This window comes from Balaenoptera borealis (genome assembly GCF_965194805.1).
Source record: "Balaenoptera borealis genome assembly, chromosome: 1".
NCBI lineage: Eukaryota > Metazoa > Chordata > Mammalia > Artiodactyla > Balaenopteridae > Balaenoptera > Balaenoptera borealis.
In genome coordinates, this window is record NC_138860.1 from 194,413,302 (window position 1) to 194,555,881 (window position 142,580).

Genomic DNA, 142,580 nt, shown 5'->3' on the forward strand with positions numbered 1-142,580 from the left:
GGGCCTATATTAGAGATAGATTCCGGGTCTTAGTTAGGGACAGTGTCAGGGCCTTAATTAGGACTAGTCTGGGCCTTAGTTAGGGAGAGCATTACGGCTTCGGTGAGGATAAGGGGCAGGACGTTAGCTCGGGACAGAGTCAGGTTCCAGGCCAGTGGTAGTGTCAGGATGTGAGCTAGGGATAGGGTGAAGACCTTAGTTATTGAGAGCATCAGGGCCTTAGTTAGGACCAGCGTCAGGGCCTTCATCAGGACCAGTGTCAAGGCTTCACGTACGGACAGCGTCAGAGCCTAACTAAGTTATGGCAACAGGGCCTAAGTGAGGCTTATCTTTAGGGCCTGAGTGAGTGACAGTGTCAGGGCATGACCTAGGAGCAGCATAAGGGCCTCTGTAGGATCAGCCTTAGGGTCTTCGTTAAAGACATTCTCAGGGCCTCTGTTAGGGACAGCCTCAGGGTCTCACTTAGGGACAGCACCAGGGGCTTAGTTTGGGACAGTTTCAGTACCTTGGTAAGATCAGGGTCAGGGTATTAGCTCAGGATAATGTCAGGACTTAAATATTGACGGCAGCAGGGCCTTAGTTAGAGACAGTGTCAGGGCCTGAGTTAGGATTTGCATCAGAGCCTTTGTTAGGTACAGTGTCAGTGGCTGAGTTAGGAGTAGTGTCAGGGCCTTAGTTAGGCTTGAGACTCCAGGACCTTCCCTGAGTTCCAAAGGGCAGATTCGAATAGTTGCTAATCAGGGAAGGGAGGGGATGCAGAGACAAGGGAGGAAGAGTCAAGAAACAGCAGTGCAACCTTGGGGCAGGATCCTGGTTTTGCCTCAAGGGATACGCTTAAGAGTATCTTTGGGCGCTTTACCAACCTAAAACCCCCGCAAAATAGAAGATTTTCGTGTTCTTCATTCCAGAGAAGCTCATCAAGAGACCATCTGAGGCCAGATTAAAGTGAGTTAAGGCCCTGTGCACACAATACTGCTTAGGATCAACTGTGTCCTTAAACCATTTCTGTTAAATTCCTCACCAGATCCTCCTGCATTGGGACGCACGGTTTTTGAGGGCATGAGTTTTCTGTGTCCTCCTTTGGCTGCCAAAGCAGTAAAGCTATTCTTTTCTACTTCCTCCAAACCTCTCTCTCTGAGATTCAATTTGGCACTGGTGCACAGAGGCCGAGTTTTCGACATCAAATTTAGTACCCAGTGTGGGACTGACTTGGGGATGGCCCCTGTGGGTCCCCTGACTTGATTGGACACTGAGATTTTCTCCACGCCAGCCTCTTTCGAGAGAGTGTAGGGTTGGAGAATTCCTTTAGAGGCCAGACCACGTGGGACCCTTGCCTGGAAAGGCCGAGCCCCAGTCATCCCAGCAGTTAGAACTGTGGGGCAGGAGTCGATGGTGGAAGAGGGACCACCCTAGCAGCTGCCGAGGCCATCTTTGCCTGAGGACATTCCTCTCTTCCTCCTGCCTGGACTGCCCCGAATGTCCTACTCCAAGGGATTATTTGGGGGAACCAGAAAAATAGCATTTGGGATGTTGCAGCACCTCAGCCAGCATGTGGTAACTCCCCTGGCATGCAGTCTGAGGTCCTTTTAGCCCTGTACATTTGGGGGAACCTTGGTTCCCATTTGGGTGACTTTTCATTCCAGGAAATCTCATTTGGAAGGTGCACCACTTGGACAGAGGTCACAGGCTAAGTTGAGACTTGGAAGCTGATTTGAGTCTTGTGCTGTTTGGTTTTTGGTTTCTGTTTGGTTTCTGGTTCCTTTGGTTTGAGGCTTCCATTGGTGGTTAGGATTTTGTTTTGTTCTTAGCCCACATTTGAGTGTTCTATGGTTCAGACATAAGAAGTGCTTCTTCTTCAGTTCCAGATGATAGCCAGTGGGCAAAATCCTGGCAGACTGGTCAACCTATAGTTGTAAACCTAAGACTAAGAAAAGAATGAAATTCTATTGTAATTGTGTCTGGCCAGTGTATGGATACATTCTTGAAAAATGCGGAAAGGTGGTCTTTGAATGGTAGCCTAAATGACTATACTATCCTTCAGCTAGTTATTTTGTCACAGGAAGAGAAAGACAGAAGTTCTGTATGTTCAAGCATTTATGAAGCTACGTAATAAAGAAAGTGAGCAGCTAGGTAACAGGCTGATGGTACAAAGAGAAAGGAAAGTCACTTTGCACTAGAGCTGGTTGTGTCTGAATGTGGAAAAAAATAAGGGGCAACATAAGATGGATACAGAAGTGATGAACATTTGTGAAAAGGGAACACTGAGGAAAGAGTTGTGCATGACCGGGATTTTCTAAGATGGATTTTGTTGGAAGTGGGTTAGGGCAAGCCTGGATTTGGTTTCTCCCTCCAAAGTTTTCTTGGAATGCTGTTTTTGATTGTGGACAGCTTGTGAGTTTTTTTGCCTGTGTCTGTGATCTGTATTTTTGTTTGAAATCTCTTTACTTTGGTTCAGTGAATGAGTGTTGTTTGGCCAATTCTAACAGTTCTTCTGATCTCCAGCTAACTTGGAGATGCTTTAGAAGGCCCTTGAGCCATCTCAGAGAGAAATGTTTGATTAGTATGTTAAATTACATGGAATTCCTAAAAATCTAGTATGTCCTGGTAAAATTTGATCAGTCATAATTCTAGTCATTTTTAAATGTTGTACGTCACAGCAATAATGGTTTCTTTTGTCATTTACATTGTGATCAAATGTTTAACCATGACGTTTTAAGTCTTTATGTGATTTATAGATAGTTACTGTTGTGCTCTAACACTTTGCAAAACTGCTCCATCTTCAAGAAGATCTATGTGAAGGACCTTTTGGCAAGCACAGGTCTCTGATAAATTTCATATGATAATGCCAAACTGGGTAAGAAATGAAAAATCTTAGTGGAGAATCGGATGGCTTCATAAAAAGTTAACAAAAGGATTGGTTACTGAGTGAACTGGTGAATATGGTTATAGTGTTTTTGTTTTTTTGTTACTGGCTTTGATCTGTGTTTCCCAGACACAGGGAAGTCCTTCACCTGAAGCTACTTAGGACTTGGAGCAATTGGGTAAATGACACCTCTGTACTGAAGTGTGTATTTATGAAAGTTACTGTGTTGGCTTCATTTTGCCCTGATGTTTAAGAGGAAAGGAAAATTACCTAGTGAAGTTATCAGAATGTAATTACTCATGATGTATCACTGTTTGCTTTAGGTCTACTGCTAAAAGCACATGTACAATGCTTGTGTGACAATTGGGTATGAATAATAAAATGTATGGCCTATATAAAGCATTTTCTCATTAACATACCTCTGAGCATGTTCATGATACCTGATCAGTATTCCCCCAATGTGGATTAACTAGGCAAATATAAAGGAGGCCTAGCGCTGAGGGCCATGATCTACACCTGGGCCAAACAGCTGAATCATTCTGGCACTGACTGATTGACATTTTGATCATCAATGCTTTCTATTGAAAGACTTGTAATCAAAAGGGAAAAAAACTCTTCACGTATTGAGGTGTGAGGAAGTCACTCTGGCTTCTACATGGTTTAACTTAAATTTTACTGACCAAAGTGGCCTGTTTTTTGGCCTTTTGGATATGAATTGTACATCTGCTTTGGCATTGAGGAGGGGAATGCATTTGACAGTCAAAAAGTAACTATGGTTCAGACATCCAAGATAAACCTAAGTGACCATTGTAGATGTGATTTAGATGCGTTCCTGTATTTTTTTTGTTTGTTTTTAAGTTTTTTTTTTTGGATGTGGACCAGTTTTTAAGTCTATTGAATTTGTTACAATATTGTTTCTGTTTCATGTTTTGGTTTTTAGGCCACGAGGCATGTGGTATCTTAGCTTCCTGCCCAGGGATCAAACCAGCACCCCCTGCGTTGGAAGGCGAAGTCTTAACCACTGAACCACCAGGTAAGTCCCCGCGTTCCTGTATTGTTGAAATTGAATTTCTGAGCTATATCAGACTCAGGATGCCACTAGCCATTCTCAAAACAATGTCTGCTGGTAGCTGCAACCGTACGTTTTCAAGGACTCCTCTCTTAACGATTAAATTTCAAACAATGACGTTAGATCAGATACTAATAGAAAGATGAGACATATGTGTAGTGGTCAATAGCTCCTGTTATGGATACATCAATACTACATCAGAAGTTAAAACCTACTTAGGTAGAATTAGACAACTGGCTGCGAAGCCTCTCTGAAGTGCCAGTTCCAGACCAGGTTTCAGACTTATTCTCCTGAATTCCTAAGGGAATGAGATCTATTTTTACTGTTAAAATTTCAGTTGTTACTCCTCCTATTTTAACTGGATTGGTTGCGCCAAAATGGGGGACCAAGGGACTGAGATCTTAATCATACGAGTCTCAGGTACAGGACTTGGAACTCAAATATTTCTAACTTGGTATCCATTCCCCTAGATTTAGGCAGGACTGCGCCCCATTTCAGCGAGAAGTAGCCAGAGCGGTCATCACCCTGTTCCTTGAAGGATGTGGGGAAAGATAAAAGTGAAGTGGGGATTAAAACCGAGTCCCCTGAAAACCGAGTTCTTGTGCCAAGTTTATGATTAATGTCTCAATCTGAAATGATTATTCCTTTTCTTGTCAAAAATCTGTTCTCCTCAATATTGAGGAGTATCCAGAAGAGGAGGAGTGAAACTGAGAGGGACTCTGTGGTCTCCTGGGCACAGAAGCCTTTCTGTGTGCCTCCTAACTTGTTTGTAGGGAATAGACTAGAGACTCCAGGACCTTCCCTGAGTTCCAAAGGGCAAATTCGAACAGTTGCTAATCAGGGAAGTGAGGGGATGCAGAGACAGGGAGGAAGAGTCAAGAAACAATAGTGCAGCCTTGTGGCAGGATCCTGGTTCTGCCTCAAGGGATACACATAACAATATCTTTGAGCTCCTTAAAGAACTAAAACCCCCAACAAGTGGAAGATGTTAGCATTCTTCATTCCAGAGGAGCTCATCAAGAAACTATCTGAGACCAGATTAAAGGAGTGCAGGCCCTGCATACACACTGATCCTTATGAGCAACCACACCCTTGAACCATCGCTCTAAAACACCAAATCTTCCTGCATTGGGACACACAGCTGTTGAGGGCACGAGCCTGCTGTGTCCTCCATTGGCTGGCAGAGTGATAAAACTAATCTTTTCTATTTTTCCAAAACACTGTTCTCAAGATTTGATTCGGAACCGGTGCAGAGAGGCTGATTATTCAGTATCAGTTAGGTCCAGAGTCAGGCAGTTAGTTAGAAACAGTGTCAGGTCTATAGTTATGGAAAGCCTCAGGGAATTAGGGAGGGAGAGACCAAGATATAACAGACAGCATCAGATCCTGAGCTGGGGAGAGTGTCAGGGCATGACGTAGGACCAGCATCAGGACTGTAGTTAGGATCAGCATCACGGTCTTAGTTAAAGTTATTGCCAGGACCTGAGTTAGGCAAAGTGTCAGGGCCTGAGTTAGGCAAAGTGTCAGGACCTGAGTTAGGCAAAGTGTCAGGGCCTGAGTTAGGGACAGAGTCAGGACCTGAGTTAGGGACAGTGTCAGGGACTGAGTGAGGCCTAGCGTCAGGGTCTTAGCTAGGATCAGCATCAGGGCCTTAGTTAAAGACATTATCAGAGCCTGAGTTAGGTACAGCAACAGGGCTTCAAAGGGACAGCCTCAGGGCCACACTTTGGGACGGCATCAGGACTTTTGTCAGGACAGTGTCAGGACCATGGTAAGAGATGGATCAAGATACTAGCTTAGGATAGTGTCAGCACATTGGTTATTGACGGCAGCAAGGCTGACGTTAGGGACAGCTTCAGGGCCTTAGTTAGGGACAGCGTCAGAACCTGAGTTAGACCAAACATCAGGGCCTAAGGTAAGACTAGGGTCAGGGCCTTTGTTAGGGACAATGTCAGGGCCAGGGTTAGGCCTAGCATGAGGGCCTGAGTTAGGCTGGGCGTCAGGGCCTTAGTTAGGGACAGCCTCAGGGCCTCACTTAGGGACAGCGTCAGGGCTTACTTAGGGACAGTGTCAGTACATTGGTAAGAGATAGGTCAGGATATTAGCTCAGGATAGAGTCTGGACTTTAGTTATCGACAGCAGCAGGGCCTTAGTTAGGGACAGTGTCAGGAGCTTAGTTAGGACTAGCATCAGAGCCTTTGCTAGGTACAGTGTGAGGGACTGAGTTAGGAGTAGTGTCAGGGCCTTAGTTAGGGACAGTGTGAGGGCCTGAGTTAGGACAAGCCTCCAGGCCGTAGTTAGGGACAGTGTCAGGGCCTTGGGACTAATTTCAGGGCCTTAGTTAGGGAGAGCATCAGGACTTTAGTTAGCATAAGAGGCAAGACATTAGCTAGGGACAGGGTTAGGTTAAGGTCTAGGAATAGTGTCAGGAAATGAGCTACGGAGAGTGTCAAGACCTTACTTACAGAGAGTATCAGGGCCTTACTTAGGGCTAGTGTCAGGGCTTCAGGTAGGGACAGCGTCAGAGCCTGACTTAGGGAGAGCGACGGAACCTGAGTAAGACCTAGCGTCAGGGCCTTAGCTAGGGACAGTGTCAGGGCATGATTTAGGAAGAGCATCAGGGTCTCAAAGACATTTTGAGGGTCTGAGTTAGGTACTGCATCTGGGCCTGAGTTAGGGACAGACTCAGGGCTTCACTTAGGGACAGTATCAGGGCTTACATAGGGACAGTGTCAGGACCTTGGTAAGAGATGGGTCAGGATATTAGCTCAGGATACTGTCAGGCCTTTAGTTATTGCCGGCCGCAGGGTCTGTATTTGGGACAGCTTCTGGGCCTTAGCTAGAGAGAGTGTCACGGCCTTAGTGAGGACTAGTCAGGGCCTTAGTTAGGCAGAGCAATAGGGCTTCAGTTAGGATGGGAGGCAGGATATTAGCTAGGGACAGGATGAGGTTAAGGTCTAGGGATAGTGTCAGGAAATGACCTAGGGATAGTGTCAAGACCTTACTGACAGTATCAGGGCCTTATTTAGGACCAACGTCAGGGCTTCGGGTAGGGACAATGTCAGAGCCTGACTTAGGGAGAGCGACAGGGCCTGAGTGAGGCCGAGCATCAGGGACTTAGCTAGGGACAGTATCGGCATGACTTACGAGTAGCATCAGGGCCTTCGTAGGATCCACATTAGGTTCTTAGTTAGGATAAGAGGCAGGACACTAGCTAGGGACAGAGCCAAGTTACGGGCTAGGGATAGTGTGAAGACCTTAGTTATTGAGAGCATCAGGGCCTTATATAGGAGCAGCGTCATGGCCTTATTCAGGACCAGTGTCAGGGCTTGATGTAGGGACAGCTTCAGAGACTGACTAAGGTACAGCGACAGGGAATACCTGAGGACTCTCTCAGTTAGCACCTGAGTTAGGGACTGTGTCAGGGCAGGACTTAGGAGGAGCATAACAGCCTCGTTAGGATCAGCATCAGGGTCTTTGTTAAAGACATTATTAGGGCTTCTGTTAGAGACAACCTCAGGGCTTCACTTAGGGAGAGCGTCAGGGCTTATTTAGGGACAATTTCAGGAACTTGGTAAGAGATGGGTGCAGAATTTAGCTCAGGATAGTGTCAGGACTTTAGATATTGACAGCAGCAGGGCCTTAGTTAGGGACAGTGTCAGGAGCTTAGTTAGGACTAGCATCAGAGCCTTTGCTAGGTACAGTGTGAGGGACTGAGTTAGGAGTAGTGTCAGGGTGTTAGTTAGTGACAGTGTCAGGGCCTTAGTTAGGACTAGTCAGGGCCTTAGTTAGGGAGAGCATTAGGGACTCAGGGAGGATAAGGGGCAGGACATTCCAGGCCAGGGATAGTGTCAGGAAATGAGCTAGGGATAGCGTGAAGACCTTAGTTATTGAGAGCATCAGGGACATAGTTAGGACCAGCGTCAGGGCCTTCATCAGGACCAGTGTCAGGGCTTCACGTACGGACAGCGTCAGAGCCTAACTAAGGTACAGCAACAGGGCCTAAGTGAGGCCTATCTTTAGGGCCTGAGTTAGGGACAGTGTCAGGGCATGACTTAGGAGCAGCATAAAGGCCTCTGTAGGATCAGCATTTGGGTCTTCGGTAAAGACATTATTAGGGTCTCTGTTATGGACAGCCTCAGGGCCTCACTTAGGGACAGTGTCAAGGCTCACTTAGGGACAGTTTCAGGACCTTAGTACGAGATGGGTCAGGAGATAAGCACAGGATAGTGTCAGGATTTTAGATATTGATGGCAGCAGGGCCTTTGTTAGGGACAGTGTCAGGACCTGAGCTAGGTGGAGTGTCACGGCCTTAGTTAGGGACAGGTTCACGGCCTTAGTTAGGGCTAGCATCAGAGCCTTTGTTAGGTATCATGTCAGAGCCTGAGTTAGGAGTAATGTCAAGAACTTAGTTCGGGACAGTGTCAGGGCCTTAGTTACGCCTAGCATCAGAGCCTTCGTTAGGTATCCTGTCAGTGCCTGGGATAGGAGTAGTATTCAGGGCCTTAGTTAGGGCCACTGTCAGGGCCTGAGTTAGGAGTAATGTCAGGGCCTTAGTTAGGGCCAATGTCAGGGCCATAGTTAGAACTAGCATCATGGCTCCTCTTGTTGTGGAGCAGAGGCTCTAGGCACATGGACTTCAGTAGTTGTGGCATGCGGGCTCAGTAGTTGTGGCTCCCGGACTCTAGAGCGCAGGCTCAGTCGTTGTGGAGCACGGGCTTAGTTCCTCTGCAGCATGTGAGATATTGGTGGACCAGGGCTCGAACCCATGTCCCCTACATCGGCAGGTGGATTCCCAACCACTGCACCACAAGCGAAGCCCCTTCTCTGCATTATTTTAACGTCAGTACGCTTTGCAGGACATCTAGGAGCCTCGCGTGGGCACCCTATTCCCTGCAAGAACACTGAGTACCCTCAAGCCCCCATGGGCCTGCTAAGCCACATCCAGGCCTGTAGCCCTTCGGAGTCACTCTGTGTATGCCGAGTGTAGGGCAAAAGACTGCACTCTTTCTTGGGACAGCTTGATTTCCTCAACACTCCCACAGGTCCACGAACACTGTTGTAGCAGGTCCAACATACCGTGCAAGTGTGACTCATTGCCCTAGTCTGAGCTGCACTGAAAATAACCCTCGGCTTCACATTCGATGTGGGACCCCCTGCCTGAAGTCACCCTGCCTCCAGGAGAATGTGGGCTTGCGTTCCGACTGCAACTAAAGCACAGTTCCTCGGTTAACACTGCAGGCTTTTGAAGAGCCACGGACCCGGAGGCCTAGCTGGAAATTTCCTTGGTTGAGGCATTTCGCTAGATGCAGAACACCCTGCTTCGAGGAGTTGATTCAGAGAAGGAACCACTGGGTAACCTGTGTCTCTTTGGACTTGTTAGAAAGCACAGGGATGTATGCTGCGTGTGCCTGTGGAAATGGGGGCATGATGGAACTAGCCTTGCTTTCCCATTTTGAAAGCTCCATTCATGCTGCCTTGAAGCTACTTGAAATTAACTGCTGTTGACAGGCCACTAGCCACTGTAGGCATGGCTCTGGGAAGAAAATGAGTTTTCTCTAGGTAAGCCGGGTGCTTCGATGGCCGGGGTTGTGCTCATCCTGCCACGCTCTAGAGCTAAAGGGAAAGTCAACGTGAGTACTGGCCTCAAGGTAAGTCCCTGAGTAGCCGCGCAGAAAGGGAGGCATGCAGCTCTTTCCATGAGGTCTTAGTCGCTGTTCTGCTTTATTTTATTTTATTTTTTAAATTTTTTATTGTTTTTTTAAGATTTATTGATTGATTGTTATGTTGGGTCTTCGTTTCTGTGCTAGGGCCCTCTACAGTTGCGGTAAGTGGGGGCCACTCTTCATCGCGGTGTGTAGGCCTCTCACTATCGCGGCCTCTCTTGTTGCGGAGCACAGGCTCCAGAGGCGCAGGCTCAGTAGTTGTGGCTGACGGTCCCAGTTGCTCCACGGCCTGTGGGATCCTCCCAGACCAGGGCTCGAACCCGTGTACCCTGCATTGGCAGGCAGATTCTCAACCACTGCGCCACCAGGGAAGCCCCTGTTCTGCTTTATTTTAAAGGAAGTACCCTTTTCAGGACTCCTAGGCCCCTCGGGTGTGCATCATTTTCCCGCCAAGATCAGTGAGTACCTCCAGACCCCTGTGGCCTGCTAAGCAACATCGAGGCCTAAAGTTCGGTTCCTCGGAGGCCCTCTGTGTATGCCGAGTAATGGGCAACACCCTGCACGTTTCTTAAAGAGAGCTATATTTCCAGAGCACTGGAACAGCCTCAGGACCACATATCTAGCCAGTGCGACGTGCCATGGAAGTGTTCGTCATGGCCCCCGTCTGAGCTGCCAAGAGAAGACACTCCGCTTAGGAGTTTTCGAGGACCTTGTACCTCAAGTCACTCTGCTCGAGGAGAAAGTCAGCATCCTACCATGCTGTGTCACTAAAGGGACATGCAGCGAGAGTACGTGCCTCAAGGTAAGGCCCTGAATTGCCATACAGAAGCGGAGGCGTGCAGCATTTTCCATGAGGTCGTAGCCCCTGCTCTGCATTGTTTTAACGTCAGTACGCTTTGCAGGACATCTAGCAACCCCGCGTAGGCACCCTATCCCCTGCAAGAACACTGAGTAACCTCAGGCCCCCATGGGCCTGCTAAGCCACATCCAGGCCAGTAGCCCTTCGGAGCCACTCTGTGTATGCTGAGTGTAAGGCAACAGACTGCACTCTTTCTTGGGACAGCTTGATTTCCTCAACACTCCCACAGGTCGATGAACACCTTTCTAGCAGGTCCAACATACCGTGCAAGTGTGACTCATGGCCCTACTCTGAGCTGCACTGAGAACCACCCTCGGCTTCGCATTCGATCTGGGACCCCCTGCCCGAAGTCACCCTGCCTCCAGGAGAATGTCAGCTTGCGTTCCGACTGCAACTAAAGCCCAGTTCCTCGTGTAACACTGCAGGCTTTTGAAGAGCCACAGGCCTGGAGGCTTAGCTGGGGCGATCCTTGGTTGAAGCAGTTTGCTGTTCGCAGAACACCCTGCTTGGACGAGTTGATTCAAGGAAGGAACCACTGTGTAACCTGTGTCTCTTTGGACTTGTTAGAAAGCACAGGGATGTATGCTGCGTGTGCCCGTGGAAATGGGGGCCTGATGGGACTAGCCTTGCTTTGCCATTTTTTTTTTTTTTAAAGAAATCCTGTTATTTATTTATGGCAGTGTTGGGTCTTCGTTTCTGTGCAGGGGCTTTTTCTAGTTGCGGCAAGCGTGGGCCACTCTTCATCGCACTGCGCGGGCCTTTCACTATGGCGGCCTCTCTTGTTGCGGAGCACAGGCTCCGGACGCGCAGGCTCAATAGTTGTGACTCACGGGCCTAGTTGCCCCGCGGCATGTGGGATCTTCCCAGACCAGGGCTCGAACCCGTGTCCCCTGCATTGGCAGGCAGATTCTCAACCACTGCACCACCAGGGAAGCCCTGATTTCCCATTTGGAAAGCTCCATTCATGCTGCCTTGAAGCTACTTGAAATTGACTGCTGTCGACAGGCCACTAGCCACTGTAGGCATGGCTCTGGGAAGAAAATGAGTTTTCTCCAGGTTAGCCGGGTGCTTCGATGGCTGGGGTGGAGCTCATCCTGCCACGCTCTAGAGCTAAAGGGAAAGTCAACGTGAGTACTGGCCTCGAGGTAAGTCCCTGAGTAGCCGCGCAGAAAGGGAGGCATGCAGCTCTTTCCATGAGGTCTTATTCGCTCTTCTGCTTTATTATTATTATTTTTTTATTTTTTATTGTTTTTTTAAGACTTATTGATTGATTGATTGATTGATTGCTATGTTGGGTCTTCGTTTCTGTGCTAGGGCTCTCTCCAATTGCGGTAAGTAGGGGCCACTCTTCATCGCGCTGCATAGGCCTCTCATCATCGCGGCCTCTCTTGTTGTGGAGCACAGGCTCCAGCGGCGCAGGCTCAGTAGTTGTGGCTCACGGGCCCAGTTGCTCCACGGCCTGTGGGATCCTCCCAGACCAGGGCTCGAACCCGTGTACCCTGCGTTGGCAGACAGATTCTCAACCACTGCGCCACCAGGGAAGCCCCTGTTCTGCTTTATTTTAAAGGAAGTACCCTTTTCAGGACTCCTAGGCCCCTTGGGTGTGCATCATTTTCCCTCCAAGTTCAGTGAGTACCTCCAGACCCCTGTGGGCCTGCTGAGCAACATCGAGGCCCAAAGGTCGGGCCTTTGGAGGCCCTCTGTGTATGCCGAGTGATGGGCAACACACTGCTCGTTCCTTAAGGAGAGCTACATTTCCAGAGCACTGGAACAGCCTCAGGACCACATTTCTAACCAGTGCGACGTGCCATGGAAGTGTTCGTCATGGTCCCCGTCTGAGCTGCCATGAGAAATCACTCTGCTTAGGATTCTTCGACGACCTCGTACCTGAAGTCACTCTGCTCGAGGAGAAAGTCAGCATCCTACCATGCTGTGTCGCTAACGGGACACTCAGAGTGAGCAGTTGTCTCGAGGTAAGGCCCTGAATTGCCATGCAGAAGCGGAGGCATGCAGCATTTTCCATGAGGCCGTAGCCGCTGCTCTGCATTGTTTTAACCTCAGTACGCTCTGCAGGACATCTAGGAACCCCGCGTGGGCACCCTATTCCCTGCAAGAACACTGAGTACCCTCAGGCCCCCATGGGCCTGCTAAGCCACATCCAGGCCCGTAGCCCTTTGGAACCACTCTGTGTATGCCGAGTGTAGGGCAACAGTCTGCATTCTTTCTTGGGACAGCTTGAATATCTCAACACTCCCACTGGTCGACGAACACCTTTCTAGCAGGTCCAACATACCGTGCAAGTGTGACTCATTGCCCTAGTCTGAGCTGCACTGAGAACAACCCTCGGCTTCGCATTCGATCTGGGACCCCCTGCCTGAAGTCACCCTGCCTCCAGGAGAATGTCAGCTTGCGTTCCGACTGCAACTAAAGCCCAGTTCCTCGTGTAACACTGCAGGCTTTTGAAGAGCCACGGGCCCGGAGGCTTAGCGGGGGCATTCCTTGGTTGAGGCAGTTTGCTGTTCGCAGAACACCCTGCTTGGACGAGTTGATTCAAGGAAGGAACCACTGTGTAACCTGTGTCTGTTTGGACTTGTTAGAAAGCACAGGGATGTATGCTGCGTGTGCCCGTGGAAATGGGGGCCTGATGGAACTAGCCTTGCTTTCCCATTTGGAAAGCTCCATTCATGCTGCCTTTAAGCTACTTGAAATTGAATGCAGTTGACAGGCCACTAGCCACTGTAGGCATGGCTCTGGGAAGACAATGAGTTTTCTCCAGGTTAGCCGGGTGCTTCGATGGCCGGGGTGGAGCTCATCCTGCCACGCTCTAGAGCTAAAGGGAAAGTCAACGTGAGTACTGGCCTCGAGGTAAGTCCCTGAGTAGCCGCGCAGAAAGGGAGGCATGCAGCTCTTTCCATGAGGTCTTATTCGCTGTTCTGCTTTATTATTATTATTTTTTTTATTTTTTATTGTTTTTTTAAGACTTATTGATTGATTGATTGATTGCTATGTTGGGTCTTCGTTTCTGTGCTAGGGCTCTCTCCAATTGCGGTAAGTAGAGGCCACTTTTCATCGTGGTGCATAGGCCTCTCATTATGGCGGCCTCTCTTGTTGCGGAGCACAGGCTCCAGCGGCGCAGGCTCAGTAGTTGTGGCTCACGGGCCCAGTTGCTCCACGGCTTGTGGGATCCTCCCAGACCAGGGCTTGAACCCGTGTACCCTGCGTTGGCAGACAGATTCTCAACCACTGCGCCACCAGGGAAGCCCCTGTTCTGCTTTATTTTAAAGGAAGTACCCTTTTCAGGACTCCTAGGCTCCTTGGGTGTGCATCATTTTCCCTCCAAGATCAGTGAGTATCTCCAGACCCCTGTGGGCCTGCTGAGCAACATCGAGGCCAAAAGGTCGGGCCTTCGGAGGCCCTCTGTGTATGCCGAGTGATGGGCAACACACTGTTTGTTCCTTAAGGAGAGCTACATTTCCAGAGCTCTGGAACAGCCTCAGGACCACATTTGTAGCCAGTGCGACGTGCCATGGAAGTGTTCATCATGGCCCCCGTCTGAGCTGCCATGAGAGAACACTCTGCTTAGAATTCTTCGAGGACCTCGTACCTGAAGTCACTCTGCTCGAGGAGATAGTTAGCATCCTACCATGCTGTGTCGCTAACGGGACACTTAGCGTGAGCAGTTGTCTCGAGGAAAGGCCCTGATTTGCCATGCAGAAGCGGAGGCGTGCAGCAGTGTCCAGGAGGCCGTAGCCGGTGTTCTGCATTGTTGTAACGTCAGTACTCTTTGCAGGACATCTACGAACCCCGCGTGGGCACCCTATTCCCTGCAAGAACACTGAGTACCCTCAGGCCCCCATGGGCCTGCTAAGCCACATCCAGGCCCGTAGCCCTTCGGAGCCACTCTGTGTATGCCGAGTGTAGGGCAACAGACTGCACTCTTTCTCGGGACAGCTCGATTTCCTCAACACTCCCACTGGTCGACGAACACCTTTCTAGCTGGTCCAACATACCGTGCAAGTGTGACTCATTACCCTAGTCTGAGCTGCACTGAGAACCACCCTCGGCTTCGCATTCGATCTGGGACCCCCTGCCCGAAGTCACCCTGCCTCCAGGAGAATGTCAGCTTGCGTTCCGACTGCAACTAAAGCCCAGTTCCTCGTGTAACACTGCAGGCTTTTGAAGAGCCACAGGCCTGGAGGCTTAGCTGGGGCGATCCTTGGTTGAAGCAGTTTGCTGTTCGCAGAACACCCTGCTTGGACGAGTTGATTCAAGGAAGGAACCACTGTGTAACCTGTGTCTCTTTGGACTTGTTAGAAAGCACAGGGATGTATGCTGCGTGTGCCCGTGGAAATGGGGGCCTGATGGGACTAGCCTTGCTTTGCCATTTTTTTTTTTTTTAAAGAAATCCTGTTATTTATTTATGGCAGTGTTGGGTCTTCGTTTCTGTGCAGGGGCTTTTTCTAGTTGCGGCAAGCGTGGGCCACTCTTCATCGCACTGCGCGGGCCTTTCACTATGGCGGCCTCTCTTGTTGCGGAGCACAGGCTCCGGACGCGCAGGCTCAATAGTTGTGACTCACGGGCCTAGTTGCCCCGCGGCATGTGGGATCTTCCCAGACCAGGGCTCGAACCCGTGTCCCCTGCATTGGCAGGCAGATTCTCAACCACTGCACCACCAGGGAAGCCCTGATTTCCCATTTGGAAAGCTCCATTCATGCTGCCTTGAAGCTACTTGAAATTGACTGCTGTCGACAGGCCACTAGCCACTGTAGGCATGGCTCTGGGAAGAAAATGAGTTTTCTCCAGGTTAGCCGGGTGCTTCGATGGCTGGGGTGGAGCTCATCCTGCCACGCTCTAGAGCTAAAGGGAAAGTCAACGTGAGTACTGGCCTCGAGGTAAGTCCCTGAGTAGCCGCGCAGAAAGGGAGGCATGCAGCTCTTTCCATGAGGTCTTATTCGCTCTTCTGCTTTATTATTATTATTTTTTTATTTTTTATTGTTTTTTTAAGACTTATTGATTGATTGATTGATTGATTGCTATGTTGGGTCTTCGTTTCTGTGCTAGGGCTCTCTCCAATTGCGGTAAGTAGGGGCCACTCTTCATCGCGCTGCATAGGCCTCTCATCATCGCGGCCTCTCTTGTTGTGGAGCACAGGCTCCAGCGGCGCAGGCTCAGTAGTTGTGGCTCACGGGCCCAGTTGCTCCACGGCCTGTGGGATCCTCCCAGACCAGGGCTCGAACCCGTGTACCCTGCGTTGGCAGACAGATTCTCAACCACTGCGCCACCAGGGAAGCCCCTGTTCTGCTTTATTTTAAAGGAAGTACCCTTTTCAGGACTCCTAGGCCCCTTGGGTGTGCATCATTTTCCCTCCAAGTTCAGTGAGTACCTCCAGACCCCTGTGGGCCTGCTGAGCAACATCGAGGCCCAAAGGTCGGGCCTTTGGAGGCCCTCTGTGTATGCCGAGTGATGGGCAACACACTGCTCGTTCCTTAAGGAGAGCTACATTTCCAGAGCACTGGAACAGCCTCAGGACCACATTTCTAACCAGTGCGACGTGCCATGGAAGTGTTCGTCATGGTCCCCGTCTGAGCTGCCATGAGAAATCACTCTGCTTAGGATTCTTCGACGACCTCGTACCTGAAGTCACTCTGCTCGAGGAGAAAGTCAGCATCCTACCATGCTGTGTCGCTAACGGGACACTCAGAGTGAGCAGTTGTCTCGAGGTAAGGCCCTGAATTGCCATGCAGAAGCGGAGGCATGCAGCATTTTCCATGAGGCCGTAGCCGCTGCTCTGCATTGTTTTAACCTCAGTACGCTCTGCAGGACATCTAGGAACCCCGCGTGGGCACCCTATTCCCTGCAAGAACACTGAGTACCCTCAGGCCCCCATGGGCCTGCTAAGCCACATCCAGGCCCGTAGCCCTTTGGAACCACTCTGTGTATGCCGAGTGTAGGGCAACAGTCTGCATTCTTTCTTGGGACAGCTTGAATATCTCAACACTCCCACTGGTCGACGAACACCTTTCTAGCAGGTCCAACATACCGTGCAAGTGTGACTCATTGCCCTAGTCTGAGCTGCACTGAGAACAACCCTCGGCTTCGCATTCGATCTGGGACCCCCTGCCTGAAGTCACCCTGCCTCCAGGAGAATGTCAGCTTGCGTTCCGACTGCAACTAAAGCCCAGTTCCTCGTGTAACACTGCAGGCTTTTGAAGAGCCACGGGCCCGGAGGCTTAGCGGGGGCATTCCTTGGTTGAGGCAGTTTGCTGTTCGCAGAACACCCTGCTTGGACGAGTTGATTCAAGGAAGGAACCACTGTGTAACCTGTGTCTGTTTGGACTTGTTAGAAAGCACAGGGATGTATGCTGCGTGTGCCCGTGGAAATGGGGGCCTGATGGAACTAGCCTTGCTTTCCCATTTGGAAAGCTCCATTCATGCTGCCTTTAAGCTACTTGAAATTGAATGCAGTTGACAGGCCACTAGCCACTGTAGGCATGGCTCTGGGAAGACAATGAGTTTTCTCCAGGTTAGCCGGGTGCTTCGATGGCCGGGGTGGAGCTCATCCTGCCACGCTCTAGAGCTAAAGGGAAAGTCAACGTGAGTACTGGCCTCGAGGTAAGTCCCTGAGTAGCCGCGCAGAAAGGGAGGCATGCAGCTCTTTCCATGAGGTCTTATTCGCTGTTCTGCTTTATTATTATTATTTTTTTTATTTTTTATTGTTTTTTTAAGACTTATTGATTGATTGATTGATTGCTATGTTGGGTCTTCGTTTCTGTGCTAGGGCTCTCTCCAATTGCGGTAAGTAGAGGCCACTTTTCATCGTGGTGCATAGGCCTCTCATTATGGCGGCCTCTCTTGTTGCGGAGCACAGGCTCCAGCGGCGCAGGCTCAGTAGTTGTGGCTCACGGGCCCAGTTGCTCCACGGCTTGTGGGATCCTCCCAGACCAGGGCTTGAACCCGTGTACCCTGCGTTGGCAGACAGATTCTCAACCACTGCGCCACCAGGGAAGCCCCTGTTCTGCTTTATTTTAAAGGAAGTACCCTTTTCAGGACTCCTAGGCTCCTTGGGTGTGCATCATTTTCCCTCCAAGATCAGTGAGTATCTCCAGACCCCTGTGGGCCTGCTGAGCAACATCGAGGCCAAAAGGTCGGGCCTTCGGAGGCCCTCTGTGTATGCCGAGTGATGGGCAACACACTGTTTGTTCCTTAAGGAGAGCTACATTTCCAGAGCTCTGGAACAGCCTCAGGACCACATTTGTAGCCAGTGCGACGTGCCATGGAAGTGTTCATCATGGCCCCCGTCTGAGCTGCCATGAGAGAACACTCTGCTTAGAATTCTTCGAGGACCTCGTACCTGAAGTCACTCTGCTCGAGGAGATAGTTAGCATCCTACCATGCTGTGTCGCTAACGGGACACTTAGCGTGAGCAGTTGTCTCGAGGAAAGGCCCTGATTTGCCATGCAGAAGCGGAGGCGTGCAGCAGTGTCCAGGAGGCCGTAGCCGGTGTTCTGCATTGTTGTAACGTCAGTACTCTTTGCAGGACATCTACGAACCCCGCGTGGGCACCCTATTCCCTGCAAGAACACTGAGTACCCTCAGGCCCCCATGGGCCTGCTAAGCCACATCCAGGCCCGTAGCCCTTCGGAGCCACTCTGTGTATGCCGAGTGTAGGGCAACAGACTGCACTCTTTCTCGGGACAGCTCGATTTCCTCAACACTCCCACTGGTCGACGAACACCTTTCTAGCTGGTCCAACATACCGTGCAAGTGTGACTCATTACCCTAGTCTGAGCTGCACTGAGAATAACACTCGGCTTCGCATTCGATCTGGGACCCCCTGCCTGAAGTCACCCTGCCTCCAGGAAAATGTCGGCTTGCGTTCCGACTGCAACTAAAGCCCAGTTCCTCGTGTAACACTGCAGGCTTCGAAGAGCCATGGTCCTGGAAGCCTAGCTGGGGATTTCCTTGGTTTAGGCAGTTTGCTGTTTGCAGAACACCCTGCTTTGAGGAGTTGATTCAGGGAAGGAACCACTGGGTAACCAGTGTCTCTTTGGACTTGTTAGAAAGCACAGGGATGTATGCTGTGTGTGCCCGTAAAATGGGGGCCTGATGGAACTAGCCTTGCTTTCCCATTTGGAAAGCTCCATTCATGCTGCCTTGAAGCTACTTGAAATTGACTGCTGTTGACAGGCCACTAGCCACTGTATGCATGGCTCTGGGAAGACAATGAGTTTTCTCCAGGTTAGCCGGGTGCTTCGATGGCCAGGGTGGAGCTCATTCTGCCACACTCTAGAGCTAAAGGGAAACTCAACGTGAGTACTGGCCTCGACGTAAGTCCCTGAGTAGCCGTGCAGAAAGGGAGGCATGCAGCTCTTTCCATGAGGTCTTAGTCGCTGTTCTGCTTTATTATTATTATTTTTTTATTTTTTATTGTTTTTTTAAGACTTACTGATTGATTGATTGATTGCTATGTTGGGTCTTCGTTTCTGTGCTAGGGCTCTCTCCAATTGCGGTAAGTAGGGGCCACTCTTCATCGCGGTGCATAGGCCTCTCATTATGGTGGCCTCTCTTGTTGCGGAGCACAGGCTCCAGCGGCACAGGCTCAGTAGTTGTGGCTCACGGGCCCAGTTGCTCCACGGCCTGTGGGATCCTCCCAGACCAGGGCTCGAACCCGTGTACCCTGCGTTGGCAGACAGATTCTCAACCACTGCGCCACCAGGGAAGCCCCTGTTCTGCTTTATTTTAAAGGAAGTACCCTTTTCAGGACTCCTAGGCCCCTCGGGTGTGCATCATTTTCCCTCCAAGATCAGTGAGTACCTCCAGACCCCTGTGGGTCTGCTGAGCAACATCGAGGCCCAAAGGTCGGGCCTTCGGAGGCCCTGTGTGTATGCCGAGTGATGGGCAACACACTGCTCGTTCCTTAAGGAGAGCTACATTTCCAGAGCACTGGAACAGCCTCAGGACCACATTTCTAGCCAGTGCGACATGCCATGGAAGTGTTCGTCATGGCCCCCGTTTGAGCTGCCATGAGAAAACACTCTGCTTAGGATTCTTTGAGGACCTCGTACCTGAAGTCTCTCTGCTCGAGGAGAAAGTCAGCATCCTACCATACTGTGTTCCTAACGGGACACTCAGCGTGAGCAGTTGTCTCGAGGCAAGGCCCTGATTTGCCATGCAGAAGCGGAGGCGTGCAGCAGTGTCCAGGAGGCCGTAGCCGCTGCTCTGCATTGTTTTAACGTCAGTACGCTTTGCAGGACATCTAGGAACCCCGCGTGGGCACCCTATTCCCTGCAAGAACACTGAGTACCCTCAGGCCCCCATGGGCCTGCTAAGCCACATCCAGGCCCGTAGCCCTTCGGAGCCACTCTGGGTATACCGAGTGTAGGGCAACAGACTGCACTCTTTCTTGGGAGAGCGTGATTTCCTCAACACTCCCACAGGTCGACGAACACCTTTCTAGCAGGTCCAACATACCGTGCAAGTGTGACTCATTGCCCTAGTCTGAGCTGCACTGAGAAGAACCCTCGGCTTCGCATTCGATCTGGGACCCCCTGCCTGAAGTCACCCTGCCTCCAGGAAAATGTCGGCTTGCGTTCCGACTGCAACTAAAGCCCAGTTCCTCGTGTAACACTGCAGGCTTCGAAGAGCCATGGTCCTGGAAGCCTAGCTGGGGATTTCCTTGGTTTAGGCAGTTTGCTGTTTGCAGAACACCCTGCTTTGAGGAGTTGATTCAGGGAAGGAACCACTGGGTAACCAGTGTCTCTTTGGACTTGTTAGAAAGCACAGGGATGTATGCTGTGTGTGCCCGTAAAATGGGGGCCTGATGGAACTAGCCTTGCTTTCCCATTTGGAAAGCTCCATTCATGCTGCCTTGAAGCTACTTGAAATTGACTGCTGTTGACAGGCCACTAGCCACTGTATGCATGGCTCTGGGAAGACAATGAGTTTTCTCCAGGTTAGCCGGGTGCTTCGATGGCCAGGGTGGAGCTCATTCTGCCACACTCTAGAGCTAAAGGGAAACTCAACGTGAGTACTGGCCTCGACGTAAGTCCCTGAGTAGCCGTGCAGAAAGGGAGGCATGCAGCTCTTTCCATGAGGTCTTAGTCGCTGTTCTGCTTTATTATTATTATTTTTTTATTTTTTATTGTTTTTTTAAGACTTACTGATTGATTGATTGATTGCTATGTTGGGTCTTCGTTTCTGTGCTAGGGCTCTCTCCAATTGCGGTAAGTAGGGGCCACTCTTCATCGCGGTGCATAGGCCTCTCATTATGGTGGCCTCTCTTGTTGCGGAGCACAGGCTCCAGCGGCACAGGCTCAGTAGTTGTGGCTCACGGGCCCAGTTGCTCCACGGCCTGTGGGATCCTCCCAGACCAGGGCTCGAACCCGTGTACCCTGCGTTGGCAGACAGATTCTCAACCACTGCGCCACCAGGGAAGCCCCTGTTCTGCTTTATTTTAAAGGAAGTACCCTTTTCAGGACTCCTAGGCCCCTCGGGTGTGCATCATTTTCCCTCCAAGATCAGTGAGTACCTCCAGACCCCTGTGGGTCTGCTGAGCAACATCGAGGCCCAAAGGTCGGGCCTTCGGAGGCCCTGTGTGTATGCCGAGTGATGGGCAACACACTGCTCGTTCCTTAAGGAGAGCTACATTTCCAGAGCACTGGAACAGCCTCAGGACCACATTTCTAGCCAGTGCGACATGCCATGGAAGTGTTCGTCATGGCCCCCGTTTGAGCTGCCATGAGAAAACACTCTGCTTAGGATTCTTTGAGGACCTCGTACCTGAAGTCTCTCTGCTCGAGGAGAAAGTCAGCATCCTACCATACTGTGTTCCTAACGGGACACTCAGCGTGAGCAGTTGTCTCGAGGCAAGGCCCTGATTTGCCATGCAGAAGCGGAGGCGTGCAGCAGTGTCCAGGAGGCCGTAGCCGCTGCTCTGCATTGTTTTAACGTCAGTACGCTTTGCAGGACATCTAGGAACCCCGCGTGGGCACCCTATTCCCTGCAAGAACACTGAGTACCCTCAGGCCCCCATGGGCCTGCTAAGCCACATCCAGGCCCGTAGCCCTTCGGAGCCACTCTGGGTATACCGAGTGTAGGGCAACAGACTGCACTCTTTCTTGGGAGAGCGTGATTTCCTCAACACTCCCACAGGTCGACGAACACCTTTCTAGCAGGTCCAACATACCGTGCAAGTGTGACTCATTGCCCTAGTCTGAGCTGCACTGAGAAGAACCCTCGGCTTCGCATTCGATCTGGGACCCCCTGCCTGAAGTCACCCTGCCTCCAGGAAAATGTCGGCTTGCGTTCCGACTGCAACTAAAGCCCAGTTCCTCGTGTAACACTGCAGGCTTCGAAGAGCCATGGTCCTGGAAGCCTAGCTGGGGATTTCCTTGGTTTAGGCAGTTTGCTGTTTGCAGAACACCCTGCTTTGAGGAGTTGATTCAGGGAAGGAACCACTGGGTAACCAGTGTCTCTTTGGACTTGATAGAAAGCACAGGGATGTATGCTGCGTGTGCCCGTGAAATGGGGGCCTGATGGAACTAGCCTTCCTTTCCCATTTTTTTTTTTTAAAGAATTCCTAAGTTATTTATTTATTTATTTATGGCTGTGTTGGGTCTTCCTTTCTGTGCGGGGGCTTTCTCTAGTTGCGGCAAGCGGGGGCCACTCTTCATCGCAGTGCGCGGGACTCTCACTATGGCGGCCTCTCTTGTTTCGGAGCACAGGTTCTGGACGCGCAGGCTCAGTACTTGTGGCTCACGGGCCTAGTTGCTCCGCGGCATGTGGGATCTTCCCAGACCAGGGCTCGAACCCGTGTGCCCTGCATTGGCAGGCAGATTCTCAACCACTGCACCACCAGGGAAGACATGCTTTCCCATTTTGAAAGCTCCATTCATGCTGCCTTGAAGCTACTTGAAATTGACTGCTGTTGACAGGCCACTAGCCACTGTAGGCATGTCTCTAAGAAGAAAATTAGTTTTCTCTAGGTAAGCCGGGTGCTTCGATGGCCGGGGTGGAGCTCATCCTGCCACGCTCTAGAGCTAAAGGGAAACTCAACGTGAGTACTGGCCTCGAGGTAAGTCCCTGAGTAGCCGCGCAGAAAGGGAGGCATGCAGCTCTTTCCATGAAGTCTTAGTCGCTGTTCTGCTTTATTTTATTTTATTTTTATCATTTTTTATTGTTTTTTTAAATTTTATTTATTGATTGATTGATTGTTATGTTGGGTCTTCGTTTCTGTGCTAGGGCCCTCCACAGTTGCGGTAAGTGGGGGCCATTCTTCATCGCGGTGCATAGGCCTCTCACTATCGCGGCCTCTCTTTTTGCGGAGCACAGGCTCCAGCCGCGCAGGCTCAGTAGTTGTGGCTCACGCGCCCTGTTGATCCGCGGCCTGTGGGATCCTCCCAGACCAGGGCTCGAACCCATGTACCCTGCGTTGGCAGGCAGATTCTGAACCACTGCACCACCAGGGAAGCCCCTGTTCTACTTTATTTTAAAGGAAGGACCCTTTTCAGGACTCCTAGGCCCCTCGGGTGTGCATCATTTTCCCTCCAAGATCAGTGAGTACCTCCAGACCCCTGTGGGCCTGCTGAGCAACATCGAGGCCCAAGGGTCGGTCCCTCGGAGGCCCTCTGTGTATGCCGAGTGATGGGTAACACACTGCTCGTTCCTTAAGGAGAGCTACATTTCCAGAGCACTGGAACAGCCTCAGGACCACATTTCTAGCCAGTGCGACATGCCATGGAAGTGTTCGTCATGGCCCCCGTCTGAGTTGCCATGAGAAAACACTCTGCTTAGGATTCTTTGAGGACCTCATACCTGAAGTCACTCTGCTCGAGGAGAAATTCAGCATCCTACCATGATGTGTCGCTAACGGGACACTCAGCGTGAGCAGTTGTCTCGAGGTAAGGCCCTGAATTGCCATGCAGAAACGGAGGCGTGCAGCAGTTTCCAGGAGGCCGTAGCCGCTGCTCTGCATTGTTTTAACGTCAGTACGCTTTGCAGGACATCTAGGAACCCCGCGTGGGCACCCTATTCCCTGCAAGAACACTGAGTACCCTCAGGCCCCCATGGGCCTGCTAAGCCACATCCAGGCCCGTAGCCCTTCGGAGCCACTCTGGGTATACCGAGTGTAGGGCAACAGACTGCACTCTTTCTTGGGAGAGCGTGATTTCCTCAACACTCCCACAGGTCGACGAACACCTTTCTAGCAGGTCCAACATACCGTGCAAGTGTGACTCATTGCCCTAATCTAAGCTGCACTGAGAAGAACCCTCGGCTTCGCATTCGATCTGGGACCCCCTGCCTGAAGTCACCCTGCCTCCAGGAGAATGTCGGCTTGCGTTCCGACTGCAACTAAAGCCCAGTTCCTCGTGTAACACTGCAGGCTTTTGAAGAGCCACGGGCCCGGAAGCTAAGCTGGGGCGTTCCTTGGTTGAGGCAGTTCGCTGTTTGCAGAACACCCTGCTTCAAGGAGTTGATTCAGGGAAGGAACCACTGGGTAACCTGTGTCTGTTTGGAATTGTTAGAAAGCACAGGGATGTATGCAGCGTGTGCCCATGGAAATGAGGGCCTGATGGAACTAGCCTTGCTTTCCCATTTTGAAAGCTCCATTCATGCTGCCTTGAAGCTACTTGAAATTGACTGCTGTTGACAGGCCACTAACCACTGTAGGCATGGCTCTTGGAAGAAAATGAGTTTTCTCTAGGTAATCCTGGTGCTTCAATGGGCGGGGTGGAGCTCATCCTGCCATGCTCTAGAGCTAAAGGGAAACTCAACGTGAGTACTGGCCTCGAGGTAAGTCCCTGAGTAGCCGCGCAGAAAGGGAGGCATGCAGCTCTTTCCATGAGGTCTTAGTCACTGTTCTGCTTTATTTTATTTTATTTTTTTATTTTTTATTGTTTTTTTGAGATTTATTGATTGATTGATTGATTGTTATGTTGGGTCTTCGTTTCTGTGCTAGGGCCCTCTACAGTTGCGGTAAGTGGGGGCCACTCTTCATCGCGGTGCGTAGGCCTCTCACTATCGCGGCCTCTCTTGCTGTGGAGCACAGGCTCCAGAGGTGCAGGCTCAGTAGTTGTGGCTCACGGGCCCTGTTGCCCCGCGGCCTGTGGGATCTTCCCAGACCAGGGCTCGAACCCGTGTACCCTGCATTGGCAGGCAGATTCTCAACCACTGCGCCACCAGGGAAGCCCCTGTTCTGCTTTATTTTAAAGGAAGTACCCTTTTCAGGACTCCTAGGCCCCTCGGGTGTGCATCATTTTCCCTCCAAGATCAGTGAGTACCTCCAGACCCCTGTGGGCCTGCTAAGCAACATCGAGGCCCAAAGGTCGGTTCCTCGGAGGCCCTCTGTGTATTCCGAGTGATGGGCAACACCCTGCACGTTTCTTAAAGAGAGCTACATTTCCAGAGCACTGGAACAGCCTCAGGACCACATTTCTAGCCAGTGCAACGTGCCATGGAAGTGTTCGTCATGGCCCCCGTCTGAGCTGCCAAGAGAAAACACTCCGCTTACGAGTTTTCGAGGACCTTGTACCTGAAGTCACTCTGCTCGAGGAGAAAGTCAGCATCCTACCATGCTGTGTCGCTAACGGGACACTCAGCATGAGCAGTTGTCTCGAGGTAAGGCCCTGAATTGCCATGCAGAAGCGGAGGCGTGCAGCAGTGTCCAGGAGGCCGTAGCTGCTGCTGTGCATTGTTTTAACGTCAGTACGCTTTGCAGGACATCTAGGAACCCCGCGTAGGCACCCTATCCCCTGCAAGAACACTGAGTACCCTCAGGTCTCCATGGGCCTGCTAAGCCACATCCAGGCCTGTAGCCCTTCGGAGCCACTCTGTGTATGCCGAGTGTAGGGCAACAGACTGCACTCTTTCTTGGGACAGCTTGATTTCCTCAACACTCCCACAGGTCGACGAACACCTTTCTAGCAGGTCCAACATACCGTGCAAGTGTGACTCATTGCCCTAGTCTGAGCTGCACTGAGAACAACCCTCGGCTTCACATTCGATCTGGGACCCCCTGCCTGAAGTCACCCTGCCTCCAGGAGAATGTCGGCTTGCGTTCCGTCTACAACTAAAGCCCAGTTCCTCGTGTAACTCTGCAGGCTATTGAAGAGCCACGGGCCCAGAAGCTTAGCTGGGGCGTTCCTTGGTTGAGGCAGTTCGCTGTTTGCAGAACACCCTGCTTCGACGAGTTGATTCAGGGAAGGAACCACTGGGTAACCTGTGTCTGTTTGGACTTGTTAGAAAGCACAGGGATGTATGCTGCGTGTGCCCGTGGAAATGGGGGCCTGATGGAACTAGCCTTGCTTTCCCATTTTGAAAGCTCCATTCATGCTGCCTTGAAGCTTCTTGAAATTGACTGTTGTTGACAGGCCACTAGCCACTGTAGGCATGGCTCTGGGAGGAAAATGAGTTTTCTCTAGGTAAGCCGGGTGCTTCTGTGGCCGGGCTTGTGCTCATCCTGCCATGCTCTAGAGCTAAAGGGAAACTCAACGTGAGTACTGGCCTCCAGGTAAGTCCCTGTGTAGCCGTGCAGAAAGGGAGGCATGCAGCTGTTTCCATGAGGTCTTAGTCGCTGTTCTGCTTTATTTTATTTTTTTTATTTTTTATTGATTTCTTACGACTTATTGATTGATTGATTGATTGTTATGTTGGGTCTTCGTTTCTGTTCTAGGGCCCTCTACAGTTGCGGTAAGTGGGGGCCAATTTTCAGCGTGGTTCATAGGCCTCTCACTATCACGGCCTCTCTTGTTGCGGAGCACAGGCTCCAGAGGCGCAGGCTCAGTGCTTGTGGCTCACGGGCCCAGTTGTTCCGCGGCCTTTGGGATCCTCCCAGACCAGGGCTCAAACCCGTGTACCCTGCGTTAGCAGGCAGATTCTCAAAAACTGCGCCACCAGGGAAGCCCCTGTTCTGCTTTATTTTAAAGGAAGTACCCTTTTCAGGACTCCTAGGCCCCTCGGGTGTGCATCATTTTCCCTCCAAGATCAGTGAGTACCTCCAGACCCCTGTGGGCCTGCTAAGCAACATCGAGGCCCAAAGGTCGGTCCCTCGGAGGCCCTCTGTGTATGCCGAGTGAAGGGCAACACACTGCTCGTTTCTTAAAGAGAGCTACATTTCCAGAGCACTGGAACAGCCTCAGGACCACATATCTATCCAGTGCGATGTGCCATGGAAGTGTTCGTCATGTCCCCTATCAGAGCTGCCATGAGAAAACACTCTGCTTAGGATTCTTCGAGGACATCATATCTGAAGTCACTCTGCTCGAGGAGAACGTCAGCATCCTACCATACTGTGTTGCTAACGGGACTCTCAGCGTGAGCAGTTGTCTCGAGGTAAGGCCCGGAATTGCCATGCAGAAACGGAGGCGTGCAGCAGTTTCCAGGAGGCCGTAGCCGCTGCTCTGCATTGTTTTAACGTCAGTACGCTTTGCAGGACATCTAGGAACCCCGCGTGGGCACCCTATTCCCTGAAAGAACACTGAGTACCCTCAGGCCCCCATGGGCCTGCTAAGCCACATCCAGGCCCCTAACCCTTTGGAACCACTCTGTGTATGCCGACTGTAGGGCAACAGTCTGCATTCTTTCTTGGGAGAGCTCGATTTCCTCAACACTCCCACTGGTCGACAAACACCTTTCTAGCCGGTCCAACATACCGTGCAAGTGTGACTCATTGCCCTAGTCTGAGCTGCACTGAGAAGAACCCTCGGCTTCGCATTCGATCTGGGACCCCCTGCCTGAAGTCACCCTGCCTCCAGGAGAATGTCAGCTTGCGTTCCGACTGCAACTAAAGCCCAGTTCCTCGTGTAACACTGCAGGCTTTTGAAGAGCCACGGGCCTGGAGGCTTAGCTGGGGCGATCCTTGGTTGAAGCAGTTTGCTGTTCGCAGAACACCCTGCTTGGACGAGTTGATTCAAGGAAGGAACCACTGTGTAACCTGTGTCTCTTTGGACTTGTTAGAAAGCACAGGGATGTATGCTGCGTGTGCCCGTGGAAATGGGGGCCTGATGGGACTAGGCTTGCTTTGCCATTTTTTTTTTTTTAAAGAAATCCTAAGTTATTTATTTATGGCAGTGTTGGGTCTTCGTTTCTGTGCAGGGGCTTTTTCTAGTTGCGGCAAGCGTGGGCCACTCTTCATCGCACTGCGCGGGCCTTTCACTATGGCGGCCTCTCTTGTTGCGGAGCACAGGCTCCGGACGCGCAGGCTCAATAGTTGTAACTCACGGGCCTAGTTGCCCCGCGGCATGTGGGATCTTCCCAGACCAGGGCTCGAACCCGTGTCCCCTGCATTGGCAGGCAGATTCTCAACCACTGCACCACCAGGGAAGCCCTGCTTTCCCATTTGGAAAGCTCCATTCATGCTGCCTTGAAGCTACTTGAAATTGACTGCTGTTGACAGGCCACTAGCCACTGTAGGCATGGCTCTGGGAAGAAAATGAGTTTTCTCCAGGTTAGCCGGGTGCTTCGATGGCTGGGGTGGAGCTCATCCTGCCACGCTCTAGAGCTAAAGGGAAAGTCAACGTGAGTACTGGCCTCGAGGTAAGTCCCTGAGTAGCCGCGCAGAAAGGGAGGCATGCAGCTCTTTCCATGAGGTCTTATTCGCTCTTCTGCTTTATTATTATTATTTTTTTATTTTTTATTGTTTTTTTAAGACTTATTGATTGATTGATTGATTGATTGCTATGTTGGGTCTTCGTTTCTGTGCTAGGGCTCTCTCCAATTGCGGTAAGTAGGGGCCACTCTTCATCGCGCTGCATAGGCCTCTCATTATCGCGGCCTCTCTTGTTGTGGAGCACAGGCTCCAGCGGCGCAGGCTCAGTAGTTGTGGCTCACGGGCCCAGTTGCTCCACGGCCTGTGGGATCCTCCCAGACCAGGGCTCGAACCCGTGTACCCTGCGTTGGCAGACAGATTCTCAACCACTGCGCCACCAGGGAAGCCCCTGTTCTGCTTTATTTTAAAGGAAGTACCCTTTTCAGGACTCCTAGGCCCCTTGGGTGTGCATCATTTTCCCTCCAAGTTCAGTGAGTACCTCCAGACCCCTGTGGGCCTGCTGAGCAACATCGAGGCCCAAAGGTCGGGCCTTTGGAGGCCCTCTGTGTATGCCGAGTGATGGGCAACACACTGCTCGTTCCTTAAGGAGAGCTACATTTCCAGAGCACTGGAACAGCCTCAGGACCACATTTCTAACCAGTGCGACGTGCCATGGAACTGTTCGTCATGGCCCCCGTCTGAGCTGCCATGATAAATCACTCTGCTTAGGATTCTTCGAGGACCTCGTACCTGAAGTCACTCTGCTCGAGGAGAAAGTCAGCATCCTACCATGCTGTGTCGCTAACGGGACACTCAGCGTGAGCAGTTGTCTCGAGGTAAGGCCCTGAATTGCCATGCAGAAGCGGAGGCGTGCAGCATTTTCCATGAGGCCATAGCCGCTGCTCTGCATTGTTTTAACCTCAGTACGCTCTGCAGGACATCTAGGAACCCCGCGTGGGCACCCTATTCCCTGCAAGAACACTGAGTACCCTCAGGCCCCCATGGGCCTGCTAAGCCACATCCAGGCCCGTAGCCCTTTGGAACCACTCTGTGTATGCCCAGTGTAGGGCAACAGTCTGCATTCTTTCTTGGGACAGCTTGAATATCTCAACACTCTCACTGGTCGACGAACACCTTTCTAGCCGGTCCAACATACCGTGCAAGTGTGACTCATTGCCCTAGTCTGAGCTGCACTGAGAAGAACCCTCGGCTTCGCATTCGATCTGGGACCCCCTGCCTGAAGTCACCCTGCCTCCAGGAGAATGTCAGCTTGCATTCCGACTGCAACTAAAGCCCAGTTCCTCGTGTAACACTGCAGGCTTTTGAAGAGCCACGGGCCCGGAGGCTTAGCTGGGGCGTTCCTTGGTTGAGGCAGTTTGCTGTTTGCAGAACACCCTGCTTCGACGAGTTGATTCAAGGAAGGAACCACTGGGTAACCTGTGTCTGTTTGGACTTGTTAGAAAGCACAGGGATGCATGCTGCGTGTGCCCTTGGAAATGGGGGTCTGATGGAACTAGCCTTGCTTTCCCATTTGGAAAGCTCCATTCATGCTGCCTTGAAGCTTCTTGAAATTGACTGCTGTTGACAGGCCACTAGCCACTGTAGGCATGTCTCTAAGAAGAAAATTAGTTTTCTCTAGGTAAGCCGGGTGCTTCGATGGCCGGGGTGGAGCTCATCCTGCCGCGCTCTAGATCTAAAGGGAAACTCAACGTGAGTACTGGCCTCGAGGTAATGCTGTGAGTAGCCGTGCAGAAAGGGAGTCTTGCAGCTTCTTCCATGATGTCTTAGTCACTCTTCTGCTTTATTTTATAGGAAGTACCCTTTTCAGGACTCCTAAGCCCCCCGGTTGGCACCCTTTTCCCTACAGATCCCTGAGTACCCCCAGACCCCTCTATGTTTGCTGAGCAACAGCCAGGTCAGTTGGCCCTTCAGATGCCTTCTGTGTATGCCGAGCAAAGGGCAACATGCTACACTCTTACTTGAGAGAACTAGATTTCTTCAGCACTCCAGCAGCTTTAGGAAAACGTTTCTACCCCATCTAACATGCCATGGAATTGTGCCTCATTGCCCTATTGTGAGCTCTACTGAAAAAGCACTCTGCTAAGCATTCCTTCTAGGACTTACTACCTGAAGTCACCCTGCCTCCAAGGGAACGTCGGCTGGTGTTCCAGCTGTGAGTAAAGCACATTTCTTCGTGTTACAGTGCAGGCTTTTGGAGCAAGCACAGGCCCAGAGGCCTAACTCAGGCATTCCTTAGTTGAGGCAGTTCGCTACACACACAACACCCCGTGTAGAGATGCTGATTCAGGGAAGTGCCCAGTGTGTAGCTCGTGTCTCTTTTCACTTGTTAGGAAGCACGTGTAAGTGTGCTATGTGTCCGCTGGGAAATGGGGGCCTGACGGCAGAAGCCATCTCATCAGAGGTGTTGGGAGTGTGTAGAGGCCTTATATTCCTGTTGTGTGTCCTGCAGGCATCCCATGAAAGACCAGAATCTAGGTCAACTTGGGCAAGCCACTTAAGTGAGCCTCAGCTTTCTTTATTTGTAAGGTGGGCACCACAGCGCTACCCTCCCGTATGCATGGCGAAATCCTGGCAACAAACGTACACCATGTGGCCCCACTTTGAAATCTTTAAAGAGGTCTGCCAATAAAAGTGTCTGTAGGTTGTACCTTCCCTGCAATGCGACACCTGGTCCAAGGTGGAGAGGTTCAGGGGTGAGCAGTTTGCCCTTCACATGAACGGACAGAGCTCAGCCAGCGGCGTCCCTTCACTGAGATCCTGGCTGCCGAGGTCCACACTGTCCATGTATCCAGGCTAGTTTCAGATGGAGACTGAGAGGGAAAATAGGCAGGTGTAAGGATGCAATCCTCAAATCTTTGGCTTCAAATAATCCATCCCAAACTGCTACCCGAGCCCCCCAGTATCAAAAAGGAAACATGTTATAGACCCAGAAAAATGTGTTTCCCAAAAGGCCTAGGTTTGCCCTCATAGTCATCAGTATCTAAAATAGAAGTAGCAGTACACTTAAAATCTTAAACTTCTATGTATTTAGGGACCAAAGGCATTTTCATCAGAAAGAAAAGGGATTTAATAATGAAACCACAGAGAGATAAATTGTTTTCAAGCCCCTGATAAGAGAGGGGAGAAATGTCAACCTCATTCGGAGTTGCAGAATCAGCAGTTAGGAGTTTTGGATGCCAACTCTGGTGGAGAAGAGACTCCAGCCTGTACCCTCCCCGCCCCCCCTCCCCGGTATGCCTGGTTAGGAGGTGAGTCCTGCAGGCGCGGTGGCCCCTGGGCTGGCCAGAGCGGCAGGATGAGTGCAGGGGTCCCTGAACAGAACAGTTTACCCTCCCTCCCCAGAGACACCTGGCAATGTCTGGAGGGTGGGCTAGTGGCAGGTGGCCAGGGACGCTGCTAAACACACTGCAATGCCCAGGACAAAGCCCACCACAGGGAGCGATTCAGCCCAGAATGTCAGCAGTGCTGAGGGTGAGAAACCTATGCACGTGGCAATGCTGGCCTCCAGGAGAAGCTCAGGAGACAGCCCAACCCCCTTCCTGCCCACAAGGGGGCGATGGTCCTCTCCTGTAGCTTGCTCCGATTTAAGGGCCTTTTGCTGTCCGCTGCTGGTGAGTGACCCGGTGCCCTGGCTTTAGGGGTCGGGGCCTGAGGGCCTCGTTAGCTCCCCGAATTCTGTGCACTCAGAGTGCGCTTCGCCCCCACGCTCCCCGCTGTTGTAGAGCAGGGTCTGCAAAGCCAGGAGGGGGGATTGCTGGATTTGGCGCTAGCAGGCGTGGTCTTGGCGGCACTGGTAATGCACAGGGTGGTATTTGGGGTAGAAAGAGACGAATCAGGCCGATTAGTAGCGAGGTGGCGGCTGCTGTGCGGGGTGTGGTGTCCACGCCAGACTGACATCCAGGTCAGAGGGGCTCAGCCTGAGGCTGAAAGGAGATGGATGGATCAGTAGGTTAGTGGCGGTAATATCTCTTGGGAGGGAATCACAGGGAATTTTTACTTCTCAGTTATCTTCTGCATTTTAAAAACTTCTGCCATGCATATGCATTTCTGTAACCAAAACCTTATTAGAGTGGAAGCTTAGCGAGGCAGCTTTGCAAAAGGACCCTGCCTGACTCTTGACCCACCTGTGTGCCTAAATGCGCATGCAGCTGGGGCTTGGTCAGCAGTGGTGACCTCCTGAAGCTATTTACAACCTGTAAACGGTGTGTGCTCCTCCATGGGATACCTCAGTTCTCTGACTCTCAGGTTCTTCTGTGGAGAAAAAGGGCAGATATGTTCTACAAATGTCCACAGTTCCCCGTGGAAAAGGTACCTCTGGGCATGAACATGTGCTGGAGTGGCATGATGCTGGGGTCTGCCCCTCGCAGCTCAATCTCAAAGACTCCAAGCAGAGCCGCCTACTTTATATTTTTCTTCCCTTCTGAAGACATTGGCTGGCACTTGGCCTTGGTCTAGGGTGTACGCCTTCTTCAACCTGTTGACTGCAGAGTCCTCACATTGCTTTGGGCTTGGTCCAAGTCTGTGCTTGAGTGGAGGACGGGGCTTTGAGAGGGTCCACACGCCCCTCCTTCCCAGCCACGCACCTTCTTTTCCTTGCCAAGCTCTCCCTTCTCCTACTGTGCCAACGAAGCAGCTGCTTCAACCTCTTCTGTAACCTGGGCTCTCCCATCTGTCTGCAGTTTTTCCCGTGCTCATAGCTGGTTAGAAACCTGCGGGGGGGGTGTTTTTCAGACGAACTTGAGTAACTTGCCCTCGTAGATTAGTTAAGAGCCTGTAGGTGTCGAAGGGATTTGTGGAAAAGACCCAGCAGAGTCTGCGAGAACCCGAGGCGGCTGTGGCTGGAGCCAGGTGAGCCACAGGTTAGGGGCGTCTGGGCCTCATCCTGTGTGAGGGTGGATGCGCTACTGCTGTCCTCTGCCTCGGGCCCTCATCTGTGAAATGGGGGAACAGTGAGGACTGCCCTCCCGAGGTCGTCATGAGGCTTAATGTGTGAACGCACCGACCACTCAGAGCAGCCGTCACTGCAGGGAGCTGTGTGTGTGTGTGTGTGTGTGTGTGTGTGTGTGTGTGTGTGTGTGTGTGTGTGTGTGTGTGTGTGTGTGTGTGTGTGTGTGTGTGCGCGCGCGCGCGCGCGCGCGTGCGTGCACGCGTGTGTGTGTGTGTGTGTGTGTCATTGTAGCCACTGGGCTTTGCTTTTCTCCACCAGCTCCTTCTTCACGGGGGAGCAAGGAGAGGCATGGGAGGGAGAAGACTAGAAAAAGGAGGCAGAGGGAGGTCCCTGGGGAAGGGTTTCTGCCACTCATGCATAGGTGGCCTGGGGTCCAAACTTGGGGTTTTACACCAGGGCGTGTGAGCAAGGGGCTGCGGCCAGGGGCAGAGCATTTGCAGACCGCGCGCAGGTCTGGACAGAGCAGGAAGACGCCAAGGTTCTGCCTCCTCCCAGCTGTCAAGGCCCGAGGCAACAGGTCACCCCTTCTGAGTCCCTGAGAAATTGGGAGGTGCTAGTCCAAGGGCACAAAGTTTCAGTTATGCCAGATGAACAAGTTCTGGAGTTCTGCTGTATACCTCAAATATGGTGCCTGTAGTTAACAATACTGTATTGTGTGCTTAAAATTTACTGAGGATGGCTCCTATCTTAAGTGTTCTTACCATACACACAAAGAATGATGATAATAGGAATAATAATAAATAAAGGAATGAATAGGTCGGGAAGACACCTTTGGAATGACACATATGTTTACGGTGTAGATTGTGGTGATGGTTTCATGGGTGTAATCTGTCTCCATACTCACAAAGTTGCATGTATTAATCATGTACAGCTTTCTGTATGTCAATGATACCTTCATAAAGTGGTTTAAAACAATAAAATGGGGGGGAATATAGTCACTCCAAGTACTGAGCACGTTGCCTGTCACAGTAAATAAGCAAATAAATGTAATTATGGTTTAAGCTTAGCTCAGGACTGAGAGTGGGTACTTGGCAGGTGGTGCCTGTGGCCAGCTGCTCCGCCCTGGCTCAGCACTGCTTCTGTGAAGCACAAGGGCTGCCCAAACGCAGAGACCAGCTCCAGGTGCAGCTCCTGACAGAGAAGGTGGGCTGGTCGCAGACACCTTGTTTTGGTTACTTGCTATTCCTTCCCCCACACACCCTTTCATTGTCCTGGTCCTTAACCTTTAACTCCTGTAAGAAGCTGGGTTTGCAGATTTCTGAAGACATTTTGCAGTGTGCAGACCTGTTTCACCTTTGTTCCCCATCCTTGGGTCTGGAGATAAAGGCAGGAATACAGTACTCTATGAAAGGAACAATCATAAACCTCAGGTGCCTCAGACTTCAAAGAAATGGCAAACTAGGCATCTCATTTTATACATGGTCCTCTTTAAGTACACTTGTATGTACATAAAATGAAATTGTACTGAAGTAAATCTTATTGCTGAACGTTTGCTTTCCGGAAGATACTTTGGTGTAATAGTTCCTAAGAAAATTTGTTTTTTTAAAGGACCAAAAGTGGGGTGAATGTTTCATGGGTAAAGACCTTTTTCGTAACGAGTGAAGGTGAAATGAGCAGACTGTGCGACTCAGATTCCAGCTGCGTCCCCATCACTCCCCTCGGGAGTGTGCCGGAAGGACCCCAGAGAGCTGGCCCACTGGGGTGAGCTTATAGCCTTGGGGCCCCAAACTGCAAGGATGGTCAGCATTCCTGGTGCTCTGGGTTCAGCAAGACCTGACTGAGGTGGGTGGGAGGTCAGTGGGGACACAGTTTTGCCGAGAGCTATCTTGTTGGCCTGTATTAGAGGGGGAACAGAAGGTCAGAGCGGGCCTGGGTGAACCCCAGGTGCTGGCTGAAAGTCTTTTTTTTTTCTTTTTTTTAATAAAGGGACTCTCTTTTCTGGTTGTTGGCTGAGTATGTAATGTCCACTCTGGGTCATCTAAGGGCCGAGACCAAGTACTCTGTTCCTGCTGTGACCCGTGCTTCTGCTACCACGTGCTGCACAAGGTAGGTACCTCAGAGTCCTAGCTGAACAGCTCATAGAGAGACAGGTCTCACCCTTGCTTCTCCACCTGCATCTTACAGAGCTGGAAAGTAGGAACTGCAGCCCGGCAAGCCACGGACCCAGGCAATCCTAAAACTGCAAAGTCACCTGTGTTGATTCCAGCCAGCTTTTAGTAAGTAAATCCGTGACTCTTGTAAGAAGAGATTTCAGAAGATGTGTACCTTCTAGAGAATTCACATTTAGTGAGGGGCGTGTGAAAAGGTGTACACAATTTTAATCTTTTTATTTTACTAATAGTGTATCTTAATGATTGAAAAATAGAAATTCCTGTAAATATAAAGAAAACCAGAAAGTACTCATACTTTACACACCTAGTGTTCACGATCTAATGGGCCTGCTTCGCCTTCCCCTCTCTCTTCTATCTGAGCCTGCACGATGGACGGGACTCACCTGGTACAAGTGACGCGGGGTCGAGCTGGACTGTTGGTTTTCTGCTCTGCCTCTGCTTCCTCTCCGCATCCTGGACTTTAAAGAAGATGAATGAAATGTCTGCTCTGGTTGCTGGCTGTTTCATCTCCAACTTAACCTCAGTCTGTGGTTGTGGAGGGCCTCAGAAGTCAGGAAGGTCCCCCGCCGCCAACATGGGGAGGGTGGGGCCGGACCCAGGTTCCAGCCCAGCCCTGACACGCAGTGCGCTCAGTGGGACATGTTGGCACGCATGCAAGGCTGTAGCGCTGCCAGCCCCCATATGCTGCCTTCTTGAGGGCTGGCGGTGCCCTTCAGGACTGGCTGCATCCTTCGTCCCATTTGAGTGGGCAGTAGTAGATAATAAAATCTCAGAATATCCCTTGATCCCTGACCATCCAGGCAGGCATCTGTGGTCCTCCAGCTTAGGCCTGCCTGGGCCCTGTCAAGCCCCTGTGGCCAATCGCTGTGCTGACTTTGCTGCTGGGCAATTGAACAGCTACCTGGGCAGCGTAGACGGCCCCTTGGGATGTTTCAGTTCCCTACATCCATGTGATTGAGAAAAGGGCCTCCTCCCTCATAGCCTCTCAGCCTTCCGAGAGGACGTAACCCTCCAGACATTGAGTGTGGCCCTGGCCACAAGCAGCATACAGCAGACCGTGGCCCTGCAATCCTCTGGCCTTCGGGTTGTTGCAAACCTTTGACATTCATACTCATTAAAAATCAAAGGTATGGGAGCAAGTGGCTTCCCAGCTGGTGTTTTCACTCTGAGGCCACGTGGTCTCCAGGAGCCACGTGCATCCGGGCCCAGTCCCTGCGGCCTCCGGAAAGCCAGCCAACTGTGGATTCCACGGTATAGAATCATCCTTGAGACACTGCTCCGCTGAGTAACAGTTTCCTTACCACCTACCGTTTGGTTTCTGTTCTCTGTAAAGGAGAGAGCAGAGACTGGGAAATGAGCAAATGTGTTCTGTGGAGGTGGGTGATTAATATAGTCAGAGGGCAGGTGTGACTCCTGGGCTCCCACCTCCCAGGGACACGAATGAAGTCTGTGTGCCTTTTGAGGTACACTGGCAATCAGGGCCAGCCTCTGATGTGAGGCCCCAATGCCCAAAGCAAGAGTCTTGAGTTTACCACCAACAGCAAAGTTGCTATTTTAGCTAGTGGAAGAGCTTCCTGCCATCAAGGGAGGACAGCAAGAGCCCTGGATGGGTGACCACAGCCCCTGACCTTAACTGAACCTCTTCTTTTCTGTTAAAATGGACATTGAGTGGGTGTCGCCTGCAGTTTCTGGAAGCCCTGGATGCAGTGAGAGAGAGTGTTCCTGTGCATGGGGCCACCCAAAGGCATTTAGCAGCACAAAGGATTGGAGGGAGACCAGATCACACTGCAAGAGAGTGAGCCACCAGAACTGCCAGGTCCAAATCCACTCTTAAACCTGTCTCTTGCAGTTATTAATTTATTTCTATCGTTTAAAAATAATGTTTTATTTTACTTTAGTAGGTGTGTCCAGTCCATTGGAATCAAAAAAGTCATAGCTGATACATCAGAACGAATAATCCCTGAGACTCCCTCGGGTGCCCTACTGGATGGGGCATGGCTGGGAGAGATGAAGACACTGAGCAGGGTCCGAACTTAGGGGAACTGCCAGACTGCTGTGTCTCTGTTCCTTCCCTGTCCCAGGAGAGCGAAATCCCGGAACAATGGAAGGACAAGCAAAAGGGGGAAGAGGTCTTTTGGTGGCTTAACTGTTGTGTTTGTATTTTCCTTTGTTATGTTCCGTTTTGTTAATGTGTGTTTTTACTGGGAAGTTACCCATTTCCTCTAGATTTCTAGTGTGATGCAATAGGTTTCTCATTCTAGTTTTCATCTGAATTGTCACTTATTAACTGACATCCATATTTCATTTGGGTTTCCTTCATTCTAAGTTTTTCTCTTCCAGGATGCCATCCAGTGTATCATGTGACATTTAGTCATCATGTCTGTTTAGGCTCTTCTGGGCTTTCACAGTTTCTCAGACTGTCCTTGTTTCTATGACTTTGACATTGGTGAGGAGTACTGGTCAGATACTTTGTTGACTGTCCCGCATTGGAATTTACTTTGTGTTTTTCTCAGGATTAGGCTTGAGTTATGCGTTTTGAGTAAGCAGATCACAGAGGTAAAGTGCTTTCTCATCACTTTATATCAAGGGAACAGGCTCTCAGGGCAACTTATCACTGTTACTATTAACTTTGGTCACCTGGCTGAGGTAGTTTGTCAGATTTCCCCACAATGAAGTTAAGTTTTTCCCACTTCCGTACTGTGTGTCTTCTTCAGGAGGAAGCTACTTTGGGAAGCAGCACTTATGGAGACAGGAGTTATCTCCACCTCCACAATCCATGGATGGCTGAGTGTCCACATCAATTATTGGGACTTCCACATAGGAGATTTCTATTCAACCTTATTGATGAAAACAAACAAACAAACAAAACCCTATGCAGTTACTTATTTTTACCAGCATGGACACCTGTGGACAGGTTTTTTTGTTTGTTTTCTTTGTTTTTTTTAACTTTTTGTTATAATCCAGCAGTCCAGATTTTGTTGCTAAGTTCATTCCTACTTTGGCTATTGAGAGCTCTTTCCATTGGCTCCTGTTTTCCTTTGACACCATTCCACTCTGTGGATTTTTTTTTCTTGATACTTCCTTATTTTCTGATATAAGATTCAAGATTGTCCTGGCTCATATATTTACTGTGTCAGTCCTAGTGTCAGCCATAATTTCAAAGAGCTCTGGTTCCTTTTACTAGAGAATGTTATGAAAAAGTTACATATAGGAGCTGAAAGTGCTCAGCTGATAATGCAAGGAAATATATGCATGTATTCCCACCTCTGTGTATTGTTGGGTCTCAGGGAGGGGTGCTCCACAATGGCATATCAATTATTTTGAATTACAGTTCCTTAATAAATGGCTGATGCAAGAGGGACACTCTGACTCTCTATCTCCTTGAAAGCAGGAAATAAGTCTCTCATGTGAAAGGTGCAGAAGCCTATATGAACAACACTTGGTACTTCTTTAATTTACTGCTCCAAGCCCAAACTCTGTTTAGATTCTTCACTAATTGAGTATCCCAAACCTAAGTTTCTTTGGCCTGTAAATTCCTCATAACTTTATTCTATGATGAAATTAAGCCTCACTTTCTGTTACAGTTGGGGAGGGATCTGTAAAGCACCTTGGTTTTTAAAGCAAAGGTTTGTTACTGGAACAAAGTGTCCCCCCAAAATAGTCTGATGCTCAAGATGTCTGTGTTCCCTTCATGTGATAGTTCAGGGCAGGTGGGGGTCGGGGCCCAGGCTCTGTCCTCCTTGTTTCTCTTCCCTGCTTTCAGGTGGAGGGCTCCAACCAGCAGGGGATGGGGTGACCACATGGCACCATGCCCTCCATCCTAGGACACAGGCTGGCCAAGGTCCTCACCACCTCCATCACTTCCATTTGGAGCTGCAATGGGTGGGAAGGCTGGGAGGTGCAGGCTGGCTGTGAACAGGAGAAAGGGACGTGGGTTCTGGTGGACAGCTGGGCGGCTCTGCTGTGGCAGGGTCACCCGGAAGCTGGCGCACAGCCTCTGGTCCTGTGAAACATGATTACACAGCAGCATGCAGTCTCTGATGCTTTGTGGTTCTGGAAATCCTATAGGAGGTGGTTCAGAGCAGATTAAGGTAATGCTCTCAGTGGAGGTGGTGAAGACAAAGGTCTGCCCTTGAGACTGAAGGTGCTAATGTGGGTGTATATACAGGACAAAACCATCTCGTGTGAATGTAGATCAGGCTCGTTTAAGATCAGTGCAGTCATGGGGCTTCCCTGATGGTGTAGTGGTTGATAATCTGCCTGCGGATGCAGGGCACACGGGTTCGAGACCTGGTCCGGGAAAATCCCACATGCTGCAGAGCAGCTATGCCCGTGTGCCACAACTACTGAGCCCCCACACCTAGAGCCCGTGCTCCGCAACAAGAGAAGCCACCGCAATGAGAAGCCCGCGCACCGCAGTGAAGAGAAGCCCCCCTCGCCGCAACTAGAGAAATCCCGTGTGCAGCAATGAAGACCTAACGCAGCCAAAAATAAATTAAATAAAGATTTTAAAAATCTTTAAAGAAGGAAAAAAAGATATCAGTGCAGTCGTGTTATGCCTAAAATCTCATATCTTGTGCCTTTCCTCGGGCACACCTTCCTCAGTTCCTGAGGCTACTGTAACTCACATACAGGGGAATGGAGAGTGGGCTATCTAGTGTGAGACCTTCTTTACCCTGTGTGTGAGTCTGCTCGGGGCTGCCATAACAAACACCACAGACCGGGGAGCTTGAACAACAGACCTACCTCCTAGTCCTGGATGCCGTCTGAGATCAAGGTGTCTGCAGGCTGGTTTTTCCTTGAGGCTTCTCTTCTTGGTGTGTAGACAGCCATCTTCTCACATGATCTTCTGTGTCCTAATCTCTTCTGGTAGGACATCAGTCTTATTGGATTAGGATCCACCCTAGTGACCTCATTTTACCTTGATCACCTCTTTAAAAACTCCATCTCCAAATACAGCCACATCCTGGGGTCCCAGGGTTTAGGGATTCAGCATGTGAATTTGGGGGGATGTGACTGAGCCTATCCCATCCTCCTTAGGAACCAAGTGTGCCTCAGTCCTTCCTTCCCTCAGGTCCCATGGGGATCATGCGATAGCTAAGGGAGAGGCCACTTGTGCAGTGTTTGTGTCCCAGTTGGGGAACCCTTCAGCGGCCGTGCCAGTCCCATCCTGAGGTGAGCAGTTCTGGGGTTTCCTGCCGTGTCTCCTGGCCTGCTGAGGTGCTCAGTATCAGGGAACCCAGGAGCCACCAGCCCAGTAGGGATGCCGGGGACTCTCAGGGCCTTGGCAGATGTCTCTCCCAGCAGATACCCTAGCGAAGGTGGGGAAACATTTGGGGATTACATGTGGGAGAGAGTCACAGTCTCGTTTATGCTTCAGAAAGACCACGTTGGGGTGGGATGTGAGACGCACTGTGGGGGCAGGGAGATTTGCCAGGGCCTGATGGAGGAACCAGGCACTAGATCGGGCTTGGGCCAGGGCTGTGGGTGTAGAGGGGAATTAGTGTGAATTTGGAGGAGGGGGTCGCAGGGTATGAGATCAGCTGGTGCACAATTCTCTGGATGGTTGATGGTGAGGTAACAGGGTGGTGAACAGTATCAATCCTTAGGTGCCAGTAGGTCTGGGGGCTCTTGATCATCAAGTACAGTAGTTAATGTCTTCCATCTGGTAGAAGTCTGTAAAACAACTCAGGAAGCGTGCATCAGATGCTGTTATCCAGGTACTTCAGAGAGGAGCTACAGCAGAGGATATGGGGGTGTGGGTCTGTCCTGGGAAGGCCCCGTAGGGTCCTGCTCGGTTACACCCGGTGTCTGGGCTCAGCAACCAGGGAAGGTGGGGCTGCTCCTGGGTATGGGGAGCTGCAGGATCCCGGTCCCCTGAGGGCCCTGTTAGCCCCCAAGGTGAGATGGGGGTGCAGTGACTGGACAGAGGTGTCTGGCCTGGGAGAGGGGTCCGGGCTGGAAATGTCACGGGACTCATCGCAGGGAGGGAGAGGAAAGACCAGGCTGGGGAAGGTGGGTTACAGCAGACTCCACGGATGTGTCTGTGGGCCTGACAGAAGCAACTCAGAGCCAGAAGAAGTGGCCGTCAGGAGCTCAGCTTCATTCCCCTGTTCCTTTGTAAAACTGCTGTGCCAGTTTGAAACACCACCAGGAGACTTCTGGGCCCATTGCTGCCATGGTTTCATCAAAGGGGCCCGGGTGGAAAACAGAACCACTGCAGGCCCCACCCATGTCCCCACTGGGGGTGAATCCGATCAGGGCTCCAGGGCTCACAGACTTGAGGGAACCTCTGTCCTCCGGACTGGTCTTCCTCCTTCCTCTCACCTGCTGGTCAGGAGCCCAGGCACCCCCATCCTGGCTCCATCCCCCAGGGCCTGGATTCTGGGACAGCTTAGAGGTAATGCAAGACCCTCACGCTCCTTTATGTGCCTGGAGGCAAGAATGTCTAAAAAGGTGCAACTGGCTGATTACAGAGGGCTGAGTGTTTGCAGCAGGTATGGTTGGAAAGATGGGGTGTGAGTTTCCAATGTCTTCACAGCCTTCCCAGTGTAAAGATCTGTGCATGTCCTATGGCCAGTGAACTCCCCACACCATCCTCCCAGGAAGCTCAGCCAAGTATTATGAGGGCAGAGGCTCTCCCCTTGCTTATCTGTAACTTCCCACTCCCACAATGAGGAGCTTGGTGCCCACTATCTGCCGTTTACCTATGCATTGCTCCTTTCCAGATTACATGTGCAGAGGTTTCAGAATTGTTAGCTGCTACACCCTGGAAAGAACTCCATAAAATAAAGTCCACTGTTTGTGTACATTTTGCATTTAGTTTAGAGATTGCGTTCATTTCCACAGTTAACTTAGATCAGCACCTTTTATCCCATCCCCTACAGTGAGATTTGTCCATGCATTTCTAATACAGTTAGATTCGGTCACCTTGAGTATTCCATCCTGTAATACCCCTACACTGTAAATAACTAAATTTGAATAGATTATGATTGGCCCCTTGGGCTACACACGTCTGTGGGCTTAGACAAATGCATAGTGACAGGTATCCATCCTAGAGTGTCACATGGAACGCTTCACACCCCCACCCCATGATCTGCTTATCATCTGTGTAGCTTTGCCTTTCCCAGAATGTCACCAATGGGGTCATACTGTGTGCAGCCTCCTCAGCCTGGATGCTTTCACGTAGCAGTACATACTGAGGATTTATCCATGTCTTTCCATGGGCTGATGGTGCATTCCTTTCTGCTGCTGAGTAGTATTCCATTGCATGTGTATGGGCGGAAAGACAATTTTCACTCTGTCCTTCTAGGTTCTTGGTTGAGCCCCACCCCCGCCGTCTAATAAAAGCCAGATTAACAGTAGAAAAACAGAAGTTTAACAGCATGTATACCTCCTGTATACAGGGGAGCTACCCAGAAAAATTGAGTCAGTCCCTGAAATGGCCAAAGCCATCACCTTAAATACCAAATACCATCTTCAGATAAAAACAAAAGACCTTGGGGAAGGGGGGAAGCCAATAGTGGCAGGTTATCATGCAAAGCACAGTAAACAAAGGTATTGTATGCAGATTTAAGTCGGGACTTCTCCGTTGATAAGAGTGACTTGAGATTTAATCATCCTTCTATTTCTGGTGCAAAGAGGGACACTCCGTTACAAATGGAGATTTCCTTATAAATGTCCTTCATAAAAGGTCAGTCTCTACTCAGTTTTTTCTATCTTTCTTTTTTTGAATGAGACTGAAATAATCCTTGTGCCAGAGAGACATATATTGGCGTGGTGTATTCTGCTCGCCTTGACATGGCTGTCCTCCACTTTGCTTATGCAGTCATCTAGTGAAGGATATCCCGATTTCTTCAGGTTTTTAGCCATTACGAATAGTGCTGCTGTGCATGACTGCATCCTTTTCTGCTTTTAGACATAGATTTTCAAAGCAGTGCCTATATACTGGACGCATAATTGTTGGACCCCGAGGGGAGGCTTGATTAGTTGTGGAAAAAGCTGCGGAACTGTCTTGCCAGGTGGCTGTGCCTGCACCCCAGCCATGAGGAGGGGTTGCTCCTCACCCTCCAGCAGTCGGTGTTGCCATGGTTTTGTTGGAGTTTAGCCATCCTAGTAGGTGTGCTGTGATGGCTCACGATTTTAATTTGGAAATCCCTAATAGTATATGATTTTTTGTATAATTTTTGTATGATTTTTATTAGCTGTATATCTTTTTTGGCCAGGTGTGTGTTCAAATCCTTACCCATTTTTAAAATGGGGTTGTTCTAGAGGTCTTTGTCCATTTTGAGTCCAAGTCGTTTACTGGATATGTGGTTTACAAGTATTTTTCTCCCAGTTTGTGGCTTGTCTTTTTTATCTTGGAGAGGCAGCAGTGAGTGGTGGCATGAAGCGAGATCTTCATTGCCTGCGCAGGAATTGAACCTGGGTAGCCTGGATGAAAACCAGGAATCCTAGCCACCACCCCCGCTAGCTCTTGCCCCCAGTGAAAAATGCATTTCTCATAGAGGTAAAAACTGTAAAAACAGGTACAAAGTTTATTATTAGAGACATAGCACAGCAACAAGTGGGAGAGCACACAGAGAAACCGTTTGTTTAGTTCAGACAGAAGCAAGGCAGAGATGCACACCCGGAGAGAAAGGGTGTGGACACCCTCCCTAATGAGGAGGAGTGCAGTAGAGAGGCGGTTAAGTCACTTATATAGGGCAGTTCTTCCGGGTCTCTGTTCACCTCTGGCCAATTATCTGGTTTCTTTTTCCACACCTGCCCTGCCCTAGGACCCTCCCCAACATGCGTGCGCAACTTTTTTCCAACATGGATTACCACCCAGAGGCCTGTGGGACGACCTTAGCATCACCTATTTTGGGGTGGTGCCCCTTCCTTTTTGACCCCCAAGGAACCTTTCTGCACATGTGCAATGTTTCCCTTGCCCCAAGGATGAGAAATGTATGACCTCTTGATCTTTTAACAGGGTTTAGTCCCACTCTGTCCCTCCCATAAAAATGTCCAATGTCTGGTTATTTACCCTATTTCTGTTGCTGGTTTTCATATCGAGGTGCAGACCTCGAAATATAGACAGGAGTCCGGTCATAAATATGTAGTCCTAGAGCCCGTTTGTCTCTTGCTTCAGGAAAAGTAAACAGGGGGTTGGTAATGAATGTCCAGCCAGGAGCCCATTTTTTTCTCATCCCAGGAAGTGTGAACCGGAGGCCAGTTGTAAATGCATAGGCTGGAGACCATTTATCTCCTGCCTCATTTTGACTTTGTGAATAAGGTCTTTGAGAGTAGAAATCTTTAATTTTATAAAGTCCACCATAGTTTTTTCTTTTGTGATTGGCCTTGTATGTTAAAACTCAAAGCTCGTGATCTATAGACGAAACCCAAGGTCATGTAGATTTTCTTCTATGTTTCTCTGTAATTTTCATAGCCTTGCATTTGAAATGTCTGTGAATAAATTTGTGTGAATTTGGCATAAGTTCTAAAGTTTGTGTCTAGGGACTTCCCTGGTGGTCCTGTGGCTAAGGCTCCGTGCTCCCAGTGCAGGGGGCCTGGGTTCCATCCCTGGTCAGGGAACTAGACCCCACGTGCCTCAACTAAGAGTTCGCATGCTGCAACTTAAAAAAGAAAAAGGTCCCGTGTGACACAGCTAAGACCCAGCGAAGCTAAATAAATAAATATTAAAAAAAAAAAAATAAGTCTGTGTCTATAATCATTTCATTTCTTACGGTTTCTAGTTAACTGCTCCTTAACTATTTTGGAGAATTCATGGGTCATTTGGCTCTATTTCAATTTGAATTTCCACAGCAGAATGGATGTAGCAGAAGCCGGGTCTCTTCAGGACCCACTGGGGCTTTGGGACACTGTGGGGTCCAGTTCACGCTGACAGGAGGCAGGTCTCCTCTGGACCTGCTGGGAGGTGACGCTGCTAAAGGAAAAGGTGAGGAAATGTGGGGGAGAAGGTTCTTGTGTCTAGTTGAGTGCTGAGGGTGTCTGTCCTCAGAGGACCCAGGAGAGGAAGGGCTTCATGTGGAACACTGGGTTTTTAGCCAGTTTTTGTGTGGTGTAGACAGAGTGCAGTGTTCTTTGGTGTGTGGTGTCCAGTTTTGCCAGCACCATTTATTGAGGGGACTGTTGTTTCCCCAGTGTATGTTCTTGGCTCTTTTCTTGTGAATTAACTTACCGCATAACCGTAGGTTTATTTCTTGGGTCTCTGTCCTGTTCCTCTGGTCTGTGTGCCTGTTTTTGTGCCAATTGCACACTTTTTGGTGACTGTAGCTTCGTAATGTAGTGTGAAGTCAGGGAGGGAGATGCCTGCAACCTGTTCTCCTTTCTCAGACTCCCTTTGGCTATTCAGGGGCCTTTGTGTTTCCACACAAATGTTAGGAACGTTTGCTATATTTCTGTGAAGAATGCCATTGGAGTTCTGACCAGGCTTGCTTTGCATTTGAACATTGCTTTTGGTAGAATGGACATTTTAACAGTGTTCTTTGCATCCATGAGCATGGGATAGCTTTCCATTCATTTGTGTCTGTTCAGTTTCTTTTATCAGTGTTTTACAGTTTTCAGTGTGCTTTCACATCCTTGGTTCAATTTATTCCCAGTTATTTTTTAGATGCAATTGTAAATGGGATTGTTTTCTTCATTTCTCTTTCTGATGGCACATTATTAGTGTATAGAAAGACAAGTGGTTTTTAGGGCTTCCTTTGTGGCTCAGTGGTTAAGAATCTGCCTGCCAATACAGGGAACACGGGTTCGAGCCCTGGTCTGGGAAGATCCCACATGCTTTGGAACAACTAAGCCCGTGCGCCACAACTACTGAGCCTGTGCTCTGGAGCCCGCGAGCGACAACTGCTGAGGTCGTGTGCCACAACTACTGAAGCCTGCTGTCTTACAGCCCTTGCTCCACAACAAGAGAAGCCACCGCAATGAGAAGCCTGTGCACCACAACGAAGAGTAGCCCCTGCTTGCCGCAGCTAGAGAAAGTCCGTGCACAGCAACGAAGACCCAATGCAGCCAAAGATAAATAAAGAAATAAATATTTTTTTAAAAATTTATAAAAAAAAAGAAAGAGAAGTGATTTTTGTGTACTGATTTTTTACGCTGCAGCTTTACTGAATTCGTTTATTAGTTCTAACAGGGTTTTGGTGGTTTGATGTGGGAAACTAGAATTCAGAAATCCCACTGTTTCTACTACAACCAGGTCATCCACAGCACCCAAGACACAGTGGCTCCTAATATAACCTTCCCATGGTGCCTGTTAATAACGCGTGGACCCTACAAGAATGATGAGCGTCACCACTTTAGGTGAACCGCATCTGGTTAAGGTTTGGCCTCTATTATGAAGTTTGATGTCTTCTCTGCTTTTTTTGGGCATGGTTTTGACCTGGTTCTTTTGAAAAGTAATGTACTCCCCAGTAATTTCAAGTGTATAAAAAAACTATAAGTAGCAGTACAAAATACACCACCTCACGTAAACTACTCAAGTGTGTTTTATGCAATACTGGGGTCCTCTCCCAGGGAACCAGAACATAAAGACCCAAAGACGAAATTTTATGGTTCCACCTTATAATCCTATCCACGGGCCCACTTCAACATTCACCATCTCCGCAACTCTATGGAAATGTCTTTTCCCATTCTGATCCAGTTTTCTTTTTCTGAAACCATTATTGAGACTTTCCCTCATTTTCAAAACCTTTATGGGTTTAAAACACATGAGCTAAGTATGATCTGGGTGACCTTTTCTGCATGACCTCTTTGACTTAGAATGTTTTCAGTGTTCATCCATGTTCTAACATGTATCATCAGTGCTTCATTCATTCTTTTCATTGTGATTAAAAGTAACATTTACCATTTAAACCATTTTGAGTATACAGTTCTGTGGCATTAACTACATTCACACTGTTGTACAAATATTCTCACCATCCATCTCCTGGACCGATTCATTTTCCCCATGGGAAACTCTGTATCAATGTCTCTACATTTTTGCCAAAATTTGTTATTTTTAATTCTCTTGATTATAGGCCTTCTAGTGTTTGTGGAGGGGTATGGCGTTGTGGTATTAATGTGCATTTCCATCGTGACTAACGATGTTTAACATCTCTTCAGGTGTTTGTTGACCATTTGTATGTCTTATCTGGAGAAGGGTCTTTTCAAGTCCTTTTTCCATTTAAAAAACTGGGTTGTTTGCGGGGGCCTGCAGCTCCGCCGCCCGAGCCGGGTCCCGGCAAGCGCTCGTCCTGGCGGCCTTGGCCTCGCTGAGTCCAGCCTGGAGCGGTCTCCGCGCCGCAGGGGCCCGCGCGCCGGGGCATCGTTAGCGGCCTCGCAGGGGCGCCGCTTCCTGCCTCGCGCTCGCAGGAGAGGGGACGCCCGGCCCCAGGCGCCCGTGCCCGGAGTGCCGAGACCGTGCTGTGCCACGCGGACGCGGCGCCGGCGGGGCGGGTCTTGCTCGGCATTGGCTGCGGCTCACCTGAGCGCACCGGCGGTCCGCGCGCCTTTCCCGGAAGTGGGCGTCCCGGCCAGAGCGCACCTGGCGCGGGGCGTCCTCGGGGGCTCGTGGGGGTGGGTGGAGGAGGGAACCACAACTCACACCAGAGCTGTTCGGCACAGTCGCGGAGCCCCCTAACCTGGCGGCCGCAGGAAGGGCTCGCCTTTGAGTAGAGGCTTTGAGGACAGGCCCGAGCCTACCCCGTCCAATTTTACAAAACATCTGCTGGTGTAAAGCTCGCTCCCGCGCGGTTTTCCCAAGTAGCCAAGTGCCCCACGTGAGGTATCTGCAAGGAGAACCTGAGAGGGCCCGTAGCCCTGAGAGACTTGCCCTTGGCTTATGGCAAGGCCAAGGGATTTATCCTGCATGGTGATTTCTCCTGCTGAGAACCCCCAAACCCCACTCTGGCCAGCTGGCCCAGCTCTGCTTCCTGCACGTCTCCAGCCCGGGCCGGCCCTTGGCCACCTGCTGGGATGGGAAAGGGAAGGGTCTCAGAATTGCACCTTAGAAACTTGCCAGGGGGCATGGATTGAAAAACATGGGGGCCATCCAGGCAGCAGAGAAGGGAGAAGGGCACCTTGCTGCCCTTTCATTGTGGAATCGGTGGCGCTTCTGCTGAGAGGGGCCTTTCCATGGGGACCGCATGCAGTGTGTTTGGTGTCTTGGAACTGAAGAATTAGAACCTGTACAATTTTCAAATTATGTGGTCCTTTAATTTAAAAACAAAACCCCTAGAACCTTTGCTTTATAAATTGAGGTCTGAAAATTGAAGGTCTGTTTTGCTTCCACTGTGACACTATATTAAGAAATGTGGATTTATTGAGAAAAGAGTCAGAATAGAGAAGGAAACAGAGAACTCAGAGGTACCACTGTAGTTTGGCAAAGGCTGGGAGGAGTTAATTTGTCAATGCTGTTGGCTTTCAGTAGCCTGCAGCCATTCTCCTCCTGCGGCTGAGGGGGTATAAAGCTGTACTGGGTTGCTCTACTCTTCTTTTGTAGAATTCCAGCTCAGAGCCATCTCTTGATGTATAAGTATTTCGCAGACTAGGTTCCCAGGCAACTCCTGGAGGGCCAGAGGGGTTCCTTCCTTCATTATACCTGTCTGTTTGAATGAAAACCAGCAACGACATATTTTTCTTTAAATCTGGTTTATGGTCTATCATCCAAAAACCAGATTAGCTATTTCCGCACTCTCTCAACAGGCTCGAGTTCCTGGAAACTGAAACCTGGAGAGGGTGGAAGAGTGCCCGTGGGAGAACGGGAGAGCCTGCCGGGAACCGTGACTCCTGGGTTTTTAATGAGCTTCCTAAACAGCATGGTCATTAATTGGCAAGTGATGACCTTACGGAGAAACTACTGGTGAAAATGTAAAAGCCTTCTGTTAACAATGTGCCCACCAGGTGCGCATCTTATGGAGTATTTTCATTGCATTTCCAACACCTGGGAGGGTGTTGGGCAGAGGGCAGATGTTTAATAGATTTATTGAATAAGTTCAATTACATACAATTATATCAATGGAAGGGTCAGCAACACTATGAGGTTAGGGTTAGGGTTAGGCTTAGGGCCAGGGCCAGGGTCAGGGTCAGGGTCAGGGTCTTAGGGTTAGGGTTAAAATGCAAGTTCTGGGGTTGGGCAGATCTGGGTTCAGACCGTCGTTTACAAACTGTCTTTGTGCAAATCGTGTGTTTTTTTCCTAAGACTCAGCTTCTACCTTTATGAAACGGGGGTAGCAGTGGTGCTGATCCCAGAGGTTTTGTTGAGGCAAAACTCTTTTCTCAGTTCCTAGCATGCGTGAGTGCTCAATGCACTCAGTTAATATTATGGTTATTGACCCTGGAGATACTCCCCAAAGCTAAAGGCCAGAGGCCTGACAGGTGTGTTGAGGAGGTGGGTGCCTACTGTGAGCCCGAGGTGGCAGATAGCCAGAGGAATGGAACGGCTGATGCAGAGCGGGACTGTTTTCTCCTGCTTTAGACTTTTCTGTATTTTCTAGATTTTCTTAAAAGAACCATGTAGATGGTTTTGTACCCTGAAAACTTCCAACAAAAACCTTAAAGACCTTATCCATGCAAACATTTACTCTAAAAAGCTGGAGAATGGAACTGAAGACCTATTTTGGAGAACTTTCTGTATTCCCATTTCCTGGAATCTTCTGAAATGGAAACAAGTGGGGGAGGGGTGTGATCTGTACTAATTCTCTGAGCTCTTGGGTCTAATCACTGAGCATCCCTGCATCCCAGCTTCCTCCTGAGATCATGGGTACCTCTCAGTTCATAAATTCAACAATTCCTTACGTAAGTAAATAAACACACAAAATACTTACATCAGTGGCCAACAATTCCTCACTGTCATCAATACTGGCCACGGTGACCTCTCCTTGGCTCACAAAGGGGAAGTCAAAGGGGTTGGTTGAAATGAGAAGCAGGTCTGTGAAGCAGAAGGATCCCTTTAGCATCTTATGGACAACTGACTCTGAGTTTTTTTCCAATGTGATTGATTTGGAAGATGAGAATGATAACCAAGGAACTTACCCATAAGTTCCGGCTTCTTGTTTGACATGATTTGGTAAAAAATATGATAGCCTCTCTCACGGGATAACTGAAATGCCACCCTGGATTTTTCTAAGAGATCTAAGATAACAAAAAACGATGTGATTTTAGGGTCCCCAGGAGATGCCTCTGTGGCTAAATCCAAGGTGCCAGATAGAGTGTTTGGACTCACAGGTTTCAATGTCCGCTGACACCAGCTTTCCTGTGGCTCCAAAGTGAATGCGAATGAACGTCCCATGTCCAAAGACAGATTGAAAAACACAGTTATTTTCTTTCTATGGTACTGTAGCCAGCTTCTGTTAGGTACTACTGAGGATGGGTGGGCTGTGTAGGCTCACGGAGGAGGTGATGCCAGAAGCATGAGGACCTTCCTCCTCTCTGTTTGCTTGGCATCTGGTCCCCACGCTGGCTCAGCCAAGACTCAGGTAGCTCTGCCCAAAGCACCTGGCCCTGTTCCCACAGCTCTGGGGATGCCTGCAGGCTCCCTCTCAAGTCTCTGTTTGGGACCACCTCACACCTGACTGTCTCCTTGGTCTTTATCCTGCTCAAACTCTTTGTAACACCTTTGAACTGATAACCTGCTTGGACTATCTGACTTCTTTTTTGCCTCTGGATGTTACTTCTGACATTTCTTGCCTCAGTTTTCCTTACTACTTACTACATGCAAACCTAGCTCCCAGGCCAGGCCTCCTGGCTCCCCAGAGACCCACTCAGCACTTGGGTTCCCCCAATCTTGGAGAGTGAGGGGTGAAATTATATATAGTATATATGTGTGTGTGTATACTCCCTTCTTACATCATCTGCTTAATTGGTCGCTACCACTCTGTGAGCCAATTGGAGGGCAAAAATATTGCCTTGCTTGTTCACCCACAGACCCTGGAATGTAGTACATCCTCAGTAGTATTCTCAGTATTCTCTGAATGAAGCCTAAGGAGAGTTAATGAAGGACCAGTGTAGGTTTATGTGAATTATGTGTTCGCTCTTCAGGAGTTCTAGCTGCTGAATGCAAGTGCCTCTGGGTGCTTGCTCTACTGGCCAGTGAAATTAGATAGGAGACTGGATACTTGTTTATTTGCCAGTGTCGGAAGTAAATGCCTCTTTGGTTGAGCTAATCCTAAGTGAAACATTGAAGGATGGGACATATCCTTCAGTATCTTCAGTTTCAACTTCTTCCCAACTTTTGAGCTCTGCTGCTTCCACCAGGTTTTCCCTCCTCCCAGCACCTCCTGACTTGGAGAAGGTCAGATCTGCTAACTAACTTCACACTAAGGTTTTCATGGCTAATAAGTCAGTGGATACTGTTCAATGGACTTATGTATTTTAAAATGCTTCCACCTGAAGAGACCAATTTTAGCATAGAGAAGTCATTTTGTACTTGTGGAATTTGAATCTTGAATCCTTGTGACTTCAGGAGGCTCTGAGGTGATGCTGATTAGTTAGGGAAGGACAGCTAAATCTTCCTTCGGCTGGGAATAAGACAAAATGTTCTTTGAAGGGTTATCAGAATATCCCGGTTGGGCAGCTTGATCTGAAGCGCTTGGGGGTAGACTAAGGCCAGGTATATCCTAGTTTATGTGGCCATTTTTCATATTCAGCATTGGAGGAGAGGGTTTTCTTTCTGGGGGTCATTGACAATTGGGCTGAGTCTTAACGAATCCCAAAGAGTTGTCATTCCTCACGGTCTTGGCATTTCCAGAGGCCTCCAGGAGGGGGTTGGCCTGGATGATCTGGTCTTCCAGGGTTCCCTAATAATATGTGAGAAGAGGAAAAGAGAGGACTTTGGACGTCTTCCGAAGTAACTTCCCAGTGACTCAAAAGTGTGGATGCTCTGGAAAGGTCCCAGGGAGAGATGTCGCCCAGCTCAGGCTGGTGGCAGGTACAGTTGTGCTGGGTACCCACAGGCTCATCCCCACCCCACCCAAGGAGGCTTCAAGGTCCCATCGTAGAAGGAGTCTTAGCACAGCATCAAAGTGGCTTCTGGCCACACCAGATTCCAGGTTGGAGCCCTACCCGCTACCTCTCAATCTCCCAGATGGCCTTTCTTCTCTGATAACATTTTATTATAAATTATGGATTTGTAAAATATAGACCTCTGTTCCTGCATGCACCAGGACCCATTTATACAGATATTCGGGTTCAGAAGTAGAAACAGACTGTGAGCAATGAAAGTGACCCATATGATAGAAACAGTGGTTCTCAAAAAAATGTTTAAGTTGCATAAAATATTTTGTGAGAATTATTACGTAGAAATCCACTTATAGAAAGCAGAGTTTTTACCTTTTCCCCTTCCCCACATGATTGCTTGCCTTTCTGACTTCAGAGCTTTTTGGAAACTACTGTCCAGCCCAGTGGTTCTCAAAGTGTGATCCCTGGACAGGGCATGAACAATGGGAACATGACAGAAATGCAACATGCCAGGATTTTGAATGTGAGACAGGAATTTCAGTCAGAAATTCTGGGCCTGGGGACCAGCAATCCGTTGTTAACGAACCCTCCTGGTGATTCTGACGTGCACTCCAGTTTGAGAACCACTGGCCTAAACCATTCCTTCGCCAAAGGAGGATGTGGAGTTGTTCAAGGTCACTCGGCTGTTGCTGATGGAGCTGGTGCTAGAGCCCGAGTCCACAAGGTGGAGCCATTTCCTGCCTTGCCCCGTAAACACCCCCTGGGGCAGGACCTCGTGCTGTGCACAAAGCCCTGCAGACCCTTGGGGCTCACCTGGGGTTTCAGTTATACTCATTCCAGCAAGCCTTCCAGGTGCAGGAAGCTGCTCACCTGCATCTTGCCCGGCCGCTGCGCCTTCCTCTTCTCTCCAGTGACCGCAATTGCTGCAAAGTGCTGGATCACACGCTTGGTGTTCACTGTCTTCCCAGCCCCGGATTCTCCGCTGTTGATTTAAAAGTAAGTGAGAGGGACTTCCCTGGTGGTCCAGTGGTAAAGAACCCGCCTTGCAATGCAAGGGACGCGGGTTCAATCCCTGGTCAGGGAACTAAGATCCCACATGCCGCGGGGCAACCGAGCCCGCACGCCATAACTACTGAGCTTGCGCGCCTCAATCTGAGCCCACGTGCCACAAACTACAGAGCCCACGTGCTCTGGAGCCTGCGTGCCACAACTAGAGAAGAGAAAACCCGCCCGCCACAACTAGAGAGAAGCCTGTACACCACAGCGAAGAGCCCACGTGCCCCAACAAAAGATCCCGAGTGCTGCAACTAAGACCCGACACACCCAAAAATAAATAAAATATAATAAAGTAAAATAAAATAAAATAAAGTGAGATACACAGACATAGAGAACAGACTTGTAATTGCCAAGGGGACCAAGGAAAGGGGGAATGGAGGACAAATGGATTGAGAGTTTGGGATGAGTAGATGCAAACTATTAGATATAGAATGCATAACCAACAAGGTCCTACTGCATTGCACAGGGAACTATATTCAATACCTTGTGATAAAACAAAATGGAAAGGAATATGAAAAGGAATATATATGTATAACTGAATCACTTTGCTGTACAGCAGACATTAATACAACATTGTAAATCAAGTATACTTCAATAAAATAAATTTTTTTAAAAAAGTAAGTGAGCTAAAGGAGAGCAGAAGGAATGGACAGCCCCTTCCAAGTCATCATGGCAACAACACAGGTTACTGACGCGATGAGGACGGACTGGTTGTCTCGATCTAGAAATGCAGAAGGAAGCAGGACAGAATAAATAAACAACATACAGGCAGGATATGCAAATCAGGTAACATTGAGGGTAGACAGAGCCCATGAGTTCTAGTTCTGGCTTTGCCATTAACTAGTGGTGTGATGATTTGGGCATGTCGAATCTTCTTGGAGGCAATTTGTGCAGATTTCCCAAATGCTGGATGTGTAACGTGGGCAGCATGGGAAGTGAACGGTGAGTCCCACAGTGTGGAAGTTATTCGTGTTCACAGATCTTTACCTCCTCAATAGCGCTTTCTTATCTCCCTTTTCAACAAAGAAAGCAAGTCTCAGACTTAGAACTTGCAAGAAGCCACAGCTTCTAATTAGAATTTATGGACACTGATTTGTTGTCATTGCCTTTTTCTTTCACCTTTACTTTCTACTTGTGGACAGTGACCGTGGTTTTCCATTTACAAGAGTGTTATAGGTTGAATTGTGTTCCCCCCAACAAACTAATATGTTGAGGCCCTAACTAACCCCCAGTACCTCAAAATGTGACCTTATTTGGAAATAGGGTCATTGCAGATGTAATTAGTGAAGATGAGGTCATACTGGAGGAGGTGGGCCCCTAATCCAATATGACTGGTGTCCTTATAAAAAGAGAAATTTGGAGACAGATGAGAACACAATGTGAAGATGAAAGTGCAGATCAAGGTGATGATTCTATAAGCCAAGGGATGGCAAGGATGGCCAGCAAACCACCGGAAGCTGGGAGAGTGGCCTGGACCACATTCTCCCTCTCGGCCCTCAGAGGGAACCAACCCTGCTGACACCTTGATCTCAGACTTCCAGGCTCCAGAGCTGTGACACAATGCATTTCTGTTGCTTAGGCCACCCAGTGTGTAGTACTTGGTTACGGCAGTCCTAAGAAACTAATACTAATAGTGATATTATTCTTCCTTTTTTTAAAAAATAGTTTTCCTCCAGATCAAAGGGCAGATTTGTTCGGTTCCTATTTTGTTTATATTTTTGGCCACGCCACGTGGCATGTGGGATCTTAGTTCCCTGACCAGGTATCGAATCCGTGTCCCCTGCAGTGGAAGCACAGAGTCTTAACCATTGGACCACCAGGGAATTCCCTATTCTTCCTTTTTGAAATGGACGGAACTTCAGTCACTATAAGGAAAGATTTTAAATATGCAGAAATGGCCAGGATTGCGAATGTGACATTGGAATGGCTGAAGTTTGGGCAACATTGTCCTGGATGACTTTTAAGCATCTTCAGATCTCAGATGCTTGCTTCTACTTCTTCTCTCTGCACCAAGTCAAATCAGGTGAAAGTGGAACAGACCGAAGTGATGTTAGGCATGACAAGGGTGACAGTATTACCACATCTCTGCTATTTCATCTGCTATTCTGGAAATTTAAGGAGGAGAAAGAGGGAGCCTGAGAAAACAGGTGAAGGGAAGTTGCTGTGCCCATTTCTCCAACTTTGCATTCCTAAGTGGCTACTAATATAGTCTCTCTTCCAAGTGTGCTCCTGTTGGGGGTTTCTTTGGAGTTGGGGGCAGCGCATCTCCTTGTGCTTCACATCCACCCCCAGAGAAGCATGTACTTAGTGTGGCTTCAGTCCCAAGCTCTGGCTTAAGAACCGTGACTGGTAATGGAAGATACTGCGCCCCTGGCTTTCCATCCTGACATCCTCTGAATCTACTGAGGTCACTTTGGTCATTGCACCGTTTGGATGACCAAAGCCTGTGAAGGGCTCGAGTAATTAACTAAGAACCAGTGCAGTTAAAGGACTTGAATACTTCACTAAAACTATTTTTTAAAATATGGATTAAAGAAATTACTCACCAGTCAACATGAACTGATAGGCGTTGTCAGAGATGGAGAAGATGTGCGGCGGGGCCTCCTGGTGCTTTTTCCCTCTGTAGGCCGTCACCACCTCAGGGTTGTACACCGGCAGCCACTGGTAGGTGTTGACGGTGACACAGAAGAGGCCTGAGTAGGTCTGAGAAAATCAGAAAATTCAACCTATGGATCTTGACTTTACTAAGAGAAGGAAATGGAATAAAGAGAGGTTGAAGGGTACTCACGTAGATCATCCAGGCTGCGTAATGCTCTTTGAGGTTGTACAACACTCCTGGCTCGTGTAGGTGGGTCATCATGGCCATGTCCTCGATCTTGTCAAATTTGGGAGGGTTCATGGGGAAGACTTGGTCACTGTTCGGAGTGAGTGTCTGGATATTGAGAGGAAAATCACATGATGAGTGGGAGAGCCGATGTGGTGACCTACCAGTGGGGTGAAAATGGTGAGATATTGTGGTGAGATTACCCCATTACCGTGGTTAACGTTATGGATCATTTCTGTGCCCAGAGATGATCCGTAAATAACTGTTCTTGATAAATCTAAGACTGGTCAAACTGTATAACGAATTCTGGTCTGATGCCCCCAAGTCAGCATGCCATTCTGTGTGCCAGAAGAGGGTTACAGGTGTGCAAAGTTATAGAGCCCTTCAGCCTCAGGGTGGCCAGGTGGAACTCAGGATGGCCAAGGCCACAGCAGCTTGCCTCTGTTTACCCCATTTGCTATGAGTGCTGCAAAGAGATCAAGCTTGGAAGATTGGAAAAAACTCTTCCAGTGTATTCTGTAAATCTCCACCTCAATACCTCTGCTCATGTGGGTCCCTTTGTCTGGAATATATCTACATTGAAATTACATCTAGCAACCTTCAAAGCTCTTCTGAAGTGCCACCTCTTCCATGACCTGTTTCTTCTCTCCCCTGTCTTTTCAAGGCTTCCAGAATTCCTTGCACCGCTGCCCTAATAGTTAAAACATTTGGACTTGAAGCATGGTCCATGCCTGAACAGTATTTTGAGACTATTACCTAATTTTCCCCTCTCTGTTTTCCCTCCCCTTTAAGCATACAACTGGCACTCCATTACTCAGGAAAGGTAGAAAATAGGGCATAAAAGCGAGAGAGCCTGTAAGCCTTTCTAGCGTTTGTTTTCCAAAAGCCCGAATCCTCAGAAGAGCTTTGAGGGTTTTACCGAAAAGATAAAAGGGAGGAGATTTGTTGATATAGACCAAATCTCTTGAGGAAAGGAAGCCCTTCTGCCCCACCGCCCTAAACTAGAGAGAGAGGGACATCCAAAATAGCATAAGGAAGATGGAAAAATCTGTGTGTCCTGAAGGTTCAGAAACTGGGGCGCTCCTTCCACTTCCGGGACTGCAGGGCCTGCGGTCTCCCGGGCTCCCGCACGCACCGACTTGCCAACGAGACAAAGGACGGGGGCGCGCTGCCAACGGCGACGCGTGGCGTCATGCGTCGCGGGGCGCGCCTCGGCCTGCGCGCTTGCACGCGTCCTGGGAGCCGCTGACGGGCCTGCGCGCCGGTGCGGAGCCGGAGGCGGGCCGCGGGGGCCCAAAGACGGAGAGGGCGGGGCCGGCTCCGGGACCGAGGCGGCAACACGCCGAGCGAGCGCCTGTGCCCGAGGGCAGCGATGCTGTGGTTCCAGGGCGCCATTCCGGCCGCCATCGCGTCGGCCAAGAGGAGTGGCGCGGTCGTCGTGGTGTTCGTGGCAGGTGATGATGAACAGGCTACACAGATGGCTGCAAGTTGGGAAGATGAGAAAGTGACAGAAGCATCTTCCAACAGTTTTGTTGCTGTGAAAATCGATACCAAAAGTCAAGCCTGCCTACAGTTTTCACAGATCTATCCTGTAGTGTGTGTTCCATCCAGTTTCTTTATTGGAGACAGTGGAATTCCCTTGGAAGTAATAGCAGGAAGTGTTCCTGCAGATGAACTTGTTACCAGAATCCACAAAGTCCGGCAGATGCACTCGTTAAAAGGTGAAATATCAGTGGCAAATAGTGGCCAGTGAGAAAGTTCAGTCTCTACTCCATCCACCTCATTTGATCAGAACAACACTTCTGAAAACTGTCAGTCCAGAAATGTAGAGCTCTGTGAGACACCACCCACTTCTGATACAAAGTCAGATTCTGCAACAGGAGGAGAAATTTCAGGCCAGGCCACTGTGTCTCCAGAGCCTGGTGGATGTTCAAATCAGAGACCTACAGAGGAGCTCACCGTCAGAGTGGAAAGACTAACCAAAAAACTTGAAGAAAAGAGAGAAGAGAAAAGGAAAGAGGAAGAACAGAGAGAGATTAAGGAGGAAATTGAGAGGAGGAAAACTGGAAAAGAAATGTTGGATTATAAAAGAAAGCAAGAAGAAGAATTAACAAAAAGAGTGTTAGAGGAAAGGAACAGAGAAAAGGCAGAAGATAGGGCAGCTCGAGAGCGTATAAAACAGAAGATTGCACTGGACCGTGCAGAGAGAGCTGCTCGTTTTGCAAAGACAAAGGAAGAAGTAGAAGCTGCTAAAGCTGCTGCCCTGCTGGCCAAACAGGCAGAAATGGAAGTCAAGAGAGACTCTTCCACAACAGAAGGAAGCAGTGTTGCGAGAATTCAATTCCGTCTTCCTGATGGTTCTTCCTTCACAAATCAGTTCCCTTCTGATGCTCCTCTAGAAGCAGCAAGGCAGTTTGCTGCACAGACTGTTGGCAACACTTACGGTAATTTTTCATTAGCGACAATGTTTCCCAGGAGGGAATTTACCAAAGAAGATTATAAAAAGAAATTACTGGATTTGGAACTTGCCACAAGTGCTTCAGTGGTACTGTTGCCAGCAGGAAGACCAACTACATCCATGGTACATTCTTCCAGTGGCGACTTTTGGACATTCTTGGGGACAGTACTTTACCCATTCCTTGCCATCTGGAGATTGATTAGCAACTTCTTATTTAGTAATCCTCCTCCTGCACAGACCTCGGTGAGAGCAGCATCATTGGAATCCTCAAACCTTGCATCCTCTAGCAACTCAGAAAAAAGGGAACCAGTCAGAAAAAGAGTGCTGGAGAAACGGGGGGAAGACTTTAAAAAGGAGGGCAAGATATATAGATTGAGGACTCAAGACGATGGTGAAGATGAAAACAACACTTGGAATGGAAATTCTACTCAACAGATGCAGTGTGACAAGGACAATATGTGCAGTAATCATTGTTTCTCTTATGATTTAAGTCAACTAAAACTCTACTGGAGAAGTGGGACTGCTTTATGTTTTCCAACTCATCTACAAAGTGTCTCTTTATTCCTGCTTAGTGGGTTAAAGTTGTTTAACCTCAGATAAGTCAAGAGATAAAATAACTGGCTGCTAGGTCCTTGTATATGGTAAGCAACTGCTAGAAGCCTAAAATAGCAAAAGGTCTGCGACAGCCTCCCTTTATCAGCTTTCTTGTTTAGTATTTCATATGCCCATTAGCCCTGTGCTCTCAGATGATATGTTTTGTTTAGGGCTGTTTTGCTCCAGAACTCCTCAGCCCACACAAAGTAACTGGTGTGTCACTGAATAATTTGATCTTGAGTCAGAGCGTTTTAACTAGCCAATCAGATGATAATTTGGGTTTAACTTTTCTCTTCTTGCTCATCAGCTGCAAGCAAAATCTTGTAGTTTTTAATCTTACTTAAACACTGGATAAAAAAATCTTTTCCAAAAAAAAAAGAAACTGGGGCTTGTTTCTTAGCAATCCTTCAGGGGGGGCAGTGACACCCCATGTGGTATTACTGAAAATGTGGCATGGCTCTGGGGAGGGGACCCCAATAGTAACTCCAGAAAATTTATTTCCGGCCCTGTGAAAAGAGGCTGACACCAGAGGTTAAGTTTAATAATAACAATCATCATCATCATCATCGTCATCATCATCTGTCTTGTATGCTTGAATTTGTGAACTGCGATTCATACCTACCATGTACTCTTTTTTAAAAAAATTATTTTATTTATTTATTTTTGGCTGCGTTGGGTCTTCCTTACTGCACACGGGCTTTTCTCTAGTTGTGGCGAGTGGGGGCTACTCTTCGTTGCGGTGCACGGTCTTCTCATTGTCATGGCTTCTCTTGTTGCAGAGCACAGGCTCTAGGCACACGGGCTTCAGTAGTTGTGGCGCACGGGCTGAGTAGTTGTGGCTCGCGGGCTCTAGAGTGCAGGCTCAGTAGTTGTGGCGCACGGGCTTAGTTGCTCCGCGGCATGTGGGATCTTCTGGGACCGGGGATTGACCCCGTGTCCCCTGCATCGGCAGGCGGATTCTTAACCTCTGTGCCACCAGGGAAGTCCCCATACCCGCCGTGTACTCTTGATTCCTACACTAGATGATAAACTTTGGGGAAGCGGGACTGAGATTTGCTCATATTTGCAGAGTGATAGACACTGTGACCTAGACATGGTGCGTGTCCAGTAAGGATTGAATTGAATGGTGCTCTGTAATTCTCTGCATTAAATTAGGCATTGCCTCTGGAGCTCCCTCTGTAAGTCACTCTGCAGCCTAGAGAGTTCTATTTGGTATATTCGCCCATCCAGCAGCAATCTGTATCAATCTCTCCCTTAAACAGTCCAAACTCTTCCACCACCACCTTCCCCTTTCTCCAAAGCAAACATCATAAAAACTCTCAAAGCCCAAGTCCTCGAAGGAAAGAGCCAGAGGAAAGGTATGTGCCATGGCAGTTTTTACCTGCGACTTCACTCAGAGTAGATCAATGTGAGTCTTGTTCTATCTTCAGATTCCTATGGGCCAGCATGCAATTTCTACTATTCTACTCCAAAGGCAAAGGGGGATGCCCATGTTAGCAAGGACATCTGAGATCAACACTTACCCGGTTGTCGAGGGTCTCGACTGTGACTTTGTCATTTTCCTTGCTCTGGATCATACCTTTCACATAAAATTCCTTATCATCCACTGCAAAGCAAGCTTTCTTAGAATCAAATGGGAGATTTGGAGCCTCGATTCTCTCCTTCTCTGATTTCCACAGGTAGGGAGCTGCTTCTCCAAAAATGGCCATCTCTGCATCAGAGCTCATGACTGCAGGGGCTGGGAAGACCAGGGCTGCTGAATCTGGAGCTTTGGGGAGCTCCATCCTGTTATTTCCATTCAGACAGGGGGCCAGATTCAAAAGTTCCTGGGATTAACCTACGTTCTGAGGAATCCAGGACCTGGTATAGGGGCCTAGAGTGGGCAAGTGGGGGTGAGCTAAAGGAGATATTTTACTCCAAGAAAAAAGTTTGAGGGGACATCTCTTAGTCCAGCTCCAGGTGTGGAAGTCTAAACCAATTAGAGGAAGACAAGCTGAGCCTAATAAAGGAGGCCTCAGAAAATACTTCCTTAATTACACATCACATTTGAGCCTCATGATCTCGGTGTCATTCCCAAATCTTAAGGGTGTCTGAAAAGAATTACTGGAATGTTGATAATTCCTAGTAGAAAGTTCAGATAGCCCAGTGAAAAGTAATGACTTGAACATAAAGTACTGCCACACTTGTTTAGCCAATTACAGGCAACAAGGTGATAGGAGACATTATGGCCTAGTGCAATGGTTCCAAACTTTAATATGCACCAGAATTACCTGGAGAGCTTGTTAAAACACAGATTTCTGGGCCTCACCCCCAGAGCTTCTGATTCAGTAGGTATGGGATGGGGCCTGAGAATATGCATTTCTAGCAAGTTCTTAGGCAATGCTTGTGGTGAATTCATCAGCTGATGGTGAATTCATCATTGTGGTCCAGGGACCACACTCTGAGAACTGCTGGTGTAGGGCCTTCTGACTCCAAGAGTGGTCCTTGAACACGTTGCATCAGCATCACCGAGGAGTTGTTAGACATTCAGAATCTCAGAACCACCCCGCATTACAAAACCAGAATCTGCACTTTAACAAGATCTCCAGGTGATTTCTAGGCATAGTAGAGTTGAGAAGTACTGGGCTTAAGGCAGGGGTCTCCAAACTTTAGTTATGTGTAGCAGTGTCGGGGTGTGACAAACAGTGTTTAATTAAATACCTGCTTTAGAACTCACTGCTTAGCCTGTGTGTGTGTGTGCATGTACGTGTATGGTGTGTTTATGTATCTTTCTGCCTCTCTCTCTCTGTCCACCCTCCCGCTCATCCCTCCCGTCACTTCTTTCCAAACCATCCCCTTTCATAGACCTTCTCTGTATGTGTTTTCCTTGCTTAGAAGCTAGAAAAATTTGGCTTAAAGTCCCGGCACTGAACTTGGTCAAACCACTTAACTTCTTTGGGCCACTAATTTCACTTAAAATGAAGAAGCAAGCCTAGCTCATTTCTAAGGCCCCTGCAGGTTGTGTGACTTTTCTGGTTCCTTTTCCTCATCTGCATTTGCTTTTCCTGTTCCCTCTGGACCTCTTCCCGTATCCTTCCTGACCCTCTACTTCTTTTCCCCACAACTCTTCCCCTTCTCCCTTTCTTTCTCTGCTTTTTCCTTTCCATACATTCTTCTGTAAGTGACCATAAAATGGAGTTCAATTACACACATGTATCCCCATATCTCTCTTAAGAAATAGGTCATATGTTTTGAATAAAGCCTTTTATGTTTCCTATTAAAAGTGGGAAAATTGAACATTTTATGGTTGTCTCTTGGAACTTCCCCCGCCCTCAATCTTACACTTTATGAAATTACTCTTCATTGGTAACTGACTGTTGTTTCAATATCCCTCCTTGAGATTCTGGGGGGATCTAGTCCTACAGAAAGAGGAGCAACTGCTTCCCTCTGGATCTTATTCAGGATAAGTTGCATTTCGATTTTACTTTGGCCAGCGGCTCTGCTGAACCATCTGTGTGCTCGTGGTTAAGTTTTCATAGTTAAGAGATTGGAGCTCAATATAGCACCGCAAAGAGGACCTCTGGCTTGCAGGCTTCATGCGGTTTAAATTTTCTCAGTTACTGCCTGGTGGAGAGGAAGAATTCATCCATATTGTTTCCTCATCTGTGAAGATAGTCCCTACTTTTGTGGCTTAAGTGAGTTTTACGACAGCAGCAGTTCTCAAGCTTTGTTTTCTCAGAACCCCTTCACACTCTTAAAAACCATTGAGAACCCAGTGAGTTTGGTTTATGCAGGTCATATCTACCAATATTTATGGTATTAGAGGTCAAAATTGAGAAAATCTAATTCATTTAAAGTTCCTATCAAATTCATTGCATGTTAACATTAATGACATATTTTTATGAAAAGGACTATATTTTCCAAAACAAAAAAATTAGTGGCAAGAGTACCGTTGTTTTTCATTTTTGCAACTCACTTTAATGTCTGCTGAGTAGAAGATGGATGGATTTTCATGCCTGCTTCTGTATTCTGTCTGTTGCTGTATGGTTTTTTGTTTTTTGGTTAAAGTAGATATAGAAAATCTTTCACAGATATATAATTTGGAAAAGGAAAGAGTATTTTAATTGCCCTTTCACATAATTGTGGAAATTCTTTTTAGATACTATACCAAAACTTGACACGTGGTAGTTTCTGTGGTAGTTCCTTAAAGGCTAGTTGCAATGTAGAATCTGAAACCATATCAACAAACATTATGATCTGTTGGTCTGTGTTGAACTTTGAATGAAATTTTACCCATGTGTAAACATCATACATTGATCATTTGGAAAATATTGTTCACTGAATTATACAGAACTTCCAAATATTGGCACGTTTCATTATACAGTATAAAAAATCACAATCATTAATATCAGTACTGATCTCATTAGAAAATTCAAATATTAGGACGTTGTCAAGCTAATGATAGTAGATACAAGTCTTACAAAATTTTAAGTTTTGCTTGAAAACTCAACTATATCATTAGTAAAAAATACTGTCAGTAGTTTTCCTTGAAAGGATAAACACACTTGACTGCTTTTTGAGAAACTGTGTGCCAGATATACAAGTCTGAGAAACAATAGTTTGTCCGCTAGTCATTCTTTCAAGTAAAAATGGTGCTTCATGAATCAAGTGGCTGGTTCATCTTGCAACTCAGACAACTGCACATGTGTTTTTCCTTGAGACAAATGTCAAAGTCCAGTGTGCAAAAGGAGTGCTTTTCATGGACTTCCTGTTTGATCATGTAGAATATTATAAAGATGTGGATAAATTTGAGATGTAGTCAAATTAATACTTTCCACTGCTGCAAATTTTAGGTCATTTTTCAATGAAGCTGGCTTTTTAAAAAAATATTTATTTATTTATATTTATTTTTGGCTGCGTTGGGTCTTTGTTGCGCGTGCAGGCTTTGTCTAGTTGCGGCGAGTGCTACTCTTCGTTGCGGTGCGCGGGCTTCTAATTGCAGTGGCTTCTCTTGTTGCGGAGCATGGGCTCTAGGCATGCGGACTTCGGTAGTTGTGGCACACGGGCTCAGTGGTTGTGGCTCACGGGCTTAGTTGCTCCGCAGCATGTGGGATCTTCCCAGACCAGGGCTCGAACCCGTGTCCCCTGCATTGGCAGGCGGATTCTTAGCCACTGTGCCACCAGGGAAGTCCTGAAGCTGGCTTTTTAAATTAAAAAAAATTATTTTTCACTGTCAGTGTATGGCTGTGAAGAATACTATGACTATTAGTACAGCTTGGTGCCATGTGTTGATTTGTAATAAAGTGTCAGATCGTCTATCCATCCTTGCTTTTGCATCATTAAGTCAACACAGTGAAGAAAGCACATGGCATCTGGGTATTATGAAAATTGTTTTGACCTCATGTACCTCTTGAAAAGTTCTTAGGAATCTCCAAGGATCCATGGGCCACAGTTTGAGAATGGTTGCACTATAGTGTGAGGGAATCTCATCAGGCTGCAAGTGTATGATCTGATGTCATTTAGCTTGACTTAGTGTTCAGCCTGCTACCCAAAGTGTCGAAAGTTGATCCACATCAAAATCATCTGCAACAGAATCTCTGTGGTTGGGACTGAGGAAACTGAATTGTTCTCAAGGGCCTCAAACACAGTGATGTTTGGGAGCATTATTTTGCTTTTATAAAGCCACTCTTTCCAAAACCATGGCATAGTCCCAATGGTCCAATACAAAATGATTTTAGGCAACTATTTCTTAATTTTAATAGTTATATTAAAGTCTATTACCTTATTTCAGCAAAATGTAAGATGCCATCGATTGTAAGATAACCTATTTTGTGTCCCACTAATAAAGGAAAACACCCTGCTAATTACAGTACTCCTTTCATTGATTATAAGATGCATCCCAAGTTTAGAGATAATATTTTGTGAAAATGTGAAGAAAGTTAGAATAAAATAGAATAATATGTGCTAACGACTTAGAGACAGTGAAATATCTGTTTATAGTAGTGATATAAAGCAGTGTTTCTCAAACTTTGGTGGGCATAGGAATCCAACTGGGAATCTTGTTGAAATAGATATTCTGATTCAGCAGAGCTGGAGTAGAGTTTGAGATTCTGAATATCTAAATGTCTCAGCTGATGCTGAGATAGACTGTCCGGACTTTCATAGCAAGCATATAGGGTAACTTTGAAAAACACATCTAAGAAGAAAAAGGAATCAAGGTAAATCAAAATATTAAGTGAATTAGCAGTACTGGTCTTAAATGGGTATTGCAAAATTTGTGATAGTAGTATAAGAATGAAGTCTGAAGTTGGGGAAAGACTACAATGACTCATGGTCAAACTATACCTTTAGGTCTCTTAGAAAAACAAGACTTTCCATCTGGGATTCAAGTCACTGCGTGTGTTGAGGTGAAGATTTTTCTTCTTCCACCCACAGCTCTAACCATGACTCAGAATCCAGTATCTCCTACTTTTACTGCCTAGATGATGCATGAGTTGTCTCAGCGATATTCTTGCAAATGTGTTGTCCAGCCTACTCAAATGCCTTCAAGATGACTTTTTTCCCTTTTGAAAATTTTGGAAAATCATTTGGGGTAGTTTCTGCAGGCCAAAGATACTTCTTGCTTTAATCTGAAATGTGGCTCTCTGTGACTTCAGGATGTTTGATCCTCCTTTCGGCTCTTGGTAACAACAGAAAGAGTTCAAACCTTCTCCCCACAAGAAAACTCTTCACCCATTTGGTGGCTGCTCTGGATTCTCCTTAGCTTTTTTTTTTTTTTTTTTAATGTGGACCATTTTTCAAGTCTTTATTGAATTTGTTACAGTATTGCTTCTGTTTTATGTTTTGGTTTTTTGGCTGCAAGGCATGTAGGATCTTAGCTCCCAGACCAGGGATTGAGCCTGGAAGGCGAAGTCTTAACCACTGGACCTCCAGGGAAGTCCCTCCTTAGCTTTTTCTTTTCCAGGCTAAGTAGCCCCAGTGCTGTCTTCATCTGTTTCTTCCGTGATGTGCTTCTGCATCTCCTTTACCATCACAGTGAGTTCACTCCTGTTAATCTCTTAAGTGTGACATCCAGACCACATGTTGTCCTCCATCAGCATGTGCCCTCACCTCTCCTGACCTAGGTGTCATGCCCTCTGGCAGCCTCCTCACACCGATGGCTCACAACTCACTATCAAGCAAAGCCCCTCAACGCACGCTGTGTGCGTCCGGTTGCTAAGTCAGATCTTGTCCCCATATTTATACAACTGTACTCTGGGACCCAGTGCTAAAACCATGTATTCTTGGCTGATAAAACTTTCCCTTGTTAGGTCTCATCCAACTCTCTTGGCATGACTCATGGTGTCCCTGGAAACTCTACCCCCAGAAAGTCCCCTAATTATCTGCTTCTTGGTTTTGAGAGCTTGACCTGCTTCCAGCCCTACACAGCTGTGTCCCTCCAACCATCCCCTCTGTTCCTGTCTTTAGGGGTCTTCCAATGGGGATGGCCATCCCAGTCTCCCTGACCTCCAGCACCACCTTCTGAGTGCTCCCCAACCCCTCTTACTGCTGTCAGTGCGCTATGACACTGCTCTCAACTTTCAGCCCTCTCCTGGGAACTTCTCAGCTACTGCATCTTGTCAGCAACGGTGTGGTCATGACTTAATTATACTTTGGTTTCCTTGGTCCTAATTCATCTAGAATTACTTCCAATAAACACAAATCTTGAGGTGGGGGAGTAAGTTTTTTTTATTACTACAGTGGACATAGGTTTGAATCCATTTCTCCTTATTCTCTCAGCATCATTTGTGAGTAAAGACACAGCTGAGGGGATTCACGGGTGCGGCCTCTGCTCAAAACACAGCAAAGTTAGACTTGTGTGAAGACTGAATCTTGAGCCTACGAGCATCATGTTTGGGGCCAACCTAAGTATATTGACCTGGAGCTTGTGTGTCAAAGTTCTGCAGTGTGTTTTATTCCTGTTAGTGTGATGAGCAAATTTGGGAAGCCCTGCTTCCTTAGCTGCATATTTTGTAATCTGCCTTTAGTAATACTTAAGTAATGGATTTTAATTTCATCAGTTTCAGATTCCTCTGAGTGTGGCAAGAATGAGAATGTGTAGAACACTGTTTGCTAATTTCAATTATTGTATTCCCAATCAAGATGAAAGTGACTCTTACCTTCTTGGTTTCCAAAGCAATGGTTAGTGTCCTTCAGGAATGAAGTGGCTTCTGAGAGAGTGATTCCAGAAATCAAAACTAAACAAAACAAAGAACAAATGAACTATGAAGAGTTTAAATAAATCTAGAAATTGTACTTTTCTAAGTTTAGCTACATTTAAATAGTACACAGTGGATGGTGTGGGATGGAAATACATTTTCCATTTTTCCCTTCGGTTAAGTCATCATTCTTTAAATAATTGGGTAATTACAGCAGTGATTAACATTTTTTTGAGTATCTTCTGTGTGTGCAAAGTACCATGTCAGCTCCTTAAGGGGGTATAAAAAAGGATAAAGACAGTCTCTACCCTAAAGGAATGCAAAATTTAGGAACAGTTAAGAGAAATGCTCAAATAAATCTTTGAACAAGGAAGAATAATACAAATTCTGTAAGCGTCTAAATGAAGTGTTATGGGGACTTAGAGAGATGATGCTTCCGGCTGAGGGTAGGGGGCCGTGAGGGGTCAAAAAAGAAAGGAGGGAGGGAGGGGAATGATCCGGATTGTAACTTGGATGCTTTTAGACCAGAAGTTGAATTCTTTGGCAATGAGAGAAAAGTTGTGAATTATGGGCAAGACTTCTTTAAGAGGTCTAGGAAGGGCACTCTCTTAAATATCCTATATTCTCTTGGAGAAGATGAAGGTAGGGTAGCTGATAACTTACTTGGGACTAAGGAATCTCAGTCCAGAAGTTTATAACCTACATGAAGATCTCAGGATACCATAAGAGTCTGAATAATTTTCAATATCAAATTTAACTTAAACTTCCCATTTACCACACAGTACTTTTATGGAACCTGGGGAACATGTCGTGAAATACCATTTAGGCAGGAAGAGACATTTCAACACTTGCTTTCCTACTTTGGTCGTGTACTCTTGGTCTCTTCCTTTTATGAGTCTCTAATAATCTCCAGCTATATCCTAAAATTCTCACAACTTTCTCAGGAAAGGATTAAATGATTAAGTATCATATTCTGAATCCTTGGTTCAAACGAAATCACACTTGGAGGCAGAACCTCGGTTTTCTAATGCCAGCTCTGTAAAGTAGCTGTTGTAATTTCCTTGAGCTTTGGTTTCCTTCTGTAAATGAGACAGATGGACCAGAAAATCCCCAAGGTTTCTCTTAACCCTGTGAATGTATGACAGAAGGTATTCTGGTGAAGATGGTGGCCAGAAATCGAAGCATCGCAAGCTCCTAGAGCTACAGAACCCCTCTGAGGGATGCTCCTGCAGTGTCAGACATGACCCAGCCCAAAGTCCACAAGGCATGCCATGAATGAGCAGTCTGGACACTGGTCATTAATAAGCAAACGAGGATGCATTCTGAGGTGGATCAAATGCATGGGAGAATTTCTTCCCGCAATCATCTCCCAGAAATCCTGACATAAGAAAAAAATTTACATAACCAACCACAAAAATTTCAAATAATACTTCAAGGCAATCACAGAAGAGATATCACAAATTAGCATGTTTATTTGCTAACTGCAATTATAATACTGACCTAAACAATTAGAGGGGTAAGCACGTATTATATTCAGCTTTATATCCTGCAGGTTAGTTTTTTTTTTTTTGGTGTCATAATTGCTTATATTCTTGTCTTTTTACTCTTTGTAGAAGCTTCTTGAAAGGCCTCGCCATCTTGTCTCCCATATTGCCCTTAACACAGTTCCTTACGCTTAGTAGGCCCTCAGCAAAGGCTGCTGTGTTGCCTTCTCTCCTCTCCAGGTAACCTGATCAGGTATAATCACAGCTACATGGAGCAAAAAAGCGGGCACTTGTGAGCACTTACCTTGCGATGCTGTGGTCAAAGCAGTTTCGAAAGTGTGGCCCCCCAGCTCCCTTTATACTCCCAAATGCGCAAGCCCAGCACTCTAACGTGGCTGTATTGGGGGATCACCATTTACTCCTTAGATGTAAATGCATCGTAGCCCTGATCTTTCACTCTTGTTAAGTTACTTGGATAAATGACCAGCGGAGGCTGTATAATGCCAAGTCAGCTGCGTAGGGATTTTGACGTTGGACACAGATCTTTGAGACTTAGAGAGTTCTAGAGGCCGAGCAGAACTGGGGCAGAGTGTGCTAAGAAGGTCAGTGAAGGGCAGAGCCACAGGGTGAATTGTCAAGCGATGGATGATCAATAGCATGGATACTAAGTACGTCTCCTTTACCCAGCATCGTAAACATGAGGTGGTGTGCGCCTCTCCTCAGAAATCTCCGGAAAACATAAGATTGGCCATTTAACACATCCATTCTTTTTTTTAAAACGTTATTTTTTAATTGAAGTATATTTGATTTACAATGTTGTGTTAGTTTCAGGTATACAGCAAAGAGATTCATGTATGTGTATATATATATATATATATATATATACACACACACACACGCACACACACACACACACACATATATATCTATATATTCTTTTTCAGATTCATATCCCTTATAGCTTACTACAAAATACTGAGTATAGTTCCCTGTGCTATACAGTAGGTCCTTGTTGCTTTTCTATTTTATATATAGTAGTGTGTATGTGTTAATCCCAAACTCCTAATTTATCCCCCACCTCCCTTTCCCCTTAGGTAACGATAAATTTGTTTTCTATGTGTGTAGGTCTACTTCTGTTTTGTAAATAAGTTCATTTGTATCATTTTTTTTTTTTTAGATTCCACATATAAGGGATATCGTATATTTGTCTTTGTCTAGCTTACTTCACTTAGTGTGATAATCTCTAGGTCCATCTAACCCATCTATTCTTAGCCATTAATTTATTTTGTTAAAAAATCCATTGTAGATGGAAAACTTTCTAAAATGTATTATATATTATCTTGATTTATTTAATTTAGTATCTTGAATAGACTTCAACTTTTCCTTGATCACTCAGGGGCCTGGGAGGTGATGTAATAAAGTCGTCAGGGATATTATAGTTTCTTCGCGGATTTTACCCTGCACTAATTGTTCCTAGGTTGCAATGAATTTTTGTGTCACCTTTCTAGTTTTTATATCTACACCTTCACGGCAAGGTACTCAGCTGTATTCTGTCTGTGGTTAGTGTGTTTGCCTCTGTGAGCCCAATCTTCCTTTTTCTAATCTGCTATAGAATGGGAAACAGATGAGCAAGCTAAAGGAAAAAACAAACAAAAAAAAGGAGTCATAAGTTCCATGGGAAGTTCTAGAAGTTCTAATGGAAATACATGGTCTTTGTGACAACTCTTATGGTTGCTCGGGGTTGTTTTTTGGCTGAAACATAAGTAATGTTTGACTATGTAGGAATTACCATACATTTTAGAAGTTAGAGCCATTTACAGCAATACAGCCTGACTTGTTTATGTTGTATATGATCAATGTGTACTGAATTATACTCAATATTTTGTAATAACCTATAATGGAATATAATCTGAAAACAATAAAACTGAGTCACTTTTCCGTACACCTGAAACTAACACAATACTGTAAATCAACTATACTTCAATTAAAAAGAAAAAAAGATTCTCTAGTCTTCCAGTGGGTAGTCTCATATAGGTGAGGCATTTCCAAGGACAGTTTGCATTAGTCAAAATGAAATTGTGGACAAAGGAGAAACAGATAGGAATAGGACTTCCACGTAGCATTTTCCAAAGTAGATTTGACAGAATGCTGATTCTGAGAGAAACTGTGAAATAAAAGTTCCCGTGGCTAAATGAGTTCAGGAAATGTGGCCAACTCTATTCCCTGTTGCTGGAGATGCACCATAAATACTAGCATGCTAAGGGGCCTGAGAAGCCTTTCAGTAAAAAAATATGAAGAACTTTTTTGTACCTGGTGATCTGATGTTGGAACACCATCTTACTCCCTGCTTGAGAAAACAAGAGGAGAAGGCTGAAGGCTGCAATCCACAGAGAACTCGTCTCATTCTTAGTACCATTTGGCCCAGGAGAAAGCAACAGAGAATGATCAGGCATAAACACAGCTGCTTTTATCCAAGGGACAGTCTTTTGTATGTAACAGATGCTCAGTAGATTTTGTTCCTGTGTATAAATGAATAAGGACGATTCATGGGGAATCTGTGTTGAAAGAGGGCTGAAGTGATAAGGCAGAAAAGAATGGAATCAGACTCAGTCTCACTTAATAGTAATAGTTTATATTTATTAAGAACTCACTACGTGCCAGGCTTTATCCATATTGGCTCACTTAAGCATCATAATAACTTTGTGGGGTAGGTGCTAACATCATTCCCATTTTATGGCTGAAGAAATTTGGGCCAGTGAGAGTTTAAATAAACTGCCTAAGGCCACACAACTAGTAAGTGGCAGAAATGGGATTCAAATCCTCTCTGGCTCTAGAGCCAATGCCTATAACCTTTCACTTTTGCAAGCCCATCACTTTTGAGTGCTGGCAATGGGGAAAGGAGATATGAAATAGGGACATTGCTCCAAAGGAGGTGATAATGGACATGGGAAGAGAGTACATAGACACGAAAAGATAAATTACTTTTCCAAGGTTAAGTGCCAAGATGAGTGAGATGCACAGTGGACTAGATGTATGGACAAGGTATTTAAAACCCATAAGGTATGTTGTGTATGTAAAATATTCTCGAATTGTTATTAATGATAATGATACTGCTTTGGAGGAGAGATCTGAAGGGGATGGTGACTGTGGAGATAATAATAATAATAATAAAAACTAATAATAATGCTTTTTGTAGTTCTTTCCAGTTTACATAGCACTTTTGTATATTTTATTATGCTTATTTTTCTCTGCAAGCCTTAGGGGGTTATACTGTTTATATTCTTATTATTCCCATTGTCCATATGGGGAACTGAGGCCTAAGGGAGTTAAGTGATTGACCAAAAGGCCCCACAGCTAGTAGGCAATGGAGCCAGAATTGGAATCCCAGGTTGCTGATTCCAAAGCCTCGCCTTTTCCTCTATCCTCTACTCTCTCTTAAAGGAGGCAGATTTTAAGAGTACAGGGAGGAGGTTCCAGGCTTAGGGAACGTAGGGATTGTGGTTAGAAACAAGACTTCCCAGGGTGTGTTTCAGGAAGGTGGAATGGGCAAGCCTGGATGGAAGGGTTGGGGGTAACACGGAGGTGAGGCTGGAGAAGTGGGCTGGGCTTGTCTGTGATGGGCTCCCAATGCCCATGGAAGGAGTCAGGACATTATTCTGAGATCATTGGGGAACCTTTCAAGGTTTTAAGCAGAAAAGTGAACGTGTGTGTGTGTGTGTGTGTGTGTGTGTAGACACACACATATATCTGAACATTAGTATAGAACTGATGGTAGGATATAATGGAGAGGGAGAACCTGAGGTCCTAGAACCACTTAGCAACTATTTAGAAAATCTTGGTGTACAACTTGCCAAGATGATTATACAGGCTCTGATTTATGGGAGTAGGTGGGCAGTTAGAATTAACCCCTGGATGACCCTATAAATTCAGATGTGTGTTAAAATTCTCCATAGCACCAGAGGGCTGGCTTTCCCAGTGATTGTCCCCTGGTATCTCCGGGTCCATCCCGTAGGTTCAAGAAGAGTATTGTGTGGGCTTGAAGTTGTCTGCCTCACTGTCCCGTTTAGGCCTGGCAAAAAGAGAACCCCAGGAGGTGAAAGGAATATGTTTCTCTCATTTAAGACCTCTCTGAGCTCTAGACTTATTATTATTATTTTTAACATTTATTTATTTATTTAGGCTGCTCCAGGTCTTAGTTGCGGCATGTGAGATCCTCTTTGTGGCATGCGGGATCTTTAGTTGTGGCAGGCACGTGGGATCTAGCTCCCCGACCAGGGATCGAACCCGGGCCCCCTGCATTGGGAGCGCGGAGTCTTACCCACTGGACCACTGGGAAGTCCTCTAGACTTATTTTTCGAGGCCCTATCCCACATTAGTATATTACAATCCTCTCAACATAATATTAAACATGCAAGTAATATCTATTTGCATTGAATATAAAAATAATCATGGTGTAAAATGAAGAGGGCCTTGATTAAGCAGTACAGAAATGAGATGTAAAAGGAAAGAGAAAACCCAAGGGATACCCTGAAGGCAGGATCCACAAGACTTTGATGATGCCGAGTTTGAGGAGGAAAAAGGAATCAGAGGATCCTACCTTTCATCCAGCCCTCATTGCAGCCTAGAAATCTAGGGGCATGATACCTGCCCAGGAGAAATAGTGAAGGGGGGGAAATAGGAATTTCGATTTTGGACAGATTGAGATTGAGATGATGGTGATATCCAGCTAAGTAGGTAGAGATAAGGATTCAAAGTTTACATACAGGAGACATTAAGACTGAAGATGTAGGTCTGTGAGTATGAGGGTGTCACCTGTATGCAGTTGATAGTTGAACTTATTAAGGAAGCTGGGTTCTCAGAGAAAGGCTGCATGTTGAGGAGGTGAGAGGCCGAAATGAAGACAAAAAGAGTGGGAAAAAGAAAAGGTTATTCTTCAGGTAAACAAATACCTGAGTGAGATCTTGCTGGAGTCAAAAGAGCCACGTGGATCCATATTTTACTTCTGTCATTTACTGCCATAAATGGCAAGTCCCATCACCTCTCTTCGCAGCTGTGATGTTTTCTCCTTCTGCTGCAAAATCAGAAACATAATTCTGTTTCTGCCCAAGTCATGAGGATAGTGTGGGGATCAAATGAGATACTGTCAAGATGTGGCTGTCTCCGCAGGCAGTCTCTTTCCAGCCAGTGCCAAACAGTATGCTTCAATCTGTATCAACCTTGACACAGACCTTGGCAAATAATCCACTAGCACAAAAAACATAAGTGAGCAATGCAGGCTTTACTGAAGATTTTGTAGAGCAGACTAGAAGAGGATTATATTACATCCCCTAAAGTATTCAGTTTCCATCAGCAATGACTTCCACGAAGTCTATTTTCCGTCACACTGATGCAGGTGGTTGATTTCCTTTCTTCCCCTGAGGTGTCTGCCCGACCCCTGCGGGTACTCAGTTGTTCCTCTGTTACATGGGGCCCTTTAGCTCTGCCATTGACCTGCATGCCTACTCATCTGGTTACTCAACAAAATAAAAGTCCTCAAGTAAAGAACACCACTTTTATCCTTAGCAAGTTTGGTGATCACCTATTTTTACTCATATATTCCCCTTGGGAGCTTCAGCTTTATCCCACCACTATGCCCTGTAGTCCCCAGCTCACACCCCACACCATCATTCCATCTCTCCCAACCCTGAGAGGAGTTCTGTCAATGAGGGTTTTCTCCAGTCTTGTTACAAAATCATTTTGTCAACTCTAAAGTGATGGGAACTTCATTATTAGTGTCAGAAGAAGTCAAGGGAGGTGATATTTTCGAGAGGGTGGTATTTTCAAGAGAGAGGATATAGTAAAAAGCTCTACAGGGAAGATGGAGAAAAGGAGAACCATGAAAAGGGCATTGGGTCAGTCAGAGAGGTGATCCTGACATTAATGTCAGCAGGATGGTGGGGGTGGAAGCTTTGAAGGCAAGGATTAAGGAGTGAGCAGGTGTTAAGGAGGAAAACGTTTTCCTGATTTCCCTGGGAGCAAATCTCTCCACCAATCATTATATAAGGCGCATTCAGAGGAAATGCAGATTTGGATGGAGAAAGCAGCAGCAGGGCCAAATAGGCCCAGGAAACAAGTGTAATCAAGTTCATTCCGCAGAGGGCTACTTGAGAAGAAAGGGCAGTTAATTGTGCTGATAGGAGGATCATCCCTTACCCGTTACAACTATCTAAGAGCTATGTAACAGATGAAATTTCCAAAAGCAGCAAGAAGTTCCCCAGCCAGAAACAGAAATTTCTGGGCAAAAGTCACAGGACAGGTATATTAGTGAATGATACAAATTTATATTGAATCGCCTAATTAAAAATATTGAGTGAGAATATTAGATCCAGAACTAGAGGGCAACCTTGAATATTACCTAATCTAACCCTGATGTTACAGAATCAGAAACTGAGGTTCTGGACAGGTTACCTAATTAATGCTAATTAATTAGACAGACCCCCTTCCCATTCTACTCTCAGATCCAAGAGCGCTAGTTCAGAACTCTTTCAAGTGCAATACATAAACTTCCATACTGCTGGCATTTCTACACTACAATTTTGCAAAGCAAAAAGTTGATGGGCGATTATCCAGAGAAATATTTAAACTGATTTTCCTTCAATCAGTGAGGACATAGATTTATCAGTTTTACAGGTTGGAAAACTGAGGCTTGGCAAGATTAAGTGACTAGTCATACAGCTAGTAAGTGGCAGAATGGGAGCTAGAACAAGTCTGGTTTGAATCCAAGTCCAGTTTGTGTTTTCACTACAAGACAGCTGTTTCTGGCTTTGCAAGATCCTGTTAAGACACTAACGCTCTCAGAATTATACATGCTTCTCAGAATTACACGCAAACGAGGCATCCTTCTCTGAAAATATCATGGAGAGAGTGTGTGCATGGCCTGGGAACATTGTGTTCAGAGAAGAAATTCTACCAGTTAGGTCTGTCCAGTAAACTGGAGACTTTCTTATCTGGCCTCATAATCTTGACTGATGCCTGTGAGACTTAGGGTCCATGTCATTTGCCCTTTTTTGTCTAGTAGTTGTATTTTTTTTGTTGGTTTCTTCAGTGCTTAAAGCCTCATTAGAACTAAGAAACGCGTGATCAGTTACTTTTAATTTCAACTGTTGGGGTATGAAACAACATAGCCTAAAAAAAAAAAAAGATTTTATGCCCTTGGCTAGGCATAGCCCAAATGCATATTTACATTGTTAAGAGCTGCATGATAATGTAGTGACTAAGAGTGGACTTTGAGAGTCAGAATACTGAGGTTCAAATCCTGACTTCACTATTTAAACTATTTGAATTTGCGCAACTTATTCTACTTTTCTGAGCCTCAGTTTCTTCATCTGTAAAATGGGGATAATAACAATACCTAACTCATGGGGTTCTTGTGACAACTGAGTTAATAAATGCATGATAGGCTACTTTTTGAAAGTGACATGGAGTGGGTGAGGCCATGTCAACAGCAGAGCCTGAGACTTAGAAGCCAGGAACTTTCTCTAGAGAATGTACCAACCATTGCCTGTGCCAGAGGGTTCTGGAAGCCAGGACAGCATCTTCTATGTTGTTCTTTCATCTCTTTTTTGTTGCTGTTTGGTAAGGCCCATCAGCTGACCACAGCCTCACTACTGGCCATCCAGCCCTCCCATTCTACCCACTACATATAGCCAATTTCCTCTCCAGATGGCCCAGAACACTCTTAAGTCACCGCCACCCCCCACCCCCCACCCCCTCATTCCACACACTCACAACAATAAAACAAGACGAGGAAAATGGAGCCTAGATACCTCAAAGCAGGGTGACCAACCTTCCTAATTTGCTTGGAATTGAAGAGATTCCTGAGACTTCAGTTTTAAAATCAGGACAATCCTGGGCAAACCCAGATAAATTTATCACCCTACCCAAAAGGTGGTTGGGGGTATGATGGCAAAATCCTCAAACTTGACCAAGATGGGGCTAGATGGAACCAGCTTGAGATCTCTCACAAAACCAGGATGGTGATGAAATTCACATATGGAATTGCTAATTTTGAAGCTGTAATGCACAGAGCCGGTAACAGGGAGCATGCACGTATTCAATTGTTTATTCATCAAACATTCATTGAGGGCTTACTACATGCTGGGAAGATTTTAAGCACTAGGGAACAGAACAGGCAAAGTCTCTGCCCTCATGGAAACTCTATTCTAGTGTGTGTGTATGTGGGGACAGACAACAAACAAACAGATATCAAATGTCAATTAGTGATAAATTCTCTGAAGGAAAGGAAAATTAGGATAAGGAAACAGTGGCTGTGTGGGTTTGAAATGGATCAATCAGGATAAGTTTCTCTAAAGAGATGATATTTGAGCACTTAGAGGAAGAGCAAGCCAGGAGAATATCAACGGGGCACAGTATTCCAGGCAGAGGAAACAAATGCAAAGGCTCTGGGAGGGGAACTTGCCTGCACAGGAACAGAATAAAGGCCAGTAAGGCAGGGATGAAAGGAGCCAGGGATACAGTAGCAAGGAATGAAGTGGCAGAAGCGGCTAGGGGCCAGATGCTTAGAGCCTTGCAAACTAAGGTAAGGATTTAGGGTTTTAAATGCCAGCTGTTATTATAAAGGTAACGCTATTCTTCCATATTCTCTGCTGAGCGTTGGCTCTGTTATCTGCTGTTTTTCTACTCAGCTTTGCTTCACTCTGTCAAACAAAACGTTTAGCTGCTCTTCATTTAGCAAATGGCTTATAAAGACACCGTTCCAGGCATTGGGGATTAGAAGTTGGTTCTCTCCAACAGCTTACCATCTAGTTCGGGGAGGGTGGGTGGATCACAGTATTGAAAACACGTGAAAAAATCAGCAGCCGTGGACTTCCAAGGAAACAGCCGGTAACTACCGAGAAGAAAGGCGGTTTCAATTTCCCAGAGAGGTGAGGAGTTGCTTCCGGTGGGCCCCGGGGCATCATGGGAGGGGTGCGCCCCGGGGCATCATGGGAGGGGTGTGCCCCGGGGCATCATGGGAGGGGTGCGCCCCAGGGCATCATGGGAGGAGTGCGCCACCGGGGAAGGAAAGGCTGGAAGTGATTCCGCCAGGGTTGGGACCAGCCTGGAGACTGTGAGGGGCCCTGGCCGGTGAGTGTACGTTTGGAGTTTGTGAGAGAGGCAGGCGTTTCTCGTCAGCTCCACGATTCCAGAGCTTAACTGTGCGTGTGGTGGGAGGGTGTGAAGCCGGAAGTGGTGAGGGAATTCGAACCCCAGGCACTTGACGTGACTGGGCCACAAGGAAATTTCTGAAAAGTCTCAAGTCGCCAAATTCCATTTGAAGTTTTTCAGTACGTTTATAGGCATTTTATTACATTGCATATACATGTACTTATGTAATATATAGGGCTAAATCCATTTTTGGGTACTAAAAACTGTGGGTATCAATAGAATTATTTTTCAGAATATACCGGAAAAAAATATGATTCTGTTGCTCCAAAGATACCACCTTTCCCATCCATCCTCTTAACAACATTTTTCATAATTTGAGGGCTCCCCCTGTGTTGTACCTCAGTTGCCCCGAGAGAGAGCCATAAGCCGTTGTTTCTGTGAGGAGCTGAGAAAATAGCCCGCCCTCTTGGGAAGGTCAGGCTACTATAATATAAGAAAAGCCCTGTTTTGGGTGTGTTCCCCAAGGGGAATGTTTTTCTCCTTCATCAGCGAAGAGGCTTTCTTTTTCTCTCGTGGGCTCCGGAAGCAGCATCTTGGTGGCGCTTGGAGCCAGGAGGGAGGAATCAGGCTGGTAAATTCCATCCTTAAGGAAGTAAGGTTCTTTGCATCTGCCCACAGCTGATTCTTCAGCCTCCCACTTAGGAAAATGGGACCGACTAAGTCCGCAGTGAAGGTGCCTGGGGACACTGGTGTCAATGTAACATGTGCCCAAACCTCTGTCACAGCCAGGAGGCAGAATTTAAGTTTGCTCACCGACAGCTGCTGTGTTAGCCCTGGAATGTTAATGCTTATGGAAAACTTGGCTGAAAGGCAACAGCTTTTAGTAGTTGTGCTAATGGTCTCGTCCATCAAATGACCCTCTCCTCTTCACCTTTCTCTTGTCAGTTATACCCATGTCTTTGACGAGAATTGGATATGAAGTCCTCTTAAGAAGCACGTTCCTTTTATTTATTGTATTTAAAGAACACGAGCCTTTAAAAAAATTCTCAAAGTGAGGTACGCATTGTAGAAAGATTGAAAAACATAATCAAACATACTGAAGGAAAAATTTAAATCACTCCTAAGATTTTAGCATAGAAGTAATCTCTACCGGAATTTGGATTAAGTCCTTTTACACTTTTTTTTATGTTTGTAAACACATACACAGTTTTGTTTTGTTTTTTTAAACACGTGCTTTAAACAAATACACAATTAGGGTATCAGCCTGTAAGCATGGTTTTGTATTCTGCCTTTGCAACTTAACAGATTCTGGGAAATTTTACCATGATATTAACTCTTCTTCTACATCATGATTTTTAATAGTTACATATCGTTCCATCCTATGACTGTACTCAGTTTTCTATTTTGGGGCACCTAAGGTGCGCTAATTTTTTTTTCTTTTAAATATTCCTGTAAACATATGTGTGCATATGTTTATGCATATCTTGACGATATTTATAGAATAGACTTTCTGGGCAAAGGGTATGACTGTTTTAAGGTTTGCAGTAGTACAATGCCTGTTATTAGAGTCTCCACAGTAGTGATGTGGCATAAGAAAACAATAAGTATTCTCTAATGATCGTTACGGAGCCCAAGCTCATATTGCTTGCCGCACAACAGGTCAACAAATCGAGAGACGAGTGGTTGGGGCAAGGCATAGTGACTTTATTCGGAAAGCCAGCAGACCAAGAAGATGGTGGGCTAGGGTCCTCAGGTAAGATGGGCTAGAACCATCTTCCCCGAGGTAGAATTCAGGCTTTTTTTATACTAAAAGGGGAGGGAGTGTTGTTAGCTGTTGCAAACTTGGTGTCGGAATCCTTTGTTCTTGTAGCTGTCCACTTAGGTCAGGTCATGCTGTTCCTGTAAACCTCCCAACAAGACAAACGTTATTCTCTGTTCTGCAACTTTTTATCTCTCTATGAATGGAAAAGTGTTACACCTGTAAAGGCCAGAGCCTTGAGAATTGGCTATCCTGTATATTTCAGGCTATAGACAACATTAAGTTGTAGCAAAAACAAAGTACAAAGGTTAAAGTAAAAGAAACAGATCTGATATGGAGTTAGTTTTGTTATTCCCTAGTACATGAGCATACTGATTATCAGGTGTTGTAAATATGCAATAGTCAGTGCAACATGACTGCAAAATAAAATGACAAATACTGCAAAATTTTCAGAATTTAATGAAGTTGATGAAAGTGGTATTAGAAACCTGCTTGAATTTTGCAAAGCCACTGGCCAGGGTGATGCAGCAGCACTGAACTAGTTAATAATTATAAAACTCTGAACATGGACAATGATGATCCAATAAGTGCTTCAAGGGAGTGAGTTTAGGATCAAAGGATTAGGAAGACCCTTAAAATATCAATGAAGACATCATACAGTTTTTGCAAAAAAGGACATTCTTTATGATTGCATTGCAAAAGTTAAACATAAAGGGTGCCACATCATACAAGATTGTGAGAAGGATGTTCCTTTCCTCCCAACTCCAACATTGATTCATTCTTTGTTCTAAGAATTAACAGAGATGCAGTTGTAACGTAAATCTTGTGAAGTATAAGAGAAAATAAATTTATTTCAGTAGTTCTGGCTTGATTTTTATGATAAAATCCCAATCAGACTTTTTCCCCACAATTTACTGTGTAATTTTGGACTTCATTTTAATTAATTTAGATTCACCTTAAGTGGTTGTTTTCTGAGGTACATGATTGTTGATGTAGAAAATCCCAAAGAATTTCCCCCCAAACTCAGAACTATGAAGTGAGTTCAGTAGGGTTTCAGGGTATAACATAAACATACAAAAATCAGTTGTATTTCTTTAGGCTGTATGCTAGCAGTGAACACGTGGACACCAAAATTAGAAATACAGGGACTTCCCTGGTGGCGCAGTGGTTAAAAATCTGTCTGCCAATGCAGGGGACACAGGTTTGATCCCTGGTCCGGGAAGATCCCACACGCCATGGAGCAACTCAGGTCGTGCACCACAACAACTGAGCCTATGCTCTAGAGCCCGAGAGCCACAACTACTGAAGCCCGTGTGCCTAGAGCCCGTGCTCCACAACAAGAGAAGCCACCGCAGTGAGAAGCCTGCGCATCGCAATGAAGAGCAGCCCACGCTCGCTGCAACTAGAGAAAGCCTGCGTGCAGCAACAAAGGCCCAATGCAGCCAAAAAAAAAAAAAAAAACAAAAACAAAAACAAGAAGTACAATACAATTTACAATTACTTAAAAACAAAAAGAAAGAAAAAGAATTTAGGTGTAAATCTAACAAAACATGTACAGGACTTGTATGCTGGAAACTGTAAAACAAGGAAGACAGAAATTGAAGAGGATCTGAATAAATGGAAAAACATACTTTATTCACGAATTGGAAGAATCAATATAGTAAGCTAATTTTCCCCAAACTGGTAAATAGATTTAATGTAATTCCTATCAAAAATTATAATTCTGGCTTTAAAGTTGGACATACAGTATCTTAATTATTATTTTCCCAAAGCACTATAATTGTAGTATTTCCCCCAATGAAAAATTTTTACAGCTTTATGGGGATATAATTGATGTATAACGAACTGTACATATTTAAAGAGTCTCGACACATGTAGACACTGTGACACCATCATCTGAATCAAGATAATGAACATGTCCATCACCCGCAAAGTTTCCTCCTGGTCCTTTGTAATACATCCTACTGTCCTTCTGTGCCTCCCATAAATCCTGCCTCTCTATCCCTAGGCAACCACTAGTCAGCTTTCAGTCACTATAGATTCATTTTTTTTTCCCTAGAATTTTATATAAATGGAATAATAGAGTCTACACGTTTTTGGTCTGGCTACTTTCCATCAGCATTATTATTTTGAGATCCATCCATGTTTTTGTGTGTGTTAATAGTTTATTTTTATCATTTTTTAAAAAAAAATTTATTTATTTTATTATTTTATTTATTTATTGTTTCTGGCTGCATTTGGTCTTCGTTGCCGCGGGCGGGCTTTTCTCTGGTTGCGGCGAGCTGAGGCTACTCTTCTTTGCGGTGTGCGGGCTTCTTATTGCGGTGGCTTCTCTTGTTGTGGAGCACGGGCTCTAGGTGCGTGGGCTTCAGTAGTTGTGGCTCTCGGGCTCTAGAGCGCAGGCTCAGTAGTTGTGGTGCATGGACTTAGTTGCTCCACGGCATGTGGGATCTTCCTGGACCAGGGCTCGAACCCGTGTCCCCTACATTGGCAGGCGGATTCTTAACCACTGCGCCACCAGGGAAGCCCAATAGTTTATTTTTTATCATTTTGTAGTATTACATTATATGGATTTACCACAATGTGTTTATCCATTCACCTGTTAATGGCCATTTGGGTGGTTTTCAGTTTGGGGCTATTACAGATAAATATGCTGTGAATATTTGTGTGGACATACGTTTTCATTTCTCTTGAGTAAATACCTAGAAGTGGAACGACTGGAACAAATGGGTAATTTCTTAACTTTTTAAGAGGCTGCCAAACTATTTTCCAAAATGGTTATGCTGTTTTACATGACCACTAGCTGGTGTGAGAGGTCCAGTACCTCCACCTCTTGGCCAACACTTGGACTTTTAGTCATTGTAATAGGTGTGTTGTGATATCTCATTATGTTTTAATTATTAGTCCCCTAATGATTCATGATGAGCATTTTTCATGTGCTCTGTGTATATCTTCTTTGGTGAAATGTTTGTTTAAATCTTTTGGTTCTTTAAAAATTGGGTGATTTGTTTTCTTTTTAGTGAAGATATAGATTTCTGTATGTATTCTAGACACAAGTCCTTTATCAGGGGTATAATTTGCAAATACTTTTTCTCAGTCGGTGGCTTGTCCTTTCATTCTGTTTAACAGTGTTTTTCAAAGTGCAGAAACTGAATTTTGATGAAATCCAGTTTATCAATTTTTTCTCTCATGGCTTGTGCTTTTGGTGTTGGCATCTAAGAAATCTTTGTGTAAACCAAGGTCACAAAGATTTACTCTTATGTTTACTTCTAGAAGTTTTTGTGATTCTCCTTGTGGTTTCCTCTTTGATCCAAAATTTAATTTAGGAGAGTATTTTGAATTTTTTTGTTTTAAACTGTTATTAATTTTAGACATTTTTGCGATTGAGGCCTGTGCAGTTTATACTGTAAAGGAGTGAGGCTGATAGGGGTTGAGAGGCAAGGGAGTGTGGATGGTAGAAGGTGGAAGAGGGACAGGAGTGCATAAAGTACAATTTTTGTCTAGATTGCATTTTTGTTCTAATGCTTCCTCTCTTTCTAGATACCAAACTCCTCATGTTTATACTGAACTAAATCTATCTTGTTTTATCCTTCCTCTTTTCATAAGTCCTTTCTCTCTCTCTCTCTCACCCACTCATCCATCCAATCTGTCAGAAAACCCTATGTGCGCCACCTTCACAGTACATCTAGAATCCATCTGCTTCTCGTCATCTCCCAGTGCCTATCTCTCTGGTCTAAGCCACTGTCATTTTTTATCTTTTATTTTGCAGTAGGCTCCTAACTGGTCTCACAGTTTCGACCTCTGCCCCCTTCAGTGTATTCTCAATGCAGCAGAGTGATTCTTTTTTTTTTTTTTTAAAGACTTATTTATTTATTCATTTTGGCTGTGTTGGGTCTTCTTTGCTGCGCACGGGCTTTCTGTAGTTGCGGCGAGAGGGGGCTACTCTCCCTTGCGGTGCAGAGGCTTCTCATTGCGGTGGCTTCTCTTGTTGTGGAGCACGGGCCCTAGGTGTGAGGGCTTCAGTAGTTGCAGCATGCGGGCTCAGTAGTTGTGGCTTGCAGGCTCTAGAGCACAGGCTTAGTAGTTGTGGTGCATGGGCTTAGTTGCTCCGCGGCATGTGGGATCTTCCAGGACCAGGGCTCGAACCCGTGTCCCCTGCATTGGCAGGCAGATTCTCAACCACTGCGCCACCAGGGAAGTCCCCAGAGTGATTCTTTTAAAATGTGTGTTAATATCACTCCTCTGCTCAAAACACTCCAAAGATTTCCCATCTCACTCTGAGTGAAGAAAAAAGTCCTCAGGTTGCCCTGAAGCCCTACATGATCCCTGGGGTCCCAGGTTCCTCTCTTATGCCGTAACTATCTTGCTCATTCTCCTCTAGCCCTGCTGGCCTCCTTCCTGTCCCTGGGACATGCCAAACTGCCCCTGCCTCAGGGCCTTTGCATTTTCTTTTGTTCCCTCTGCCTGGAATACTCTTGCTTCCTTCAGGTCTCAGCTCAAATGTGTTTTTCTTAGGCCTTGCTTGACTCCTCTCTACATAGTACTAACTGCCTCCCTCTTACTTTTTTTATTTCTCATGAGCACTTACCTGACACGTTACGCAGCTTCTTATTTTTTTTGTAGATCTTTTTACAAAAATTTTATGTTGGAGTATAGTTGATTAACAATGATGTGTTAGTTACAGGTGTACATCAGAGTGATTCACTTATACCCATACAAGTATCCATTCTTTTTCAAATTCTTTTCCCGTTTAGGTTATTACAGAATACTGAGCCGAGTTCCCTGTGCTATACACTAGGTTCTTGTTGATTATCTATTTTAAATATAGTAGACACAGCTTCTTATTTGTTGACTGCCTTTCTTTCCTTGCAGAATATAAGTTCCCAGAGGGAGGGAACTATGCTTTGTTCACTGCTATTCCCATAGTACTGAGAGCAGGGCCCGGCGCATAGTAGATGCTCAGTAACCACCTGTGGAGTGGGTGCATGAGTGTGTCCTGTCTGAAGGCGTAACCTCAGTGAGTGGTTTCCTTAGCCAGTTGTAACAATCTAGAGAGACTTAATAAAATTACGTCCAGTAAAAGATAATTGTGTGTGTGTGTGTGTGTGTGTGTGGTGGAGCTGGAGATGGGAAAGGGGATGCGGGGTGGTGAGGGAGGTACAGATATTGAATGTTCCACAAAGCCATATATAATGTTAGAATAATAATAGCTAGGTGAGAACTGTGTTTGAGAATAAGTAATTTTGGAAGTAAATGAGTCTGGTTCAGTTTATCAGTTCACTGTAGTTTTTATTTATTCAACATGAAGAGAAAAACATCACAAAGCAAGTGACCCAAAATAGCACATTTTGTGCATTTCTTCAGCCCCTTGGCAGCATCAGGCAGATGTGTTCACTCTGCACTGACTTGTGTGTGAATCTTCCGGCTCTTCACCCGCAGCTTGTTGACCTGGGACTCGGCAATGTCAGCCCGTTCCTCGGCCTCCTCCAGCTCGTGCTGGAGCTTGCGGAATTTGGCAAGATTAGCATTGGATTGTTCCTCCTAAGAATAAAGTTGTGAGAGTTAGACTTTGTGGTTCTCATTGCACTTGTCACAAACAGGATTATTTCCTCAACTCAGATATTTCCTTCTTACGGTTTGTTTGTCATATCTGATTTCAAATCCAGACAGAACTTGTAACTTCAGTTACATTTTTTACTCTAAAGAATGAAAGAAGAAATAGTTTTGAAATGGAAGAGACGAGCTCATTATGTCAAACCCATGTATACGTGCAGTCTACTTACGATGTATGGACTGAGTGGAAAGGAGGAAGAGACCCATGTGCGCTCGCTCACAGAGGTTAGACAGTAAATGTAAGGTCAAATTCTGACTTTGGGAAAATCCCAGTTGAAGTGTTTTTGCCATATATTTTAACTCTGGTATACAGAGACGCTGCGGGTGGGGGGATGGGGATAGGAAGAAATTATGCCCTTTGTTGGTTGCACTTACTACCATTCGTGCCTCTCCCTTTCGTGTTCCCTTTTCTTACCTCTTACCCACTACATTGTGTCTGGAAGAGTGGGGAACAACCAGGAAAAGTGAAGCTGGAAAATCTCCCAACACATCCTAATTTGCTACAGCGAATGTGCAGGGATAAGTCCCTGCTGATGACAGTGGTAGTGAGGGAAGGAGTCAGCTGGGGTAAAAGATTTCTGTTTGGCTTTTGGGAACAATTGATTTTGTGCATTTCTAGAGGGAGAGGAATATTTATCATGGTGTTAGATTTTCTGCTGGATATTCTTTGCAGCTATCAAGTAAGGTGGGTTATTTGGAATTTTCTTTTTTTCCCCCAACCCCTACAAATTGCTTAATAATAAAAATATCTCGTCTTGAGGTCTTATTCTATAATTAGGATTTGGGGGTAAATTCATATTTATATCCTCTCTCTTAAAATAAGAATGACATATTCTTACTTGGTCTCTTTCTTTCTCATTAACACATTCTCTTAATATACTTTCTACCCCCAACGAAGTTTCCTTCTTCCCTCAAGGGCTTAAAGATACTTACAGCCTCCTCAGCTTGTCTCTTGTATGATTTCACCTTTGCCTGTAATTTATCTACCAGGTCTTGCAGCCTGAGAACATTCTTGCGGTCTTCCTCAGTCTGGAAGTTTGAAAAAAATGGTCTGCATTGAATCCAACAAAATCAACCCACTACAGGTGGTGAAGTAAATCACTTTGATATGATGGCAGGTGGGCCTGGGGTAAATGTGGTCAACTCTGAGGCTTCCTTCATAGTATTAACAGTAGCCACTCTTGTTAAATGTCCACTGTGTGCAGGCACTATATTGGAGAGTTATACACGTCTCTAATCCTTACCTGCCTACTCTGGTGAGTAGATGTTTTTATTCTATTTTACAGGTGATGAATTAAGGTTGAGAGTGTTAGGTAACCTATCCGAGTTTAAAAAGTAAGAGGCCAAACTAGGACTAATACCAGTTTATCTGTCTTTGAAACCTGTATTCTTTCCTCACTTACACGATTTTCTAAAGGCCTTCCTGATTTTCCTAGCTTAGGAAAGGGTCTGTGATAGGTGATTGTGTCATTTGCCCCTTATGTATATCGAGTTAACATGTAGCTATTTGTGAGTACCACATAGTCACCAGGTTTTCAATTTCCCTTTGTGCAGGAAGTCTGGATATTCTAGAAAGCTCTTCCCCTTACCTGGTAGGTGAGTTCCTTTACTCTTCTCTCGTGTTTCCGCAAACCTTTAACAGCCTCAGCATTACGTTTCTGCTCACTTTCAACCTACCTCTCCTTCAAGCTCACGTACCTACAATCAAGAAAGATACTTATATAGTCAGTCTTGGGGGATGTTAATTAACTCAGGACCTACTGACGATATTGGGTGGCTGTCCCCAGCCACAGGATAAGGATGGGAGTCAATATACAAGAAGAGAGAAGGATCGGGGAGTGCCGTTTTCACTTTCCGGATTCAGAGAGATTGAGAGACCCACCCTGGCCTCCAGCTTCTGGATGTGCTTCTTGCCACCCTTCAGGGCCAGCTGCTCAGCCTCGTCCAGGCGGTGCTGCAGGTCCTTCACCGTCTGCTCCAGGTTCTTCTTCATCCGCTCCAGGTGGGCGCTGGTGTCCTGCTCCTTCTCTGTCAGCTCCTCGGCCATCATGGCCGCCTGGTTAAGTTCACAAGAGGCAGCAGTGGGCCACCCACCCCTCCTATGCGGGCACACGGAGGGTGCTGTGAGGCTGGTACTAGGCACGCTGATGCTTTCCTCCTTGCCGCAGCCACCGCTGATGCTGCATGGTTCCCCTCCCACTTTGCCTCTGCTGAGGCTCCGTCTCCTTCCGTCTCTCCGGGAAGCCACCACTGACTGAATGCAGGGGTGAGGAGAGGAAACCTACTTGCAGGTCCCAAAGGGGCGGCGTAGAAGCCCCTTTCTTATCTCCAGACAGCATCTCTGATAAGAAAGAATGGAGCGCACATGCGTGACGGCCTTCTTGGCCTTCTCCTCTGCATTTTTGGACTCCTGGATAGACTTCTCCACCTCTGCCTGGCATTGGGCTATGTCAGCTTCCAGTTTTTTCTTGGTATTTATCAGGCACGTGTTCTACAAGAAAAATTAGATAAGAGGTTCGGGCTACATTTGGACACTTACAACGATTGGAAGGGAGAGGGTTGGGTGGGGAAAGAAGTCAAGCTCGAGAACGTTCCATTTCTTATTTTTCACACAGGTGAAAAAAAATTAAAAAGACTTTCATTTTTGATAGACAGATATCCCAAAACAGGCCCGAGAATTGTACATAAAAGAATTGAGTAAATGATAAATGTGGACATTCAAATATTTGAGGAAGGATAAATTATTTAGTTAAAGGTGCTGGAACAAGGAAATGGTTGACATAACTATGTGAAATGAAAAATAATTCTCATGATCAAAACATTGTACAGAGTTGTTAGGATGATGACAAACGAGGAAACATTTGCAATGTGCATTACTGAAAAAATAGTTCCTTCCTTAATATGTAAAAAAGACAAATCATTAAGAAAAAAGGGCAAAAGTACAAATAGCTAAGACACACCAGAAGAAATACAAATAGCCAACAAATACGACAAAATGTTCCACCTCATTAGTAATCAAAGAAATAAGAATTTTTAAAATGAGGCATTTTCAACCATAAAATCGGTGAAGATTAAAAAAAAAAATAATAGCTAAGCACTCTCACTTATTTTCCCCATGGGAGTAAAAATTGGGACAACTTTGTTAAAGACCAATTTACAACATATCATAAATGTCTTTGCTGTTTTGACCATGAATATATACTTCCAGGAATTTACTTACTTTTAGGAATATGAAGGAAATAGTAATCATGGATATATGTGAAAATTTAGTTATGAAGAAGTTAGTCATACAATCTTCTAATCATAAAAATTTTTATTGGGAACAGTCTAAAAATATCCAACCGTAGAAGACTGATTAAATAAATGTGCCATAATACACAACTAAAATGGACTGCTTTTCTGCCATTAAAAAACTGTATCATAGAAAACTATTTTAAAATATAGAAATATGTTCGCAAGACGTTGTTAAATGAAAAAAAGTTGCAAAAGGATTGATCACGTTTACAAAAAATATCATATTTATGTATAGACACAAGAGCCTAGAATAGGAGATCCCAAAATGCTAACAATATGGTTGGTATTCTTCTAGTTTTTTGGCTAATTCAAAAAATAGTTTTTAAAGCAAGGAATTTTGGGGGAATTCCCTGGCAGTCCAGTGATTAGGGCTTTGTGTTTCCACCGCGCGGGGCGCGGGTTCAATCTCTGGTTGGGGAACTAAGATCCCGTATGCCATGTGGTGTGGTCCAAAAAAATAAGAAATGAAACAAGGAATTCTTGAACTTTCCTAAAAGTAATTATTTCCAAAGACAATCCTAATTTTCTAAGCTTGCAGCTTAAATGTTACTGCCTCTGTGAAGCCTTTTCCAGCCCTTTTATGCAATAATTTGTCATGCCTTGCTCTGATTTCCCCATGATCTTTTATCTTCAGATAAAAGAAAGCTCAGCAATCTGTCCATCTAGAGACCAAGTTATTCCAAGAACTAGGCCTAATGAAAGTTTGTCTTGACCGCTAGCCTGGAAGGAGCGGTGGGAACTCCTCTCCATCAAGCCTGGGTCCTGCCTGCCTCCAGGGTGGACCCAGAGTGGAGTGAGGACGGACACACGTGGGAGTGAAGGAGCTGCACGCGGTCGCTGGCCTCCAGCAGCTTGTGCTCCGCCAGCTTGCGGTTGCGCTCCGTCCGTGCCAGGGCCACCTTCCTCTCCTCCGGCTCCTCCAGCAAGAGGCCATTCCTGCGCTCCACGAGGGCCAGCTGCTCCTTGTGGTACTCGCTGCTCCTCAGGGTGTCATCCAGGTGCAACTGGGAGTCGTTCACGAGAAACCAGTGGTGAGACCGGAGCCCAGGGCAGGCTGAGGTCCCGCCAGGTCCTCCAGGGGCCGTGCACTCACCTTGAGCTGGCTCTGGACTGAGCACAGGTATTTCTGGGTCTCTGCCACCTGGCGGTTGGAGTGGCCCAGCTGAATCTCCATCTCACTGAGGTCTCTCTCCATCTTCTTCTTCAGCCTCAGAGCAACATTCCGGCTCCAGATCTCAGCATCCAGCACGCTTTGCATGGCTTTTGCTGCCCGCTGGCTGTTTCTTTTCAGCTGCTCGATTTCTTCTTCCTTCTCAGTGATCTTGCGGTGAAGCTCAGATTTCAGCTGGTTCAACTCTAGCTGGACACGCAAAATCTTGCCCTCTTCATGCTTCAAGGAACCCTGATAAAAGTAAAGGAGTGATTGGGATTGCCGGGGGCAGCCACCTTCTTGAATGAGGTTTTTCATCCCCATTAGGATAAAAAGGGTATTATTAGGCTCATTTTACAAATAAATAGAACAGTACTCAAAAAGATCAAACAGTTTGCTCCCAAATTGTTACTAGTAATGAAACTAGAATTGAAGCTTTGTTGTTAACAATCTTATGTCTTGAGAAGGACAGAGCATCGTTTTCAATTAATAAAAATTTTGATTACTGTGTCTTTTTAAATAGTGACCATAAGTCAGGAGCCAACCTCTGCTCAAAAAAGACAGAGAAAGACAGAGGAATTGCTCTCCTGTTATCCTGCATAGTGCAAATTTCCCTAGACCCTCTTAAGCATCCGCCCCTCACTGGCCACAGCTGGTGATAGCATCAGGATCCTGCACTCTTTGGACCACACAGAATTCCCAGCAGCCAAAGATGACCTTGTATAACTCTCTGTTAAAACTAAGGGATTCTGAGCTGGCTCTCAGGATGTTTGGTGATTGAGTTCTTGCTTTCTGAGAGGAAGACGTTGAGGACATAATGAACAAGTTTATTTATTCAATAGGAGAAATACGATGGACTAGAGAACACTCATGAGGCGAGGCAGCAGAGAGCAGCTGGTCCCCCCCAGGGTGGGGGTGGGGCTGGATTCTTCCCATTGGAGCCCCAGTGCCTCCTGCAGGAAGGGCCCCTGGGGGTGGTCTAGTCCCCTTCCTCAGCGCCCCGCCCTCCTTCACATCTCAGACACGTGCCTCCACCTCTTCCAGGGCAGCCTGGAGGTCTGACTTTTCTTGCTGCACTCGCTTCCTGGTCTTCTCCAATTCCTGAAGATTCTTGCTCATTTCCGCAATCTGCATGGTTAAGTCGGAAATCTCTTCTGCAAAGCACAGGCTTGATTTAGGCTGTTTTCACAGGCTCTGTCTGATAGCACCGGCATTTGCCAGGGAATTTGGGGATTGGTGATTCATTCATGACCTTCATATAGGAGAGGACAAAGACAGGGAAACCTTTCGGGGGAGGTGTCGACAAGATACAGGTGTGTGGCCTCACCTGAAGATGCAGAGGGAGGAACAACAGAACACCTGTATGACCCTGAACCTTCACACGGTACACAAAAGGGTCACAGAGAGGACCGGGGGAGACTACTGTGGAGAAAACACATAGAATCATGGTCTCAGAAATAGAAGGGGCTTTAGAGGGCATTGGGTCTGGTCTAGTTTTGTAGGACAGCGGTCTGAGATCCTAAGGGATCTAGTGACAGGATCAAGGACACAAAGCCATGTAGAGACAGAATCCATGGAAGATATGTTCTGTAGAAGAGCACGGAGCTTAGCAGCCCAGCGAACCCTCTGTTCTCGAGAACAAGGCTTGACTGTGACTATGCCTTACATTGGGGAAGTTTGGGTCCCAGGGTAAAGTGAATAGATGTGAGGATTTTGTGGGGAATCGGGAAGGAGGAGGCTGTGGCCAAATGGGGGAGTGGTGGCCAGAAGAGAAGGGGGGCTGTCACACACCTGTGATAGGGAGAGAGCTGGGGGCTGTCACACCCCTGTGACGGGAAGACAGCTGGGGGCTGTGACATACCTGTGATGGGGAGACAGTTGGGGGCAGTCACATACCTGTGATGTAGAGACGACTGGGGGCTGTCACATACCTGTGATGGGGAGAGAGTTGGGGGCTGTCAGGCACCTGTGGTGCAGAGACAGCTGGGGGCTGTCACATACCTGTGATTGGGAGACAGCTGGGGGCTGTGACTCACCGGTGATGGGGACAGAGATGGGGACTGCCACCTACCTGTGATGGGGAGAGAGCTGGGGGCTGTCACGCACCTGTGTTGTGGAGACAGCTTGGGGTTGTCACATACCAGTGATGGGTAGAGAGCTGAGGGCTGTCAACCAGATGAGAAGGGGAGAGGGCTGGGGGCTGTCACACACCTGTGATATGGAGACAGGTGGGGACGGTCACACACCTGTGATGTGGAGACAGCTGGGGGCTGTCACATACCTGTGATGGGGAGAAAGTTGGGGGTTGTCAGGGACCTGTGACGCGGAGACAGATGGGGCCTGTCACATACCTTTGATGGGGAGACAGCTGGGGGCTGTCACATACTTATGATGGGGAGAGAGTTGGGGGCTGTCAGGCACCTATGATACGGAGAGAGCTGGGGGCTGTCACATACCTGTGATACGGAGACAGCTGGGGGCTGTCACTCACCTGTGATGGGGAGAGACCTGGGGGCTGTCACACAGCTGTGATGGGGAAAGAGATGGGGACTGTCAAACACCTGTGATGGGGAGAGACCTGGGGGCTGTCACATACCTGTGATGCGGAGACAGCTGGTGTCTTTCAGATACCTGTGAAGTGGAGACAGTTGGGGGCTGACACATACCTGTGATGGGGAGAAAGTTGGGGGCTGTCAGGCACCTGTGACGAGGAGAGAGCTGAGGGCTGTCACATACCTGTGATGGGGAGAAAGCAGGGGGCTGTCACTCACTTGTGATAGGGAGAGACCTGGGGGCAGTCGCACACCTGTGATGGGAGAGAGCTGGGGGCTGTCACTCACCTGTGCTGGGGAGAGAGCAGGGGGCTGTCACACACCTCTGATGGGAAGAGAGCTAGTGGTTGTCACATACCTGTGATGTGGAGACAATGGGGGCTGTCACATACCTGTGATGGGGAGAAAGTTGGGGGCTGTCAGGCTCCTGTGATGCGGAGACAGCTGGGGGCTGTCAGGTACCTGTGATGGGGAGAGACCTGGTTGTTGTCACTCACCTGTGATGTGGAGAGAGCAGGGGGCTGTCACACACCTGTGATGGGGAGAGAGATGGGGACTGTCACATACCTGAGTCCCTGAGACAGTTGGGGGTTGTCACATACCTGTGATGGGGAGAGAGCTGGAGGCTGCCACTCACCTGTGATGGGGAGGGAACTGGGGGCTGTCACTCACCTGTAATGGGGAGAGAGAGGGGGTCTCTCACTCACCAGGGATGGGGAGAGAGCTGGGTGCTGTCACCCACCTGTGAATGGAAGAGAGCTGGGCATTGTCACGCACCTGTGATATGGAGACAACTGGGGAAGGTCACACACCTGTGATGGGGAGAGAGCTTGGGGTTGTCACATAACAGTTATGTGGAGAGAGCTGGGGGCTGTCACCTATAATGGGGAGACAGCTGGGGGCTGTCATATACCTGTGATGGGGAGACAGCTGGGGGCTGTCACTCACCTGTGATGGGGAGAGAGCTGTGGGCTGTCACATACCTGTGAGGCGGAGACAGCTGGGGGTTTTCACAAACCTGTGATAGGGAGAGAGTTGGGGCCTGTCTGGCACCTGTGATGCGGAGACCGCTGGGGGCTGTCACATACCTGTGATGGGGAGAGAGCTGGAGCCTGTGAGACACCTGTGATGAGGAGAGATTTTGGGGCTGTCACTCACCTGTGATGGGGAGAGAGCTGGCATCTGTCACACACTTGTGATGGGGAGAGAGATGGGGACTGTCACATACCTGTGATGTGGAGACAGCTGGGCGCTGTCACATACCTGTAATGTGAAGAGAGCTGGGGGCTGTCACTCATCTGTAATGGGGAGAGAGATGGGAGCTGTCACACACCTGTGTTGCGGAGAGAGCTGGGGACTGTCACTCACCTGTAATGGGGAAAGAGCTGGGGTCTGTCACTCACCTGTGATGGGGAGGGAGCTGGGGACTGTCCCATACCTGTGATTGGGAGAGTGATGGGGACTGTCACATACCTGTGATGCTGAGGCAGCTGGGGCTGTCACATACCTGTGATGTGGAGAGAGCTGGGGGCTGTTATTCACCTGTGATGGGAAGAGAGCTGGGGGCTGTCAATCACCTGTGATGTGGAGAGAGCTGGAGACTGTCAAACACCTATGATGGGGAGAGAGCTGGGGGCTGTCACATACCTGTGATGGGGAGAGAGCTGGGGTCTGTCATTCACCTGTGATCGGGAGAGGACTTGTTTCTGTCACCCACCTGTGAAGGGGAGAGACCTGGGGGCTTTCACGCACCTGTGATATGGAGACAGCTGGGGACGGTCACACACCTGTGATGGAGAGAGAGCTTGGCGCTGTCAAATACCTGTGATGTGGAGACAGCTGGGGGCTATCATATACCTGTAATGGGGAGAGAGCTGAGGGCAGTAACATACCTGTGATGTGGAGACAGCTGGGGGCTGTCACATACCTATGATCGGGAGAGAGTTGGGGGCTGTCAGGCACCTGTGATGAAGAGAGAGCTTGGGACTATCACATACTTGTGATGGAGAGACATCTGGGTGCCGTCACTCACCTGTGATGGGGAGAAAGCTGGGGGTTGTCACACACATGTAATGGGGAGAGAGATGGGGACTGTCACATACCTGTGATGATGAGACAGCTGTGTGCTGTCACATAGCTGTGATGCGGAGAGAGCTGGGAGCTGTCACACACCTGTGCAGGGGAGAGATCTGGGGGTGTCACACACCTGTGATGGGGAGAGGGATGGGGGCTGTGAAACACCTGTGATGGTAAGAGAGCTGGAGGCTGTCATATACCTGTGATGGGGAACACCTGGAGGCTGTCACTCACCTGTGATGGGGAGAAAGCTGGGGTCTGTCACATACGTGAGATGTGGAGACAGTTGAGTGCTGTCACATACCTGAGATAGGGAGAGAGCTGGGGGTTGTCACATACCTGTGATGGGGAGAGAGCTGGGGGTTGTCACATACCTGAGATGGGGAGAGTTGGGGCCTGTCAGGCACATGTGATGCGGAGACAGCTGTGGGCTGTCACATACCTGTGATGCGTAGAGAATTGAGGGCTGTCCAGCACTTGTGATGCGAAAAAATCAGGGGGCCGTCACATACCTGTAATGTGGAGACATGTGGGGGCTATCACATACTTGTTATGGGGAGAGAGTTGAGGGATGTCAGGCACCTGAGATGCGGGGACAGCTGGGGGCTGTCATATACCTGTGATGGGGAGAGAGCTGGGGGTTTACAATCACCTGAAATGGGGAGAGAGCTGGGGTCTGTCACACACCTGTAATGGGGAAAGCGATGGGGACTCTCAAACTCCTGTGATGGGGAGAGACCTTGGGGCTGTCAGATACCTGTGATGCGGAGACAGCTGGTGTCTTTCACATACCTGTGATGTGGAGATAGCTGGGGGTTGACACATACCTGTGATGGGAAGAAAGTTGGTGGCTGTCACACACCTGTGAATGGGAGAGAGCTGGGCGTTGTCACTCACCTGAGATATGGAGACACCTGGGGACGGTCACACACCTGTGATGGAGAGAGAGCTGGGGTCTGTCACCAACTTGTGAAGGGCAGAGAGCTGGGGGCTTTCACACACCTGTGATATGGAGACAGCTGGGGGCTGTCACATACCTGTGATGCGGAGACAGCTATTTGCTGTCTCATACTTGTGATGTGGAGACACCTTGGGGCTGTCACATACCTGTGATGGGGAGAGAGCTAGGGGCTGTCACTCACCTGTGATGGGGAGAGAGATGTGGGCTGTCACACACCTGTGATGGGGAGAGAGATGGGAACTGTCAAACACCAGTGATGGGAAGAGAGGTGGGGGCTGACAAATACCTGTGATGTGGAGACTGCTGGGGCCTTTCACATACATGTGATGGGGACAGAGTTGGGGGCTCTCAGGCACCTGTGATGAAGAGATAGCTGGGAGCTGTCACAAACCTGTGATGGGGAGAGAACTGGGGGCTGTCACTCACCTGTAATGGGGAGAGAGCTGGGGGCTGTCACTCACCTGTAATGAGGAGAGAGATGGGGGCTGCCTCTCACCTGTGATAGGGAGAGAGCTGGGGGCTGTCACCCACCTGTGAACGGGAGAGAGCTGAGCGTTGTCACTCACCTGTGATATGGAGACAGCTGGGGACGGTCAAACACCTATGATGGGGAGAGAGCTTGGGGTTGTCACATACCTGTGATATGGAGAGAGCTGTGGTCTATCACATACCTATAATGGGGAGACAGTTGGGGTCTGTGACATACCTGTGATGGGGAGAGAGTTGGAGGCTGTCACGCACCTGTGAGGCGGAGACAGCTGTGGATTGTCACATACCTATCATGGGGAGAGAGCTGGGGCAGTCTCTCCCCTGTGATGGGGAGAGAGCTGGGGGCTGTCACATACCTGTGATTCGGAGAGAGCTGGTGGCTGTCACATACCTGTGATGTGGAGTCAGGTGGCGGCTGTAACATTCCAGTGATGGGGAGAGAGCTGGGGGCTTTTACTCACCCTGTGGTTGGAAGAGAGATGGGGGCTGTCATTCACCTGTGATGGGGAGAGAGCTGGGGTCTGTCACATATCTGTGATGGGGACAGAGCTGGGGGCTGTCACATACCTGGAATGGGGAGAGAGTTAGGGATTGTCACATAGTTGTAATGCTGAGACAGCTGAGGGATGTCACACACTGGTGATGGGGGGAGAGATGGGGGCTGTCACTCACCTGTAATGGGGAGAGAGCTGTGGGCTGTCACACACCTGTGATGGGGAGAGAGATGGGGGCTGTCACATACCTGTGATTGGCAGAGAGTTGGGGGCTGTCGATCACCAGTGATGCGGAGTCAGCTGCGGGCTCTCACATACCTGTGATCTGGAGAGAGTTGTGGGCTTTCATTAACCTGTTATAGAGAGAGAGCTCGGGTCTCTCACACACCTGTAATGGGGAGATAGCAGGGGGCTGTCTCTCACCTGTGATGGGGAGAGAGCTGTGGCATGTCGCTCACCTGTGATGGGGAGAGAGCTGGGGGCTGTCACACACCTGGAAGGGGAGAGAGATGGGGACTGTCAAACACCTGTGATGGGGAGAGAGCTGGGACTCACACATACTTGTGATGCGGAGACATGTAGTGGCTGTCACATACCTGTGATGTGGAGATACTGGTGTCTGTCACATACCTGTGATGGGGAGAGTGTTGGGGGCTGTCAGGCACCTATGATGTGGAGACACCTGGTGGCTGTCACATACCTGTGATGGGGAAAGAACTGAGGGCTTACAATGACCTGTGATGGGGAGAGAGCTGGGATCTCTTACTCACCTGAAATGGGGAGAGAGCTGGGGTCTGTCACACACCTGTGATGGGGAAAGAGATGGGGACTGTCAAACACCTGTGATGGGGAGAGACCTGGGGTCTGTAAGATACCTGTGATGCAGAGACTACTGGTGTCTTTCACATACCTGTGATGTAGAGACGACTGGGGATTGACACATACCTGTGATGGGGAGAAAGCTGGGACCTATCACTCACCTGTGATGGGGAGAGAGCTGGGGTCTGTCGCACACCAGTGATGGGGAGAGAGCTGGGGGTTGTCACTCACCTGTGATGGGGAGAGAGCTGGGGCTCACACATACCTGTGATGCGTAGACAGCTAGTGGTTGTCACATACCTGTGATGTGGAGACAATGGGCATTCTGACATACCTATGATGGGGAGAGAGGTGGGGGCTGTTAGGCTCCTGTGATGTGGAGACAGCTGGGGGCTCTCAAATACCTGTGATGGGGAGAGAGCTGGGAGCTGTCACTCACCTGTGAAGGGGAGAGAGCTGGTGGCTGTCACACACCTGTGAATGGGAGAGAGCTGGGCATTGTCACTCACCTGTGATATGGAGACACCTGGGGACGGTCACACACCTGTGATGGGGAGAGAGCTGGGGGCTGTCACTCACTTTTGATGGGGAGAGAGATGGGTGCTGTCATATACATGTGGTGGAGCGAGAGCTGTGGGCCGTCACCCACCTGTGAAAGGGAGAGAGCTGGGGGCTTTCACGCACCTCTGTTATGGAGACAGCTGGGGACGGTCACACACCTGTGAAGGGGAGAGAGCTGGGGAATGTCACACACCTGTGATGGGAAGGGAGCTTGGGGCTGTCACTCACTTGTGAAGGGGAAAGAGATGGGGACTGTCAAACACCTATGACGGGGAGAGATCTGGGAGCTGTCAGATACCTGTGATGCAGAGAAAGCTGGGGGCCGTCACTCACCTGTGATGGGGAGAGAGCTTGGGGCTCTCACTCACTTGTGATGTGGAGAGAGCTGGGGGCTATCACTCACCTGTAATGGGGAGGGAGATGGGGGCTCTCACTCATCTGTGATGGAGAGAGAGCTGGGTGCTGTCACCCACCTGTGAAGAGGAGAGAGCTGGGCGTTGTCACGCACCTGTGATATGGAGACAGCTGGGGAAGGTCACACACCTGTGATGGGGAGAGAGCTTGGGGTTGTCACATACCTGTGATGTGGAGACAGCTGGAGCCTGTCATATACCTGTGATGGTGAGAGAGTTGGGGCCTGTCACTAACCTGTGAGGCGGAGAAAGCAGGGGGCTGTCACATACCTGTGATGTGGGGAGAGCAGGGGGTTGTTACTCACCTGTAATGGGAAGAGAGATGTGGGCTGTCAATCACCTGTGATGGGGAGATTTCTGGGGTCTGTCACTCACCTGTGATGTGGAGAGAGATGGGGGCTGTCACATACCTGTGATGGGGAGAGAGCTGGGGCTGTCATGCACCTGTCATATGGAGACAGCTGGGGACGGTCACACACCTGTGATGGGGAGAGAGGTGGGGCTGTCAGGCAACTGTAATGTGGTGACAGCTGGGGGCTGTCAAATACCTCTGATGGGGATAGAGCTGGGGTCTGTCACTCACCTGTGATGGGGAGAGAGCTGGGTGCTGTCACCCACCTGTGAAGGGTAGAGAGCTGGGCATTGTCACTCACCTGTGATATGGAAACACCTGGGGACCGTCACACACCTGTGATGGGGAGAGAGCTTGTGGTTTTCACATACTTGTGATGTGGAGACAGCTGGGGGCTGTCACATACATATAATGGGGAGATAGCTGGGGGCTGTCACATATATTTGAGGTGGAGACAGCTGGGGCCTGTCGTATACCTGTGATGGGAAAGAGTTGGGGGCTGCCACGCAACTGTGAGGAGGACACAGCTGTGGCTTGTCACATACCTAACATGGGGAGTACTGGGGGCTCTCACTCACCTGAGGAGAGATAGCTGGGGACTGTCAAACACCTATGATGGGGAGGGAGCTGGGGGCTGTCACATACCTGTGTTGCGGAGAGAACTGGTGGCTGTCACATACCTGTGATGTGCAGACAGCTTGGGGCGGTAACATACCATTGATGGGGAGAGAGTTGGGGCCTGTCAGGCACCTTTGATGCGGAGACAGCTGGGGGCTGTCACATACATGTGATGGGGAGACAGCCGGGGGCAGTCACTCACCTGTGATGGGGAGAGAGCTGGGGGCTGTGACACACCTGTGATGGGGAGAGAGATGGGGGCTGTCACATACCTGTGATGCTGAGACAGCTGGGGGCTGTCACATACCTGTGATGGGGAGAGAGCTGAGGACTGTTACTCACCTGTGGTGGGAAGAGAGATGGGGGCTGTCAATCACCTGAGATGTGGAGAGAGCTGTGGACTGTCAAACACCTATGATGGGGAGAGAGCTGGGGGCTGTCACATATCTATGATGTGGAGACAGCTGGTGCATGTAACACACCTGTGATGGGGAGAGACTTGGGGCCTGTCAGGCACCTTTCATGCTGAGACAGCTGGGGGATGTCACATACATGTGATGGGGAGACAGCAGGGGGCCATCACTCACCTGTGATGGGGAGAGTGCTGGGGGCTGTCACACACCTATGATGGGGAGACAGCTGGGGGCCGTCACTCACGTATGATGGGGAGAGAGCTTAGGGCTGTCACTCACTTGTGATGTGGAGAGAGATGGGGGCTGTCAATCAACTGTGATTGGGCGAAAGCTGGGGGCTGTCACCCACCTGTGAAGAGGAGAGGGCTGGGGACTTTCACACACATGTGATATTGAGACAGCTGGGGACAGTCACACACCTGTGATGGGGAGAGAGCTTGGCGTTGTCACATACCTGTGATGTGGAGACTGCTGGGGGCTATCATATACCTGTAATAGGTAGAGAGCTGAGGGCCGTCACTCACCTGTGATGGGGAGAGAGCTTGGGGCTGTCACACACCTGTGATGGGGAGAGAGATGGGGACTGTCACATACCTGTGTTGCTGTTATGGCTGCGGCTGTCACATACCTGTGATGGGGAGAGAGATGAGGGCTGTTACTCACCTGAGATGGGAAGAGAGATGGGGGATATCAATCACCTGAGATGGGGAGAGAGCTGGGGCTGTCACGCACCTGTGATATGGAGATAGTTAGGGTTGGTCACACACCTGTGATGGGGAGAGTGTTGGGGTCTGTTAGGCAACTGGGATGTGGTGACACCTGGGGGCTGTCAACTACTTGTGATGGGGAGAGAGTTGGGGGATGTCACTCACCTGTGATGGGGAGAGAGCTGGGGGCTGTCTCACACCTGTGATGGGGAGAGAGCTGGGAGCTGTCACCCACCTGTGAAGGGGAGAGAGCTGGGCCTTGTCACGCACCTGTGATATGGAGATAGATGGGGACGGTGACACTCCTGTGATGGAGGGAGACCTGGGGGCTGTCACCCACCTGCTATGGCGCGAGAGATGGGGACAGTCAAACACCTGTGATGGGATGACAGCTGCGGTGTGTCACATACCTGTGATGTGGAGACAACTGGGGGCTGTCACATACCTGTGATGGGGAGAGGGTTGGCGGTTTTCAGGCACCTGTGATGCAGACACAGCTGGGGGCTGTCACACACCTGTGATGTGGAAAGAGCTGGGGCCTGTCACTTACCTGTGATCGGGAGAGAGCTGGGGGCTGTCACACAACTGTGAAGGGGCAGGGATGGGGACTGTCACTCCCCTGTGATGGGGAGAGAGCTGGGGGCTGTCACTCACCTGTAATGAGAACATAGCTGGCGGCTATCACACACCTGTGAAGGGGAAAGACATGCGGACTGTCAAACACCTGTGATGGGGAGAGACCTGGGGGCTCTCACATACCTCTGATGCGGAGACAGCTGGTGTCTTTCACATACCTGTGATGTGGAGACAGCTATGGGCTAACACATACGTGTGATGGGGAGAAAGTTGGGTGCTGTAAGGCATCTGTGATGTGGAGACAGCTGGGAGTTGTCACATACCTGTGATTGGGAGAAAGCTGGGGTCTGTCACTCACCTATGATGTGGAGAGAGCTGGGGGCTGTCACACACCTTTGATGGGGAGAGAGCTGGGGGCTATCACACAGCTTTGATGGGGAGAGAGATGGGGACTGTCACATACCTGTGACGCTGAGACAGAGGGGGGCTGTCACATAACTGTGATGGGTAGAGCTGGCGGCTGCCACTCACCTGTCATGGGGAGAGAGCTGGGGGCTGTCACTCACCTGTAATGAGGACAGAGATGGGGGCTTTCTCTCACCTGTGATGGGGAGAGAGCTGGGGGCTGTCACATATCTGTGATGGGGAGAGTGCTGGTGGCTGTCACACACCTGTGATGGGGAGACAGATGGGGACTGTCAAACACCTATGATGGGGAGAGAGCTGGGGGCTGTCACATACCTTTGATGTGGAGAGAGCTGGTGGCTGTCACATACCTGTGATGTGGAGACAGGTGGCGGCTGTAACATACCTGTGATGGGGAGAGGGTTGGGGGCTGTCACGCACCTTTTACTCACCTGTGTTGGGAAGAGAGCTGGGGGCTGTCATTCACCTGTGATGGGGAGAGAGCTGGGGGCTGTCACATATCTGTGATGGGGAGAGTGCTGGTGGCTGTCACGCACATGTGATGGGGAGAGAGTTGGGGTCTGTCAGGCAACTGTAATGCGGTGACAGGTAGGGGCTGTCAAATACCTCTGATGGGGAGAGTGCTGGGGGCTGTCACACACCTGTGATGGGGAGAGAGCTGGGGCTCACATATAACTGTGATGCATACACAGCTAGTTGTTGTCACATACCGGTGATGTGGAGACAATGGGGGCTGTCACATACTTGTGATGGGGAGAGAGTTGGGGGCTGTCAGGTTCCTGTGATGCCGAGACAGCTGCGGGCTGTCACATACCAATGAGGGGGAGAAAGTTAGGTGCTGTCACTCACCTGTGATGGGGAGAGAGCTGTGGGCTGTCACTCACCTGTGATGGGGAGAGAGATGGTGGCTGTTACTCACCTGAGATGGGGAGATAGCTGGGGCCTGTCACTCACCTGTGATGGGGAGAGAGATGGAGCATGTTACATACCTGTGATGGGGAGAGACCTGGGGCTGTCACGCACCTGTGATATGGAGACAAATGGGGACGGTCACACACCTGTAATGGGGAGAGAGTTGGGGGCTCTCAGGCACCTGTGATGCGGAGACAGCTGGGGGTTGTCACATACCTGTAATGGGGAGAGAGCTTGGGGCTGTCACTCACCTGTGATGGGGACAGAGCTGGCGTCTGTCACACATCTGTGACGGGGAGAGAGATGGGGACTGTCACATACCTGTGATGTGGAGACAACTGGGGGCTGTCACATACCTGTGATGTGGAGAGAGCTGGGGGCTGTCACATACCTGGAATGGGGAGAGAGTTAGGGATTGTCACATACTTGTAATGCTGAGACAGCTGGGGGTTGACACATACCTGTGATGGGGAGAAAGTTGGGGGCTGTCAGGCACCTGTGAGGCGGAGACAGCTGGGGGCTGTCACATACCTGTGATGGGGAGAAAGCTGGGACCTATCACTCACCTGTGATGGGGAGAGAGCTGGGGTCTGTCGCACACCTGTGATGAGGAGAGAGCTGGGGGTTGTCACTCACCTGTGATGGGGAGAGAGCTGGGTCTCTCACATACCTGTGATGCGTAGACAGCTAGTGGTTGTCACATACCTGTGATGTGGAGACAATGGGCGTTGTGACATACCTGTGATAGGGAGAGAGGTGGGGGCTGTTAGGCACCTGTGATGTGGAGAGAGCTGGGGGCTCTCAGATACCTGTGATGGGGAGAGAGCTGGGGGCTGTCACTCACCTGTGAATGGGAGAGAGCTGGTCATTGTCACTCACCTGTGATATGGAGACACCTGGGGACGGTCACACACCTGTGATGGGGAGAGAGCTGGGGGCTGTCACTCACTGTTGATGGGGAGAGAGATGGGTCTGTCACATACATGTGTTGGAGCGAGAGCTGGGGACCATCACCCACCTGTGAAAGGGAGAGAACTGAGGGCTTTCACGCACCTCTGATATCGAGACAGCTGGGGACGGTCACACACCTGTGATGGGGAGAGAGCAGGGGGCTGTCACTCACTTGTGATGGGGAGAGAGATGGGGTCTGTCAATCAACTGTGATGGGGCGAGAGCTTGGGCCTGTCACCCACCTGTGAAGGGGAAAGAGCTGGGGGCATTCACGCACCTGTGATATGGAGACAGCTGGGTATGGTCATACACCTGTGATGAAGAGAGAGCTTGGCGTTGTCACATACATGTGATGTGGCGACAGCTGCGGGCTCTCACATACCTGTGATGGAGAGAGACTTGGGGTTTGTCAGGCACCTGTCATGCGGAGACAGCTGGGGGCTGTCACATACCTGTGATGGGGAGAGAGCTGGGGGCTGTAACTCACCAGTAATGGGGAGAGAGCTGGGGCATGTAACACACCTGTGATGGGGAGAGAGCTTGGGGTTGTCACACACCTGTGATGGGGAGAGAGATGGGGATTGTCACTTACTTATAATGCTAAGACAGCTGGGGTCTCTCACACTGCTGTGATTGGGAGAGAGCTTGGGGCTGTCACTCACTTGTGAAGAGGAAAGAGATGGGGACTGTCAAACACTTCTGATGGGGAGAGTGCTGGGGCCAGCCACATACCTGTGATGCGGAGTCAGTTAGTTTCTGTCACATACTTGTGAAGTGGAGACAGCTGGTGGTTGTCACATACCTGTGATGGGGAGAGAGCTGGGGGCTATCACTCACCTGTGATGGGGAGAGAGCTGGGGCCTTCACACACCTGTGATGGGTAGAGAGCTCGGGGCTGTCACTCACCTGTGACGGAGAGAGAGCTGGGGTTTGTCACACACCTATGATGGGGAGAGAGCTGGGGGCTCACACATAGCTATGATGTAGAGACAGCTAGTGGTTGTCACATCCCTGTGATGTGGAGACAAAGGGGGTTGTGACACACCTGTGATGGGTAGAGAGTTGGGGGTTGTTAGGCTCCTGTGATGCGGAGACAGATGGGGGCTCTCAGATACCTGTAATGGGGAGAGAGCTAGGATTTCTTACTCACCTGAAATGGGGAGAGAGCTGTGGTCTGTCACACACCTGTGATGGGGAAAGAGATGGGGACTGTCAAACACCTATGACGAGGAGAGATCTGGGAGCTGTCAGATACCTGTGATGCGGAGACAGCTGGTGTGTTTCACATACCTGTGATGTGGAGACAGCTGGGGGTTGACACATACCTGTGATGAGGAGAATGTTGGGGGCTGTCAGGCTCCTGTGATGCGGAATCAGCTGGGGGCTGTCACATACCTGTGATGGGGAGAAAGCTGGGGCCTATCACTCTCCTGTGATGGGGAGAGACCTGGGGTCTGTCGCACACCTGTGATGCGTAGACAGCTAGTGGTTTTCACATACTTGTGATGTGGAGACAATGGGCGTTGTGACATACCTGTGATGGGAAGAGAGGTGGGGGCTGTTAGGCTCCTGTGATGCGGAGACAGCTGGGGGCTCTCAGATACCTGTGATGGGGAGAGAGCTGGGGGCTGTCACTCACCTGTGATGGGGAGAGAGCTGGGGGCTGTCACACACCTGTGAATGGGAGAGAGCTGGGCATTGTCACTCACCTGTGATATGGATACCCCTGGGGACGGTCACACACCTGTGATGGGGAGAGAGCTGGTAGCTGTCACTCACTTGTGATGGGGAGAGAGATGGGGGCTGTCACATACATGTGTTGGAGCGATACATAGGGGCTGTCACCCACCTGTGAAAGGGAGAGAGCTGGGGGCTTTCACGCACCTGTTATATGGAGACAGCTGGGGATGGTCACACACCTGTGATCGGGAGAGCGCTGGGGGCTGTCACTCACTTGTGATGAGGAGAGAGCTGGGGGCTCACACATACCTATGATACAGAGACAGCTAGTGGTTGTTACATCCCTTTGATGTGGAGACAATGGCGGTTGTGACATACCTGTGATAGGTAGAGAGTTGGGGGCTGTTAGGCTCCTGTGATGTGGAGACAGATGGGGGCTCTCAGATACCTGTGATGGGGAGAGAGCTGGGATTTCTTACTCACCTGAAATGGGGAGAGAGCTGGGGCCTGTCACACACCTCTGATGGGGAAAATGATGGGGACTGTCAGATACCTGTGATGCGGAGACAGCTGGTGTCTTTCACATACCTGTGATGCGGAGAGAGCTGTGGGCTGTCTCATACCTGTGATGGGGAGAGAGCTGGGGGCCGTCACTCACCAGTGATGGAGAAAAAGCTGGGGGATATCACACACCTGTGATGGGGAGAGAGCTTGGGATTGTCACGCACCTGTGATGGGGAGAGAGATGGGGATTGTCACTTACTTGTAATTCTAAGACAGCTGGGGTCTGTCACACTGCTGTGATTGGGAGAGAGCTGGGGGCTGTCACTCACCGGGGATGGGGAGATAGCTGGGGGATGTCACACACCTGTGAATTGAAGGGAGCTTGGGGCTGTCACTCACTCGTGAAGGGGAAAGAGATGGGGACTGGCAAACACTTCTGGTGGGGAGAGTGCTGGGGCCAGTCACATACCTGTGATGCGGAGTCAGGTAGTTGCTGTCACATACTTGTGATGTGGAGACAGCTGGGGGTGTCACAAACCTGTGATGGGGAGAGAGCTGGGGGGATCACTCACCTGTGATGGAGAGAGAGCTGGGGGCTTCACACACCTGTGATGGGTAGAGAGCTGGGGGCTGTAACTCACCTGTGATGGGGAGAGAGCTGGTGTGTTTCACATACCTGTGATGTGGAGACAGCTCGGGGTTGACACATACCTGTGATGGGGAGAAAGTTGGGGGCTGTCAGGCTCCTGTGATGCGGAATCAGCTGGGGGCTGTCACATACCTGTGATGGGGAGAAAGCTGGGGCCTATCACTCACCTCTGATGCGGAGAGAGCTGGGCATGTCGCACACCTGTGATGGGGAGAGAGCTGGGGGTTGTCACTCCCCTATGATGGGGAGAGAGCTGGGGCTCACACATACCTGTGATGTGTAGACAGCTAGTGGTTGTCACATACCTGTGATGTGGAGACAATGGGCGTTGTGACATAACTATGATGGGGAGAGAGTTGGGGGCTGTTAGGCTCCTTTGATGCGGAGATAGCTAGGGGCTCTCAGACACTGTGATGGGGAGAGAGCTGGGGGCTGTCACTCACCTGTGATGGGGCGAGAGCTGGTTGCTGTCACACACCTGTGAATGGGAGAGAGCTGGGCATTGTCACTCACCTGTGATATGGAGACACATGGGGATGGTCACACACCTGTGATAGAGAGAGAGCTGGGGGCTGTCACTCACTTGTGATGGGGAGAGAGATGGGGGCTGTCACATACATGTGTTGGAGCGATAGCTAGGGGCCGTCACCCACCTGTGAAAGGGAGAGAGCTGGGGGCTTTCACGCACCTGTGATATGGAGAAGGCTGGGGACGGTCACACACCTGTGATGGGGAGAGAGCTGGGGGCTGTCACTCACTTGTGATGGGGAGAGAGATGGGGGCTGTGAATCAACTGTGATGGGGCGAGAGCTGGGGGATGTCACCCACCTGTGATATGGAGACAGCTGGGGATGGCAACACACCTGTGATGAGGAGAGAGCTTGGTGTTGTCACATACCTATGATGTGGCGACAGCTGGGGGTTCTCACATACCTGTGATGAGGAGAGACTTGGGGTTTGTCAGGCACCTGTGATGCGGAGACCTCTGGGGGCTGTCACATACCTGTTATGGGGAGAGATCTGGGGGCTGTATCTCACCGGTGATTGGGAGAGAGCTGGGGGATGTCACACACCTGTGATGGGGAGAGAGATGGGGATTGTCACTTACTTGTAATTCTAAGACAGCTGGGGGCTGTCACACTGCTGTGATTGGGAGAGAGCTGGGGGCTGTCTCTCACCGGGGATGGGGAGAGAGCTGTGGGATGTCACACACCTGTGATGGAAAGGGAGCTTGGGGCTCTCACTCACTTGTGAAGGGGAAAGAGATGGGGACTGTCAAACACTTCTGATGGTGAGAGTGCTGGGGCAAGTCACATACATGTCATGCGGAGTAAGGTAGTTGCTGTCACATACTTGTGATGTGGAGACAGCTGGGGGCTGTCACATACCTGTGATGCAGATAGAGCTGGTGGCTGTCACATACCTGTGATGTGGAGACAGCTTGCGGCTGTAACATACCTGTGATGGGGAGAGAGTTGGGAGCTGTCAGGCACCTTTGATGCGGAGACAGCTGGGGGCTGTCACATACTTGTGATGGGGAGACAGCCGCGGGCCGTCACTCACCTGTGATGGGGAGAGTGCTGGGGGCTGTCACACACCTGTGATGGGGAGAGAGATGGGGACTGTCACATACCTGTGAGGCGGAGACAGCTGGGGGTTGTCACACACCTGTGATGGGGAGAGAGTTGGGTCCTGTCAGGCACTTGTGATGCGGAGAGAGCTGGGGACTGTCACATACCTGTGATGTGGAGACAGCTGGGGCCTGTCATATACCTGTGATGGGGAGAGAGCTGGGGGCTATCACTCACCTGTGATGGGGAAAGAGCTGGGGGCTGTCACACACCTGTGATGCGGAGAGAGCTGGGGATTGTCACATACTTGTAATGCTGAGACAGCTGGGGACTCTCAAACACCTCTGATGGGGAGAGAGCTTGGGGTTGCCCCATACCTGTGATGTGGAGACAGCTGGGGGCTGTCACATACATAAATGGGGAGACAGCTGGGGGCAGTCACATACCTGTGATGTGGAGACAGCTGGGGCCTGTCAAATACTTGTGATGAGGAGAGAGTTGGGGGCTGTCACATACTTGTGATGCAGAGAGAGCTGGGAGCTGTCACACACCTGTGATGGGGAGAGAGTTGGGGATTGTCACATATTTGTAATGCTGAGACAGCTGGGGGCTGTCACACACCGGTGATGGGGGTAGAGCTGGGGGCTGTCACTCACCGGTGATGGAGAGAGAGATGGGGACTGTCACATACCTGTTATGCTGAGACAGCTGGGGGCTGTCACATACCTGTGATGTGGAGACAGGTGGGGGCTGTCACATACCTGTGATGGGGAGAGAGCTGGGGGCTGTCACTCACCTGTGTTCAGGAGAGAGCTTGGGGCTGTCACCCACCTGTGAAGGGGAGAGAGCTAGGGGCTTTCACGCACCTGTGATATGGAGACAACTGGGGACGGTCACATACCTGTGATGGGGAGAGAGCTTGGCTTTGTCACATACCTGTGATGTGGAGACTGCTGGGGGCTATCATATACCTGTAATTGGGAGAGGGCTGGGGGCCGTCACTCACCTGTGATGGGGGGACAGCTTCTGGCTGTCACACACCTGTGATGGGGAGAGAGATGGGGACTGTCACATACCTGTGATGCGGAGACAGCTGGTGTCTTTCACATACCTCTGATGTGGAGACAGCTAAGGGGTAACACATACTTGTGATGGGGAGAAAGTTGGGTGCTGTCAGGCATCTGTGATGTGGAGACAGCTGGGAGTTGTCACATACCTGTGATTGGGAGAGAGCTGGGGTCTGTCACTCACCTATGATGTGGAGAGAGCTGGGGTCTGTCACACAGCTTTGATGGGGAGAGAGATGGGGACTGTCACATACCTGTGACGCTGAGACAGCTGGGGGCTGTCACATAACTGTGACGGGTAGAGCTGGGGGCCGCCACTCACCTGTGATGGGGAGAGAGCTGGGGGCTGTCACTCACCTGTAATGAGGAGAGAGATGGGGGCTGTCTCTCACCTGTGATGGGGAGAGAGCTGGGGGCTGTCATCCACCTGTGAAGGGGAGAGAGCAGGGCGTTGTCACTCACCTGTGATATGAAGACAGCTGGGGACGGTCAAACACCTATGATGGGGAGAGAGCTTGGGTTTGTCACATACCTGTGATATAGAGACAGCTGTGGTCTATCACATACCTATAATGGGGAGACAGATGGGGGCTGTGACATACCTGTGATGGGGAGAGAGTAGGCGGCTGTCACGCACCTGTGATATAGAGACAGCTGGGGACGGTCACACAACTGTGATGGGGTGAGAGCTGGTGGCTGTCACTCACTTGTGATGGGGAGAGAGATGGGGGCTGTCAATCAACTGTGATGGGGCGAGAGCTGGGGGCTGTCATCCACCTGTGAAGGGAAAAGAGCTGGGGCTTTCTCGCACCTGTGATATGGAGACAGCTGGGGATGGTCACACACCTGTGACGAGGAGAGAGCTTGGCGTTGTCACATACCTGTGATGTGGAGACAGCTGGGGGCTGTCACATACCTGTGATGGGGAGAGACTTGGGGTTTGTCATGCACCTGTGATGCGGAGACAGCTGGGGGCTGTCACATACCTGTGATGGGGAGAGAGCTGGGGGCTGTAACTCACCGGTGATGGGGAGAGAGCTGTGGGATGTCACACACCTGTGATGGGGAGAGAGCTTGGGGTTGTCACACACATGTGATGGGGAGAGAGATGGGGATTGTCACTTACTTGTAATGCTAAGACAGATGGAGGCTGTCACACTGCTGTGATTGGGGGACACCTGGGGGCTGTCACTCACCGGGGATGGGGAGAGAGCTGGGTGCTCACACATACCTATGATGCAGAGACAGCTAGTGTTTGTCACATCCCTGTGATGTGGAGACAATGGGGGTTGTGACATACCTGTGATGGGGAGAGAGTTGGGGGCTGTTAGGATCCTGTGATGCGGAGAAAGATGGGGTCTCTCATATACCTGTGATGAGGAGAGAGCTGGGATCTCTTGTTCACTTGAAATGGGGAGAGAGCTGGGGTCTGTCACACACCTGTGATGGGGAAAGAGATGGGGACTGTCAAACACCTGTGATGGGGAGACACCTGTAGGCTGTCAGATACCTGTGATGCGGAGACAGCTGGTGTGTTTCACATACCTGTGATGTGGAGACAGCTGGGGGTTGACACATACCTGTGAAGGGGAGAAAGTTGGGGGCTGTCAGGCTCCTGTGATGCGGAATCAGGTGGGCGCTGTCACGTTCCTGTGATGGGGCGAAAGCTGGGGTCTATCACTCACCTGTGATGGGGAGAGAGCTGGGATCTGTCGCACACCTGTGATGGGGAGAGAGTTGGGGCTCACACATACCTGTGATGCGTAGACACCTATTGGTTGTCACATACCTGTGATGTGGAGACAATGGGCGTTGTGACATTACTGTGATGGGGAAAGAGTTGGGGGCTGTTAGGCTCCTGTGATGCGGAGACAGCTGGGGGCTCTCAGATACCTGTGATGGGGAGAGAGCTGGGGGCTGTCACTCACCTGTGATGGGGAGAGAGCTGGTGGCTGTCACACACCTGTGAATGGGAGAGAGCTGGGCATTGTCACTCACCTGTGATTTGGAGACACCTGGGGACGGTCACACACCTGTGATGGGGAGAGAGCTGGGGGCTGTCACTCACTTGTGATGGGGAGAGAGATGGGGGCTGTCACATACATGTGTTGGAGCGATAGCTAGGGGCCGTCACCCACCTGTGAAAGGGAGAGAGCTGGGGGCTTTCACGCACCTGTGATATGGAGACAGTTGGGGTCATTCACACACCTGTGATGGGGAGAGAGCTGGGGGCTGTCACTCACTTGTGATGGGGAGAGAGATGGGGGCTGTGAATCAACTGTGATGGGGCGAGAGCTGGGGGCTGTCACCCACCTGTGAAGGGGAAAGAGCTGGGGGCTTTCACGCACCTGTAATATGGAGACAGCTGGGGATGGTCACACACCTGTGATGAGGAGAGAGCTTGGCGTTGTCACATACCTATGATGTGGCGACAGCTGGGGGTTCTCACATACCTTGATGGGGAGAGACTTGGGGTTTGTCAGGCACCTCTGATGCGGGAACAGCTGGGGGCTGTCACATACCAGTGATGGGGAGAGAGCTGGGGGATGTAACTCACTGGTGATGGGGAGAGAGATGGGGGATGTCACACACCTGTGATGGGGAGAGACCTTGGGGTTGTCACACACCTGTGATGGGGAGAGAGATGGGGATTGTCACTTAATTGTAATTCTAAGAGAGCTGGGGGCTGTCACACTGCTGTGATTGGGAGAGAGCTGGGGGCTGTCACTCACCGGGGATGGGGAGAGAGCTGGGGGCTGTCACTCACCGGTGATGGGGAGAGAGATGGGGACTGTCACATACCTGTTATGCTGAGACAGCTGGGGGCTGTCACGTACCTGTGATGGGGAGAGAGCTGAGGGCTGTCACTCACCTGTGTTCAGGAGAGAGCTTGGGGCTGTCACCCACCTGTGATATTGAGACAACTGGGGACGGTCACACACCTGTGATGGGGAGAGAGCTTGGCTTTGTCACATACCTGTGATGTGGAGACTGCTGGGGGCTATCATATACTTGTAATTGGGAGAGGGCTGGGGGCCGTCACTCACCTGTGATGGGGAGACAGCTTCTGGCTGTCACACACCTGTGATGGGGAGAGAGATGGGGACTGTCACATACCTGTGATGCTGTTACAGCTGGGGGCTGTCACATACTTGTGATGGGGAGAGAGCTAAGGGCTGTTACTCACCTGAGATGGGAAGAGAGATGGGGTATGTCAATCACCTGTGATGGGGAGAGAGCTGGGGCTGTCACGCACCTGTGATATGGAGATAGCTGGGCTCGGTCACACACCTGTGATGGGGAGAGAGTTGGGGTCTGCCAGGCACCTATTATGCGGTGACACCTGGGGTCTGTCAACTACCTCTGATGGGGAGAGAGCTGGGGGGTGTCACTCACCTGTGATGGGGAGAGAGCTCGGGGCTGTCACCCACCTGTGAAGGGAAGAGAGCTGGGCGTTGTCATGCACCTGTGATATGGAGATAGATGCGGACGGTCACACACCTGTGATGGAGGGAGAGCTGGGGGCTGTCACACACCTGTGATGGCGCGGGAGATGGGGCCTGTCAAACACCTGTGATGGGGAGAGAGCTGGGGGCTGTCACACACATGTGATGTGGAGAGAGCTGGGGGTGTCACTTACCTGTGATCGGGAGAGAGCTGGGGGCTGTCACACACCTGTGAAGGGGAAGGGATGGGGACTGTCACTCCCCTGTGATGGGGAGAGCTGGGGACTGACACACCTGTGATGGGGAGAGAGCTGGGGGCTGTCACTCACCTCTAATGGGGAGAGAGCTCGCGGCTATCACACACCTGTGATGGGGAAAGACATGAGGACTGTCAAACACCTGTGATGGGGAGAGACCTGGGGGCTGTCACATATCTGTGATGCGGAGACAGCTGGTGTCTTTCACATACCTGTGATGTGGAGACAGCTAAGGGCTAACACATACCTGTGATGGGGAGAAATTTGGGTACTTTCAGGCATCTGTGATATGGAGACAGCTGGGAGTTGTCACATACCTGTGATTGGGAGAAAGCTGGGGTCTGTCACTCACCTATGATGTGGAGAGAGCTGGTGGCTATCACACAGCTTTGATGGGGAGAGAGATGGGGACTGTCACATACCGGTGACGCTGAGACAGCTGGGGGCTGTCACATAACTGTGACGGGTAGAGCTGGGGGCCGCCACTCACCTGTGATGGGGAGAGAGCTGGGGGCTGTCACTCACCGGTGATGGGGAGAGAGATGGGGGATGTCACACACCTGTGAAGGGGAAGGGATGGGGACTGTCACTCCCCTGTGATGGGGAGAGAGCTGGGGACTGACACACCTGTGATGGGGAGAGAACTGGGGGCTGTCACATACCTGTAATGTGGAGACAGCTAAGGGCTAACAAATACCTGTGATGGGGAGAAAGTTGGGTGCTGTCAGGCATCTGTGATGTGGAGACAGCTGGGAGTTGTCACATACCTGTGATTGGGAGAAAGCTGGGGTCTGTCACTCACCTATGATGTGGAGAGAGCTGGGGGCTATCACACAGCTTTGATGGGGAGAGAGATGGGGACTGTCACATACCTGTGACGCTGAGACAGCTGGGGGCTGTCACATAACTGTGATATGGAGACAGCTGGGGCCTGTCAAATACTTGTGATGGGTAGAGAGTTGGGGCCTGCCACGCACCTGTGAGGCGGAAACAGCTGTGGTTTGTCACATGCGTATCATGGGGATAGCTGGTGTCTCTCACACACCTGTGATAGGGAGAGAGCTGGGGGCTGTCACACACCTGTGATGGGGAGAGAGCTGGGGGCTGTCACTCACTTATGATGTGGAGAGAGCTGGGGGCTATCACACAGCTTTGAAGGGGAGAGAGATGGGGACTGTCACATACCTGTGACGCTGAGACAGCTGGGGGCTGTCACATAACTGTGACGGGTAGAGCTGGGGGCCGCCACTCACCTGTGATGGGGAGAGAGCTGGGGGCTGTCACTCACCTGTAATGAGGAGAGAAATGGGGGCTGTCTCTCACCTGTGATGGGGAGAGAGCTGTGGGCTGTCACCCACCTGTGAAGGGGAGAGAGCTGGGCATTGTCACTCACCTGTGATATGGAGACAGCTGGGGACGGTCACACAACTGTGATGGGGAGAGAGCTGGTGGCTGTCACTCACTTGTGATGGGGAGAGAGATGGGGGCTGTCAATCAACTGTGATGGGGCGAGAGCTGGGGGCTGTCACCCACCTGTGAAGGGGAAAGAGCTGGGGCTTTCTCGCACCTGTGATATGGAGACAGCTGGGGATGGTCACAAACCTGTGACGTGGAGAGAGCTTGGCGTTGTCACATACCTGTGATGTGGAGACAGCTGGGGGCTGTCACATACCTGTGATGGGGAGAGACTTGGGGTTTGTCAGGCACCTGTGATGCGGAGACAGCTGGGGGCTGTCACATACCTGTGATGGGGAGAGAGCTGGGGGCTGTTACTCATCGGTGATGGGGAGAGAGCTGTGGGATGTCACACACCTGTGATGGGGAGAGAGCTTGGGTTTGTCACGCACCTGTGATGGGGAGAGAGATTGGGATTGTCACTTACTTGTAATGCTAAGACAGCTGGGGGCTGTCACACTGCTGTGATTGGGAGAGAGCTGGGGGCTGTCACTCACCGGGGATGGGGAGAGAGCTGGGGCTAACACATACCTATGATGCAGAGACAGCTAGTGGTTGTCACATCCCTGTGATGTGGAGACAATGGGGGTTGTGGCATACCTGTGATGGGGAGTGAGTTGGGGTCTGTTAAGCTCCTATGATGCGGAGACACCTGGGGGCTGTCACATACCTGTGATGGGGAGAGAGCTGCGGACTGTCAAACACCTATGATGGGGAGAGAGCTGGGGGCTGTCACTCACCTGTGATGTGGAGACTGCTGGTGGCTGTCACATACCTGTGATGGGGAGAGAGCTGGAGGCTGTCACTCACCTGTGGTGGGGAAAGAGCTGGGGGCTGTCACACACCTGTGATGGGGAGAGAGTTGGGGATTGTCACATACTTGTAATGCTGAGACAGCTGGGGGCTGTCACACATCGGTGATGGGGGTAGAGCTGGGGGCTGTCACTAACCGGTGATGGGGAGAGTGATGGGGACTGTCACATACCTATTATGCTGAGACAGCTGGGGGCTGTCACATACCTGTGATGGGGAGAGAGCTGGGGGATGTTACATACCTGTGATGTGGAGACAGCTGGGGGCTGTCACATACCTGTGATGGGGAGAGAGCTGGGGGCTGTCACTCACCTGTGATCAGGAGAGAGCTTGGGGCTGTCACCCACCTGTGAAGGGGAGAGAGCTTGGGGCTTTCACGCACCTGTGATATGGAGACAACTGGGGACGGTCACACACCTGTGATGGGGAGAGAGCTTGGCATTGTCACATACCTGTGGTGTGGAGACTGCTGGGGGCTATCATATACCTGTAATTGGGAGAGTGTTGGGGGCCGTCACTCACCTGTGATGGGGAGACAGCTTCTGGCTGTCACACACCTGTGATGGGGAGAGAGATGGGGACTGTCACATACCTGTGATGCTGTTACAGCTGGGGGCTGTCACATACGTGTGATGGGGAGAGAGCTGAGGGCTGTTACTCACCTAAGATGGGAAGAGAGATGGGGTATGTCGATCATCTGTGATGGGGAGAGAGCTGGGGCTGTCACGCACCTGTGATATGGAGATAGCTGGGGTTGGTCAAACACCTGTGATGTGGAGAGAGTTGGGGTCTGCCAGGCAACTGTGATGCGGTGACACCTGGGGTCTCTCAACTACCTCTTATGGGGAGAGAGCTGGGGGGTGTCACTCACCTGTGCTGGGGAGAGAGCTGGGGGCTGTCACCCACCTGTGAAGAGGAGAGAGCTGGGTGTTGTCACGCTCCTGTGATATGGAGATAGATGGGGACGGTCACACACCTGTGATGGAGGGAGAGCTGGGGGCTGTCACACACATGTGATGTGGAGAGAGCAGGGGGCTGTCACTTACCTGTGATCGGGAGAGAGCTGGGGGCTGTCACACACCTGTGAAGGGGAAGGGATGGGGACTGTCACTCCCCTGTGATGGGGAGAGAGCTGGGGACTGACACACCTGTGATGGGGAGAGACCTGGTGGCTGTCACATACCTGTGATGCGGAGACAGCTGGTGTCTTTCACATACCTGTAATGTGGAGACAGCTAAGGGCTAACACATACCTGTGATGGGGAGAAAGTTGGGTGCTGTCAGGCATCTGTGATGTGGAGACAGCTGGGAGTTGTCACATACCTGTGATTGGGAGAAAGCTGGGGTCTGTCACTCACCTATGATGTGGAGAGAGCTGGGGGCTATCACACAGCTTTGATGGGGAGAGAGATGGGGACTGTCACATACCTGTGATGCTGAGACAGCTGGGGACTGTCACATAACTGTGATGTGGAGACAGCTGGGGCCTGTCAAATACTTGTGATGGGTAGAGAGTTGGGGCCTGCCACGCACCTGTGAGGCGGAAACAGCTGTGGGTTGTCACATGCCTATCATGGGCAGAGCTGTTGTCTCTCACACACCTGTGATAGGGAGAGAGCTGGGGGCTGTCACACACCTGTGATGGGGAGAGAGCTGGGGGCTGTCACTCACCTGTGATGGGGAAAGAGCTGGGGGCTGTCACATACCTTTGAGTCGGAGACAGCTGGGGCTTGTCACACACCGGTGATGGGGAGAGAGCTTGGGACTGTCACTCACCTGCGTTGGGGAAAGAGCTGGGGACTGTAACTCACCTGTGATGTGAAGACTGCTGGTGGCTGTCACATACCTGTGATGGGGCGAGAGCTGGGGGCTTTCACTCACCTGTGATGTGGAGAGAGTTGGGGATTGTCACATACTTGTAATGCTGAGACAGCTGGGGGCTGTCACAAACCGGTGATGGGGGTAGAGCAGGGGGCTGTCCCTCACCGGTGATGGGGAGAGAGCTTTGGGCTGTCACACACTTGTGATGGCGAGAGAGATGGGGGCTGTCACATACCTGTGATGGACAGAGATCTGGAGGTTGTCACTCACCTGTGATGGGGAGAGGGCTGGGGGCTCTCACTCACCTGTGATACGGAGACAGATGCGGACTGTCACTAACCTGTGATGGGGAGACAGCTGGGGTCTGTCATTCACCTGTGATTTGGAGAGAGCTGTGGGCTGTCACACAACTGGGATTGGGAGAGAGATGGGGACTGTCAAACACCTCTGATGGGGAGAGAGCTCGGGGTTGCCCCATACCTGTGATGGGGAGACAGCTGGAGGCTGTCACTCACCTGTGATGGGGAGAGAGCTGGGGAGTGTTAAACACCTATGATGGGGAGAGAGCTGTGGGCTGTCACATACCTGTGATGCAGAGAGAGCTGGGGGCTGTCAGATACCTGTGATGTGGAGAAAGCTTGTGGCTGTAACATACCTGTGATGGGGAGAGAGTTGGGGCTGTCAGGCACCTTTGATGCGGTGACAGCTGGGGGTGGTCACCTACATGTGATTGGGAGACAGCCGGGGGACGTCACTCACCTGTGATGGGGAGAGAGATGGGAGCTGTCACTCACCTGTGATGTGGAGAGAGCTGGGGACTCTCACATACTCACATACCTGGAATGGGGACAGAGTTGGGGCTTGTCAGGCACCTGTGATGCGGAGAGAGCTGGGGGCTGTCACATACCTGTGATACAGAGACAGCTGGTGTCTTTCAGATACCTGTGATGTGGAGAGAGTTGGGGGCTGACACATACCTGTGATGGGGATAAAGTTGGGGTCTGTCAGGCACCTGTGACGAGGAGACAGCTGGCGGCTGTCACATACCTGTGATGGGGAGAAAACAGGGGGCTGTCACTCACCTGTGATGGGGAGAGAGCTGGGGGCAGTCGCACACCTGTGATGAAGACAGAGCTAGGGGCTGTCACTCACCTGTGATGGGGAGAGAGCTGGGAACTGTCACCTATAATGGGGAGACAGCTGGGGGCTGTCACATACCTTTGATATGGAGACAGCTGGGGCCTGTCATATACCTGTGATGGGGAGAGAGTTGGGGGCTGTCACGCACCTGTGAGGCAGAGAAAGCTATGGGCTGTCACATACCTGTGATGGGGAGAGAGCTGGGGTCTGTTACTCACCTGTAATGGGAAGAGAGATGGGGGCTGTCAAATACCTGTGATGGGGAGAGAGTTGGGGGCTGTCAGCCACCTGTAATGTGGAGACAGCTGGGGGCTCTCACATACCTGTTATAGGGATAGAGCTGGGTGCTGTCACATACCTGTTATGGCGAGAGTGCTGGGGGCGGTCACCCAAAAGTGATGTGGAGAGAGCTGGGGGCTTTCACGCACCTATGATATGGAGACAGCTGGGGACGATGACACACCTGTGATGGGGAGAGAGATTGGGGTTGTCACATACCTGTGATGTGGAGAAAGCTGGGGGCTATGATATACCTGTAATGGGGAGAGAGCTGTGGGCTGTCACATACCTGCGATGGGGAGAGAGCTGGGGTCTTTCACATACCTGTGGTGTGGAGACAGCTGGGGGTTGTCACCTGTGATGGGGAGAGTGCTGGGGGCTGTCACTCACCTGTGATAGGGGGAGAGCTGTGGGCTGTCACATACCTGTGATGTAGAGAGAGTTGGGGGTTGTCAGGCACCTGTGATCCGCAGACAGCTGGTGGCTGTCACATACCTGTGCTGGGGAGAGTGTTGGTGGCTCTCACTCACCTGTAATGGGGGGGAGGGCTGTGGTCTGTCACACACCTGTGATGGGGAAAGAGCAGGTGGCTGTCACCCAACTGTGAAGCGAAGAGAACTGGGTGCTGTCACGCACCTGTGATATGGAGGCAGCTGGGGCGGTCACACACGTGTGATGGGGAGATAGCTCGGGGCTGTCACATACCTGTGATGGGGAGAGAGCCGGGGGCTGTAACACACCTGTGATGGGGTAAGAGCTGGGGATTGTCACATACCTGTGATGCGGAGACAGCCAGTGGCTGTTACTTCCCTTTAATGGGGAGAGAGTTGGGGGCTATCACGCACCTGTGATGCGGAGAAAGCTGGGGGCTGTCACATTCCTGTGATAGGGAGAGAGTTGGGGGCTGTCGGGCAACTGTGATGCGGAGACAACTGGGGGCTGTCACATACCTGTGATGGGGAAAAAGCTGGGGGCTGTCACTCACCTGTGATGGGGAGAGAGTTGGGGGCTGTCCCTCACCTGTGATGGGGAGAGAGCTGGGGGCTGTCACTCAACTGTCATGGGGAGAGAGATGGGGGCTGTCCCTCCCCTGTGATGGGGAGAGAGCTGGGGGCTGTCACCCACCTGTGAAGGGGAGAGAGTTGGGCCCTTTCACGCACCTGTGATATGGAGACAGCTGGGGACATTCACACACGTGTGATGGGGAGAGAGCTTGGGGTTGTCACATACCTGTGATGTGGAGAGAGCTGGGGGCTGTCACATTCCTGTGATGTTGAGACAGCAGGGGGCTGTCACATACCAGTGATGGGGAGAGAGCTCGGGACTGTCACGCACCTGTGATGCGGACACAGCTAGAGGCTGTCACATACCAGTGATGGGGAGAGAGCTAGGGGCTGTCACTCACCTGTGACGGGTAGAGAGCTGGGGGCGGTGACTCACCTGTGATATGGAGAAAGCTGGGGAGTATCACACACCAGTGATGGGGAGAGAGCTTGGTGCTGTCACACACCTGTGATGTGGAGACAGCTGGGGGTTGTCACATACCAGTGATGGGGAGAGAGCTAGGGACTGTGACTCACCTGTGATGGGGAGAGAGATGGGGGCTGTCACACACCTGTGATGGGGAGATAGCTGGGGGCTGTCACATACCTGTGATGTGGAAAGTGCTGAGGGCTGTCCCGCACCTGTGATGGGAAGAGCGATGGGGACAGTCAAACACCTGTAATGGGGAGAGAGCTGGGGGCTGTCACATACATGTGATTGGGAATGATGCTGCGGGCTCTCACTCACCTGTGATGCGGAGAAAGCTGGTGGCTGTTGCTTACCTGTGATGTGGAGACAGCTGGGGGCTGTCACATACCTGTGATTGGGAGCGAGTTGGGGGCTGTCAGGCACTTGTGATCCGGAGACAGCTGGGGGCTGTCACATACCTGTAATGGGGAGAGTGCTGGGGGCTGTCACTCACCTGTGATGGGTAGATAGCTGGTGGCTGTCACATACCTGTGATGGGGAGAGACCTGGGGGCTGTCACACACCTGTGATGGGCAGAGTTATGGGGACTGTCAAACACCTGTGATGGGGAGAGACTTTGGGGCTGTCACATACCGGTAATAGGGAGAAAGTTGGGGGCTGTCTGGTACCTGTGATGAGGAGACAGCTGGGGGCTGTCACATACCTGTGATGCGGAAAAGCCTGGTGGCTGTTACATACCTGTGATGTGGAGAAACCTGGGGGCAGTCACATACCTGTGATGTGAAGACAGCTGGCGGCTATAATATACCTGTGATGGGGAGAGAGCTGGCGGCTGTCACATACCTGTGATGGGGAGAGAGTTTGGGACAGTCACACACCTATGACGGGGAGAGAGATGGGGAATGTCAAACACCTATGATGGGGAGAGAGCTGGTGGTTGTCACATACTTGTGATGTGGAGACAGGTGGCGGCTGTAACATACCTGTGATGGGGAGAGAGCTGGGGCTCTTACTCACCTGTGATGGGAAGAAATATGTGGGCTTTCACATACCTGTGATGGGGAGAGTGCTGGGGGCTGTCACACACCTGTGATGGGGAGAGAGCCGGGGGCTGTAACACACCTGTGATGGGGTGAGAGCTGGGGATTGTCACATACCTGTGATGCGGAGACAGCCAGTGGCTGTTACTTCCCTTTAATGGGGAGAGAGTTTGGGGCTATCACGCACCTGTGCTGTGGAGAAAGCTGGGGGCTCTCACATACCTGTGATAGGGAGAGAGTTGGGGGCTGTCGGGCAACTGTGATGCGGAGACAACTGGGGGCTGTCACATACCTGTGATGGGGAAAGAGCTGGGGGCTGTCACTCACCTGTGATGGGGAGAGAGTTGGGGGCTGTCACTCACCTGTGATGGGGAGAGAGCTGGGGGCTGTCACTCAACTGTCATGGGGAGAGAGATGGGGGCTGTCCCTCCCCTGTGATGGGGAGAGAGCTGGGGGCTGTCACCCATCTGTGAAGGGGAGAGAGCTGGGCCCTTTCACGCACCTGTGATATGGAGACAGCTGGGGACATTCACACACGTGTGATGGGGAGAGAGCTTGGGGTTGTCACATACCTGTGATGTGGAGAGAGCTGGGGGCTGTCACATTCCTGTGATGTTGAGACAGCAGGGGGCTGTCACATACCAGTGATGGGGAGAGAGCTCGGGGCTGTCACGCACCTGTGATGCAGACACAGCTAGAGGCTGTCACATACCAGTGATGGGGAGAGAGCTAAGGGCTGTCATTCACCTGTGATGGGGCGAGAGATGGGGGCTGTTACATATCTGTGATGGGGAGAGAGCTGGGTACATTCACACACTTGTGATGGGGAGAGAGCTGGGGGCTGTCACACAAAAGTGATGTGGAGAGAACTTGGGCCTATTACTCACCTGCGATGGGGAGAGAGCTGGGGGCTGTCACAAACCTGTGATGGGGAGAGAGATGTAGACTGTCAAACACCTGTGAGGGGGAGAGAGCTGGGGGCTGTCACATACCTGTGATGCGGAGACAGCGCGTGTCTGTCACATACGTGTTATGTGCAGACAGCTGGGGGCTGTGACATAGCCATGATGCCGACAGATGGGGGGCTCTCAGGCACCTGTGATGTGGAGAGAGCTGGGGGTGTCACATACCTGTGATGGGGAGAGAGTTGGGGGCTGTCAGGCAACTATGATGTGGAGACAGCTGGGGGCTGTCACTCACCTGTGATAGGGAGAGAGATGAGGGCTGTCACTCACCTGTGATGGGGAGAGAGATGGGGGCTGTCACATACCTGTGATGGGGAGAGAGATGACGGCTGTCACGAACCTGTGATATGGAGACAGCTCGGGGACTGTCACACACCGGTGATGGGGAGAGAACTTGGGGCGGTCACACACCTCTGATGGGGAGACAGATGGTGGTTGTCACATACCTGTGATGGGGAGACAGATGCTTGCTGTCACATACCTGTGGTGCGGAGAGTGCTGGGGGCTGTCACCCACCTGTGATATGGAGACAGCTGGGGACGGTCACACACCTGTGATGGAGAGAGAGCTCGGGGCTGTCACCTACCTGTGATGGGTAGAGAGCTGGGGGCTGTCACGCACCTGTGATATGGAGAAAGTTGGGGAGTTTCACACACCAGTGATGGGGAGAGAGCTTGGTGCTGTCACACACCTGTGATGTGGAGACAGCTGGGGGTTGTCACATACCAGTGATGGGGAGAGAGCTAGGGACTGTGACTCACCTGTGATGGGGAGAGAGATGGGGGCTGTCACATACCAGTGATGGGGAGAGAGCTAGGGACTGTGACTCACCTGTGATGGGGAGAGAGATGGGGGCTGTCACACACCTGTGATGGGAAGAGCGATGGGGACAGTCAAACACCTGTGATGGGGAGACAGCTGGGGGCTGTCACATACCTGTGATGTGGAAAGTGCTGGGGGCTGTCCCGCACCTGTGATGGGAAGAGCGATGGGGACAGTCAAACACCTGTAATGGGGAGAGAGCTGGGGGCTGTCACATACATGTGATTGGGAATGATGCTGCGGGCTCTCACTCACCTGTGATGCGGAGAAAGCTGGTGGCTGTTGCTTACCTGTGATGTGGAGACAGCTGGGGGCTGTCACATACCTGTGATTGGGAGCGAGTTGGGGGCTGTCAGGCACTTGTGATCCGGAGACAGCTGGGGGCTGTCACATACCTGTGATGGGGAGAGTGCTGGGGGCTGTCACTCACCTGTGATGGGTAGAGAGCTGGTGGCTGTCACATACCTGTGATGGGGAGAGACCTGGGGGCTGTCACACACCTGTGATGGGCAGAGTTATGGGGACTGTCAAACACTTGTGATGGGGAGAGACTTTGGGGCTGTCACATACCGGTAATAGGGAGAAAGTTGGGGGCTGTCTGGTACCTGTGATGGGGAGACAGCTGGGGGCTGTCACATACCTGTGATGCGGAAAAGCCTGGTGGCTGTTACATACCTGTGATGTGGAGAAACCTGGGGGCAGTCACATACCTGTGATGTGAAGACAGCTGGCGGCTATAATATACCTGTGATGGGGAGAGAGCTGGCGGCTGTCACATACCTGTGATGGGGAGAGAGCTGGGGCTGTCACACACCTGTGATATGGAGAGAGCTTGGGACGGTCACACACCTATGACGGGGAGAGAGATGGGGAATGTCAAACACCTATGATGGGGAGAGAGCTGGTGGTTGTCACATACTTGTGATGTGGAGACAGGTGGCGGCTGTAACATACCTGTGATGGGGAGAGAGCTGGGGCTCTTACTCACCTGTGATGGGAAGAAATATGTGGGCTTTCACATACCTGTGATGGGGAGAGTGCTGGGGGCTGTCACGCACCTGTGATGTGGAGGGAGTTGGGGACTGTCAGGCAAGTGTGATGCGGTGACAGCTGGGGGCTGTCAAACACCTCTGATGGGGAGAGAGCTGGGGGCTGTCACATACGTGTGATGAGGAGAGAGATGGGGACTGTCAAACACCTGTGATGGGGAGAGAGCTGGGTGCTTTCACATTCCTGTGATGTGCAGAGTGCTGGGGGCTGTCACGCACCTGTGATGCGGAGAGCGATGGGGACTGTCAAACACCTGTAATGGGGAGAGAGTTGGGGGCTGTCACATACCTGTGATTGGGAAGTGTGCTGGGGGCTGTACCTCACCTGTGATGCGGAGACAGCTGGGGGCTACCAAATACCTGTGATGGGGAGAGAGTTGGGGGCTGTTAGGCACGTGTGATGCGGAGATAGCTGCGGGCTGTCACATACCTATAATGGGGAGACAACTGGAAGCTGTCACATACATGAGATGGGGAGAGAGCTGGTGGCTGTCACACACCTTAGATAGGGAGAAAGCTGGGGGCTGTCAGCCACCTGTGAAGTGGAGAGAACTGGGGACTGTCACGCACCTGTGATATGGAGACAGCTGGGGATGATCACACACCTGTGATGGGGAGAGTGCTTGGTGTTGTAACATACCTGTGATGTGGAGACAGATGGGGGCTGTCACATACCTATAATGGGGAGACAGGTGGGGGCTGTCATATACCTGTGATGTGAAGAGAGCTCGGAGCTGTCATATACCTGTGATAGGGAGAGAGCTGGGGTCTGTCTCGCACCTGTGATGTTGAGACAGCTGGGGGCTGTCACATACTTGTGATGAGGGGAGAGTTGGGGGCTGTCACGAACCAGTGATGGGGAGAGACCTGGGGGCTGTCACACACCTGTGATGCGGAGACAGCTGGTGGCTGTTACATCCCTGTGATGTGGAGACAGCTGGTGGCTGTCACATACCTGTGAGGGGGAGAGAGCTGGAGGCTTTCACCCCCCTGTCTTGAGGAGAGACCTGGGGGCTGTCACACACCTGTGATGGGGAGAGAGCTGGGTGCTGTCACACACCTGTGATTGGGAAAGAAATGGGACTGTCAAACACCTGTGATGTGGAAAGACCTGGGGGCTGTCACATACCTGTGATACAGAGACAGCTGGTGTCTTTAAGATACCTGTGATGTGGAGATAGGTGGGGGCTGACACATACCTGTGATGGGGAGAAAACAGGGGGCTGTCATTCACCTGTGATGGGGAGAGAGCTGGGGGCAGTCGCACACCTGTGATGAAGACAGAGCTGGGGGCTGTCACTCACCTGTGATGGGGAGAGAGCTGGGAACTGTCACCTATAATGGGGAGACAGCTGGGGGCTGTCACATACCTTTGATGTGGAGACAGCTGGGGCCTCTCATATACCTGTGATGGGGAGAGAGTTGGGGGCTGTCACGCACCTGTGAGGCGGAGAAAGCTATGGGCTGTCACATACCTGTGATGGGGAGAGAGCTGGGGTCTGTTACTCACCTGTAATGGGAAGAGAGATGGGGGCTGTCAAATACCTGTGATGGGGAGAGAGTTGGGGGCTGTCAGCCACCTGTAATGTGGAGAGAGTTGGGGGCTTTCACGAACCTATGATATGGAGACAGCTGGGGACGGTCACACACCTGTGATGGGGAGAGAGATTGGGGTTGTCACATACCTGTGATGTGGAGAAAGCTGGGGGCTATGATGTACCTGTAATGGGGAGAGAGCTGTGGGCTGTCACATACCTGCGATGGGGAGAGAGCTGGGGTCTTTCACATACCTGTGACGTGGAGACAGCTGGGGGCTGTCACCTGTGATGGGGAGAGTGCTGGGGGCTGTCACTCACCTGTGATAGGGGGAGAGCTGTGGGCTGTCACATACCTGTGATGTAGAGAGAGTTGGGGGTTGTCAGGCACCTGTGATCCGCAGACAGCTGGTGGCTGTCACATACCTGTGCTGGGGAGAGTGTTGGTGGCTCTCACTCACCTGTAATGGGGGGAGGGCTGTGGGCTGTCACACATCTGTGATGGGGAAAGAGCAGGTGGCTGTCACCCAACTGTGAAGCGAAGAGAACTGGGTGCTGTCACGCACCTGTGATATGGAGGCAGCTGGGGCGGTCACACACGTGTGATGGGGAGATAGCTCGGGGCTGTCACATACCTGTGATGGGGAGAGAGCCGGGGGCTGTAACACACCTGTGATGGGGTGAGAGCTGGGGCTTGTCACATACCTGTGATGCGGAGACAGCCAGTGGCTGTTACTTCCCTTTAATGGGGAGAGAGTTGGGGGCTATCACGCACCTGTGATGCGGAGAAAGCTGGGGGCTGTCACATTCCTGTGATAGGGAGAGAGTTGGGGGCTGTCGGGCAACTGTGATGCGGAGACAACTGGGGGCTGTTACATACCTGTGATGGGGAAAAAGCTGGGGGCTGTCACTCACCTGTGATGGGGAGAGAGTTGGGGGCTGTCCCTCACCTGTGATGGGGAGAGAGCTGGGGGCTGTCACTCAACTGTCATGGGGAGAGAGATGGGGGCTGTCCCTCACCTGTGATGTGGAGAGAGCTGGGGGCTGTCACATTCCTGTGATGTTGAGACAGCAGGGGGCTGTCACATACCAGTGATGGCGAGAGAGCTCGCGACTGTCACGCACCTGTGATGCGGACACAGCTAGAGGCTGTCACATACCTGTGCTGGGGAGAGAGTTGGGGGCTGTCAGGCACTTGTGATCCGGAGACAGCTGGGGGCTGTCACATACCTGTGATGGGGAGAGTGCTGGGGGCTGTCACTCACCTGTGATGGGTAGAGAGCTGGTGGCTGTCACATCCCTGTGATGTGGAGACAGGTGGAGGCTGTCACATACCTGTGAAGGGGAGAGTGCTGGGGTCTGTCACGCAACTGTGATGGGGAGAGTGTGGGGGGCTGACATGTAACTGTGATGCGGTGACAGCTTTGGGCTGTCAAATATCTCTGATGGGGATAGTGCTGGGGGCTCTCACGCATGGGTGATGGGAAGAGAGCTCGGGGTTGTCACACACCTGTGATGGGGAGAGAGATGGGGACTGTCAAACACCTGTGATGGGGAGAGAGCTGGGTGCTGTCACTCACTTTTCAAGGCGAGAGAGCTGGGGCTTTCACACACGTGTGATGGGGAGAGAGATGGGGACTCTCAAACACCTGTGATGGGGAGAGAGCTGGGGGCTGTCACCCACGTGTGATGGGGAGAGAGCTGGGGGCTGTCACATACCTGTGATGGGGAGAGAGTTGAGGGCTGTCAGGCATCTGTGATGCAGAGACAGCGGGAGGCTCTCATATACCTGTGATGGGGAGAGAGCTGGCGGCTGTCACACACCTGTGATGCGGAGAGAGCTGGGGGCTGTCCCTCACCTGTGATCGGGAGAGTGCTGAGGTCTGTCACACACCTGTGAAGGGGAGAGAGATGGGGACTGTCAAACACCTGTGATGGAGAGAGAGCTGGGTGCTGTCACTCACTTTTCAAGGCGAGAGAGCTGGGGCTTTCACACACGTGTGATGGGGAGAGAGATGGGGACTCTCAAACACCTGTGATGGGGAGAGAGCTGGGGGCTGTCACCCACGTGTGATGGGGAGAGAGCTGGGGGCTGTCACATACCTGTGATGGGGAGAGAGTTGAGGGCTGTCAGGCATCTGTGATGCAGAGACAGCGGGAGGCTCTCATATACCTGTGATGGGGAGAGAGCTGGCGGCTGTCACACACCTGTGATGCGGAGAGAGCTGGGGGCTGTCCCTCACCTGTGATCGGGAGAGTGCTGAGGTCTGTCACACACCTGTGAAGGGGAGAGAGATGGGGACTGTCAAACACCTGTGATGGAGAGAGAGCTGGGGCTCACACATACTGGTGATGCGGAGAAAACTAGTGGCTGTCTCATACCTGTGATGTGCAGATACTGGGGTCTGTCACATACCTGTGATGGGGAGAGAGTTGGGGGCTGTCAGGCACCTGTCATGTGTAGACAAATTGGGGCTGTCAGAAACCTGTGATGGGGAGAGACCTGGGGGCTACAATCACCTGTGATGGGGAGAGAGCTGGGGGCTGTCTCACACCTGTGATGGGGCAAGAAATGGGGACAGTCAAACACCTGTGATGGGGAGAGGCCTGGGGGCTGTCACATACCTGTGAAGGGGGGAAAGTTGGGGGCTGTCAGGTACCTGTCATGTGGAGAGAGTTGGGGGCTGTCACATATCTGTGATGGGGAGAGAGTTGGGGGCTGTCAGGCACCTGTAATCCGGAGACAGCTGGGGGCTCTCCCATACCTGTGATTTGTTTAGGGCTGGGTGCTCTCACATACCTGTGATGGCGAGAGTGCTGGGGGCTGTCACGCACCTGTGATGGGAAGATAGATGGGGACTGTGAAACACCTGTGTTGGGGAGAGAGAAGGGGGCTGTCAGACACCTATGATTGGGAAGGGTGTTGGAGGCTGTCAGTCACCTGTGATGCGGATAAAGCGGGTGGCTGTTACATACCTGTGATGTGGAGACAGCTGGGGGCTGTCACTCACCTGTGATGGGGAGAGAGCTGGGGGCTGTCACACACTTGTGATGGGGAGACAGATGGGGGCTGTAACTTACCTTTAATGGCGAGAGAGCTGGAGGCTTTCACACACCTGTGATGTGGAGAGGGATGGGGACTGTCAAACATCTGTGATGGGGAGAGAGCTTGGGGCTGTCACATATCTGTGATGGGGAGAGAGATGGGGATTGTCAAACACCTGTGATGCGGAGACAGCTGTGGCCTGTCACATACCTGTGATGTGGAGACAGGTGGGGGCTGTCACATACCTGTGATGGGGAGAGAGCTGGGGGCTGTCAGGCACCTGTGATGCGGAGAGAGCTGGCGGCTGTCACATACCTGTGATGGGGAGAGTGCTGGGGTCTGTCACTCACCCGTGAAGGGGGGAGTGCTGGGTGCTGTCACACACCTGTGATGGGGAGACAGATGGGAGCTGTAACTCACCTTTGATGACGAGGGAGCTGGGGGCTTTCACACACCTATGATGTGGAGAGGGATGGGGACTGTCAAACACCTGTGACGGAGAGAGAGCTTGGGCCTGTCACACATCTGTAATGGGGAGAGAGCTGGGGGCTGTTACACTCCTGTGATGGGGAGAGAGCTGGGGGCTGTCCCTCATCTGTGATCGGGAGAGAGCTGGGGGCTGTCACACACCTGTGAAGGGGAGAGAGATGGGGACTGTGAAACACCTGTGATGGAGAGAGAGCTGGGGCTCACACATACTGTTGATGCGGAGACAACTAGTGGCTGTCTCATACCTGTGATGTCCAATTACTGTGGTCTGTAACATACCTGTGATGGGGAGAGAGATGGGGGCTGTCAGGCACCTGTGATGCGGAGACAGCTGGGAGCTGTCACATACCTGTGATGGGGAGAGGGTTGGGGTCTCTCAGGCACCTGTGATGTGGAGACACCTGTGGGCTGTCACAAACCTGTGATGAGGAGAGAGCAGGGGGCTACAATCACCTGTGATGGGGAGAGAGCTGGGTTCTGTCACTCACCTGTGATTGCTAGAGAGCTGGGGGCTGTCACTCACCTGTGATCGGGGAGAGATGGTAGCTGTTACACACCTTTGATGGGGAGAAGCGGGGGTCTGTCACATACCTTTGATGCGGAGATTACTGGTGGCTGTCACATACCTGTGATGTGGAGACAGCTGGGGGCTGTCACATACCTGTGATGGGGAGAGAGTTGGGAGCTATCAGGCACCTATGATGCGGAGATAGCTGCGAGCTGACACATACCTGTGATGGGGAGAGTGCTGGGGGCTCTCACATACCTTAGATGGGGACAGAGCTGGGGGCTGTCACTCACCTGTGATGCGGAGACAGTTGGGGGCTGTCACATACCTGTGATGTGGAGACAGCTGGAGGCTGTCACATACCTGTGATGGGGAGAGTGTTGGGGGCTTTCATTCACCTGTGATGCAGAGACAGCTGGGGGCTGTCATATACCTCAGATGGGGAGAGAGCTGGGGGCTATCACTCACCTGTGATAGGGAGAGAGCTGGGGGCTCTCACACACCTGTTATGGGGGGAGAGATGAGTACTGTCACATACCTGTGATGGAGGGAGAAATGGGGATTGTCAAACACCTGTGATGGGGAGAGAGCTGGGGGTCACACATACCTGTGATGTGGAGACAGCTGGGGGCTCTCACATACCTGTGATGGGGAGAGAGTTGGGGACTGTCTCTCACCTGTGATTGGGAGAGAGCTGGAGGCTTCAGACACCTGTGATGAGTAGAGAGCTGTGGGCTGTCACTCACCTGTCATGGGGAGAGAGCTGGCGGCTGTCACACACCTCTGATGGGGAGCCAAATGGGGACCGTCAAACACCTGTGATGGGGAGAGAGCTGGGTCTGTCACATACCTTTGATGCGGAAAGTACTGGTGGCTGTTACATTCCTGTGCTGCGCAGACAGCTGCTGGCTGTCACATACCTGTGATGCGGAGACAGCCGGGGGCTGTCTCATACCTGTGATGGGGAGAGAGTTGGGGGCTGTCGGGCACCTGTGATGCGAAGACAGCTGGGGGCTGTCCCATACCTGTGATTGGGAGAGAGCTGGGGGCTGTCACTCACCTGTGATGGGGGGAGTGATGGGGAATGTCACATACCTGTAATAGCCAAAGCAGTCTTGAGGGGAAAAAACGGAGCTGGAGGAATCAGACTCCCTGACTTCAGACTATACTACAAAGCTACAGTAAGCAAGACAATATGGTACTTGTACAAAAACAGAAACATAGATCAATGGAACAAGATAGAAAGCCCAGAGATAAACCCACACACCTATGGTCAACTAATCTATGAAAAAGGAGGCAATGATATACAATGGAGAAAAGACAGTCTCTTCAATAAGTGGTGCTGGGAAAACTGGAAAGCTACATGTAAAAGAATGAAATTAGAATACTCTCTAACACCATACACAAAGGTAAACTCAAAATGGATTAGAGACCTAAATGTGAGAATGGAAACTATAAAACTCTTAGAGGAAAACATAGGAAGAACACTCTTTGACATAAATCACAGCAAGATATTTTTTGATCCACCTCCTAGAATAATTGAAATAAAAACAAAAATAAACAAATGGGACCTAATGAAACTTCAAAGCTTTTGCACAGCAAAGGAAACCATAAACAAGATGAAAAGACAACCCCCAGAATGGGAGAAAATATTTGCAAACGAATCAACGGACAAAGGATTAATCTCCAAAATATATAAACAGCTCATTCAGCTCAATATTAAAGAAACAAACACCCCAATCCAAAAATGGGCAGAAGACCTAAATAGACATTTCTCCAAAGAAGTCATACAGACGGCCACGAAGCACATGAAAAGATGCTCAACATCACTAATTATTAGAGAAATGCAAATCAAAACTACAATGAGGTATCACCTCACACCAGTTAGAATGGGCATCATCAGAAAATCTACAAACAACAAATGCTGGAGAGGGTGTGGAGAAAAGGGAACCCTCTTGCACTGTTGGTGGGAATGTAAATTGATACAGCCACTATGGAGAACAATATGGAGGTTCCTTAAAAAACTAAAATTAGAATTACCATATGACCCAGCAATCCCACTACTGGGCATATACCCAGAGAAAACCGTAATTCAAAAAGACACATGCATCCGAATGTTCACTGCAGCACTATTTACAATAGCCAGGTCATGGAAGCAACCTAAATTCCCATCAACAGACGAATGGATAAAGAAGTGTGGTACATATATACAATGGAATATTACTCAGCCATAAAAAGGACCGAAATTGAGTCATTGGTTGAGACGTGGATGGATCTAGAGACTGTCGTACAGAGTGAAGTAAGTCAGAAAGAGAAAAACAAATATCGTATATTAACGCATGTATGTGGAATCTAGAAAAATGGTACAGATGAGCCGGTTTGCAGGGCAGAAGTTGAGACACAGATGTAGAGAATGGACATATGGACACCAAGGAGGGAAAACTGCGGTGGGGTGGGGATGGTGGTGTGCTGAATTGGGCGATTGGGATTGACATGTATACACTGATGTGTATAAAATTGATGCCTAATAAGAACCTGCAGTATAAACAAACAAACAAACAAAACAACTAATACTAAACTTTCATTGGGTTATTTGTATGGCAATATGTTAATATAAATGTTTCAGACATCACATGAAATTTCTAAAAATCTTATATGTTCTGGTATAATGTTATAAGTCATAATCCTAGTTATTACTTTAAAATGTATATCTCAGAAATAACTAATTTTCTTGTCAACTGCATTATTATGAACTTTCATCAGATCTTTAACTGTGGTCATTTTTAAGTCTTTTGTCATTTACAGACAGTTCTGGGTGTACTCTGATGCTTTTGCAAATATGTTCCTATAAAAGGGTTTCATCTTCAAGAAATTCATGGAAAAGACTCTGACAAGTACAGGTTTCTGGTAACTGACTGTACAGCTGAACTGAATGAATAAGCATTTTCAGAACTCTAATGAAAAACTGATGAACTCATAAAAGTGCTAACAAAAGATCAAGATGAACAAAAAAATTAATTACATGGGACTGAGTTAACAGATGAGGATGAGGATGAGTATAATTTTTGTGACTTTCTGTCTGAATTAAAAAAAAAATCCCACAAGGACTCAGAGGCAAAGAATATACAAATCAATTTTCACTGCAAAGTAAAGGAGCTGTTACAGTGGAGGATTACTGGACTGAATGTCAATATTATGGCATAGTATGAGTGTGTTTCATGTTTGGTAATTGCAATCATTGTTGCTTTTGTTGTGGTCATTCATGTACGATGCTTGGTGTCAGTCTATTTATCTCTTGTAAAAATAAAATACAGTGTGTGTGTGTGAAAAAAAAACTGAGGTGTAATTGGCATATAACATTTTACTAGTTTCAGGTGTACAACATATTGATTCGATATTTGTATATATTTTGAGATGATCACCACAATAAGTCTGGTTAACCTCCGTCAACATACATAGTTACAATTGTTTTGTTCTTGTGATGGGACCTGTTTCAAATGCTTTACGTGTACTGGCTTATTTAATTCTCACAACAGCCCTCTAAGGCGGGTTAAATGAGTTAATATTTACAAAATGAGTCAACACTTTATAAGCGCTCACTCAATAAATAAATGAATTAATAACTAAGTGAATGCATAAAGAAAATGCCATTTTAATCCTCCTTTTATAGACCAGAAAGCTAAAGGACTCATCTGCGGTCCCTTGGGCAGTAATAGGTGGAGCTGGGATCTTTTCCTTGATCATCTAATTCCTCTGCTCTCCTGTAACATTGCTGAAGCAGGACCTTGATGCCAGAAGCCCAGCCTTTGGGATTCAACAGCTTGGCTGGTGAGAGAGCTGCCTCATAGCCACCGTCTGTGTGATGGTTTGTTCTTTCCTTTGTGACAAATGGCCCTGAAACTCAGCCATATTTGTGAATCCAGGATTGGTGATGGTTAAACGTCTACTGTACCACATGGTGTTCTATGTCTATATACCTGGTCTCTGACTCTCAGTTTTCTCATTTATAAAATGTTGATGATTATGCTTATCTTGCAGTGAAGTGTTGTAAACAGTAGAGATAACATAATAATGGGACTGCATTAGGCTCAGAAAACAGTTGTTATTGATGCTGTTTTTATTATGGAACACCTAAGCTGATTATTTGCCAAATATAGTGGCTCTTCACTTTGGGGGGAAAGGTTTTTAAGAATTTTATGAAAGGTATGGATTTAATGTACCTATATATGTACATAATATTTTGGATATAATTTCATAGTAGGGATGCCAGATAAAATATGCCCAGGATGCCCAGTTGAATTTGAATTTCAGAGAAACAGTAAATGCTTTTTTTTTTTTTTTAGTATAAGTATATCCCAAATATTGCATGGGTCATATTTATACTAAGAAATTTTTCATTGTCTCATCTGAAATTCGAATTTAATGGGGCGTCTCGTGGTTTTAATTTGCCAAATCTGGCAGCCCTATTTCATAGACTGAGAAGTGATAAAGGCTCTCATGAGCCTGTCCTCAGGGAAACACACATGCACGTGCACACAGACACATGTACATACTCACGTGTGCACCCACACCCACACCCACAGAATTTTGCATACGTTTCAGGGAGTCCTGTTCTGATGGATTCTTACTCACCAGGAGTCTTGGTCTCATTGGGAATCAGACATCGCACAAAGTGAGGATGAGTGCTCCTTGAATTGGCCATCAATTTGTTTAAATTTTCCTGAGACACAAACCAGAAGAAGCACATTAACCTTAGCAAACGCCGTTGCACTGGGCAGAAATACAACCGAATGTGGAAGCTGCCAAAAAACAAACCCTGAACACAGCGGACACGGTCTGGAAAGAGGAGCCCTTCTTCTTCCCGCCCTTCTTGCTCACCCCGGCGTCGCCTGGAGACAGACACAAGAGGATGTGTCCAGTGAGTCCTGAGGACACAGTGGTGGCCTTTCCTACCCACCTGCCCCACCAGTTTTATTGAGATGTAACTGACATATAACACTGTATATGTTTAAGGTGTACAACATAATGATTTGATATATGTATATATTGCAAAATGATCACAGCATTAGGTCTACTTAACATCTATCCCTTCACTTACAGTTTCTTTTTCTTGTGATGATATTTTTTTTTTTTTTTATGGCTGTGTTGGGTCTTCGTTTCTGTGCGAGGGCTTTCTCTAGTTGCGGCAAGTGGGGGCCACTCTTCATCGCGGCACGCAGGCCTCTCATTATCGCGGCCTCTCTTGTTGCCGAGCACAGGCTCCAGACGCGCAGGCTCAGGAGTTGTGGCTCACGGGCCCAGTTGCTCCGCGGCTTGTGGGATCCTCCCAGACCAAGGCTCGAACCCGTGTCCCCTGCATTGGCAGGCAGACTCTCAACCACTGCACCACCAGGGAAGCCATTGTGATGAGAGCTTTTAAGCTCGACTCTCTTAGCAACTTTCAAATATACAACACAGTGTAATTAACTACAGTTACCATGCTGTACTTAACAACCACGGAACTTATTTATGTCATAATTGGAAGTTTGTACCTTTTAACCCCTTTCAACCAGTTGCTCTGTTGCTATGAGTTTGGTTTTTTAAGATTCCACATATACGTGAGATTATACAGGATCTGTCTTTCTGTGTCTGACTTATTTCACATAGCATAATGCCCTCAAGGTCCACTGTTGCCAATGGCAAGATTTCATTCTTTTCTATGGCTGAATAATATTCCATTATATATGACCTTTTCTTTATCCAGTTATCCATCAGTGGACACTTAGATCGTTTCCATGTCTTGGCTATTCTAAATAATGCCACAATGAACGTGGGAGTATCTCTTTGGGATAGTAATTTCATTTCCTTTGGGTATATACCCAGAAGTGGAATTGCTGGATCATATGGTAGTTCTATTTTTAATTTTTAAAGGAATCTCTATACTGTTTTCTGTAGTGGCTGCACAAATTTACATCTCCACTAACAGTGCACCGTTTTGTCAGTGGTGGCCTTTCTAAACCGCTTCCTCCAAACCCTGAAGTGAAAGTTTGGTTTTCTTTTGACATAGGAGAGCTGAGGTTTTTTGGTTTGTTCATTTCCGTATCATGATTCTTAAAATTCCTCTAAACTACTCAGATTTGGGAACACTGATTTTTATCATTGTGGGAACGGAGTGGGGTGGGATATGGGTGGCATTTAACTGGGAGTATAATTTAGACTCTCTGTATCCAAGGAGAATCTTTTCCTTTAGACATCAGACATGAAATCCAACTGAATAGTTGGCAAGATTGAGATGTTCCTCTTGGTGAGTGTTGATAATTCCTAGTAGAAAGTTCAGATAGCCCAGTGAAAAGTAATGACTTGAACATAAAGTACTGCCACACTTGTTTAGCCAATTACAGGCAACAAGGTGATAGGAGACATTATGGCCTAGTGCAATGGTTCCAAACTTTAACATGCACCAGAATTACCTGGAGACCTTGTTAAAACACAGATTTCTGGGCCTCACCCCCAGAGCTTCTGATTCAGTAGGTATGGGATGGGGCCTGAGAATATGCATTTCTAGCAAGTTCTTAGGCAATGCTCGTGGTGCATTCATCAGCTGATGGTGAATTCATCATTGTGGTCCAGGGACCACACTCTGAGAACTGCTGGTGTAAGGCCTTCTGACTCCAAGAGTGGTCCTTGAACATGTTGCATCAGCATCACCGAGGAGTTGTTAGACATTCAGAATCTCAGAACCACCCCGCATTACAAAACCAGAATCTGCACTTTAACAAGATCTCCAGGTGATTTCTAGGCATAGTAGAGTTGAGAAGTACTGGGCTTAAGGCAGGGGTCTCCAAACTTTAGTTATGTGTAGCAGTGTCGGGGTGTGACAAACAGTGTTTAATTTAATAAATGCTTTAGAACTCACTGCTTAGCGTGTGTGTGTGTGTGCATGTGCGTGTATGGTGTGTTTATGTATCTTTCTGCCTCTCTCTCTCTGTCCACCCTCCCGCTCATCCCCCCCTGTCACTTCTTTCCAAACCATCCCCTTTCACAGACCTTCTCTTTATGTGTTTTCCTTGCTTAGAAGCTAGAAAATTTGGCTTAAAGTCCCGGCACTGAACTTGGTCAAACCACTTAACTTCTTTGGGCCACTAATCTCACTTAAAATGAAGAAGCAAGCCTAGCTCATTTCTAAGGCCCCTGCAGGTTGTGTGACTTTTCTGGTTCCTTTTCCTCATCTGCATTTGCTTTTCCTGTTCCCTCTGGACCTCTTCCCGTATCCTTCCTGACCCTCTACTTCTTTTCCCCACAACTCTTCCCCTTCTCCCTTTCTTTCTCTGCTTTTTCTTTTCCATACATTCTTCTGTAAGTGACCATAAAATGGAGTTCAATTACACACATATATCCCCATATCTCTCTTAAGAAATAGGTCATATGTTTTGAATAAAGCCTTTTATGTTTCCTATTAGAAGTGGGAAAATTGAACATTTTATGGTTGTCCCTTGGAACTTCCCCCGCCCTCAATCTTACACTTTATGAAATTACTCTTCATTGGTAACTGACTGTTGTTTCAATATCCCTCCTTGAGATTCTGGGGGGATCTAGTCCTACAGAAAGAGGAGCAACTGCTTCCCTCTGGATCTTATTCAGGATAAGTTGCATTTCAATTTTACTTTGGCCAGCGGCTCTGCTGAACCATCTGTGTGCTCGTGGTTAAGTTTTCATAGTTAAGAGATTGGAACTCAATGTAGCACCACAAAGAGGACCTCTGGCTTGCAGGCTTCATGCAGTTTAAATTTTCTCAGTTACTGCCTGGTGGAGAGGAAGAATTCATCCATATTGTTTCCTCATCTGTGAAGATAGTCCCTACTTTTGTGGCTTAAGTGAGTTTTACGACAGCAGCAGTTCTCAAGCTTTGTTTTCTCAGAACCCCTTCACACTCTTAAAAACCATTGAGAACCCAGTGAGTTTGGTTTATGCAGGTCATATCTACCAATATTTATGGTATTAGAAGTCAAAATTGAGAAAATCTAATTCATTTAAAGTTCCTATCAAATTCATTGCATGTTAACATTAATGACATATTTTTATGAAAATGACTATATTTTCCAAAACAAAAAAATTAGTGGCAAGAGTACCATTGTTTTTCATTTTTGCAACTCACTTTAATGTCTGCTGAGTAGAAGATGGATGGATTTTCATGCCTGCTTCTGTATTCTGTCTGTTGCTGTATGGTTTTTTGTTTTTTTTTTTGTTTGTTTATTGGTTAAAGTAGATATAGAAAATCTTTCACAGATATATAATTTGGAAAAGGAAAGAGTATTTTAATTACCCTTTCAAATAATTGCGGATATTCTTTTTAGATACTATACCAAAACTTGACACGTGGTAGTTTCTGTGGTAGTTCCTTAAAGGCTAGTTGCAATGTGGAATCTGAAACCATATCAACAAACATTATGATCTGTTGGTCTGTGTTGAACGTTGAATGAAACTTTTACCCATGTGTAAACATCATACATTGATCATTTGGAAAATATTGTTCACTGAATTATACAGAACTTCCAAATATTGGCACGTTTCATTATACAGTATAAAAAATCACAATCATTAATATCAGTACTGATCTCATTAGAAAATTCAAATATTAGGACGTTGTCAAGCTAATGATAGTAGATACAAGTCTTCCAAAGTTTTAATTTTTGCTTGAAAACTCAACTATATCATTAGTAAAAAACACTGTCAGTAGTTTTCCTTGAAAGGATAAACACACTTCACTGCTTTTTGAGAAACTGTGTGCCAGATATACAAGTCTGAGAAACAATAGTTTGTCCGCTAGTCATTCTTTCAAGTAAAAATGGTGCTTCATGAATCAAGTGGCTGGTTCATCTTGCAACTCAGACAACTGCACATGTGTTTTTTCTTGAGACAAATGTCAAAGTCCAGTGTGCAAAAGGAGTGCTTTTCATGGACTTCCTGTTTGATCATGTAGAATATTATAAAGATGTGGATAAAATTGAGATGTAATCAAATTAATACTCTCCACTGCTGCAAATTTTAGGTTATTTTTCAATGAAGCTGGCTTTTTAAAAAAATTATTTATTTATTTATATTTATTTTTGGCTGCGTTGGGTCTTTGTTGCTGCGTGCAGGCTTTCTCTAGTTGCGGCGAGCGCTAGTCTTCGTTGCGGTGCGCGGGCTTCTAATTGCGGTGGCTTCTCTTGTTGCGGAGCATGGGCTCTAGGCGTGTGGGCTTCGGTAGTTGTGGCACACGGGCTCAGTGGTTGTGGCTCACGGGCTTAGTTGCTCCGCAGCATGTGGGATCTTCCCAGACCAGGGCTCGAACCCGTGTCCCCTGCATTGGCAGGCGGATTCTTAGCCACTGTGCCACAAGGGAAGTCCTGAAGCTGGCTTTTTAAATTAAAAAAAAATTCTTTTTCACTGTCAGTGTATGGCTGTGAAGAATACTATGACTATTAGTACAGCTTGGTGCCATATCTTGATTTGTAATAAAGTGTCAGATTGTCTATCCATCCTTGCTTTTGCATCATTAAGTCAACACAGTGAAGAAAGCACATGGCATCTGGGTATTATGAAAATTGTTTTGACCTCATGTACCTCTTGAAAAGTTCTTAGGAATCTCCAAGGATCCATGGGCCACAGTTTGAGAATGGTTGCACTATAGTGTGAGGGAATCTCATCAGGCTGCAAGTGTATGATCTGATGTCATTTAGCTTGACTTAGTGTTCAGCCTGCTACCCAAAGTGTCGAAAGTTGATCCACATCAAAATCATCTGCAACAGAATCTCTGTGGTTGGGACTGAGGAAACTGAATTGTTCTCAAGGGCCTCAAACACAGTGATGTTTGGGAGCATTATTTTGCTTTTATAAAGCCACTCTTTCCAAAACCATGGCATAGTCCCAATGGTCCAATACAAAATGATTTTAGGCAACTATTTCTTAATTTTAATAGTTATATTAAAGTCTATTACCTTATTTTAGCAAAATGTAAGATGCCATCGATTGTAAGATAACCTATTTTGTGTCCCACTAATAAAGGAAAACACCCTGCTAATTACAGTGCTCCTTTCATTGATTATAAGATGCATCCCAAGTTTAGAGATAATATTTTGTGAAAATGTGAAGAAAGTTAGAATAAAATAGAATAATATGTGCTAACGACTTAGAGACAGTGAAATATCTGTTTATAGTAGTGATATAAAGCAGTGTTTCTCAAACTTTGGTGGGCATAGGAATCCAACTGGGAATCTTGTTGAAATAGATATTCTGATTCAGCAGAGCTGGAGTAGAGTTTGAGATTTTGAATATCTAAATGTCTCAGCTGATGCTGAGATAGACGGTCCAGACTTTCATAGCAAGCATATAGGCTAACTTTGAAAAACACATCTAAGAAGAAAAAGGAATCAAGGTAAATCAAAATATTAAGTGAATTAGCAGTACTGGTCTTAAATGGGTATTGCAAAATTTGTGATAGTAGTATAAGAATGAAGTCTGAAGTTGGGGAAAGACTACAATGACTCATGGTCAAACTATACCTTTAGGTCTCTTAGAAAAACAAGACTTTCCGTCTGGGATTCAAGTCACTGCGTGTGTTGAGGGGAAGATTTTTCTTCTTCCACCCACAGCTCTAACCATGACTCAGAATCCAGTATCTCCTACTTTTACTGCCTAGATGATGCATGAGTTGTCTCAGCGATATTCTTGCAAATGTGTTGTCCAGCCTACTCACATGCCTTCAAGATGACTTTTTTCCCTTTTGAAAATTTTGGAAAATCATTTGGGGTAGTTTCTGCAGGCCAAAGATACTTCTTGCTTTAAACTGAAATCTGGCTCTCTGTGACTTCAGGATGTTTGATCCTCCTTTCGGCTCTTGGTAACAACAGAAAGAGTTCAAACCTTCTCCCCACAAGACAACTCTTCACCCATTTGATGGCTGCTCTGCGTTCTCCTTAGCTTTTTTTTTTTTTTTTTTTTTTTAATGTGGACCATTTTTCAAGTCTTTATTGAATTTGTTACAGTATTGCTTCTGTTTTATGTTTTGGTTTTTTGGCTGCAAGGCATGTAGGATCTTAGCTCCCCGACCAGGGATTGAGCCTGGAAGGCGAAGTCTTAACCACTGGACCTCCAGGGAAGTCCCTCCTTAGCTTTTTCTTTTCCAGGCTAAGTAGCTCCAGTGCTGTCTTCATCTGTTTCTTCCGTGATGTGCTTCTGCATCTCCTTTACCATCACAGTGAGCTCACTCCTGTTAATCTCTTAAGTGTGACATCCAGACCACATGTTGTCCTCCATCAGCATGTGCCCTCACCTCTCCTGACCTAGGTGTCATGCCCGAGGTGGTGACTGCCCTCTGGCAGCCTCCTCACACCGATGGCTCACCACTCACTGTCAAGCGAAGCCCCTCAACGCACGCTGTGTGCGTCCGGTTGCTAAGTCAGATCTTGTCCCCATATTTATACAACTGTACTCTGGGACCCAGGGCTAAAACCATGTATTCTTGGCTGATAAAACTTTCCCTTGTTAGGTCTCATCCAACTCTCTTGGCATGACTCATGGTGTCCCTGGAAACTCTACCCCCAGAAAGTCCCCTAATTATCTGCTTCTTGGTTTTGAGAGCTTGACCTGCTTCCAGCCCTACACAGCTGTGTCCCTCCAACCATCCCCTCTGTTCCTGTCTTTAGGGGTCTTCCAATGGGGATGGCCATCCCAGTCTCCCTGACCTCCAGCACCACCTTCTGAGTGTTCCCCAACCCCTCTTACTGCTGTCAGTGCGCTATGACACTGCTCTCAACTTTCAGCCCTCTCCTGGGAATTTCTCAGCTACTGCATCTTGTCAGCAATGGTGTGGTCATGACTTAATTATACTTTGGTTTCCTTGGTCCTAATTCATCTAGAATTACTTCCAATAAACACAAATCTTGAGGTGGGGGAGTAATTTTTTTTTTATTACTACAGTGGACATAGGTTTGAATCCATTTCTCCTTATTCTCTCAGCATCATTTGTGAGTAAAGACACAGCTGAGGGGATTCATGGGTGCGGCCTCTGCTCAAAAAACAGCAAAGTTAGACTTGTGTGAAGACTGAATCTTGAGCCTACGAACATCATGTTTGGGGCCAACCTAAGTATATTGACCTGGAGCTTGTGTGTCAAAGTTCTGCAGTGTGTTTTATTCCTGTTAGTGTGATGAGCAAATTTGGGAAGCCCTGCTTCCTTAGCTGCATATTTTGTAATCTGCCTTTAGTAATACTTAAGTAATGGATTTTAATTTCATCAGTTTCAGATTCCTCTGAGTGTGGCAAGAATGAGAATATGTAGAACACTGTTTGCTAATTTCAATTATTGTATTCCCAATCAAGATGAAAGTGACTCTTACCTTCTTGGTTTCCAAAGCAATGGTTAGTGTCCTTCAGGAATGAAGTGGCTTCTGAGAGAGTGATTCCAGAAATCAAAACTAAACAAAACAAAGAACAAATGAACTATGAAGAGTTTAAATAAATCTAGAATTTGTACTTTTCTAAGTTTAGCTACATTTAAATAGTACACAGTGGATGGTGTGGGATGGAAATACATTTTCCATTTTTCCCTTCGGTTAAGTCATCATTCTTTAAATAATTGGGTAATTACAGCACTGATTAACATTTTTTTTGAGTATCTTCTGTGTGTGCAAAGTACCATGTCAGCTCCTTAAGGGGATATAAAAAAGGATAAAGACACTCTCTACCCTAAAGGAATGCAAAATTTAGGAACAGTTAAAGGAAATGCTCAAATAAATCTTTGAACAAGGAAGAATAATACAAATTCTGTAAGCGTCTAAATGAAGTGTTATGGGGACTTAGAGAGATGATGCTTCTGGCTGAGGGTAGGGGGCCGTGAGGGGTCAAAAAAGAAAGGAAGGAGGGAGGGGAATGATCCGGATTGTAACTTGGATGCTTTTAGACCAGAAGTTGAATTCTTTGGCAATGAGAGAAAAGTTGTGAATTATGGGCAAGACTTCTTTAAGAGGTCCAGGAAGGGCACTCTCTTAAATATCCTATATTCTCTTGGAGAAGATGAAGGTAGGGTAGCTGATAACTTATTTGGGACTAAGGAATCTCAGTCCAGAAGTTGATAACCTACATGAAGATCTCAGGATACCGTAAGAGTCTGAATAATTTTCAATATCAAATTTAACTTAAACTTCCCATTTACCACACAGTACTTTTATGGAACCTGGGGAACATGTCGTGAAATACCATTTAGGCAGGAAGAGACATTTCAACACTTGCTTTCCTACTTTGGTCGTGTACTCTTGGTCTCTTCCTTTTATGAGTCCCTAATAATCTCCAGCTATATCCTAAATTTCTCACAACTTTCTCAGGAAAAGATTAAATGATTAAGTATCATATTCTGAATCCTTGGTTCAAACGAAATCACACTTGGAGGCAGAACCTCGGTTTTCTAATGCCAGCTCTGTAAAGTAGCTGTTGTAATTTCCTTGAGCTTTGGTTTCCTTCTGTAAATGAGACAGATGGACCAGAAAATCCCCAAGGTTTCTCTTAACCCTGTGAATGTATGACAGAAGGTATTCTGGTGAAGATGGTGGCCAGAAATCGAAGCATCGCAAGCTCCTAGAGCTACAGAACCCCTCTGAGGGATGCTCCTGCAGTGTCAGACACGACCCAGCCCGAAGTCCACAAGGCATGCCATGAATGAGCAGTCTGGACACTGGTCATTAATAAGCAAACGAGGATGCATTCTGAGATGGATCAAATGCATGGGAGAATTTCTTCCCGCAATCATCTCCCAGAAATCCTGACATAAGAAAAAAATTTACATAACCAACCACAAAAATTTCAAATAATACTTCAAGGCAATCACAGAAGAGATATCACAAATTAGCATGTTTATTTGTTAACTGCAATTATAATACTGACCTAAACAATTAGAGGGGTAAGCACGTATTATATTCAGCTTTATATCCTGCAGGTTAGTTTTTTTTTTTTTGGTGTCATAATTGCTTATATTCTTGTCTTTTTACTCTTTGTAGAAGCTTCTTGAAAGGCCTCGCCATCTTGTCTCCCATATTGCCCTTAACACAGTTCCTTACGCTTAGTAGGCCCTCAGCAAAGGC

At 48.7% G+C, this 142,580-nt stretch overlaps 2 protein-coding genes, 4 long non-coding RNA genes and 1 pseudogene across 13 annotated transcripts; 2 read left to right on the top strand and 5 right to left on the bottom strand.

The window, feature by feature from the left end:
• The first annotated feature begins 31,957 nt into the window (after positions 1–31,957).
• LOC309629645 lies at positions 31,958–47,433 on the top strand. 5 transcript variants are annotated; one of them, XR_014245167.1, is made up of 3 exons: positions 31,958–32,850; positions 34,499–34,732; positions 34,877–36,958. It is a non-coding gene; the product is annotated as an uncharacterized lncRNA (long non-coding RNA). The 5 variants fall into 5 exon arrangements; XR_014245168.1 differs by lacking the exon at positions 31,958–32,850 and adding an exon at positions 44,866–47,433 and having other exon boundaries at positions 33,264–34,732; positions 34,877–36,877; XR_014245169.1 differs by lacking the exon at positions 31,958–32,850 and adding an exon at positions 37,402–38,424 and having other exon boundaries at positions 33,264–34,732; positions 34,877–36,877.
• A 1,032-nt stretch (positions 47,434–48,465) lies between these two features.
• On the bottom strand, positions 48,466–50,331 carry LOC309628586. Its single transcript, XR_014244551.1, has 4 exons — positions 50,267–50,331; positions 50,077–50,175; positions 49,869–49,972; positions 48,466–48,647 (listed from the first exon to the last, which is right to left on the bottom strand). It is a non-coding gene; the product is annotated as an uncharacterized lncRNA (long non-coding RNA).
• Positions 50,332–52,817: 2,486 nt separating this feature from the next.
• On the bottom strand, positions 52,818–77,578 carry LOC309623126 (myosin-13-like). The gene is made up of 6 exons (XM_082379670.1): positions 77,391–77,578; positions 67,070–67,147; positions 55,844–55,987; positions 55,602–55,758; positions 53,749–53,776; positions 52,818–52,981 (listed from the first exon to the last, which is right to left on the bottom strand). The coding sequence occupies exons 3-6, from the start codon at positions 55,952–55,954 to the stop codon at positions 52,831–52,833; spliced, it is 447 nt and encodes a 148-aa protein (XP_082235796.1). The 5' UTR covers positions 55,955–55,987; positions 67,070–67,147; positions 77,391–77,578; the 3' UTR covers positions 52,818–52,830.
• Positions 56,367–59,303, top strand: LOC309610499 (UBX domain-containing protein 4 pseudogene; annotated as a pseudogene). The gene has a single exon. The product of its transcript is annotated as a UBX domain-containing protein 4 pseudogene (transcript).
• A 7,135-nt stretch (positions 77,579–84,713) lies between the features above and the next one.
• On the bottom strand, positions 84,714–89,242 carry LOC309634657 (myosin-8-like). Of its 3 annotated transcripts, none has more exons than XM_082405023.1 (6): positions 89,126–89,242; positions 87,477–87,602; positions 86,994–87,167; positions 86,701–86,809; positions 86,045–86,140; positions 84,714–85,039 (listed from the first exon to the last, which is right to left on the bottom strand). In XM_082405023.1, exons 1-4 carry the CDS (start codon positions 89,153–89,155, stop codon positions 86,780–86,782), a joined length of 360 nt encoding a protein of 119 aa, XP_082261149.1. In that variant the 5' UTR covers positions 89,156–89,242; the 3' UTR covers positions 84,714–85,039; positions 86,045–86,140; positions 86,701–86,779. The 3 variants fall into 3 exon arrangements, with proteins under 3 accessions (XP_082261149.1, XP_082261148.1, XP_082261147.1); XM_082405022.1 differs by having other exon boundaries at positions 87,397–87,602; XM_082405021.1 differs by lacking the exon at positions 89,126–89,242 and having other exon boundaries at positions 87,397–88,459.
• Positions 89,243–89,700: 458 nt separating this feature from the next.
• On the bottom strand, positions 89,701–91,399 carry LOC309622586. Its single transcript, XR_014241003.1, has 3 exons — positions 90,883–91,399; positions 90,585–90,709; positions 89,701–89,807 (listed from the first exon to the last, which is right to left on the bottom strand). It is a non-coding gene; the product is annotated as an uncharacterized lncRNA (long non-coding RNA).
• A 41,612-nt stretch (positions 91,400–133,011) lies between these two features.
• Positions 133,012–141,151, bottom strand: LOC309623134. The gene is made up of 3 exons (XR_014241264.1): positions 140,844–141,151; positions 133,300–133,373; positions 133,012–133,204 (listed from the first exon to the last, which is right to left on the bottom strand). It is a non-coding gene; the product is annotated as an uncharacterized lncRNA (long non-coding RNA).
• Between the last annotated feature and the right edge of the window lie 1,429 nt (positions 141,152–142,580).

Excerpts from the sequence above, each read along its gene's own strand:
- LOC309634657 (XM_082405023.1), bottom strand. The coding sequence starts at position 89,155 with ATGGAGAGGAGTTCCCACCGCTCCTTCCAG. Across the intron at positions 87,603-89,125 it reads GTTCCCACCGCTCCTTCCAG|AACACGTGCCTGATAAATAC; the intron begins GCTAGCGGTCAA and ends TTTTTCTTGTAG. Across the intron at positions 86,810-86,993 it reads TCCAGAAGCTGGAGGCCAGG|GTACGTGAGCTTGAAGGAGA; the intron begins GTGGGTCTCTCA and ends TCTTGATTGTAG.
- LOC309623126 (XM_082379670.1), bottom strand. The coding sequence starts at position 55,954 with ATGAACCCTCCCAAATTTGACAAGATCGAGGACATGGCCATGATGACC. Across the intron at positions 55,759-55,843 it reads ACGCAGCCTGGATGATCTAC|ACCTACTCAGGCCTCTTCTG; the intron begins GTGAGTACCCTT and ends TGATTTTCTCAG. Across the intron at positions 52,982-53,748 it reads AACCAGTCCGTCCTCATCGC|CGGAGAATCCGGGGCTGGGA; the intron begins GTCAGTAACCTG and ends TTAAATCAACAG.